The 144,179-nt window shown below is 37.9% G+C and overlaps 1 protein-coding gene and 1 long non-coding RNA gene across 6 annotated transcripts; both read right to left on the bottom strand.

Annotated features, from left to right (window-relative positions):
* Positions 1 to 29,593: 29,593 nt before the first annotated feature.
* Positions 29,594 to 123,140, bottom strand: LOC140507197 (uncharacterized). 5 transcript variants are annotated; one of them, XM_072615209.1, is made up of 10 exons: positions 122,403 to 123,133; positions 120,704 to 120,838; positions 103,587 to 103,655; positions 101,943 to 102,048; positions 94,321 to 94,394; positions 93,399 to 93,504; positions 80,467 to 80,525; positions 78,532 to 78,607; positions 78,089 to 78,162; positions 76,948 to 77,057 (listed from the first exon to the last, which is right to left on the bottom strand). In XM_072615209.1, the coding sequence occupies exons 3-9, from the start codon at positions 103,624 to 103,626 to the stop codon at positions 78,105 to 78,107; spliced, it is 519 nt and encodes a 172-aa protein (XP_072471310.1). In that variant the 5' UTR covers positions 103,627 to 103,655; positions 120,704 to 120,838; positions 122,403 to 123,133; the 3' UTR covers positions 76,948 to 77,057; positions 78,089 to 78,104. The 5 variants fall into 5 exon arrangements, with proteins under 5 accessions (XP_072471312.1, XP_072471310.1, XP_072471308.1 ...); XM_072615207.1 differs by lacking the exon at positions 103,587 to 103,655; XM_072615210.1 differs by lacking the exon at positions 122,403 to 123,133 and having other exon boundaries at positions 103,587 to 103,652; positions 120,704 to 120,787.
* LOC140507198 (uncharacterized) lies at positions 86,890 to 93,390 on the bottom strand. The gene is made up of 2 exons (XR_011968239.1): positions 90,274 to 93,390; positions 86,890 to 87,921 (listed from the first exon to the last, which is right to left on the bottom strand). It is a non-coding gene; the product is annotated as an uncharacterized lncRNA (long non-coding RNA).
* Positions 123,141 to 144,179: the final 21,039 nt, after the last annotated feature.

Below are 144,179 nucleotides of genomic sequence, written 5' to 3'. Positions count from 1 at the left end.
GGGTGTGGACCAGAGTGCAGCCTGCTAAACTCAACTGAGATAGGACTGGAGCAGGTCTCAGAGTGCAATCCCAGGCAGCAGCTGAGGTTCCCAGATTACTCAACCCACAAACACCAAAGGTAACTTCAAAGGTCAATGAGAAAGCTTTTTCACCTGGGTGAGAAGTAAATGTGGTCTGGCCCTGGCTGCCACAGGGTAGCAGTGGTTGCTGTGGCACAGCATCCATTTTAGGAACCTGCAGGCTAAAGGCCCTGGGCTTTAGGGGCTTTTAGACACAGCTGATCTGGATCTCAGCTCTGAGTGGTGGCCCTGGGGTAAGGAGGAGCACTGGCTGCTGGAGGCTCTGGAGAGGGAATTCTACTCACAGATCCTGTGAAGAAAAGAGTACTTGTGGTTGCTCCCAGACCAGAATGCAGGTCAGGAGAGGAGTAAACTCCTCTTTATTGATTGTGCCACCTTGGAACTGAGAACTTACAGGTCCTTAGAGTATGCCATCCACCTGACAAAGGACTCAAAAGTCAAGTAACAAACTAGGGAAATGCCCAAAAAAAGGAAAAACATAAGACTATAGAAGGTTACTTTCTTGGTGAACAGGTATTGTCTTCCATCCTTTCAGATGAGGAAGAACAAAGCATAACATCAGAGGAAGACACAAAAGTCAAGGCTTCTACATCCAAAACATCCAAAATAAATATGCAATGGCCTAAGGTCATGGAAGAGCTCAAAAAGGATTTTGAAAATCAAGTAAGAGAGGTGGAGGAAAAATTAGGAACAGAAATGAGAATGATGCAAGAAAATCAGGAAAAGATAGTCAACAGCTTGCTAAAGGAGACACAAAAAAAAAAGCTGAAGAAAATAACACCTCTAAAAATAGACTAACACGATTGGCAAAAGAGGTCCAAAATGGCAATAAGGAGAAGAATACTTTAAAAAGCATCATTAACCAAAAGGAAAAGGAAGTTCAAAAGCTCACTGAAGAAAGTAGCTCTTTAAAAATTAGAATGGAGCAGATGGCAGCTAATGACTTTATGAGAAACCAAGAAATTACAAAACGAAACCAAAAGAATGAAAAAATTGAAGATGATGTGAAATATCTCATTGGAAAAACTGACCTGGAAAACAGATCCAGGAAAGAAAATTTAAAAATTATGGGACTACCTGAAAGCCATGAATAAAAAGAGCCTAGACATCATCTTTCATGAAATTATCAAGGAAAACTGCCCTGATATTCTAGAACCAGAGGACACAATAAATATTGAAAGAATCTACTGATCACCTCCTGAAAGAGATCTGAAAAGAGAATCTCCTAGGAATATTGTGGTCAAATTCCAGAGTTCCCAGGTCAAGGAGAAAATATTGCAAGCAGAAAGAAAGAAACAATCTGTGTATTGTGGAAATACAATCAGGATAACACAAGACCTAGCAGCTTCTACATTAAGGGATTGAAGGGTTTGGAATATAATCCAGAAGTCAAAAGAACTAGGATTAAAATCAAGAATCACACACCCAGCAAAACTGTGCATAACATTTCACAGGAAAAAATGATCATTCAATGCAATAGAGGACATTCAAGCATTCTTGATGAAAAGATCAGAACTGAATAGAAAATTTGACTTTCAAACATAAGAATCAAGAGAAGCATGAAAAGGTAAACAGGAAAGAGATATCATAAAAGACTTTCCAAAGCTGAACTGTTTCCACTCCTACATGGAAAGATAATATTTGTAATTCTTGAGACTTTTCTCAGTATTTGGGTAGTTGGAGGGATTGCGCACACACACACACACACACACACACACACATTTATATATATATATATATATATATATATATATATATATATATATATATATATATATATATATATATATATAGAGAGAGAGAGAGAGAGAGAGAGAGAGAGAGAGAGAGAGAGAGACAGAGAGAGAGAGACAGAGAGAGAGACAGAGAGAGAGACAGAGAGAGACAGAGAGACAGAGAGACAGAAAACACACTGTGAGTTGAATGAGAAGGGATGATATCTAAAAAAAAAAATGTAAAAGTGAGAGAGGAATATGTTGGGAGGAGAAAGGGAGAAATGGAATGGGGCAAATTATCATTCATAAAAGAGGCAAGAAAAAGCTTTTTCAATGCAAGAGAAAAGGGAGGATGTGACAGGGAAAAAGTGAAGCCTACTCTCTTCATATTTGGCTTAAGGAGGGAATAATATGCACATTCAATTTGGTATGAAAATCTCTTATGCTACAGGAAAGTAAGGGAGAAGGGGACAAGTCGGGAGAGGGGGATGATAGAAGGGAAGGAAAATGGGAGGAGTGAGTAATTAGAAGTAAACACTTTTGGGGAGGGACAAGGTCAAAAGAGAGAATAAAATAAATGAGGGGTGGGATAGAATGGAGGGAAATATAGTTAGTCTTACACAACATGACTATTATGGAAGTCTTTTGCAAAACTACACATATATAGACTACATTGAATTGTTTGCCTTCTCAGTGGGGATGGGTGGGAAGGGAGGAAGGGAGAGAAGTTGGAACTCAAAGTTTTAGGAAAGAATATTGAGAATTGTTTTTGCCTGCAATTGGGAAATAAAGAATACAGGTAATGGGGTATAGAAATCTTCCTTGCCCTACAAGAAAAGAGAGAAGATGGGGATAAGGGAAGGGAGAGGTATGATAGAAGGGAGGACATATTGAGGGAAGGAGTAATCAGAACACAATGTGCTATCAGGTGGGGGGAGAGGAGAGATGGGGAGAAAATTTGTCACTCAAAAATTTGGGGAAATGAATGTTGAAAACTAAAAGTAAATGAACATTTAAAAAAAGAAAAAAGAGAATAATTGATACTATGTGACACCCCCTGTTGAATTGTCAACTTGCTTTTGTATTTAGCTAGTTCTGTATGTCCTACATGTCCTTAGATACAAAGGACCCACCAAGGTCACCCTACTGACTCTCTACTCTTAGCCCATCACTCCTCTCTTCAAAAGCTTTGAGTATGTTCCTGTAACCACCTCCTTCAGGTCTCTTTATGTAACTCAGTTACACAAAATTTGTGTAATTTTCAGTCCTCTTTGTGTAACTGTCCCAGGTGCCAGCCCACCTCACTGACTCACAGAAGGGTCAGACATCTTGATTGAAGAAAATCATATATCAGTCAAAAGTAAATCTTCATATTGATGCACTGTGGATGGACTTGTGAATGATTATGACCATTCCAGAAAATATTTTGGAATTCTACACAAAACAACTATTAAAAAGTGCATGGTCTTTGACTCAGTTATATAACCATGATGCCTACACCAAAAAGGTATCAGAGAAAGAATAAAAGGTACAATAGGAACAAAAATATTGGAAAGCAGCTATTTTTGAAGTAGCAAAAAACTGAAAACTAAATGAATATCCATCAATTGAAGAATTCCTAAATAAATTGTGGTATGTGATTATAATGGAATGCTATAGTGCTGTAAGAAATAAGGAAAAATATGATTTCAAAGAGTTATGGAAAGAATTATATGAATTGATGCAGAATGTTAAGTAGGCAGAACCAGGAGGAGCATTTATACAATAACAATAAAGTTGTAAAGACAAAAAAACTGTAACGACAACAATCTGCACAATGACCATCCATCATTTTGGGGGATTGATGATGAAACACACAGTTCACCTCCTGACAGAGAAATGAAAGCTTTAGGGTGTCAAATAATACATTTATTTCTATATACAACCAATGAGAGAATTTTTTTCTTGACTTTAATTTTTGTTATAGGAAATTTGGTTTTCTTTTCTCTTTTTTTTTTTCCAAAGGAGAGAAGGAGAGGAAGATAAAATAGGCTTCTGGTCATTAAAAACATGCTTTAAAATAGATTGCAGATGGATACTACAAATGTGGGATATGTGTTCACTTTCTGATGTCACTGTATCAATAATTTTCTTTAACTGTTTTACTTTGTTATAAGGAAACTCCCAAGGAGTGGAATGGGGGCAGCCTGGAAATGTTTGTAATGCTCAAAAATAAAACATCAATTTTTTTTAAGTTAAAAAAATAGACAAACCTAAATGGCAAGAAAAGATCCAAAAAGGCAATGAGGAGAAGCTTTTAGAAAGCAGAATTGACCAAATGGAAAAGGATGTCCAAAACATCCCTGAATAAAATAATTTTTAAAAAATTAAAATGGAGCAGATGGAAGCTAATGACTTTGTGAGAAACAAAGAAATTATAAAATAAAACTTAAAAAATAGAAGACAAAGTGAAATATTTCACTGGAAAAACAATCTGTAAAATAGATCCAGGAGAGATAATTTTAAAATTATTGTTATATCTGAAAGCCATGATCAAAAAAAACAGAGCCTAGATATCATCTTTCATGAAATTATCAAGGAAAACTGCCCTAATATTCTAGAAACAGAGGGCAAAATAAATACTCAAAGAATTCACCAGAATTCTGAAAGACATATGAAAAGAAAAACTCCTAAGAATATTGTAATCAAACTCCAGAGTTAGGAGATCAAGGAGAAATATTTCAAACAGCCAGAAATAAACAATTCAATTATTGTGGAAATACAATCAGGATAACACAAGATCTAGCAGCTTCTACATTAAAAGATCGAAGGGCTTGGAATATGATATTCCAGAAGTCAAGGGAACTAGGATTAAAACCAAGAATCACCTACCCAACAAAACTGAGTATAATACTTCTGGGGGAAAGAATGGAATTTCAATGAAATAGAGGACCTCTAAGCATCCTTGTTGAAAAGATCAGAGCTCAATAGAAAGTTTCAGTTTCAAATTCAAGAGAAACATGAAAAGGTAAACAGAAAAGAGAAAACTTAAGGAACTCATTAAACTGTTTACATTCCTGCATGGAAAGATATTATTTGTAACTCATGAGACTTTTTTCAGTATTAGGGCAGTTACAGGGATTATATATATGTAAGTGTGTATGAGTACGTATGTATGTGTATATTATATATGTGTAGGTATGTATATGTATATGAGTACATGTATGTATATACATACACACACATTGACAGAGGGCACAGGGTAAGTTGAACATGGAGAAGTCCTAAAAAATAATATTTACTGTTGAGTGGAATATACTAGGAGTAAGAGAAAGGGAGAGGTCTAGTGTAGCAAATCATCTAACATATAAGAGGGAAGAAAGAGCTTTCACAATGGAGGGGAAGAAGGGAGAGATGAAAGGAAATAACTGAACCATCTTCTCATGGTATTTGGCTTAAGGAGGGAATAATACACAACTGGATGTGGAAATCTATTTTGCCCTGCAGGAACTCAAGGGGGAAAGGGGTAGTAGAGGGAAGATAATAGAAGGGACAGCAAATTGGGGAAAGGGATAATCAAAAGCAAACATTATTGTGAGAGGACAGGGCAAGGGAGAGAATGAAATAAATGGAGGGCAGGATAGGACAGAGGGAAATGTGTTCAGCCTTTTGTAACATAACTATTATGGAAGTGTTTTACGTTGTTACACATGTATGACCTATATTGAATTGCTTGTTTTCTCAGTGAGGATTGGTGGGGAGGCTGGAAGGAAGAGAATATGGAGCTCAAAACTTTTATTTTGAAAGTTAAAAATTATTTTAGCTTGCAATTGGAAAATAAGATATACAGGCAATGGGCTATAGAGCTCTATTTTGCCCTACAGGAAAGTAGAAGGGAAGGGGATGGAAGAAGGAGTGGGCAATATAAGGGAGGGCAGACTGGATGAAAGAGTGGATGGCGTGCATGCTGTCCTGGGATGGGGGTAGGGAGAGAAAATTTTGAATTCAAATTCTTGTGGAAGTGAATGTTGAGAACTGAAAAATAAAATTTATATATATGTATTTATAGAAAGAACAATTCAAACACTACCCTCTCCAAGTAATCTTTTTTCCCATACCATTGTTCTTTGCAACTTTCTAATAAACTGATCGTGTAATGTATAGCAAAAAAAAAAAAGATTTTTACTATTATTTTACTTAGTATTTTCATTAGGTTCTGGGAGTTTGATGTTTAAAATATATCTGTCCGTCCTATTTTCCAAATGACTTGTTCCTGCTAACTTTACATTTTGCTCTTATATTAACTGAACAGATTGTTTTGAGTTCTTTTTCCTCAGTCACTGAAATGCTAAGATCTCCCAGCTTTTGTTTTAAGCTATCTATTTTACTCTGTAGATCTTCTTTATTAGGTCTTCCAACACCTGCTAGAGTCAAAAGAATCATGGAACCTCAGAACTAGAAGGGACCTCAGCTGTCCTTGCTAGGGCATATGAACAAGTGGTGATCAAGCCTCTGCTTCAAGACCTCCCAAGGAAAAGAAGAAACCCAGAGCATTTCAAGGGCAATGTATTCCCCTTTTAGGCAGATCAAGTCATTAGTTTTTCTTTATACCAAGACAAATTTATCTCTCTTTAACCTCCCTCTCTCCTATTTCTGCCCCTAGGGCCAAACAAGCCCAGTCCCTCCCTGACATGAGAGCCCTTCAAATAATTGAAAACAACTGTCACCACCACCACCACCACCAAAGCCTTTTCTTCTCCAGGTGAAATAAAATCAGCTACTTCAACTGCTCTTCATATGATATGAACTTAAGGGCTTTACTCATACTGGTTGCCATTCTTTATCCTACAATATCTTCTTAAATCGTGTTGCCCAGGGATAAATACTTTAATCTAAATGAGGACTTATGAGGGTAAAGGGCAATTAGAATATCATTTCCTGATTCTTGGAAGTTTTTATGCAGGCCAAAATCACGTTAACTTTTTATTAACTATGTCACTGCTGATTCAAGTTGAGTTAGAAGCTCAATAAAATCCCCAGATCTTTTTCAAAACTTATCTATCAATGTCAACACTGTATGATATTTGTGTTGATTTTTTTGTATTCAAGGAAATGGCCTTACATTTAACCCTTTTGGATTTTATCTTGTTACATTTAGCCCATAACTCTGGTCTGATAAGATCCTTATGGATCATCCATGTATTAGGTATTCCTCCTAGCTTTGTGTTATCTGCAGGTATGTTGAGAATACCATCTTAAAGTTTTTATCCAAATCATATATTTATCCAAATCCTGTTGAACAGCACAGGACCAAATTCATGTTCCTCAGGTACATTACTGGAAACCTCCTGCACGTTGACATTGAATCATTAGTAAATGTTCTTTGAGTCTGGCCCTCCAAAACCATTTCCGTATCTGATTATATTATCATCTAATCCATGTCTGTAGATCTTCACAAAAATATAATATTTTAGACAAATTATGTCCATAGCATTCCCATCTATAAATTTCAATAATCCTGTCAAAAAAGGAAGTAGGGTTAGTCTGGTATGTCCTGTTATTTTTTTTTTTATAAATTATTGTTACTTATTTCATTAAATATATCCTAATTACATGTAAAGTTTTAACAATATTTTTTTAATTGTGTTTCAAATTCTCTGCTTGTCTCATCCTTTCCCCACTCCTTGAGAAGGCAAAAAAATTTTGATATTGATTATACATGTGAAATCATGCAAAACAAATTTCCACATTAACCACATTGTAAAAGAAAACACAAACAAAATAAAATAATAAAAAACTACAAGAAAATATTCTTTAACCTGAATTCAGAGTTAATCAGTTCTGTCATGGAAGTAGATAACCTATTTCATCACCCATACTTTGGAAGTGTCTTGGATCATTGTCTTCATTACAGTAGCTAAATCTTTCACAGTTGATCAACTTTACAATATTGCTGTTATAGTGTACAATGTTCTTCAAGTTCTTCTCACATCAGTTCATATGAGTATTCCAACATTTTTCTGAAAGTATTCTGTTCATTATTTCTTATAGCACAATAATAATCTGTCACAATCATATGTCACAAATTGTTTAGCCATTCCCCAGTTGATGGGCATTCCTTCAATTTCTAATTCTTTATCACTACAAAAAGAGCTGGTATAGTTTTTTGTGGTTTTTTTTTTTTTTTTTTACAAATATGTCCTTTTCCCCTTTATCTTTTATCTCTTTGGGATACAAACCTAGTAATGGTATTGATGGGTCAAGGGATAAGCAAAGTTTTATAGCCTTTGAGTATAGCTCCAAACTAAGGATCAGTTCAGAGCTACACAGCAGTGCATTAGAGTTCTAATTTTTCCACTTCCTTTTCTGTAACGTTAATCAATCTGATAGGTGTGAAGTGGTACCTAGAGTTGTTTTAATTTGCATTTCTCCAATCAGTAGTAATTTAGAGCATTTTTATATCTATAGATTGTTTTACTTTTTTCTTCTGAAAACTGCTTTTTGATATCCTTTGACCATTTTTCAATAGGGGAAGGTTTTAATTTTTAAGGAATGATTTTCTTCACTGAGATTTTGTACCTGTTTTTCCATTTGGCCAATTCTGCTTTCTAAGGAGGTATTTTCCTAGGTTTATTTTTCTACTTCCTTTTCCATTTTGGACAATTCTGGTTTTTAAGGTGTTACTTTCTTCAGTATTTTTTGTGCTTCTATTACCAAGCTTCTAATTGTCTTTTCATAATTTTCTTCCTTTGCTTTCATTTCTTTACCTATTTTTCCCTCTACCATTCTTATTTGAGTTTAAAAATCTTTGTTTAGCTCTTCCAGGAATTCTTGTTGGATTTATATACAATTCATTTTTTCCCTTTGTGGCTTTGCTTGCAGATGATTTGATTTCATTATCTTCTGAGTTTATGTCTTGATCTTTCACCTTCATAGGTTTTTATGAGCTGGTTCTTTTTTGTTCCTTAATCATTTTCCTACCCAATTTCTTGGTTTAGAACTTTTTGTTAAAGTTGGTCTCTGTTCCTGGTATGGGGTGGAGAGGGGCTCTATCTCAAGCTCCAGGCTTTTTCAGGCTATTGTTTTCAGAGCTAGTTCTGGGGTGGGAAGTTTTCAATGTTTCCAAGGTAGTACAATCTGGGGAGAGCTGTGGTCCATTGCTCTCTTGGTCTGCATTCTGGTCCTTACCCAGGAATACTCCTTGATCACTTGGGATTCCTCTTAATTCTGCTCCTCAAGGACCCTTCTTGGGAAGGGAAATGGTGCTATTTCTGGAAATGGTACAATTTCTCAAGTTCTCTGATTCCCTGGGACTGGAAGCAATACTGTCCCTCAAGACTTCCACACCCTTTTGAAGCAAAGTGGTCCTCTCCACCCTTAAACTCAGAAGTGAGGACTGGCAATGAAGCTGCCAAACAGTTGCTCCTCAAGGCTTCCATTCCTTCTTGAAAGATAGTGCTCCTCTCTGCCTTTGCACTCTGAACCAGAAGTATGTATAGGCAATAGAAGTGACAAAGGGTGTGTGGTCCTATAGTCAGTGTTACCACAGGGGTACTCTATAATGCCTTTCTGACCATTTGCCAAGTCCTCTAGACTTCTAAAACTACTACTTCTGTTGTCACCACCTAGGCCTACCACTGATGTTTCATCCACATGAGTTCCAGGACAGCTTTCTCCCCAATGTCACAGATCTTGCTTTCTGACCTCTTATGTTGTCTTTGGCTGGAAGAATGTTTCACTCTGACTTTGCTGTCCCTGCCACTCCTGAATTCTATTTGAGGCATTATTATAAATTTGATTGGAGGGGAACGCTGGGAGAGCTCAGCTCCAGTCCTGTCCCTGCCATGCAGTGTGGTCAAGGCTGGGCTGCGCTCTACTCTGTCGGCCTTCCAGACTGTCTTGGGCTGGAAATCTCTTTCACTCCATCATTTTATGGCTTCTGGTGCTCTAGAATTTTTTAGAGCCTTTGTTTCATATGATTATAAATAGATTTAATTTTTTCATTTGAAAACTCCCTTCATATCCTTTGGCCATTCATGAATTGGATAATGACTTGCAATCTTATAAATTTGACTGATGTCTCTATATATTTGAGAATGAGGCCTTTGTCACAAACACTGAGAGTAAAATTGTTTACTAGTTTTCTGCTTTCCCTTCTAATCTTGGTTGCATTGGCTTTGTTTGTGCAAAACCTTTTCAATTTAATGTAATCAAAATTATCCATTTTGCATTTCATAATGTTTTCTATCTCTTGTTTGGTCATAAGTTCTTCTATTCCCCATAAATCTGGCAGGTAAACTATCACTTATTCTCCTGATTTACTTATAGTATCAGCATTTATATCTAGATCATGTATCCATTTTGACTTTATTTTGGTATATGGTGTAACGTATTGGTCCATGCCTAGTTTCTGCCATACTATTTTCTAGTTTTCCCAGCAGTTTTTGTCAAATAGTGAGTTCTTGTCCTAGAAGCTGGGGTCTTTGGATTTATCAAACAGTAGACTGCTATAATCATTAACTGCTGTGTCTTGTGTACCTAACCTATCCCACTGATCCACCCCTCTATTTCTTGTCCAGTACCAAGTAGTTTTGAAGATTTTTATTATAATACTTTATAATATAATTTAAGATCTTGTATGATTAGGTCACCTTCCCTAGAATTTCTTTTCATTAATTCCCTTGATATTCTGGAACTTTTGTTCTTCCAGATGAATTGTTATTTTTTCTAGCTCTATGAAATAATTTTTTGATAGTGTGGTTCGTATGGCACTGAATAAGTGAATTAATTTAGGTTCAATTGTCATTTTTATTATATTGGCTTGGCCCATCCTTGAGCAATTGATACTTTTCCAGTTATTTAGATCTGACTTTATTTGTGTGAAAAGTGTTTTGTAATTGTGTTAATATAGTTCCTGGGTTTTCTTGGCAGATAGACTTCCAAATATTTTATAATGTTGTAACAGCAAGCAAAGTAAGATCTTTGCTCTTTTTCTGCACTGAGTTTTAACCAATCAGATATGTACATGTGGGTTCTATCCAATCAAATACTGAGTAGAACTGTATATAAAGAGAAAGCTGGTATTGAGAAAACAGACCTGAAGAGAGCCAGTCTTGAAGGGGTGGGCCAATGTTGAAAAGAAGAGATTTAGGAGGAGGCCTGAGCTGGGGTGAGACCTCTGAGCCCAGGAGGAGACTTCTGAACCTGGGAGGAAACCTCCAAGCTGAGAGAAGAGACCTCTGATGTCTGAGATTTGCTGAAGGAGCTTCCAAATTTGGAAAGCAAATAGAGCTGTAGGGAAAAAAACATGCCCATGAGGCTTAGCTCCTTTTGAGAGTTGTTAAAATGAACTGAGCTGTTAACACAGAGCCTCTGGACTTTGGCAGTGAATTAAGATGACTGTTCTGGTGGTATGTCAGTGTTATTATTGTTCTGATGAGTTTTGTTTTGCCAGAGGCAGGAGCTGTAGAATGGAGCAGTCCCCCTGAGCTGAGAGGTTGAACAGGAGAGAGAGCTGCCTACATGTGAATCCAGGAATGGTCAGCCCACAGAGGAAGAGCCATCATACTTGAAAGTCAATCTCAAGTTAAGATGAAAGAGGACTTTACTTGGACACTTGGTATTGATTAAGAAGATTGTTCTTACTGTGACCTAGGGGTAGATGGTGTAGACTTTACTTGGACACCTAGTATTGATTAAGGATGTTGCTAAAAATGTTATGCTTTGCTTTATTGAACAATGTTTAGTTTATTGATGAATAGAGTGTGTGATTAGACCCTTGAAATTATTCACAGTAGTAGTCCTCAGGTGTGCTGCCATGACTGGTGTTACAAATGTCTACAGTAATTTTAAACAATTCTCCTTCTATCTCATGCATTTGGATTTTGTTAGTAATATATGGGAATGTTGATGACTTATGTGAGTTTATATCCTTGAACTTTGCTAAAGTTGTTTATTATTTCAAATAATTTTTACTTGGTTCTCTAGAATTCTCTAAGTATATCATCACAGCATCTGCAAAGAGTAATAGCTTACTTTCTTCTTTGCCTATTCTAATTTCTTCAGTTTCTTTTTCTTCTCTTAGCTAAAGCTAACATTTCTAGTATCATATTGAATAATAGTGGTGATAATGGACATCCTTATTTCAAACCCGATCTTATTGGAAATGCTTCTAGCTTATCCCCATTACATATAATATTTGATGATGATTTTAAGTAGATACTACTTATCATTTTAAAGAATACTCTATTTATTCCTATGTTCTCTAGTGATTTAATTAGGAATAGGTGTTACATTTTGTCAAAAACCTTTTCTGCATCTATTGAGATAATCATATCGTTTCCCTTAGTTTTGTTGTTATGATCAATTATGCTGTTAGATTTCCTCACATTAAACCAGTCCAGCATTCCTGGTATAAATCTTCCCCAGTCATAGTGTATTACTCTCTTAATAACTAGCTATAATTTTTCCTAATATTTTATTTAAAATTTTTTCATCTGTATTCATTAGGGAAATTGTTCTCTGTTTTGATTCTTTCTAGTTAAGGTATGTGTACCATATTTGTATCATAAAAAACATTTGGTAGACTCTTCAACTATTTCCCCAAATAGTTTATATAGTATTGGAAGTAATTGTTCTTTAAATGTTTGATAGAATTCACTTGTAAATCCATCTGACCCCAGAGATTTTTTGTTAGGGAGTTCATTGATGACTTGCACAATTTCTTTTTCTGAGATGAGGTTATTTAACTATTTCAATTCTTCATCTGTTAATCTGGGCAATTTATATTTTTGTAAATATTCATCCATTTCACTAAGATGGTCAAATTTCTGGGCATACAATTGGGGAAAATAATTTCTAATAATTGTTTTAATTTCCTCTTCATTGGTGGTGAATTCACTTTTTTCATTTTTGATACTGGTAATTTGGGTTTTCTTCTTTCTTAATGATTATAGGGTTTTTTTTCCATAAAACCAGCTCTTAGTTTTTACTCCAATAGTTTTCTTAATTTCAATTTTATTTATCTCTTCTTTGGTTTTCAGTATTTCTAATTTGGTATTTAATCGGATATTTTTAATTTGTCCTTTTTCTAGCCTTTTTAGTTGCATGCCCAATCCATTGATCTCTTCTTTCTCTATTTTATTCATGCAAGCATTTAGAGATGCAAAACTTCCCCTAAGAATTGCTTTCCCTGCATCTCATAAGTTTTGGTATATTATCCCATTATTATTATTTTATTGGATGGAGTTATTGTTTGTTTCGGTGATTTGTTGTTTGACCCACTCATTTGTCGGGATTAGATTATTTAGTTTCTAGTTAATTTTTAGTCAGGTTTTAGATGGTTCTTTATTACACATAACTTTTATTGCACCATGATCTGAAAGGGATGCATTTAATATTTATGTCTTTCTGCACTGGATTGTGAGGTTTTTATACCCTAGTACATGATCAGTTTTTGTGTACATGCCATGTATTGCTGAGAAAAAGGTATATTTCTATCCCCATTAAATTTTCTCCAGAGATCTACCATATCTAACTTTTCTAAAACTCTATTCACCTCTTTAACTTCTTTCTTACTTATTTTGTGGTTATATTTATCTAGTTCTGAGAGGGGAGGTTGAGGTCCCCCAATAGTATAGTTTTGCTGTCTATTTCTTCCTATAACTCCCTTAACCTCTCCTCTAAGAATCTGGATGCTATAACACTTGGTTCCTATATATTTGTAATGACATTACTTCATTGTCTGTGGTGTAATGGCAATCAAATTAGGATCTTTTGCTGTTTTTGTTTTACTAAAAGTGCCTGATTGAATAATGTGATTGCAGAGGATCTTTCCCACCCATTGATGGGACTGCCCATTGTGGGAAGCTTGGGGAGTTGTTCTATAGTAGAATCACAAGCACCTTTTTATTTTTTCTGTTCAGGCACTGGGTCAGAGGGTTTTATGGCCTCTGGCTCTAAAACGTGTATAAATACTCTGAGGGTGAGGTTTTTCTTGGGGTTTACTGATTAGAAGTGTTTCTTTGGCCAGAGAGACTCTGGGAAGCTGCTTTAAGGAGATCCCTGGCTAAAACCCAAAAGCTGATGCTTCCCTCTCTAGTAACTGTATATGTATGTAATGGTCAGACATTTTGGAAGCATGTCTGTTGACTTTTGACTTCTCTGTATTTTCTCTGAAATTTTGATTTTGATTTTCTCTGATATCTGTGCTTCATTAAAGTGATTATTAACCCCTCAAAAGTTGCCTTTCCTTTTATGAATGCACATCTAAGTACCTGTGATATCAGGTTCCCCTCTGTATGCTGGGGTGCTTACTGCTACATATGGTACCTTTTAGCAGGATATAGTTTCCTATCTCTTTTAATTAAATCTATTTTTGCTTTTGCTTTGTCTGAGATAAGGATTATCTCCTGGTTTTTTTTTTTTACTTCATCTGAAACATATATATATACATATATATATATATATATATATATATATATATATATACACATATATATACCCATATATGTATGTGTCTATGTATATATGTATGTATGTATGTATACATATATATACCTATATATGTATGTGTCTATGTATATATGTATGTATGTATGTATGTATATGTATATATATGCATTATCCCAGTTTTTTACCTTTACCCTGTGTGTATCCCTCTGTTTTAAATTTTTTTCGTAAACAATATATTGTAGGATTATGATTTTTAATCTATTCTGCTATCTGCTTCCATTTTATGGGAGAGTTCATCCCATTCACATTCGCAGTTATGATTGAGTGTTTCTCTCCATCCTATCACCCCACTTGTTTATGCTTTTCTTTCTCCTTTCTCCCTTTCCCTCCTCATTAGAGTTTTGCTTTTGACCACTGCCTCCCTCAATCTGCCCTCCCTTCTATCAGCCTCCCTCTCATTTCTTTTCCTCTTCCCTTACTACTTCTTCCCTCCCTTCTTTTTTCTTTTTTCACTTTTTTTAAAATTTATTTTCAATGTTCCACAATCACTACCATACAACCTAGATTTTTTCTTTCCTTCCCCCTTTCCCCACAGCTCCCCCCTCCCTCTTGAGATGGCATACAATTTTATATAGGTTCTATACATACATTCCTATTAAATACATTTTTACCATAGTCATGTTGTATAGAAGATTTAAAATGAATGGGAGAAATCATATAACAAAGCAAAATGTAATACAAAAGAAAATGATCTGCTACAATCTGTGATTGAATTCCATAATTCTTACTCTGGATGTGGAAGACATTTTGCCTTAAAAGACCATTGGGACTTTTTTAAGCCCTTGAATTGCAATGAAGTTCTAAGTTTACCAGAAAAAAATCTTCTTACACTGTGGTTGTTGCTGTGCACAAAGTTCTCCTGGTTCTGCTCCTTTCACTCAGCATCCAATCATATAAGTCTTTCTAGGCCTCTCTGAAGTCTTCCATTTCATCATTCCTTATAGCACAATAGTATTCCATTATATTTATGTACCATAATTTATTCAGCCATTTCCCAATTGATGGACATCCCCTTGATTTCCAGGTTTTGGGTACCACAAAGAATGCTGCTATAAATATTTTTGTATATGTGGGACGCTCTCCCATTTTTGTGATCTCTTGGGGATACAGTCCTAGAAGCGGTATTACTGGATCAAAGGGTAGGCACACTTTTGTAGCTCTTTGGGCATAGTTCCAAATTGCTCTTCAGAATGGTTGGATCAGCTCAGAGACCCACCAACAATGAATTAGTGTTCCAACTCTCCCACATCTTTTCCCACATTTATCATCATCCTGTTCTGTCATGTTAGCCAATCTAATAGGTGTGATATGGTATCTCAGAGTTGTTTTGATTTGCACCCCTCTAGTCAGTAGTGAGTTAGAGCATTTTTTCATATGACTATAAATATCTTTAATTTCTTCCTCTGAGAACTGCCTAGTCATATTCTTTGACCATTTATCAATTGGGGAATGATTTGTATTCTTGTACGTTTGACTCAGTTCTCTATGTATTTTAGAAATGAGGCCTTTATCACAAACACTAATTGCAAAAATTCTTTCCCAGTTTTCTGCTTCCCTCCTAATCTTGGTTGCATCGAATTCGGTTGTGCAACAACTTTTCAGTTTAATGTAATCAAAATTATCCATTTTGCACTTCATAATGCTTTCTATCTCTTCTTTAGTCAAAAATTCCTCACTTCTCCATAAATCTAATATGCCATTCCTAGCTCCACTAATTTGTTTATAGTATCACTTGTTATACCTAGATCATGTACCCATTTGGACTTTATTCTTGTGTACGATATCAAGAATTGGTGTATGCCCAGTTTCCATCACACTTTTATTCAGTTTTCCCAACAATTTTTGCCAAATTGTGAATTCTTATCCTAGAAGCTGAGGTCCTTGGGTTTAAGAAACAGATTGCTATATTCATTGCTGACTGTGTCTTGAGTAGCTAGCATATTCCACTTGTCTACCCTTCTGTTTCTTAGCAAGTACCAAGTGATTTTGATAATTGTTACTTTATAATACAATTTGAGATCTGGTAGAGCTAGGCCACATTCGCTAGCATTTCTTTCCATTAGTTCCCTTGCTATTCTGGACCTTCTGTTCTTCCAGATGAATTTTGATTTTTTTTCCAGCTCTAGAAAATAATTATCTGATAGTTTGATTCGGTATGGAACTAAATAAGTAAATTAATTTAGGTAGAATTGTCATTTTTATTATATTGGCTTGGCCTACCCATGAACAACTGATGTTTTTCCAGTTACTTAGATCTGACTTTATTTGTGCTAAAAATATCTTGCAATTTTGTTTATACAATCTCTGGATTTGTTTTGGCAGGTAGACTCCCAAATATTTTATAATGTCTACCCTAGCTTTAAATGGGATTTCTCTTTTTATCTCTTGCTGTTGGGTTTTGTTAGTAATATATAGAAATGCAGAAGATTTGTGGGGGCTTATTTTGTAACCTGAAACTTTGCTAAAGTCATTTATTATTTCAGGTAGTTTTTTACTTGAATCTCTGGGATTCTCTAAGTATATCATCTTATCATCTGCAAAGAGTGATAACTTAGTTTATTCTTTGTCTATTCTAATTTGTTCAATTTCTTTATATTCTCAAATTGCTATTGCTAACATTTCTTAGTACCATATTGAATAATAGTGGTGATAATGTACATCCTTGTTTCATCCCTGATCTTATTGGAAATGCATCTAACATCTCCATTGCATATAATGCTTGCTAAAAGTTTTAGGTAGATACTGCTTATTATTTTTTTCTCGTAATTTATTTTTTATTTTATTTTTTATTTAACTTTTAACATTCATTTTCACAAAATTTTGGGTTCCAAATTTTCTCCCCTTTTGTCCTCTCCCCCCACCCCAAAACACCAAGAGTTCTAATTGCCCCTATCTGCCAATCTGCCCTCTCTTCTATCATCCCTCTCTGCCCTTGTCTCCATCCTATACCCCTTTACCTGTATTTCTTATTTCCTAGTGGCAAGAACAGTACTCGACAGTTGTTCCTAAAACTTTAAGTTCCAACTTTTCTTCCTCCCTCCCTCCCCACCCCTTCCCTTTGGAAGGCAAGCAATTCAATATAGGCCAAATCTGTGTAGTTTTGCAAATGACTCCCATAATAGTAGTGTTGTGTAAGAACTAATTATATTTCCCTCCATCCTATCCTGTCCCCCATTACTTCTGTTCTCTCTTTTGATCCTGTCCCTCCCCATGAGTGTTGACCTCAAATTGCTCCCTCCTCCCCATGCCCTCCCTTCCATCATCCCCCCCACCCTGCTTATCCCCTTATCCCCCACTTTCCTGTATTGTAAGATAGGTTTTCATACCAAAATGAGTGTGCATTTTATTCCTTCCTTTAGTGGAATGTGATGAGAGTAAACTTCATGTTTTTCTCTCACCTCCCCTCTTTATCTCTCCACTAAGAAGTCTTTTGCTTGCCTCTTTTATGAGAGATAATTTGCCCCATTCCATTTCTCCCTTTCTCCTCCCAATATATTTCTCTCTCACTGCTTGATTTCATTTTTTTAAGATATGATCTCATCCTCTTCAATTCACTCTGTGCACTCTGTCTCTATGTGTGTGTGCATGTGCGTGTGCATGTGTGTGTGTGTAATCCCACCCAGTACCCAGATACTGAATAGTTTCAAGAGTTACAAATATTGTCTTTCCATGTAGGAATGTAAACAGTTCAACTTTTGTAAAGTCCCTTATGACTTCTCTTTGCTATTTACCTTTTCATGCTTCTCTTCATTCTTGTGTTTGAAAGTCAAATTTTCTTTTCAGCTCTGGTCTTCTCATCAAGAATGTTTGAAAGTCCTCTATTTCATTGAAAGACCAATTTTTCCCCTGAAGTATTATATTCAGTTTTGCTGGGTAGGTGTGCTGGGGATGGAAGCTCAATTCCATGTGGACAGTCTCGGGCGGGTAAAGGTGGGAACTTCTAAATCTTAGAGTTCTCACGAGACCCCCCAGGAAACGACTGGGAATCGAGGTGAACCGAGCTATCTCGTGTATTTCTGCCTCTTCCCGTGAGAAACGTGATGGGAGAGAGCTCTCCCCGCCCTCGAGATTGTCCTGGATCTGGGCACACCTAACAGCACGGTATTCAGATGCAAACTATGTGGCTGGAGAGCTTAAGTAGGATCAGGAAAGCCTAAAAACTCTCTTGGGCGGAGGGGCCACATGTGAGGACACTAGGCTCCACTTTTCCTCTCTCCTCTCTCCCCTCCCCCTTTCTCCCCACTTATACTTCTACTTCCAATCTCTTATTGTAAGATCTTTGCTTCCTTGGGAGATTCTTCGCTCCCTCCTAAGGAAGAATTCCCCTGCACTTGTAACTAGACCCTGAAATAAAGCTCAACCCTTGTTCGACTCTGGAACGTCCTTTCTCTCATATGAGCATCCGGTTTGGCCAACCGAAGACCTCCGATAGAGGTAAGGGAAGACTCGGGTAGCCCTCAGGCCTCTAGGCCTGGCATAGGTGATTCTTGGTTTTAGTTCTAGTTCCTTTGACTTCTGGAATATCCTATTCCACGCCCTTCGATCCCTTAATGTAGAAGCTGCTAGATCTTGTGTTATCCTGATTGTATTTCCACAATACTAGAATTGTTTCTTTCTAGCTGCTTGCAATATTTTCTCCTTGACCTGGGAACTCTGGAATTTGGCCACAATGTTCCTAGGAGTTTCTCTTTTTGGATCTCTTTCAGGCGGTGATCTGTGGATTCCTTGAATACTTATTTTGCCCTCTGGTTCTAGAATCTCAGGGCAGTTTTCCTTGATAATTTCATGAAAGATGATGTCTAGGCTCTTTTTTTGATCATGGCTTTCAGGTAGTCCCATAATTTTTAAATTGTCTCTCCTGGATCTATTCTCCATGTCAGTTGTTTTTCCAATGAGATATTTCAGATTCTCTTCCATTTTTTCATTCTTTTGGTTTTGTTTTGTGATTTCTTGGTTTCTCATAAAGTCATTAGCCTCCATCTGTTCCATTCTAATTTTGAAAGAACTATTTTCTTCAGTGAGCTTTTGAATCTCCTTTTCCATTTGGCTAATTCTGCTTTTGAAAGCATTCTTCTCCTTATTGCCTTTTGAACCTCTTTTGCCAATTGAGTTAGCCTATTTTTCAAGGTGTTATTTTCTTCAGCATTTTTTTGGGTCTCCTTTAGCAGGATGTTTACTTGTTTTTCATGCTTTGCTTACATGTCACTCATTTCTCTTCCCAGTTTTTCCTTCACCTCTCTAACTTGATTTTAAAAATCCTTTTTGAGCTCTTCCATGGCCTGAGCCCACTGAGTGGGCTGGGATACAGAAGCCTTGACTTCTGTGTCTTTCCCTGATGGTGAGCATTGTTCTTCCTCATCAGAAGGGAAGGGAGGAAATGCCTTTTCACCAAGAAAGTAACCTTCTATAGTCTTATTTTTTTTCCCTTTTCTAGGCATTTTCCCAGCCAGTGACTTGACTTCTGAGTGTCCTCTCCACCCCCACCTCACCTCCAGATCCTCCCAGCCAGCACTTGGGGTCTGAGATTCAAATGCTGCTCCCCAGCCTCAGGCCTTTGGGCGGGGGCAGGGCTACTATTCAGTGTGAGATTAAGTTCAGGTGCTCAGGTCAGGGCAGGGATGCCTCTCAGGCTCAGTTCCCTCAGGGCGTTTATGCAGAGACCTTCAACAATGGATCCAGGCTCCTGCCTGCTTGGGGAGCCCCAGTCTGCTCCCGCCTCCGCTGCTGCCTCCCGAGGGGGCCTGAGTTATGGGGGCACCCCACACCCCTCTCGACCCACTGAAGAGACCCTCTCACTGACCCTTGTCACCTGTAGGTGGGGGGACCCGCTCAGCCGCTGGAGATTCCGTCCCTGAAGCCTGCTCGGATCCGCTCCTTTCGGCGCTGCGCCGCCGAGGCAGGGCTGGGCTCTGCTCTGGGTCCAGGGCATGAGGAACCTTTTACCAGAGGTTTTCAGGCTCCCTGGAGCAGAAATCTCCTCCACTCCATTGTTCTGTGGCTTCTGCTGCTCCAGAATTTGCTGGTGGTTCTTTTTTTACAGATATTTTATGGGCAGTGTGTTCAGAGCTAGCGTATGTGCATCTGTCTACTCCGCCATCTTGGCTCCACCCCCCGATACTGCTTATTATTTTACGGAAAGTTCCATTTATTCCTATGCTCTCCAGTGTTTTTAATAGGAATGGGTGTTATATTTTGTCAAAAGCTTTTTCTGCATCTATTGAGATAATCATGTGGCTTCTGTTAGGTTTTTTGTTGATATGATCAATAATGCTAATAGTTTTGCTAATATTGAACCATCCCTGCATTCCTGGTATGAATCCTATCTGATTATAATGTATTATTCTCATGAGAAGTTGCTGCATTCTTTTTGCTAAAATATTATTTAAAATTTTTGCATCGATATTCATTAGAGAAATTTTCTCTGTTTTGTCTCTTCCTGGTTTAGGCATCAAAACCATATTTGTATCATAGAAAGAATTTGGGAGGACTCCTTCTTCCCCAATTTTCCCAAATAATCTATATAGTGTTAGAATTAACTGTTCTTTAAATTTTTGATAGAATTCACTTGTAAATCCATCCAACCCTGGAGATTTTTTCCTAGGGAGTTCATTGATGGCTTGTTCAATTTCTTTTTCTGAGATGGGGTTGTTTAGTATTCAACTTTCTCTTCTGTTAATCTGGGCAATTTATATTTTTTAAAATAATCATCCATCTCATTTGGATTGCTGAATTTGTGGGCATAAAGTTGGGCAAAATAGTTTCTAATTACTGTTTTAATTTCCTCTTCATTGGAGGTGAGTTCACTCCTCTCATTTTTAATGTTGGTAATTTGGTTTTCTTATTTCCTTTCTTTTTAATGAAATTGACCAAAGTTTTATAACTTTATTGGTTTTTTCATAAAACCAACTCTTTCTTTATTTATTAGTTCAGTAGTTTTTGTTTTCTTAATTTCAATTTTATTAATCTCTCCATTCGTTTTCAGTATTTCTAATTTGGTATTTACTTGGAGATTTTTCAATTTATTGTTTTTCTAGCTTTTTCAGCTGCATGCCCAATTTATTGATCTCCTCTTTCTTTATTTTATTCATGTAGGCATTCAAAGATATAAAGCTTCCCCTAAGGACTGTTTTTGTAGTATCCCATAAGATTTGGTAGGTTGTCTCATTATTGTCATTCTCTCGAATGAAGTTGTTGATTGTTTCTATGACTTTTTGTTTAACTCACTCCTTCTGTAGGATTAGATTATTTAGTTTGCAATTAATTTTTGGTCTACCTTTCCATGGCCTTTTATTACATATAATTTTTATTCCATCATGATCTGAGGATGCATTGACTATCTCTCCCTTTCTGCACTAGATTGTGATGTTTTTATGCCTTAGTACATGGTCAGTTATTAATATTTTTGTATATGTACTATGTACTGCTGATAAAAAGGTGTATTCCTTTCTATCCCCTTTCAGTTTTCTCCAGAGATCTATCATATCTCCCTTATCTGGAGTTTTATTCACCTTCTTAACTTCTTTCTTGTTCATTTTAAGGTTAGATTTATCAAGTTCAGAGAGGGGGAGGTTGAGGTCCCCCACTAGTATAGTTTTGCTGTCCATTTCTTCCTGTAACTCCCTTACCTTCTCCTCTAAGGATTTGGATGCTATAACACTTGGAGCATATATGTTTAGTAATGATATTACTTCATTGTCTATGGTGCCTTTTAGCAGGATATAGTTTCCTTCTTTATCTCTTTTGATTAGATCTATTTCTGCTTTTGCTTTGTCTGAGATTAGGATTTCTACCCCTGCTTTTCTTACATCAGCTGAAGCACAATATATACTATTCCAACCTTTTACCTTTACCCTGTGTGTATCTCTCCATTTCAGATGTGTTTCTTGTAAACAACATGTTGTTGGATTATGGCTTTTAATTCATTCTGCTACCTATTTCTATTTTATGGGAGAATTCATCCCATTCACAATCACAGTTATGATTACTATTCATGTCTTTCTTTCCATTTCCTTTCCCCTTGTTTATGCTTTTAGTTCTCCCTTCTCTCTTCCCCTCCACAACAGAGTTTTAATTTTTGACCACCACCTCCCTCAGTCTTATCTTCCTTCTTTCAGCCCCCCTCCCTTTTAATCCCCCTTTCCCTTACTACTTCTTCCCTCCCTTTTAGCCTCCCCTCCTTTTTCTTTAACCCTTCCCCTCCTACTGCCTATAGAGCTAGCTGTATTTCTATACTTAACTAAATTTGTTGTTCTCTCCTTGAATCAAATCAAATGTGAGTACCTCTCAAACAATGCTCATCTCCCTCCCCTCTTTCCCTCTACTGTAATATAATTTTGTACTTCTTCCTGTGATGTAATTTACCATTTTCTACTTCCTCCTTTTCATATCTGCTGTTACAATGCCTTTGCATGCTTAAATCACATTTTTATCCTCACATCATTTACTTTATACCCATTCTCTCTCTCTATGTACATCTCTTTTATATTTCATAATAGATATACAATTCTCAAGATTAACAAGTATCATTTTCCCTTACAGGGATGTAAACAGTTTGCCCAAATTGAGTAACATGTTTTCTTTTCCCCTGTTTACCTTGAGACCTACATTTGAAGATCGAATTTTCTACTGAGTTCTGGCCTTTTTATTAGGAAGGTCTGGAAATCCCTTATTTCATTGAATGTCCACCTCCTTGCCTGAAATGATATGCTGAACTTTGCTGGGTAATTGATTCTTTGATGTAGTGCCAGCTCCTTTGCCTTGTAGAATATCATATTCCAATTCTTTTGATCTTTTAATGTAGAAGATACAAGGTCCTGTGTGATCCTGACTGTAGTTCCTCAATATTTGAATGGTTTCTCTCTAGCTGCCTGCAGTATTTTCTCTTTCACTTGATAGTTCTGGAATGTGGCAACAATATTTCTTGGTGTTTTTAGTTTGGTATCACTTTTGGGAGGTGAAAGGTGGATTCTTTCAATGACTATTTTGCCTGCTGGATCTAGCATTTCTGGGTGGTTTTCCTTGATGATTTCTTGGGAGATATTTTCCAGACTCTTTTTTTCATCATGGCTTTCTGGCAGGCCAATAATTCTTAAATTTTCTCTCCTGGATCTATTTGCCAGGTCAGTTGTTTTTTTCAATTAGATATTTTACATTTTCTTCTATTCTTTTTATTCTTTAGATTTTGTTTGATTCTTGATTTCTCATAGAGTCATTAGCTTCTACTTGTCCAATTCTAATTTTTACCAAACTGTTTTCTTCAGTTAACTTTTACATCTCCTTTTCCATTTGTCCAATTATTCCTTTTAAGGAATTATTTTCTCCAGTTAGTTTTTGTACTTCCTTTTCCATTTGTTCAATTTTCCTTTTTAAAGAGCTGTTCTCTTCAGTGAATTCTTTTTTCATACTTTTAAAATCATTGGTCATTTTTTCTTCTATTTCCTTCTTCACCTCTTCCAAGAGTGTTGCATGCGAGCAGTTCACAGTCCCTTCTGAAGTTTCAGATGGGAGTACAGTGTCAAAACTGACCTATTTGGTATTTGTGTTTTGGCCCTTGTCTCCATAGAAAGATTCTGTGTTCTTTTCCTTCCTCCTTTGCTTCTTACTCATGATGGTGAGGCTTCATATGTTGTACCTCTGGTTCTTTCAGCTAGAAGCTAAAGAAACTGGTGCTGAGCTGACTGGCATAAGAAAGCAAAGGCTGGTGAATTCTGTTTCTGTTTCCCTGGATTAGCCCTGAAGCTAGTTTGTTAAGTGTGGGGGAGGGGTGGTCTGGTCATAGGAGATCTCCTCAGCTGAGCTAGAGCAAAGGCAAGCTCAGTGCTTGGTGATCCAGGCTGCCATAGTGTCTTTCCGTTTCCCTTGGAATGCTGAGGCACCTGGGTACTGGTGTTGGTAGTTGCAGGCTCTACCCCCTTGGGCTCCAGATCTCCTCTCAGTTGTTCGCTGAGGTAGAGAAGTTTGGAACAGCTCTGGACCTTCACCACAGTAAGAGGAATATTCAGTAGCAATTTTCCTAGCCTCAGGTGCTATGAGACTGTTGGCCCCTTCTGCTGAACCCACTGATCCAGGATTTTTCTGGGGAAATATTTTATGGTTCTTTCAAGGTCAGCAAGGGGAGAGGGAGAGAGCATTTACTGATCACTCTGCCATTTTGGCTCCCAGAAGTTCAAATAGGTGACTTACAGACATTTAATCTGTGAGCTGAAAGTCTCAAGCCCAGCTGCTGCAGATACCTGGGCCTCCTTCCACGGGCTCTCACTTGCTCAGCTCCACTGGACTCCTGCCCTGAGCTTCTCCTTCCTCAGACTGCCCTGGGGCTTTCATTCTCGGCCCTGACATGGCCAGGACATGCTGCACTATGTGCTGTGTGTTCCTCCACCCCTCTGGAACAGATTCTTCCCATCAATCTTCCAGTCTGTCATGGGCTGTGAAACTGCCACAGTATGTTTGGATTCTACATCTCCAAAATTTGGTCAGATTCTCTTTTAAAGGTATCTGAAGGACTTTGTCTAAGAGCTTAGATAAATAGTTGATCTCACTTCACCATCTTGGCTCCCCTTCCCTTCCTTCTATCTCTCCCTGACTTTTCTTTCCCCTCCAACTGCCTATAGAGCAAGTTAGATTTCTACACCTGAGTATATTATTCTCTCATTTTTTATTTCATCACTTTTCCCTCAGATATTTTCTGTTAGTTTTTGTACCTCCTTTTCCATTTGGCCAATCCTACTTTTTAAGAAGTTATTTTCTTCAGTGTACTTTCCCCCTGCATTTTGTCAATTGTATTTTTAAAGGAATTGTTCAATTTTTCTTCTTTTTTTTCTTATTTGCCGCTTAATATCCTTCCTGAGCTTCAAGAAGGCATTTTGGGTTTGAGATTAGTTTATATTCCCCCTTGAGGGAATGAGAGTGTATTGACAATGTTGTTCTCCTCTGAATTTCTATTTTCATTTTCCTGTCACCAAGATAGTTCTCTGTGGTCATTGTTTTTCTTTGTTCCTTTGTGCTAATGTTGTTTGCCTTTTTTCTGGCTTTTAAATTTGATCTCTGCTTCTGGGACACAGGGGACATTGTCTCAGACTTCTTATACAGGGGGCTAGAGGCCTGGTTACTGGTTTTGTGTAGTGGGGCCTCAGGCACTAGCAGCTGGAAGTTATAGTGGTTTTGTACTTTTTCCTGGTGCTGAGCTGGAGCTGGTGGTGATGGCTGGTGTGTACCTGTTGTTGGCATTAGCCTGCTCCTTCACTCTGTGGCTCAGGATCTCTGAGGTGAGGCTGGCTTGATGGGATGCCTCCAGTCCAGTAATGGTCCCTTTCAACCACAGAAAGAGGCACCTTTCGCATTAATCCCCCTAGGCTCTTGAGCTAAAAGACTAAAATACTACCTCTTTCTCCTATCTGTGCCATTCTAGGATTATTCCTGGGGCAATGCTCTCTAGGTTTCTCAAAGTCAATAAGGGAGAGTAAGAGTGACTTACTACTTTCTCTGTTATGTTAGTTCCCAGCCCAGCTCATTTTACAGATGAAGAAACTGAAACAAACAGAGTTAAGTGACATGTCCAGGGTCTCACAGCTACTAAGAGTCTGAGGGTCAGATTTGATCTCGGGTCCTCCTGTCTCTAGTACCACTACTATCCATTGCACCATCTAGGTGCCTCACACCTTGTGGCACACTATTCACTTAATCATGCTATCCATTTCTGTGAATAGGTACTGATCCTCCTGTACAGTACTGAAGCATGTTGTGGGTCAGGTGGCTTTCCCTTTTAAGTCAAAGTTTCACTCATAATATGTAGCAAAGTACTATGCTAGTGGCAAACAATCTACTGGAATAGAAAAGTGGATGAGATATTGCTATTTCTTAGAAAGAGAAGCCAAAAGCAGCAAGTATGGGGCAGCACTTTCTCTTCTCTGCTTTCCTAATTGCTCTGTCTTTCTTGAACCATGTGATAGCATCTCTCATGCTTTGAAATGTGTTCCCAAACAGCAGCTTAGTAGAGGTGGGGAAGATTTGCATCACTGACCCAAGGAAATTCCTCTTTCATGGTTCTTTTTGGCCCAGTTCAGGCAGTTGATCTATAGTTTTGATTCATCACACTAAAATTCATTCTGTGTTAAATGGTATGTAAGACATGATGTTTTGTTCCTTTCATAGTGAGTGAATCTTTACTATATGTAAAAGAGTTATAAAAAAGAGAGTCTTCACTACATTTTATGTAAGATAAGAGAATTATAAATTTATAACTAAAATATAAAATTATTTGTTTTTAAAACTTATTTTAAATCTCATAGGAAGGGTATAAAGTATTTCTCATTCTAAAAGCAATAAGCAAAGAAGAACACAGAAGTTTTCCAACAGGATGGGAGTTAGATTATTTCCCAAAGTGATAAGCAATTTTGTATTTAATTTGTAGAAATAATATTAGTGTCCCACAACAATATAATTTAAAATGCCACTGTGAAATATACATTCTGTATATGATCATTATTTAGACAAAGAGGAGATAAATTAATATAAAGTCTCATTTCAAAAACAATAAAGACTATTTACAGAAAACATGAATTCAAGTGAGATCATAGTCAAAGCTAGTTATGTTATTTCAGAACTGGTAGCTAAACATTCAAAGTGTTATAGTGAAGATGAAATTGCAAGGAGAATATGGTGAAAGATGCTGAAATTTTTTTGTCCTTTCCAAACTAAAACTTTTCTGAATATTTCATTATCATGAAACACAGTTACAGAAATTGTTTTTAAAAATTGTCACTTAAAACGGGGAAAAACTAATCAAAATTGGAAAAACATCTTTTTCAATTGAGGTTGATAAAAATATAGATATTAATGGACTGGCTCAAGTAGCCATATTTGTTCATGCATGTGATAAAAATCTTAGTGTGAATGAAGAATTGCTTGACATTCTTTCTCTTGAAGACATTATAACAGGCAAAGATATTTTCAAGGAAGTATGTGAACTTTTAAAAAAGTATATAATCTTTATTATCAGAAATGTCATAGGTATGGCTACAGATGGTACAATAGCAATGACAAGGAAGACAAATGGATTTTTTTAGCTAAATTATTAGCTAAGAAGAACGAAATTGCTTCATCATTTTCAATGAGCAATACATGAGAAAGGGTTGTGCTCAAAAACAGTGAAAGTGTAACATGTCTTGAAATGTGTTAAGAAAACAGTGAATTATATATATGTTCAAAGATTGAATCAATGGTAGTTTGCTTCATTACTCTCACAAATTTTAAGTGAGCAAGAAGATTCACTTTATTGTACAAAATTCACTGAATTATTATTTTAAGTTCATAAAAGGTGGATGAACAAATGAGCATTTCTCATTTATACTGAAAACACAAAAGTTTATATCTGACATTAATAAAATCGTTTCTGGCAAAAGATGCCATATCTAGCTAGGGATATTAAATTAATTTTGAATCTTCTTCTAGTGGTACATTTTGCAATGATTTTGAATCTATTTGATATTAAAACATAAAACTGCATGATTTTTGCATAATTCCCAGCTGCTTTTATGCATATATCTAACACATATATAGATATTAAAAGAAAATTGTCAAATTCATAATCATGTTTTTACTTATTAGTTTTATTTAGTTCCTATTGCTTTTAAAATGTAGATTACTAATAAAAACAGTATTAAACATGTAGTTTTCTAAGTTCATGTGTCCTGCAGGGATTCTGTTATATAAGATTTAGTTTTCCTTATTTTCATTTGAATTTGATACCATTGCACTAGACAATATGATGCTTCAATATTCTAAGCTCCTATGCATAGGTTTTGATTTTTCTTTTCATGTCTATGGCTCTTCTTTTGTTTGGAGCTTTTAAAGTATGCAAGCTTTATTCTTGCTTCTAACCTGCCCATGTATTAGTATCACCATTTCTCTCTCTCTCTCTCTCTCTCTCTCTCTCTCTCTCTCTCTCTCTCTCTCTCTCTCTCTCTCTCTCTCTCTCTCTCCCTATTTCTTTTTCTCTGTCTTTCACTCTCTCTCTCTCTCCCTCCCTCCATTTCCTCCCAAAATCCAAGGGTCTCAGCCTAGTCCTGTTGCACTTGTGATATCATAATACATACCCCTCGGACCTCTGTGCTCCCAGCCACTATCCCCATTCATCCCTCTCTGTGCTATTTACAGCTAAAGTCTCAATCATTCTCTTTTCCTAAAGAAAGGACCAAAGGTGCTTGAAGTTTTTTTTTTTTTTCTGAACAAAGTGCATTAGAAGATCCCTACAGAATTCTCTCACTTCTGTAGAAATTTTTTTTGAGATGCTGCCAGAGCTTTCTTTCCCCTCTCTGCTAGCGGGACACAGATCTTGACCTCCAGCTGCACTCAATGACCCCAACTCCCTTGTCTACTGAGGCAAGAGAAGACAATAACTTCCTCTGGCTAGTCTTCTCCCAGAACTCTTTGTTTTACCCCCTCCCCTTTCTTCACATGAGAGAAATTTCTCTGTATTATCCACTACCAACAATATTGATTCATTTTAATGGAACATATTTTATCCCTATTCTTCACTTGCTTTTTTAATCTATTTTGTTTCTTTTGAAAGAGCAAAATAAAGAAAAAAACCTCTAATATTCCAAACTCATAAATTTACCTAACTCTAGGTATGTGAAAATATTTATTTCTCCATCTTTCATTGCTCTTTAAGTCTCCTTAATTATCTTCCTTTGGTGTTTGTGTATTGAATTTGCTGCTCTTCTCTCATTTCTTTGGTAAGAATAGCAAATTATTACCTTTTGTTGAATATTTGATTTGTTTGCTCAGTTTACTTAGCTTCATAGAAAATGTTACAGAGTGAGCCAAAACCATCTTGTTTGCTTTCGTATCATATTCCATTTTTCTTTTGATTTCTGACAAATGAGAAACAATTTCACTCTGATCTTATTGATTTTCCCTGAAAAATTTTCTTTTCCCCAGCTGCTTATACTATTTTTGTTTGTTATAATAATTCTGAAATTTGACTATGATGTTTCTTGGTAAATTAAACTTGGAGCATCTCTTAGTGTCCTAAGGATCAATACAATAGTCCACCTACATTCAATATTTCTGGGCAAGTTTCCTGTATGATTTCCTGGGGTTTGGTATTCAGGATTTTTTGCCCATATTTTTTTCTGGAAGGCACATAATATCTATTTTCTTTAAAATCCTATCATGTCCAGAATTCTACTTTTTTAGCATAAGCACATCTTCTAATCTTGCTGCGTATTATGATGTTAAATTAGTTTCCTTCTTTGCATTTTTGCATTGCAATTCTGTCATTCCCTTTTTCAGAGAAGCTACTATTTTTTCCAATTTTTAACATTTTTATTTAAGGTTTTGAGTTCCAAATTCCATCCCTCCATCCCTCCATCCCTTCTCTCCTCCCTGAGATGGTAAGCAATCAGATGTAGATTGTTACAGCAGTTATGTAATACATTTCCACATAAGTCATTTTTACAAAAAGACTCAAATAAAAGGGAAAAGGGAAATAAAGTGAGAAATAACATGGTTCAGTCTATATTCAATCAATAACAGTTCTTTCTCTGGAGGTGGATAATATGGTTCATCATTAGTCCTTTGGGATTGTCTTGGATCATTGTATTTCTGAGTCCCAGTTCTTTATCAAACAGTATTGCTATTACTATGTAAAATACTCTCCTGGTTCTGCTCACTTTGTTCAGCATCAGTTCTTGGAAGTCTTTCCAGGTTTTTTTCTGAAATTATGCTGCTTGTCATTTAATATAGCACAACAATATTCCATTACAACAATATACCATAGCTTGTTTAGCTATTCTCCAACTGATGGGCATCCCTTTGATTTCCAAATCTTAGCCAACACAAAAAGAGCTGCTACAAATATTTTTGTACAAATAGGTTCTTCCCCCCTTTTTTGGATGTCTTTGGGATATAGAACTAGGATCAAAAGGAACACACAGCTTCATAGTCCTTTGGACATAGTTCCAAATTTCTCTCCCAGATGGTTGGATCAGTTCACAATTCCACTAATAGTGCATTAGTGTCCCAGTTTTCTCATATCCCTCCAACATCTAATATTTTCTTTTTTTTCTTATTAACCACTCTGATAGGTATGAGGTTTTTCAGATTTAAAGTTACTATTTTGGAGACTTTGTCCTTTGTTCTAAATTCCTTACTGTCTATATTAGATTCATTTCTTCCTGGAGACGTCTCATTTCCATCTTTATTTCTTGGATTTTTTTCACTTAATTCTATTGTGTATATTATTGTTATTACTTATATTTTATTAAATATACTATTATATTATATTATTCCTCTCCTAAATTATTCTGAATCTTTTTGGAGGTGCTTTTTCTGGGGGACCTCTGACACTTTGTAGATTTTGACTCAGTTTCGCTTGCATTTAAATACTAATTTCTTGTAACGACTCTTTTGGTTGAGTGATTTTTCATTGTCAGATTTAATTAGTCTTTATTGGTCTCTGCTGTTTTTTCTATGGTGCTCCTGTTGAAATGATGTTTCTCACCATTGATCCCTTTCCTTCTACGCTAGCTAGATTTGAAGTGCGTGCTGCTACGATTCTCTCCCCAAACTTGTTTCTCTATTCTTTGCTTCTAAGCCTCTGGGTTTAGGCAAGATCTGTGACCATCAAGGAGTAACGATGTCAGGTAAGCACTGCAGAGAGAGACAAAGAGCATTTCAGCTGAAAGGACTAAAAATGCAGCCCTCCCCTTTGGGTGGAAAAATTGAGAAAATTTTACCCTGCTCTTTCAGAGCCATGCAGAAATGAAAGAATGACCAATAATGGTGCTTGAGAAGGATATTTCATTCCCTAAGCACAGGGCAGTCATTTGGGATCCAGGAGACACAAAATAAATAGACCATGTAAGTAGCTGATATGCATTGACAAGGTTGATAAATGGTGTATCCCTTTTTTTGTGAGATCTGCTTACACATATGCCTTTTTCTCACTGATGACAGAATTGTTTGTGCCATTGACAGTAGGTACCCCCTTCCCAAAGGTGTATGATTTGGTTTTATAAACATCACAGAACTTCTCTATTCCACATAGCAAGGGGCTGGTATTGGAAGCAAGATGGAGCCTCATTTTGGTGGTCAGACATCAGTGCAGACTCAGCCTGGTGGCTAGAGCTCACTGGAGCCTCACCATAGTGGCTTGGACCCAGTAGAAGCATGGTTCTGTTGTATGACTTTGTTGGAACTGTTGCCTGATTATCCAGACTAACCGGAGGTATGTTCTGAAGTTCTGTGCACACCTAGATTTTCTTCCAGTGATCTAGGTCAGGGGAGGGTTTAATGCAAGACTGAGTAGTGCTCAGAGCTGGGTATAAACATAGTAAGCCAATAATCAGGAGTTATGGCCAGTGGAAGTTTGGTCCAGGAATGGTGGGCCTCGTGCAACCAAGGCTTGTTAGCAAAGGAAGACCATAGGTGGACTTGGATTCCAAAACCTCAGATAGCCTTGCTGGTGGTCCAGGCCCAATGCAAGTGTGGTCATGGGATCTGGATTCCTTACTTTAATATTTAAGACACAATGATAATGAGATCCAGAAAACCAGGCCTCTGTCTAGGGCAGTCAGTGCTTAATGGTAGTATTAAGTAGAGGGGCTGACTGGTGGTCACAACCCAGAATGAACTTCATTCAGGCCTAACTAATTCAATGGGCTGGGCTTCTGATGACATCGCAGGCTCAATCTTGTGTCCTATGTCTAAAGGAGGTACAAGCTAGTGCTCAGAGCTAGCATAGCATCAGGGCAGTGTTGTCAACCTATTTTGGACAGTGACTTTTGTCCTACTATTCAAGCCTAGGTGTCATCCCTTTAGGTATCAGTACAGCCAGGCAAGACCTGGAGGGTCAGTGCCAATCCCAGCCACATTTGTGACCTGGTTACTTAGAACTAGTAAAGCCTCAGTTTAATGACTGGTGCCTGGTGCAATTAAAACAATGGCTCATAAGTGTCCATGACTCTGTAGCCAGTACCTTGCCTCATAGAGCTTACATTATCTGGTTTGTGCCTCTGAAAGGTCGTAAGATGGCTTTGGCCCAACATTCTATTTGTGGATCACTTCCATTTGCCTATAGTTAGTTCCTATAGTTCATGGTATGGCCATGGTCTTGATCTGGTTTGGGGGACTCCTCTGGGGTCCAGCTATGGCTGTCCATCCCTATTTGTAGCGTGGAGGATATTTGGTTTTGTCTTCTGTGCTATGCCAGAGGCTTAATGGCTTCGAGGCCCTTGCTCTATAGCGGTGGTCAGTGTATGTAATTGAAGCAGCTGCCAGAACATAGAGGGCAGGTGTGATCCCTCACAAGCTTTGACCTTGATACATTCATTCTGATCTCATGTTTTCAAATTCATGGCATTGGATGGACAAAGTACCTTGGTGAAATTGCTGTATGGATACAGCTCAGTAACAGAGTAATACATAACACGGACAGTGTCAGTGCAACACTATAATAAGGCAGCTGCAGGCATGGCCCTGCAGCTGCCCTTTGATGAGATCATTTTTCGTCTGGTGATTCAGACATTATTATTAGCCCAGCTGTGACCCTGACCCGTAAGTCAGGACATATGAAGGATTCATCTCCTATTTTAGACCTACAGTCTACACGTAAAGTAACTTCAGGCCTACAGGTGAAGGTAAGGCTGAGGTAAGCCTGAGGCATCCGTCTGGTGTTGGTGCTACAGAGTTATTTAGCCATATTCTCCTTATTCACAGAGGCCATAATTCATTTGTTACATTTGGCCTCAATCCTGCCCAGAGTTAGAAATAAAGATGTTCAAGTCCTCCTTTTGATACACACTTGCAATACAATCAGGGTGGGGGAGGGGGGAGGGAGGTGTGAGAGGGGGGACATCAGTTAATCTCACAGTACCCCAAGTAATTTTCTGAGAGTGTAAACTGCAGAAAAGGCACCAAGCTGCATTGGTAGCAAGAGCTGTCCTTCTGGGACCTCATGACACAAATGAAATCCCAAGGTGCAAACAAAAAGGTCGCAGCTATTACCTGGGGGCATACACTACACAATGGAAGCCAAATGCTGGAGGAACACTTAGGGGACAAAGTGAGGTAGTAAGGAAGAGAAGCCGTACCGTTCAGTGGACATGCATCAACACTGAGTTGGCCTGGTGACAAAAGCCTTTTAGAAGGATCTGGACCAAGGCTGCTGCTGAAGAAGAGACCACAAGAGCAAAAGAGAATACTGCATATCCTGAAAGTAGGAGAAAGACAACTCTGTAGCTGCCTTCAGGAAGAGAGAGCAGGGTTTGAACAAAATAAAGACTTGTGGAGGAGAAGAAGGACATGAGATCTGTTTGTTTGGGGAAGACATCTCTGAGGACAGAGAAGTAGAGCTACTGGGCTGTGGATAAGAACTTTCGGCTTGCATTTGAATTCCCTTCCTTACTGGCAAACCGTAGGATGACCCAGACTGATTCCATCTTCAGGGAAACTTCCAGTATTTTAGAGATTACTGATCACAGAGAAATACATTTTCCCACAGGAACAAATGTGATCTTTATCAGCTCCCAAGATGTTGAAAACATCACATGCCTCCTGCTCCCCATTTCTTTTTTACTGTAGAATGCCACTGATTGGTTGAGTAATTTAAGTCAGCCTAAAAATCTACAAAAACCTAATCTGTAACTAAGCAATCATCTTTAGTGCATGAATAAATTTCTTTTCCTTTCAATGTAGCTACTCATTCTGTTTGACCTATCTCTCCCTGTAAAGTGATGGAGGGGAAATTTATCCCTGGCCTCTCAAGGAACCCAGGTTTGGAAACTCTATGCTGGTCTGCAAGTTTCTCTAAACTAGAAATGCCTGGATTTAGTATAATGTTAGATTAAGCAAAATTGTTTCTAGCAGATAGGCTTTTGTTGTAGAATACAGTATTCATGTATTTTTCTTCAAAAGAAACAGATTAGATCATCATAAAAGCAGAGTTAAGAAGCACTATGGATCAGACAGGCCCTCTTCTAAATTCACTCCTTTTATGTCACTCAGACAATCCTGCTGGTAATTCTGAATTCTTCTCAGTCCCAAAATGTCTTTCACCAGTAGTGGCTACAAGAAGCCCAGGCACCAGAGTATTTCAAATATCCCCAAATTGAAGAAGCCCATTCCCCAATGGCCTTGGTAGCTAGTTTTCCTACTTAGTGGAGACTAAAATGATTTAAGAACCCAAATGAAACAAAAAGAACAAGAAAATAATCAGGCTCTTCAGAAAAAATGACTTCTTTTGAGAGGATTGTGTCCAGATGTGCTTCCTCATACACCTACAGTGAGACTGAACCTTGTGGTATCAGATCACATATAGGATGTGAGGTCACTGAAACATCATGGAGAATCTGTTCTACATTATCATCTCAGACCAGCTGGTATAAACAGAGATGTAAGAGATGATCCTATAGATTCTCCTAGTAAATGGAATAAATGAATTTGGACTTTTAGACGTGCTAAAAATGGAATTTTCTGTTTCTCAGTTTATATCCTTTCAGTATCAGACTCAGTATTTCTTTTGACAAAGGACAAAGAATGAGATCCCATTTTACTAGAGGTCGCATCTTTTTACGAGAACTTCATTTGGTCTGTCACATCTCTGAGCCCACTTTCTTGAATATAATGAAACGTTCCTTATCTCAATATAAAGTAATATTTAAAGTCAGGTTTCTTTTCCTGTTTTGATATAGAATCCAGATCCCCATTTTGGGGTACGGGGAGATAATGAAATTGGGTTCTATGAGAACAACTCCAAAGAAAACTTTCTCTCTGAGCATTTCTAGGTAATACCAAGGTAATCAACAGAGGAACTCTTAGCAAGAACACAGAAGGTAGAGATAAAAGTGCCCAGGATCAAAAGGAAAAGCAGTAATTTTGTGGATAGGTCCTATACTACATTTGGAAACCTCTGGAATCAAGAATTTTATGTGAGAATGCTAATATTAGAGTAAGGTGTCCTCATAACAACCATGGTCAACACAGGCAGGTAAGGACACCTCCCTGATGTTGGGAAATCCAGTACGGCCAAAATCTCTGAAAAAAAAGTGATCCTGAAAACACACATTGTCTTATGAGGCTCTGAGTCTTAGAAGCTACCAAGGGAGCAGTCTGAGAAATCCAGCAGTGTTCATGCCATGGAAATCAGACACAGGGCCCACCAGAATGTGGTCTCAAGTTTCTTCCTGGTAGTCTGTTAAGAAATACTGAACAAGAATGAAAGCCCCACAACCTCCTTATGAAATGCAAATAAACAACTGCCAAGTTATCTTGAGGAGTTGGGATTCACTATTTTTTGCTTCATTTGGTAGCCCAACATACTGTTCCTGTCCCTATCCTCGTCCCTAGCATGCCAACCAGTTATATTCTCAAGGTATAAAACACTGTTGTTTCTCTTTAAGAGACAACCAACCAGGGTTGGTTTTTCATCTTGGCAGTTTTGGACTAAGCTGAAGCTCCTTTAGCATAAATCACTACCAAGGCAGGGAACCACTGGGCTAGATTACTAATCCCTTTTCACTAAGTCATTCCAATACAAAATCTTCTTCCCTCCCATTCTCTTTCTCTGCAGGGGTCAATTCAGAATCTCCCCTGCACTGGATTTACAGGGAACCAAAAGGCTGCTGTAGTTCTGTGGAACGGGAACCTGAAGTTGGTTCTAGATGACTTAAGGAATTTGCTCCTCTTACTGATGAGCACAGATCCCTCAAGGCCTAACCTTCTCCAATTCTTGGCCCCATAGAGAATATCGATGCCATTTATGATTCCTTGGCACCTCTCATCCTGACCCCAGTCTGCTTTGGCCTGTATCAAGCTATATGACAGGGCACAGAACTGCTCACTGATTAAAGATGAAACACAAAAGAAAAAAGACAATAAGATCATGAACTAGTAGAAGTCTGGCTGTTGTCTTGTTGATTATAAACTTCTCCAAAAGGGGGAGGATAATGGCCTGAATTTTCAATAAAAATAAGAACAATTAAAAGAAAACTGGTCAGTTCAGAAATATAACACTTTTGTTTGAGAGGACTCCTTCCTGGGATGTAGTGAAAAAAGATGGCTTCTTTTGAGAGCAGGATCAAGTCTATGATTACCAACACCAGATACGGGATCTGGGGTTACGCTGCCTGAATAAAGTATCACTTGTCTTTTATCCACCCATAGTCAGATTGGGTGATCATCTCTAGGGCTCTGGTCGGTATTGGGCTAAGGGGTGGTGAGGACAGTACTTAAGAGATGGTGTTCTAGGGGCTACATTGTTACACTGAACATAAGCAATTCCGCCTTGAAGATGCATCAAACATTAAATTTTCAGTGGGTATTCACAAAATAGATGTCCCCTTCATGAGTTCTTTGGATAGAGGTCTCAGAAGATTTTAGCAAAAGCAAAACTACTAAGTCTTTAGTTTTAGGCTTAGTTCCTAGCCTTCCTCAGACAATGTTTATACCCAGGTTATGAGCAGATAGGAGAAACTACATGTGCTGTTCCTTACTGTAACTTCATTAGGAAGGAGGTGGTAGATACAAAGATGGATTCTTCTTCCACCAGTAGGTCACTGAATTTATATTGGCATTTTTGAATAATTTTAGTTCAAATGGCATAAATTAATCAATTTTCTAAACTGTGGTTCCCTTTCTCTACTTCACCATCGCTGTCTCCTTCCCTGAAAAATCTACCCTTTATGACCACCTACATATTTCCCCTACCTCTACTTTTGCCTCACTAGAAAAATCATCAATTTGAAACTACCTGAAAATCAGAGCAGTAACTAGCAGTTTTGGTGTCTGGGGCAAGCAGTAAACCCTTATACCAGATTTGACATTCACCTGTGTGAATACAAGAAGCCATTAAGACAAATGGATGTGAATGGAAGGGATGAAAATAACTACTATAGCTGCTTAAAGATTAGAATCTCAGAACCCTGAATGTCAGAAGTCATTAAGTCCACGTAAGTCTTTCTCCTTTCTCTTCCTCCTTGAGGATCCTTTCCAGACAATATGCTGGAGAAAAGAAAGCACTGGGACAATTCTCTCTTATCTTTCAAGGAGTCTAATAATTCTTAAATTATCTCTCCTCCATATATTTTCCAAGTCAATTGTTTTTCCAATGAGCTATTTCACATTTTCTTCTGCTTTTAATTTTCAACAACTCATCTTGAGGATAAGTCATTAGCTTCCACTTGTCCAATTCTAATTTTTAAGGAATTATTTTTTTCAATGAATTTTTGTGCTTCCTCTTCCACTTGACTAATTCATCACAAGAGTAGAAAAAGTATAAAACTTTCAGTTAACTACAATATTAATAAGTTATAGTTAACTACAGGGTCAAGATTTCAAAGGGAAGGAAGTGAATGGAAAGTAGGCATGATGAACTAGGAAAGAAGGGGAATCATGATGGGTATAAATAATGAGTTTGAGGTAGAGAGATAGAATATCAGAATTCTGGATCATGGACATCAAATACTGGGGATTGCATTTTATATTGTCCGTTAGCTCCCTGAGACCATAGAATATTTTATTTTATGTCTGTGAGTTTCTTCCTTACCTGCAGGCTAAAGGGGACCTTGAAACGTTCATTGGTCTGGGAAGTAGCTGCAGGGACCCAGCCAACCTTAAGTGCTTAATAAATTTGAGTTTATCCCATTTCAAGGTCACAATTAATGAAACACACACATACACACACACGTACATCTACATATATGTATATATGTATACATACATACATACAGCGTTTGTATGATAAGCTATTGAAATTCAGTGGGTCTCACTGGATCAAGAAGAGTGTGAAGGCAGGGAGAGAATTTGAAATGGAAAAAACTTGGTGGGACAGGAAAAGGTACAGAGGTTTTCTAGTCTGTGGGGGCAGAACTATAAGTAATTCAAGAGGATATATCTGCAAATATTAAACCACTGGACTAATTAGAGGAGTGCTGCTAGGCACAAAATAATTCAAGACAGGAAAGAGAGATAATTGAGCTCTCTAAGAGCCATGGAGAGCTTGGCTTTACTTCTGTACTCCCTTTCATCCTGGTTGGAACACAATTTGGGGGCATGAGCATTTGACCTGAGTCAAATGAGCACCTGACCTGGGATCAAGGAGATTCCCTTTATATTTAAACAGGTATTATTATACAGAGTAAGCTAGTATTTGCTTGACATGAGCAAACATAATGCCAGTCAATAGTTAGTCCTGATTTGACTTACTGTTCTTTGGGAATACAAAATATGTAGAATTAACCACTTTTTCCTATTTACAACAGCAATCAAACCTGCCAAGAGTATTTGAAATGAATAGTTCAATATGGTACAACAAGATATAATTCACCAGTTTAGTGTTTCATACCTTGATTTCCCTAAAAAGCCCACAGGGGGAAAGTGCAGTTCTTATAAAAATCAGCTTCTAGTTAGGCCCACAGTCTGAAGTTTCTGAACTGCAGTCGTTCACATCTGATCAATATTTCATGTGATTCGTACTGAAGACCTCCTTGCACCTGGCTACAAAATCTTCTCACTTTCTATAGGGTCTGTGGCTGTGTAAAGACTAACTCTCATCTTTCTAGCTGACTACACTGGTCTTACTCTATTTCTCTCATTCTTTCTTTTTTAAACCTCGAAAACAAAATACCATTCTAATCCTCTTCTCCTCCACACCATCTTCATATCCTTAGAGCTACTTTTGAAACATAACTTAAAATTAGTCACTCTTCTTTAGCATGATAGTCACTTCCAGGCATATTGCAAAATAACTATTTCATTCTCTATAGATGGTTTTTGACAGCTACCACTGCCAGAGATAGGCTTATGTATTTGCTGTTGCCTAAGTGCTAAAATTTAAGGATTTCTTAGCCAAAACTATCTTCCTCAGTTATCTATTATGGAACTTAAAATTCTAGCATTAAGAATTCATTCCCTTGGGTCCCTTTCTGCCCCAAATCTGATGTTTCATGGATTTTAGAAAAGAGTTGTAAGATGTAGGCTACTTTTGTTATTAGTGGAGTGAGAACTATTAATGGAATGAAAGTTCATATGTAGTCTTTTGGTGTGGGGTTCAACTAGCCAAATAGGTTAGAAAAGTTTGAGACAGGGGGCATTTTGGATCTTTTTCCATTGTGAGTCCTGGTAAGATATTTAAGCTCTGCCTCTTTGGGGAATGTACTATGGGTCCAACACAGTTACCTCAAGGTTGGTTTCACAGCACAGGGGATGCAACTAGGAGAGGATGGAGACAAAATGAGCTTATCCCAACAGAACATGAGTGAAAGAATAATGAGAGTGAGGGCGTAAGGTATAAACTTCAAGGCCACATTGTGGCTAGAAAGGAAAAGATACAAAGATACATGGAAATCATGGATTTTTGCTGAGAGGTCCAAAAATGTACTTTCCATACTCTCTTCATAGCTAAGATTTCAGTAGGAAAAAGTCATCTTAGCCCACAGGTCCAGACATTGGAAAGGACCAGCTGTGACTCTGGCCTGATGATTAGGACCAGATGATGGCCTAGCTATGGCAGTAACCTAGAGGCTCTCTAAAGATGAAGTCCCGACCCAAAGACTTGAATATGATGGGATTTGGGCTACATTTAATCCATCATCCTCTCTCACGGGTCAGGGCATCATAACAGTGAAAATGTTACCCTGGGCATGAGTAAAAGTGTGAAGTCTTCAAAAATTTAACTTTGACCCAGTGGTGGTCCACATTTGCTTTGTCCCTTTATAACCATGGACCAGTGGTCTGGATAAAATAATGAGGCAAATATATTTCTTTGCCATTGACATCCTGACAGGAAAACTGTCCTGGACCTCAGGTTTTGGTCTAATGCCTCATATATATTAATTGAACAGCTGTGGGCTAGTTAGGCTTTGAGGCCTAGTTTTCCTGACCCCTAGCCCACTCCTCTTTTATTGGGCTACTATGTCTTCCCAGGATCTCACACTGCCTGAAGGAATATTCTTGAATTATGTATTTGGGATTGAACAGATGCCTAGACTTCTCAAAAGCAATAGGTTGAGGGAAATGAAGCCCAACTGAAATCACCTGACAGGTATATAACAATCAAAGAATGTGACAGTTGGTGGTTGGGTTCTGTGACTGTTGGAGTCTGGAGAAATACACAGGTTCCCTTTGGAAGCAAACAAGCAAAAGAAAATTGAGCTCTCGTTTGCTATTATTACGTTCCTATGTCCATTGAAATAAAAAGAGAAAATCAGATGCCTAGCGTTTGCATTACGATTTCACATTTACTTCAGGAAAGGTTACAATTCCAAATTTTAAAGGTGGTTAGAGGGAAAGATGAGGAAGGAAGGAAATACTTATTAACACATTGGACTGGAAACAAAGTACTTCCAATCTAGTAAAGGTTTTTTTTTTTTTTTGTTTTGTTCTGGACTCAGAATCTTCCATACGTCTTCACAGAAATGAGATACATGCTTTTAGAGTGTAAGGTTTAAACATTTCTCGTGGTTCTGACTGGATTCAGGAGTTCACAATTCATTACCTCCCTAATTCCAGGATGTACACATATCATATCAAACCCAAACTCACAACACCCTATCCACACCCCCAACAGCCACTGAATGTAGGTTATATTCCTTTTGTGAGGAATTCCATCCCCAATTGTGGCTTTCTTCACAAGTCTTTCAATTTAGATGGTTGCCATTTTCATTGTGTTTTGATGAAATGTCCTTTGCTTTGAACTAACGTATTCTCTGGTTTCTAAACGTGGGTAGAGAAAATGTTAGTTATAATATGAGGTGTCAGACAATGACAAAATGGTGATTTTTCTAGTGAGATAAAGGTGTTATGGGAAAGGTGGTAAATAGGAGTGTTAGGAAGAGAAGAGAAAGAAAAGGAGAGGAGTGGAGGAGGGAGGAACTCTACCCTATCTACGGCTAGAATACTGATTTTGCACTGTTTCACATTCACATGGTTCAAAACTGCATATATACATATATATTATATATATACTTAATAATATATATTCACATATGTGTACACACGTAAATATCTTTGTAGATATAGATAGGAATATGAATATGGACAGAAATATAACTAGAGATATAGATATTAAGATATATAAATTTTGGCATTCAAGGCCCACCAAAAAGTGAAAGCATCCCTTGATCAATATATGGTGAATCAAAAATCCCCTATAAAACATTCCTGGGAACAAATGGTTCCTTCAAGAGGAAGAGACATAACAGGCCCATTCACACAGGATCATAGAATTATAGGTTTAGAGCTTGAAAGGACCTCAGAGGCTATATTTTATCTTTGCAGTCTGAAGTTTAACTCTTTCTAAAAAACTGGGTCCTCTATCAATAAGGGTGGGAGTATGGTGGTGGGAATCTTACTAATCCTAAGAAAACCAACAAGAACTTAGTATATTACAGTTTCAAGTCACATCTGCATGTGTTCATTGTCACAGTACAACCCTGTGGGGCATGCACGATCTCTAAGTGACTCCCTACAATCCTCTAGCATTAACTGATCTCCCAGGGATTATTGGGCTAATTGTGACTGTAAGGCAAACAAAGGACAACTGGTGATTTATGAAGTTAGGGAAAAGTGAGGTACCCTACCTAGAATGAACAACCCAAGTCTTGGTCTTGCTATCTGTGACTAAGAAAGTACACCGGGTTCCCTATATCCCAGAGCACTGTTAGCTCAGAAGAGAGGGTTGTTTTTTTTTCCTGAACTGACTGGATTTACTTTTCTTTTACTTACTACATTTCTAAAGAAGATTCTGTCCCTTAGCCTTCCTTCTTGGAGAAGTTTACAGTTTCTACAAGCACAAGACTCTGAAATCCCATTTACTGCTTTTCTTGAAGTTCTTCCTAGTAAATAATACCCTAGTAGCATCAGCTCTGTGCCTAGAGGAATACGTCTCAAGTCAAAGATAACAGAGGTCTCCAGTGATAAAAGTAATCAATATTCATACTTGAAATCCAGAACAGAAGGAAAACTCCTATGGGTCTGTGCTCTGCAATGCAAAGGATGTGTCCTTCAAGTTAACCCTGAGACAACTCACGGGTTCCTATTTCTTGGAGCTACAAAGAAGTTCCCTTTCCTTTCCCCTGCAAACTCAGATGGGAAAGGCTCTGAACTGATCCCTAGAAGGGGAGCAAAATGGGTGGCAGGAAAGTTGTGCGTGAGAATGGGTTAAAGATTATCTAGTCCAAATAAAAACTCCACCAATGTTTATAATAATATTCTAAAATAGCTACAATTTAGCTGAAAAAATTCCAATTTCAAAACCAAAAATAAAGCTCTCTTTGAATAAGGGACTGCTTTTTTATGTACCTGTAATGCCACTGGTATGACATTAGAGAATGGGAAATATTTGATTATGTTACCACATGAAGCAAGTATTAGGGAATCCCAGTTTCAAAAGATGACTTAGCAATTATATTCTTAGTCACAATTCACAATAGGCTGTGGGAATTCATATGTTCACAAGTAATTCTTAAGAGATTACAATCAAGTATAATATAATATGAAATGTGTGAAGGCCTATGTCTGATTTCCATCATCTGGAACTACCAGATTCCCCAGAATCTGCTCTTTTAATTATTTCTAACCAATACTTGTTTTCATGACTGCTTTTGCCTCAAAATCACCTATTTTCAAATAAATTCCCTTGACTTTCTACTTATTAACTCCAGAAATCCTTCACTTGACCCTCATCTATATTCCTAGACTCATCAGATATTTCACTCTCTTTTCCTACACCTTTTTCATCCACTCTAATTGGCCTTCATGGCCTCCCCTTCCTGAAGTTATGGTCTTCTTTGACAAAGAAGAACAGACAACAGCTCCCTGTTTCAATACCCAATCTCCCAACTCCATGCCTTTGCACGGGTGGTTACAAGTGCACAGAATACACTGTCCTCCCTATCAATTCCTTTCTTCACTGAAGATACAAAGTAGCTCAAATATCATCTTCTGTATGAAACCTTTCCTGAATCTTCCTCCCAAACTACCTTGTTTTTAATTACTTTGTATTTAACTGTATATATTTTAGTGATATATATGTACTCACATGTGTGGATAATATATACATGACACATATACACATATATCTATATATACATATATCTACATATATAGGATGTATGTAAGGAGACCCTTCTGGGTTCAAATTGTTTCATCTTTTTATGCTTTTGTCCCCAGAACCTAGCACAGTGGCCAGCACATAAAGAGGCACTTAAAAATGTTTACTGATTGATTGATTTCCTAGGTTACTTGAGAAAAGCTCCCAGGCTTGGGAGGCATTTCTTTATGTTTGAAGTGGTGATTTGGGATAAACCTCGTCACAGCAGCAGCAGTCCCTCATGATTTTGTTCCAGAGTTTCACAAATGTAGAAAGATGCTGTCAGGGGTCCACCAATGATTCCTAGGTACCTATTGCTTTAAGACACCTTATTACTACTTAGAAATCCTGTGATGGCTAACTGCTTGAATACCGATGGGAATTATTAAAGTAAGGTCAGAGAAATTTCCTTTTAGGCTATTCTTATAGGACCCCATTTAAAGTTCCTCAGATCCCAAAATGGAAACACCCAAATCTATTTTCAAAGGGAAAGAAAAACCTGGTTATAAATGAGATGGCATATGTGAACTGCTTGGGAAGTCTTTAAGCACTATATAAACTTATTATTATTATAAATTCTTTCACTAATATAAAATAATTTCTAAATGTCCACCAACTTGCAATATACTAGGCTAGATGATATGGAAGATAAAGTAATAAGAATAATAATGATTTTTGCTTTAAAAAAAGACACAGTGCTAAGAATTAGGATTAGCTGAATAGTAGATGGACCTCAAGTGGGGCAGGAACATTCATACTTTGTGCTGGTCCTAAGAAATGTCAAGTCTCATTAAAGAACATAAGGGTGAACTAGGTGGTAGAAGAAAGAACAAGAAATTCTGTTTCAAATATTGCTAATAACAATTTAAGCTATTTTTGTTCCATTTATTAAAAGAGATCATGGTTTATCTCTTAAGTCCCCATTATACCAAGTAGCCCCAGTTGATGATGGACAACTGATGCTCTGTGATGTCAACAGGATCCCATGTCCCCTATCTGACCAGGGAGCATAGGACTCAGTCCTGCTTGGTGTTTAAGGAAGCATATCTCTTCTTCTCAGCATCCCAGCATCCTAGGGCATAACTCTTTCAGGAAGAAATATTTTTCTAAAGAGACCGACTTTTTGTTTTCTCATTTGCTTTGTATTCTGCCCTTTTCTTAACTTTCCACCTATCAGGGAAGTTCCTAGCCTTTAAGGCCATGGGCCCTAAGGACTATCCCAGTGTTCTAAATGTTGAGGCATTCAAAAAACCTGATTCTTACTCTTATGGAAATTCCTACTGGTGAGACACAAATCAGAATGGGAAGACTTGAGTAGAAATGGAAAAGAGAGAACAGGCTTAGAAGGGAACCAAGCTAATGATCCAGTGCTTATAAATTCTGGTTTTATGATAATACTCTCTATTTTTAGTTTCTTTTTTTAATTATTTGCTTTTAGTTTTCAACATTCACTTCCATATGTTTTAAATTCTCTCACCTTTCTTCCCCAAGATGGCATGCAGTTTTATGTGGGTTCTACACATGACCATTTTCACATTGGTCATGTTGCATAGAAGAATTAAAATCCATGGGAGAAACTATGAGAAAAACAAAAACAAAAAAAAACATAACAAAAGAGAAAATATTTTGCTTCATTTTGATTCTGTAATTCTTTCTCTGGATGTGGATGCATTTTGCATCAAGAGACCTTTGGAAAGGTGTTAGGTCCTTGAATTGTGGTGAAGGGCTAAGTCTATCAGAAACAGTCCTCTTACTCTCTGGCTGTTACTATGTATAATGTTCTCCTGGTTCTGCTCATTTCACTCATTATTAGTTCATATAAGTCTTTCCACGCCTCTCTGAAGTCTTCCTGTTCATCATTTCTTATAGCACAATAGTATTCCATTACATTCACATACCACAACTTGTTTAGCCATTCCCTAATTGATGAGCAGTTTCCATCAATTTCCAGTTCTTGGCCACCACAAAAAGAGCTCCTATAAATACTTTTGTCCATGTGGGACCCTTTCCCATTTTGATGATCTCTTTGGGATACAGTCCTAGAACTGAAAGCGTATGCACATTTTTGTAGCCCTTTGAGCATAGTTCCAAATTGCTCTCCAGAATGGTTGGATCAGCTCACAGCTCCACCAACAATGAATGTATTCCAATTCTCCCACATCTTCTCCAACATTTATCATCTTCCTGTTTTGTCATGTTAGCCAATCTGATAGGTGTGACATTTTGATTTGTATCTCTTTAATCAATAGTGATTTAGACAACTTTTTCATATGACTATAGATATCTTTAATGTCTTCCTCTGAAATCTGCCTGTTCATATCATTTGACCATTTGTCAATTGGGGAATGACTTGAATTCTTTTAAATTTGACTCAGTTCTCTATATATTTTAGAAAGGAGCCCTTTATCACAGATGCTAGTTGGAAAAATTCTTTCCCAGTTTTCTGTTTTCCTCCTAATCTTGACTGCATTGTATTTTTATTTTCTTAGTGAAGTGTCACAAAATTATACATGATCTAAAAATAAAAATCATGTCTTTGCCCTTACATAGAAAGCACACACACACACATATCTTACATGTATGAAAACCCTTTTGAGGCAGTAATATTTGGGATTTGAGACAGGGAGAGGAATCTGAGATAATTTTGTAAAATCAATATTAACATTGTTTTTCGAGATTGGGAGGAGACTCTTGTCAATAAGATGCACTGAAATCATTGGCATATACAATTCTACCCTTAGAGAGCTTCATTCTTTTACTTATATCTTCTAGTCATGAAAAAAAATGCTTCTGGAAACATATTGTATTCTTCACTCTGCTGTATATAACACCATGAAGATAAACTCACCATTTATCCCCTTTATGATTTAATGAAATTGAGTGGAATGAAATAGGAAATTGGGAATAAATCTAAAGAGAAGAATTGGATGGCAATGACTAGCTCCTCTTGGTGGCACCATGGAGAGAAAGCTGGATTTAGAGTCAGACAGTCCAAATGTGGCCTCAGACAAGTACTTGCTGTGTGAACCCTGAGCAAGTCATTGAACCTCTGTCTCCTAAGTTTCCTCATCTATAATGGGGAAAATAATAGCACCCATCAGACAGAATTGTTATGAGGATAAAATAAGATACTTATAAAGCATTTTATAAATCTTAAAGTGCTATATAAATGGGAGCGATTGCTGTTTTTGTTGGTATTATCTAATTGTTTTAAGGCTGATCCTAAAGTAAGGATAAAATATTTTCATATATATTAGTAATAGGCTAGGATGGGGGAATAATAGGATACTGGAATAAAAGAAAGCTCCTTCCAGTGGGATAGTACACCGTAACTATAAAGCTCTTATCTGTGGAACCAGTGGTCTTTATGAATACATCATTTTCTCAAGTAAACCTTTCACTGGACGAATAGGTAAAAAGAGTCAGGATATTTCCAAATAGACTTTTCATTTTCATTGTTTCTAACAAATCCCCATTAAGTGTGTGTGTATATGTGTGTGTGTGTGTGTGTGCGTGTGTGCGTGTGTGCATGATCATCTATCTTTTCCTAACCCTGGGATCCTCAGAAACAATCCAGTATAACAGAAAGACCATTGGTGTAGAAATCAAAAGATGGCTTTGGAATATCAGCTTCCTAGATTGGAATCCTGGTTGAACCATTTACTGGCCATTTCACTAACCCTAAATAAGGCATCCATTTCCTCCATACTTGTTTTCTCATCTAAAAAATGATAACCTACACTATAAAGTGTTGATGAGGATATAGAGAAAGCACTTAAACACTATATCAATGCTAGCTTATTAATATTATGGAACATGGGACCTTCCCAGATGACTTGCTAAAACTTCCTAAATGTGTTGTCTCCCCACATTAGAATGGGAACTCCTTGAAAGCAGCTCCTGTCTCACTTTTTCTGTCTGTATCCCCATTGCTTAGTGAGATGTTTCGCAGATAGTAAGTGCTTAATATGTGCTTTTTCGTTCTTTCCTTCATTGAGGATTGCTAAGAAAGCACTGAACAGAGCATAAAAGGAAAGTGATTATGCAAATATGATGGCTATCCACTGTACTCAAGTCGGTGTAATATCTGTCCTGGGGATTAAGGACCTTTTGTGTGAATCCAAGTGAGGCGATATTAAAAAAAAAAAAAAGTCCCATGAAGTACTATAGGAATGTAAGAGATTTTTCTTACATTCCTGCCCCTAATCTCAGTGCTCTCATCTCTGTTACACAGTTGCTTCCCTTATGGAAATATTCTAGCTTATAGGTTCTTAACCTTGTAATGGCAAGTAAAATAGGATCTTTTGCTGTTTTTGTTTTAGTATAATCAAGAAATGTAATGCCTCTATTTGAATGTGACTGAGGAGGATCTTTCCCACCTATTGTCAGGCCTGGAAAGATTTGGAAGAAGGCCCATGCCTTTTGTTAATGAAGCTCCTGTTCTCAAGAGATGTGATGCTCTGTAGCTCTAAAAAGTGTATAAAGACTGAAGTGCATGTTTTACTTTGGGGCTTACTGACTGGAAGTGTTTGTTTGGACAGACAAGGCCTCTGGGAACCTGCTAAAGGAGCCCCACCTCCCAACCCCCAGCTTTGAAAACATAGATGTTGTGCTTCCCTTTCTGACGATGGTCAGACAGCTGTACCTGTCTGTTAATTATGGTCAGGCAGAGGGAGCCATGCCTATTGACTTTTAATTTCTGTATTTTCTTTGAAGTTCGGGGTACTGACTCCCCTGAATTAGATGAAAGATATATGTGCTTGGTTAAAGCACTGATACATGTGCCTTTTTGACACAATTGACTTTCCTTTTATGAATGCAGATCCAAGAACCTGTGATAGCAGGCCCCTAGGGTTCACAGATCTTGGGGTTCACAGATCCCATGGATAGCCTTCAAGGGTCTCTATGCTGAAGTGGAAAAAGATATATTTATTTTTCATTAATCTCTGACAAACTTAGCAATTTCAATTATTTAAAAGCATTACTGTGAGGAATCCAAAGGCTAGGCGTCAACAAACTGACAAAGAAATGCATCTATGATGCCCACGCTTTAGGTGTCTCTCTAGGTATTTCCATTGTCCACTCTCTCTTAGCATCTCTTCCTCAGTTTCATCATTGGCTCAGGTCCCCTCCAAAATTCATTTCTCCCTGGACCAAGCCAAGGTTGATAATATGTCCACCACATCAGATCATACCATTGTCAGAATAAGACTCACCAGTTCAAGGCTGAGCAGACACTCTGCCTGAAACAACAGATGATACCCATCAAAACAAGTCTCTCTTTCTGATTCACAGTTAGTCCATCCTGAACACAAGAAGAAAATCGTGTCCTTTGTGAATGACAAGGATATGGGGCGGGGGGGGGGGCAATTCCCACATGAAAAACAACATGCAGCTCATTCAGACTTGCCCCTTAGCTCTGATATTCCATAACATGATGATCACCAAAGGAACACTTGCAAAAGATTAATGGGCCCTGATTTGGACTATGTTAAGATCACAACTGGGTCAATAAGCTCCAGCAGAGCAAAGCTTTGGCAAGGTCCAGGCCCTGGACGAGGACTTCCCCTTCCTGGTTATGATGCACAAACCTCGGAAAGAAGGCTACAATTGCACAACCACAGGGCTATGACCATAGGTCCAAGGCCATAGCTATAAAAAGATGAGAACTGGACAGGCACCAGACCAATACCCAAGCATAGAAGAGATCATATTCTGATCTGTGCTCTAGGGCAAAATCTTCCCAGTTAGGAAATCTTGACCACGGTCCAGAATAGCATAACCAGGTCCCAGTAAGGTTATCAGAGCCTTCCTTATATGCCTTTCATGTTCCCTCAAGAGGGTAACATCAATAGTTATGTCATAAGAAGTTCTCAAACATCAGCCCAAGGCAAGAACCATACTGTGGACTAATGTTGGACCATGGGCAAAGAAAAAAATGACCTGGCACCATTCATGGATCAATTTTGGTCATGGTCAATTTAGAATCCTTTCCATATAAGGGTCATATAAATAGAAAAACTTCTCCCAGATCCAAATGACAAGAACAATGATACATCTAACCCATTGTTACATCCTAAACACCAACCACAAGTATACCAGCTACCAACCGTAATAGAGATGGATCACCTCAGGCCTAAATCATCAAGCCACCATTTCAACTGGCCTTTTACAGTGGACAAAGAGTTTGATGCAGAAAACTTCATCAGGTTTAGGCTTCCATGGCCAGGCCAAATCTATGCCTAGTCTTCACCAGGAGGTCAAATATCCACTGGGCTCCACCCAGTGGATCCATCCTCAGTCTCGTGCTATCTAGTCTGAGGTCATACTGGAACTCACTATAACTCAACTGCACAGAGACCAGCTGAGACCCAGGTCAAACAATACTAGGTCAAACTAATCTGGCAAAGTTTGCCTTCAGCTATGACTACCCTATCATGACTCCACTTAGTCACTTAAAAGCACAGGCACTTCCTGCTGGGCTCCACTTTTACTAAATCACTTACATTTTCAAGTCAAGGACCTCAAAGCCAGGAGCAAATCTGTATAGGGCTCTGAAATTCAAGCCATACTTCTGTACTTTATTTATCAATAGGCTTTTCAGGTTCCACCAAGCTGTTACCTCTTGACCACACACACACTAGACACAACTCTACCTGGTTCCATTAGTGAACCAAAGTGCCTTCACCAAGACATGAGTACCATTTAGAGGCTCCACCAGACCCCAATGTCTAACACAGAACTACCTAGTCTATCCTACTCAGCAAAAATGGTACTCAGCAAAGAATATCAACACACACTCTTGAGAGTGTGAGGACTGGAATGATAAAGCAACAGACCCAACAAGCCATTACCAGAGGTCCCTACTTTCCCAGATCCCAGATAAAAGACTGAACTTTCAATAGCTCCTATCATGGTGAAGGCTGCACGAGCTCTGACTGAGATGATGCTCACCAGATCCGGACTGTTCAGAACAGAGAAACTCCCTGGTGTTTAAATGACATCAAACCACTCACTTTCCAGGGTAAACTCTCCCTGCTTAAATTGTTGATGACATTATCAATTCCATTCCCCAGGAAAAATTAAAAAGTGATCTTTATAACCAGGTGGAGAGTTCTTGTGGAGAATGAAGGGATGTCCCAGTTCCATTCATTAGCCTGATCAATATATCAGTTATGCAGTCAGTTTAGTCCATGTTTCATGGATTCTAAATGACTGTCACCATGTTCAGAGAATAAAAAGCTTTTCCATGCACAATTGGTGGCCATATCAACATCTTTGTCTGGTTTGGAGAATATGGAGATGAGCTTTTCATCTAAAGTGCCTTATTCCAATTCCCACTTCAAATACCTCAATTCTGCTAAGACTAAAACCTCAAACCCTGCATCAGACTTTCAATCATGTTCCCCTCAGACCCAGTGCCTCCAAAGCTCATCTGACTTGCACACTTGCCAAAGATCAAGAGTCAAGGGAGATAAAAACATCTACAAGTCAAGAACCATTCCTGGGGAAAACACCCATGTTGAGCAAAAGCACCAATGAAAAGGAATCAAGGCGATATGGGTCATATTTCAGATCTCTCCTGGAGAAATTTCAATGCAAGTAAAGAAAAAAACAGCATCTTTTCTCTCAGAATTAATTGGCCTCTTTTGTGTCTTTCAAATTTGTTTCTGATTTTATGGATTCTACCACCCCAGGCATAAGAGAGTAGAAAAGCTTTCACGTTTTTCCCTTCCATCATTTATTCTAGCCTCTGGTCAAATAGATTGTACTCATCTATTACCCAGGGTTACCCATATGGAAGAAGAAAAGTATTTTTCTGCCTCTGCCACACACTTTTTATAGTAACTCAGTGAACCCTCCCTTCCCAGAAAGGACACCCATGATATTCATAAACTTCTTTATTTGGAAGAGATTACCCCAAACCATCATCTCAAGGAAAAATTATGCCCATAGTTCCATATTCTGGTATTTCAAAATTTCAAAAGATCCAAGAATTCCACCAAAGAATACTTCTCCAAACATCACAGATGACAAATCTATGTAACTTTAATAGGTGCCATTACCCTCTTTAAAGAATTTTTTTAAATCAATCATCTGGTTACTGTGATCAGGGAATGAGACCATTCAAACATACATGATATCTCCTGTATTGTGTACTAATCCCTGGGGAAACCTACAGAATACTGTCCTAATGCCTTGTAAGTGATATACTTTTGGTGGAGAGGAAAACAAACACTTTCATCTTAAAACATCTAATAAAAACTCTCCCCAATGAAGAATTTTCAGTCCCTACAAATTACTTGGGGTACACCAGAACAGAATGGTGAAGTGGAAAGGGCAATGAATTTGGAGGCACAGGAAGCCCAGTTCCATTTTATAGTCTGTGTGACCTATGGCAAATTACTTAAGCCTTCTGGGTTTCAGTTTCCTCAACTATAAAAAGAAGGGGTTGAGAAAATGGCTTCTAAGTCCCCCTCTAGTTCTACCTCAATGATCTTATGATCCTATCTGTAAATAGAAATAATAGCTAAAGTAATATAGAATATATCCATTTAGTACAAATGGCATTCACATTCAAATTTCACACAGCAAGTAATACCATATACAACTCAATATTATATGTGGCACATACAGAACAACAAATAATACAATATTGCATATATAGCCCAAAGCGCATGCCTACGTAACATATAGTATCACATAACAGATTTGTATGCTATGACCAAATGTGTAAGTCCTTCCAACCAGGTCTCTCTCACCAGGCTAACACATTTGCTGTTAATTGTAATTCAGGATCAATCTCTCTCACAGCCCAATCACACAGTCAGCTACAACTTTGGGTCTACTATGCTCAGACTACTGGGTTACACCACATCACAGCTATCTTCAGGCCTGAATCAACAGCCAAGAACCCTAGAGCTACACCATTATCTGGTTCCAGTCAGGAGACCATGATAACAACTGTCCATCATCTATCTGTACTACAATAGAGGGCTAGAGCCAGAGCTGAACTTTCACCAAACTGGACCCCAGGATTGAGGCCACTCTTATGTCTTTTCAATGCCATAGCCATAGTCAAGAACAAAGGCAGGAATATATCTGTTCCAGTGATGGAATCCTAATAAAGCTGCTGCCACCATCCCCAATATTCTAACCTCCTTATGGGTCTCTCTGAACAGTACGCATGTGCTAATTTAACCACACAATTTGGCTTTAACCACACCATTACCCCCAGATTCAATCATAGGCCTTACTGAACTGCAGGCCCACTGCCCCTACCTAGCCACTGCCTCTTCCCAACTCAATATCCTAACTTCCTCACTGCCTCACTAGAACAGCCGATTATCCATGAAGTCATGCCCCACTAGAATAGCAGGTGTGTCCATGTGATGGAATCTTAGCCACTGCCTCTGGCTAGCCACTGTCCCAGACCCAATTCTCATATTTCTCACAGAAACAGCAGGTGTGTCCATGTACTCAACCATAACTACATCCACCTAATCTCAGATAGTTCCACAACAGCCAGTCCATCAGAAAGCAGCACCACCAGAATGCCTAAGCAAGATGTGGACCCCAAAACAAAAGAAGGGACTTTCCTTATGTAGGCACCTGCACAGTAATAGCAAAAGCTGCCCTTTAGGTGTACTTATGATGTAGAGAGGCTTATTGTAATATTGTTATTATATATAAATGCCCCTGTTTGGGCTTCACTGTATGCTTTGTGGGTAATCGCATGTGCAGTTCCACTGAGGCTGGGATCCCTCCCCACCGCCTAATCCCTTGAGAAACCTCTCCTGCCTTTTTAATATTTATAATTGCTGTTGCGTAATCAGCATCATTACACTATAAAATTGCCTGTCTTATCTTACTGAAGTTGCTGGTTCCTCTTGGAATTCAGACTGCTGGAGAGCATCACTCTGAATAAATGCTTTTGCTTGGGTTAGAGATGGTCTAAATCTGAATTCTTTGATACAACCCCCACAACATACCATGAAACTACAAGACCAAAACAATTCACCCACAAATCTATACTCCTAGTCCGCTCCAACCAATAGATGGAAGTTAAAAGAGATCTAAATCATCAGGCCACGTCATTAAATGCTGACCAGAGGGTAGAAGGCTTGCTAGGTCACATAAAGACAGCATGGCATAATGCACAGAGTGCTGAACTTAGACTCAGGAAGACTTTGCTTCAAATCTTGCCTTAGATGTTTACTGGCTTCTAAATAATATCCATGTTGTGATATCTATTAGCCAGTCAAAAAACATTTTAGGAGCTTATTACGTGCCAGCCATCGTACTAAGTGTTAGAAATACAAATATGAGCAAAAAGAATGACACTGCATGCCCTCATGGAACCTCCAGTCCGATGGGGAAGACCACTCATAAAAGGAAGCTGAAACAGTTAAGGAAGAAGAAAGGTATCTGCTATATGACAGAGCAGTCCAAACTGCAGTCTGATGCAAAATGAAGAGCAAGCTTGTCTGGGCACCTTCCTTAAATGGAAGTTCCAGGAGGCGCCATATAATCAGAGGGAGGAGGTAAAGAAGCTGAGTGGACTTCCAAAGTAAAAGGTCAGATCTGATGTTGCAGGAGGAAGACTTTTCTGGGGCATGATGGGAAGAGCCCAGACATGGAAGTCTGGTGAGATACGGAAAGCACATCGGTAGAAAACACACTCAGGGGAGACTTTTTGGCATTGATGAAATCACAGTGCCTTCATGTATTTGTTGAGTAATACCTTAACCCTCCGGTTGAGGACGTACCAATCACAAAACAGCAGGAAGACGCTGTACTGGACTCCAACCACCAGATTAAACACCTACTTCTTCATGATGACTGGAGAGAAGTTACAAAAGAGTCTGTTGAGGCATCTTTAAGACTTGACTGTTTTTGGTATTTTTATCCCTTTAGAGCTCAAAAATGTATCCTTTAAAAAATACAGTTTTAGTAGTAATTTTTGTCATTACATCTCAATAACTTCTCACTGTTCCTTCCAAATCAAACCTTTCCTTATGACAAAAAAAAAACAAAAACAAAAACAAAAAACTGAGCACAAAGCCTCTGATAGAAAATATGCATGACAATGCGTACAATATTCTCCTCTTAGTAGTTGCCACTTTTCTGACATTTGGGAAGAGCCACATTTTATTTCTTGTCTGAGACCTTTACTGATTTTTCTATTATTCAAAGTTTAATTTCTTTTTTGTGATCTTTTTAATTGCATTATTGTAATTGTTATATGAGGCAACTAAGTGGCCCAGTGGATAGAGCACACAGGGTTGTGTGGTTGTGGCTGTAGTTGTGTTTATCCTTCATTCTCAAAGAGGACCATGACATCAGGGAGATGATCACATGACTTTCAATTTTTTACCTGAATGAGGAAGGGCTGTGTCTTACTTTCTCCCCCAGAGCCATTTGGGTCCAGTAGCCAGATATCCATCAGGACAACTAGAGATGGCCTAGGATGTAGTGGGAGATCTTGGCCTTTTTAAGCTCAGGGCTTTTTCAAGTTCTCACTTTGAGTGAGGCAACACCCATTCAGTGAATAGGACTTTTTAAGTGAGTCAAGGGATAGCTTCTTTAATCAAAAAACAAATCAAAAAAAAAAATGAGAAGAGAAGAACCTCAGGGTTGCCAACCAAAAGAGAAACAGTTACTATTTATATCCACTCTGAGCCAGGAGGGCCCAAAAAATAACCATTAAGTGGTGCTTCCCAGGGCAGGGACCTATTGTTGTCCAATCAATGAGATCCAGAGTGAATTGGCTTTAAGGCTTGGTCTTTGAAAAACAAATCTAGCCAGTAAACCCCAAGTTAACCAGGTAGGTTTCAGCCATCAAAATTTACCTTCCTTTTGGCAGAACACCCTCAGATAAGGGCATGATACCCCAGAAGAGGACAGGAGAGGAGAGGGCTGGAGGAACTAAGGGGCTCAACTGGAACTGGCTAGCTGGGTCCCCATTCAGGCAGCTGAGACTACTTGCAGGTTGTGGTTTGTCTTTCCTTCTTGAAGAGGACCATGACGTTGGGGAGATGATGCCATGACTTGCAATGGAATTTAATTTGAGTGACAGAGGGCTGTGCAAAGTCATCAGCCTTACTTTCTCCTCCAGAGCCATCTGGATTCAGTGGCCAGAAAGGGTATGGAGTCAGGAATACCTGAGTTCAAATCCAGCCTCAGACACTTATTAGCTGTGTGACCCTGAGAAACACTTAACTCTCTTTGACTCATATGCAAAATGAGCTGAAGAAGGAAGCAGTGAAACACTCTAGTATCTTTGCCAAAAAACCCCAAATGGGGTCACAAAGATCTGATTCAACTGAAATATGACTAAACAACAATCATTATATGAACTGTTCTCTTGCATCAACTATTCTCTAGAATCAAGCTCTGAATCAGTATACAGAAATCTTCCCATATTTCCTTGAAATTCCCTATTTGTTCCATACCACCATAATAAAATTAATATTGAAGTAAGCTGTCCTACAATTTTTTTTGTTTCTCAATTCATATAAATGTATAATAGTACCATGTATTTAAAAATGTACATACATTAATTTAAAAATTCTTTATTGCTAAAAAAGCTACCCCATCATCTGGGTAGAGGGTCTTGTCTCAATGGGATAGCTGCTGACTGATCAGGGTGGTGGCTGCTGAAAGTTGGGGTGGCTATTTGACATGGTTTGACTTATCTTTTCAATTGAACAGTTAGAGGACAATCTAGTGTTACTAACTGGTCTAATTTCCAATCTTCATTTTAGCTCTGATCATTCAGGTTTACAAGTTTGGAGTTATTCTTGACTCTCCGTTCTCCCTCTCACTTTAATACCCTGTGTATTGCCCAGGCAACAATATTCACAGCACCAAGGGCCACTATGAATATGCCGGCTTAGTTCAGAATCACAAAGTATATCAGACTCTCCATACAGAAGACAGAAGAAAAACATTTATTCAAACACCAGAAAGCCAAATCCCCAAACCAGAAAGCCAAATCCATCATAGTAACCAAGAAGTCAATACACATTATCACTGCTGGGGACAAAGTCATTCCCAAGCCTCCCTTCCTCCCTCCCAGGGCCTTCCCACAAACAAACACTCACAACTATAGCTGTCTGCTTGCCTGTGTCCTTTCTCCTCTGCCCTAACGGCTCTCAATAACTTCTTCTCAGTTCTCCTCTACCTTTCCTCTTCCACCCATTCAGCAAGCTCCTCCCACAGCATGTGAATTAGGTTTCCATGTAATTTAAGCAAGTCACATGGGTCTATTAATGAATGAGAAATTTAAATAACCATTACAGCCTGATATTAAGTTTTTGTATAGCACATAGACTGGGATGATTGAGGTAATTTCATGAGTTTCCATTTGGTCCCACCCACAATAATTGGAAGAACAGTTATAGTAAACTCCTAGACAAGGAATGACTCCAAAGAACTCAAACTTTCATTCCCAAAATACATTCACCCTGATTAACCAACATGACTGTGACCCAGACAGAGGATCTTTCTCTCACCTCCACTTAAGTAGAGATACACTTTCCTCCTTTGTTTTTCCTGCCCAAATTCCCAGTAGAAACTCAGAGACTTCTATGGATCCATTAAGGATTTTCCAGTACAATTGTGACTTGGGTACTAACATCTATCAGCCTTTTATATATTTGATGTTATTCCCCACTTTTTCTGAGCCACTTTGTCTCAGACACATTTCCTTCCAGACCCCTTATGGTGCTGTAATTAGAATAATCTAAGCCTCAGGATGGAGTCTGGGTAGACTATGGAAATTCATCTCAAGAGTCCCTCAAATCTGGATAGAGACCTAAATGGCTCTAAGTGATTAAATGAGCAAGAGCTTTCATCACTTTAGGTTGATCTAAGTTGGAATAGGGGCAGAAGGACTCAACTTTGCCAACCCTGGACACAATGAGAATTTCACCAATACCCTATGTTTCAAAACCCATACCTACACTCCTTTCAAAAGAGGGTATCATCATCTTTCACCCAACAAAGAAGCTTGCCATGTATCTCCTTCCATCATACAAAGAATGCTTATTTCTGTGGTCAGCAATATTTTTCCCAGATGGCCAAATATCATGAGTTGGTAGGTTCAGGTTTCTATGTTGGTACAGCAGGATAAGTCCATGGCTAAAGTCTGACTTCATTTCTGTGGGACTTCTCCCCAAATTCAGGATCTAATTGTTCCTGACACTTATTGGGCAGTGGAGGTAGGAGATACAGGATAATTCTAATTCACTAAATCCATCTATTTTTAAAATAAGCCCCACCCATCACCATCTGGCTGATCTCAGCTGGGAAACCAACTATAGAGGGAATTCATCTTTATGGGCCTAGTATGCTGAATTCCCTATTATGGTCACCTAAAAAGGCACAAAGGCAAAGCCCCATTCAGGGAATTTAACTGATGTAATTGATTTTGCAAAAGTAAGTCTTTGAACATCTTAAGTCAAGTCAGAAATGCCAGTTGCTGCCATTGGACCATACCTTCATTAACAATTGTTCTACTGACTAAGCTGCTTTTTAAACTTCTGAAACTTCCCAGATTTCTTCCTTGTGAAAGTCTGCCCACTCCTCAATGAAGGAAATCAAACTGGGGGGTGGAGTGGTAGAGGTAATGACAGGGTAAGTCTGGGACTTTCTTATCGTTGGTGACAGTTTAATATACTCATCCCTTATATCCTTAATCTCAGTGAAATTTAACACATTTTCAAACCTTCACTCTTTAGACTAGGGCCATGCTTTCTATTTGCACCTTATGGATTCCCACCCACATCAGCACTGCTCTTTTTCATTTGTCTAGTTAGTAAATTCATAAAAAGGCTTTCAGAATTCAAGACACAATTTTTAAAAACTCAATGCACATTCATACCTTTTTTCAATCGTTAAATGCACAATTTTCATTTTTTTCATGTTGGCAATCCAGATTTTCTAAAAATCACTAACAAGGGTCAGAGGATACTGATATTGTAATATTTTTACTTTTCTTGTCAAGCTCTTTAACCTAACTGGCAAGGACTAGGGAGGTCTTCTAATCTCAATGAGAAAGCACTTTAGCCACAGGGCACTAAGGTTGCCTACCTGGCAACTTAATTATATGAAACTCCTTTATAAAAATTGTTCATTACCCTTTCAACTGCCAAATCCATCTGAAATGAAATAGTGCTAATTAACAGTAAATAGTCTGGGCCAGGCCAAACTGAAGCTAGTCTATAGATTCAGGCTCAGGATCAGAAAGAAAGGACTAAAATGCTATGAAAAACAGATACTGCTTCTCTTTACCTCTGAATTTGCACCAGTCAGGGCAGCAGGGCCAGATCATTCCTCAGGTAGCAAGTTGAAGTTCTGTCAAGCCTCAGAAACACGAACACCCTACACACTTGATTAGTCCTCCGGACAAACTAAATACAACTTGGGCATTGAGACATGAGATTTCAGTAAAGGTAATGCCAAACAATACCAAAAAGAAGAAAAAAGAAAGAGGAGGGAAAGAAGGAAGGAAGGAAGGAAGGAAGGAAGGAAGGAAGGAAGGAAGGAAGGAAGGAAGGAAGGAAGGAAGGAAGGGAGGGAGGGAGGGAGGGAGGAGGGAGGGAGGGAGGGAGGGAGGAAGAAAGGAAGGGGTAAAAGAGGAAAAGGGACGGAGGGAGGGACAGGGAGGAATAAAGAAAGAGAAAGAGGGAGGAGGAAGGAAAAGAAAGGAAAGAAAAATGAAAGATTTAAGATATACCAAGAAATAATCATTACACAGAATTACTGAAACCTCTAACGTCTATTCACCTCCCTCATTTGGTATTCTGTCTTGCTGCTGATTGCTTCACATGATCTCAGGTCAACCTTCCCTGTAGCAGAGCAGTATTTTTGCATCTCCATAACTGAGCTGGCATCCTACTCACCACAGTTGCTTTTCTCAACCTTTTCATCTCTCTTCACACCTCCCATATGCCCCCTTTCCCCACCTTCTCCACTGAGAATCTTGCCTCATATTTCACTGAAAAAGTTAAGGTCATTCCCTCTTCTGTCCTTCCCCTCATCTCACATTGCCCAGAGGTCTTCTGTACTTGTTGCCTCCACCACCGTCTCAGAGGAACAAGTCCTTACCAAGACAAACCTCTCTGTACGAACAAGGGATCCGATTCCATTCTCCTTCCATCTTCTCTAGCAGATTGCCTCCCTTTATCTGGCGTACTTAGCCAGTGTTTGCATTTCCTTGCTCCTTATCCTTTCCTTAACTTTCTCCAGCCTGGCTTCTTACCTCATAATTCAAAGAAGCTACTCTCTCCAAAGTTATCAATGTTGTCTTAATTACCAGATCTCCTGGTCTTTTCTCAGACCTTCTCTTCAATGACTCTATGGCCTTTGACATTGTTGACCACACTGTTTTCTTTGATACTCTCTCCTCTCTAGGTTTCTATGACACCAGTTTATTCTGGTTTTTCTCATACCTATCTTAGTCCTTCTCATTTTCCTATGTTGGGTTTTCATCCAGGTCAATCAATCAATAACATTAATAACACCTCTTATTCACCAAGCACGACACTAAGTGCTAAGGTCATGCCCACTAATGGTGGGTATCCTCCAGGGTTGTCCTGGGCCATCTTTGCTTCTCCCTCTAGATTATTTTGGTTGGTGATCTCCTCAGCTCTCATGGATTCAATCCTTCTGATGATCAATTTATCCAGCTCTAATCTCTCTCCTAACCTCCAGACTTAGAACTTCAGTTGCTTATCTTAAACATCACACATCAAAAATGCAACTCATGATCTTTTCCCATAAACCCTTCCTTATTCCTAAGTTTGCTATTACTGCTGTTTGAGGCAGCTAGGCGGTACAGTGCATAGAGCACCAGTGCAGGAGTCAGGAGGACCTGAGTTTAAATCTCACCTCAGACACTTGACACTCACTAGCTGTGTGATCTTGGGCAAATCACTTAACCCCAATTGCCTCATCCTGGGTCATCTCCAGTCATCCTGAGGAATATCTGGTCCCTGGATTAAGATGGCTCTGGAGAAGTGAGGCTAGTGACCTACACAGCCCTCCCTCCCTCAAAACAAAGTCAAGTGCAAGTCATGTCATCATATCTCTGATGGCATGGTTTTCTTCACGAACACATATTACTGCTAAAGGTACCACCATCCTACCAGTCACCTAGGCTCACAACCTAGGTGTCATCCTTGACTCCTCACTCTCTCAGTCCCCCCAAATCCAATTTGTTGCCAAGTACTGCCAACTTTACTTTATAATATCTCTTATATATGACTCTTCTGACCTCTAACACCACTACCACCCTAATGCAAGTCCTTATCAACTCACTCCTGATTATTTTACCAGCCTGCTGGTTGGTCGGCCTCTGGCCATTCTCCACTCAACTGTTTGAACTTTCTAAATGATAGGTCTGACTATGTCATTCCCCAATCACCATACCACCCCCCTTCAATATACTTACCCTGTTATCTTCAGAATCAAATCTAAAATCCTCTGGAGTACAAAGTCCTTCATAACCTGCCCCCCCCTCTCATCTTTTCAATCTTCTTACACTCTACTTTCATGTACTTGGCATTCCAACAACACTGGCCTCCTTATTGTTTCTCATGTTCCTGAAAAAAAGCTACTTTATCTCCTGACTGGACATTTTCATTGACTGGCCCCCTTACTCCACCCCACCCCATGCCTGGAATTCTCTCCTTCCTCATCTCCACCTCCTGGCTTCCATGGCTTCTATAAGTTCCAGTCAAAAGCCTGTCTTCTGCAAAAAGCCTTTCCCAATCCTCCTTAGTGCACATGCCTTCATTTTGCTGATTATCTCTAATTGACCCTGTACATGTAACAGGAGTTGTTTGCATGCTGTTTCCTCCATCACCTGAGCTCCTTCAGAGTAGAGACTGTCATTGGCCTTCCTTTGTATCTTCAGGGCTGAGAACAGTGCCAGGCATAGCCTATGTCTTGATAAATGCATGGTGACTGACTGTGGAGTGGACTGACAAGGGAAAGAAATAGCTGACTAGGTTCTGGTTCCATTTGCTGCCAACACTGCCAGGGGAGTGAAGAGTCAAGGCAATTGTGGGACATATTCTTTGTTTTGATATAGACAATCAGGGTGGTGTTTGAGTTACTTTATTAAATGTAAAACAACAACAACAAATACAATTATACATAACAGAGATTAGTAGTTTCATGTAGAATCCTCTTTTTTCTGTTCTTTTCACATGAAAACGTTATGCTTATCAATGTTTATCAAATATAGAATTTTTTTAAAAGAAAAATATTAAAGATACATAGTACAAGTCCCTGGTTTTATAAATGAGGAATCTGAGGCCCACAGAGCTCAAGTGATTTGCCCAGGATCCAATCCAATTTAATTTAATAAAAATTTATTGAATTCCCACTATGTGCCAGGCACTGTGCTAAGCAGTCGGGATACAAGTAATTTTTAAAACATAGTCCCTACCCTCAAAGAGCTTATAATTTATTAGGGGAAGGTATTGTTCAGTCTTATCTAATTCTTAGTGACCCCAGTAAGTGCCTGAGGCTGGATTTGAACTCCGGTCTTCCTGGCTCCAGACTCTATCCACTGCACCACCGAGCTGACCTGTAATGGGGAGTGGGAGATATAACACACAAAAAGAGCAGGAAAATGCTGTGTGTGGGAGAGAGCAGGTATTGCCTGTTGGGGCTGGAGCAGAGGAAAAAAGGGGGACATCTTATTCTGTAGAACTTGAATGCAGAGTGCAGGGAGCCAGAAAGTCTAGTTTCTACCCTGTATAAAGGAAGGTATTGGGAGGAGTTTAGTACCCTACTCTTCCTGTCCCCCAATCAGAGGGGAGGGGAGGCTGAGAGGGTGATGTCAGTCAGAGTTTGAGTTAAAAGCTTCAGGGTGAAATTAGAGGTGATAATCTTGTTATGAGAATTTGAAACCAGGTAGGAAGAAATAAAAGAGCTGAGATTTGAACATAGATCCCCTTTGTCTGAAACCACACTACAGCTCATCTGTAAGAAGCTGAGTGCTTTGCCCATGGTCACACAAGCCCTCCTGTCAGAGGTAGAGCTGGAACCCAGGTCTTCCTGACTTCTCTATCCACTATGCCATGGTGCTTTGGTCGTAATAGTAATTGCTGTTGCTGTTCAGTTGTGTCCAGTTCTTTGTGACCACATTTGGGGTTTGCTTGACAAAGATACTAGCTCATTTTACAAATGGAGAAACTGAAGCAAACAGGGTTAAGTGACTTGCCCAGGGTCACACAGCTAGTAAGTGTCTGAGGCCAGATTTGAACTCAGAAAGACGAGTCTTCCTGATTCTAGCCCTGGCCTTCTAACTACCGTGCCACCGAGCTACAATGTTAATAGTCAGTCTTTACGCTTTACATTTATTATCTCCTTTGACCTTCACAATAACCCTGTCAAATAACTGCTATTGGCTCCATTTCAAAGATGAGAAAACTGAAGTGAAGAGAAGTTAAAAGACTTGCTCGTGGCTGTGAAGCCACTGTGAAGTTTAAAACTGTCTAATCTGCAAGAAAAGCCTTTGAGGCAGAGCTCTGAGTCAATGGTACTTTATTTAAAGGATCCATGCTCCACTTTAATGAAGTGGACCTCAGATCTTCCTCACAATCTGAGGTGCTCCTTTCTTCCAGGGTCTTATTTTTATAAGGTTTGATAACAGATATGATACTTTCACTCTATAGGAATTACACAAAATGCAGAATCCTACTAGACTTTGCTTTGAGGGTTAAAATATGATTCATCAGCTAGAAATGGTATGTTGGCAGCAGGGTCTTGGGTTGGGCTAAGCATGGGGTGGCTCCACTGACTAAGTAGTCATAGATGGTCAACTGCTTATGCTGGACAAGAAATAATGGTCCATAGGTACAAAAATAAGTTTGGGGGTTTTCCATTTTACTAAGTCACCTCTACCTTGCTGGGCTTGGTCACCATAACCAAGAAAAACAATGGCAGAGGCCTCTGCTTAGCTTCCTGTGATTAAGCCAGCTAACTTACAACCTGCAGTTCATAGCTCTGGGGCCTAACATACAGAACTTATAATCACCACCCCTGTGAAATCATATCTAACTGATTAATACTAATTGGAATAGAGTAGGTTTCCAAATGAATCACTTCTCAGCCCACTAAGCATTAGACAAAGTATTTGGGCTTCAAATCTATAGCCTTTCTGATTGTGGGTCCTAATTCATGTTTTGTACTATACGACAGTTGCACCAGAAAGTAGTCACAATTCAGCTCCCTGACATATCACTATATCCAAATCCATGTTTGCAGGATTAAAGATTCTTAGATTCTCTTGATCTTGAGCTTAATCTTCTGCTCCCACCCCCAGGAATACTTTAGAATAGCAGTTAACAAGTTCTCACAAATGACTTAATGACTAATAAGTCCTTGCCTTTCTTTTTTCCCCTCTTCTCTATTACTTATTGCCTCTCCTTCATATAACTGCAAATGAGTAAACTAATGTACTTTGAAAACCTTAAATACTGTTATATTAATTAGATGATAGTGACTCCATTAGCAAGGCCCAGGTAGAACACTGATGGTGATCTCTCTGGGTTGAAGTTGTCTTCTCTGGCAGTAACTGAGCACATGCTCCATCACATAATAGCATGCACTATTTTGACAGTGGTTGACCTTTTCTGAATATCCATGTGGTTTTTGTGTCAATATGTCAATTATGTCAATATTAAAACATATTCAGTAGGGGGACTTCTTTCACCTCCCATAGAGAAATCCATTTATAATTTGGTCTTACTCTGTTGCCTGAGACTCAGAAAGGTTTACTATCTTGTCCATGGCCACACAGTTAGTAATGTTTGCAGAGGGTCCAAAATCCAAGGATTATTAGCTCCAAGATTGAGGGAGGGGAGAAAGAATGTGAGGTAACAAATATTCACTTAGTACCTACTATGTTCTAGTCATTTTACAAATATCTCATTTTGTCTGCACAACAATTCTGTGAGGTAGTTGTTATATTATCCTCTTTACAGTTGAGCAAACTGAATCAGATAGGAGTAAAGTAATTTCCTAGGGTTACAGAGCTAACAGGAGTTGAGGCTAGGTTTGAACTCAGATTTCCCTTATTTCAGGCCTAGAACTCCATCCACAGAACATCCACCCAGCTGGCATTCTATTCCTTATGCCCTGTTGCCTTCTCTAATGGTAGGTGGGAAGAAAAGTCTCCTGATAACCCTTGGGATGCAAGGGTCCTTTCATTCTTGAAAATATGGATAGAAATGCATTCAATATTCAAGAAGTTTTTTTTTTTTTAAAGCACTATCTATTTACCTAGACTTGCTAGACTTTAGCACCTAGAGGAACACTAAGATGGTTTCAGGCCTCATTTTGCTCTCAATTCAGAGTAAGATTATAGAAATTTCAGATCTTACCAGCCAAGTTATAGAAGAGTAATTGTTTGCCTCTAGATTCTAACTTGGGAGTTATTAGATTACTCTAGTTGGGATCAAAACTTTGTATTTAGTAACTCATTGTGAACTTTTAATGTTTAGATTTAGATTTCTTTCATCAGGCTTGTGAAGGGGGTAGTGGGAACATGGATCCTTCTGTAATATGTCACAGCCCCTCAGATTTTGGAACTATTAAATGATGCTTAATAAGTGTAATTTTTACAATAATTTTAAAAATAACTGCACATAACTAAAAGCAAGAATCAAATTAATTCTTTTCTTAGAGGCTTTGATAGTGAAGAACCAAGGAGCCATCATTTTTCTTTTAGGATACAGTTTCCTTCCTTATCTCTTTTAATTAGATTTATCTTTTCTTTTGCTTTGTCTGAGATCAGCATTGCTACTCCTGCTTTTTTTACTCAGCTAAAGCATAATATATTCTACTCCAGTCTCTTACCTTTACCCTATGTGTATCCTTCTGTTTCAAATGCATTTCTTGTAAACAACATATTTTAGGATTATGATTTTTAATCTATACTATCTGCTTCCATTTTATGGGAGATTTCATCCCATTCATATAGGTTCATGTGCCTGATGAGACTCTGGGAAGCCATTAAAGAGCCCCCTGGCTTTGAAAACCCAGATGTTGGTGTTTCTCTCTGTGGTAACTATGTATGTATGTAATGGTCAGAAAGTTGGGTCTGTCTGTTAATCTGTGATCTATGTATTACTGATGGTCACAGAGTTACAAGCCCTGCGTGTTGGTCTTTATTTCTCTGCTTGTAGATTGTTGAAGATTGTTGACCCGACCCCTCAAAAGTTGCTTTCCTTTTAGAAAAGCAGATCTAAGAACCTTTGCTAGCAGGCCATCCTGGATGTGTCAGGGTGCTTGCTGCTATGCTACAAAAGCAAACACTCAACATTACTTTAAACTGTTTAAAGACTCTACCTGTAATAGATGAGGATATTTGAAAGAGGTCCTTGCTATGATAACTTCGCAGAAAACCAATATCACCATCTTCTGTGTTTCTAAAGAGCTTCTTTTTTTTATAAAAACATATTTAAAACAGTTTTTAACAATTAAATCCATAACCCAAAAAAATGAAAGGAGTTCATTTTCCTAGTAATATTTCTAATACAATGAACTATAAAATCAAGGCTAGGCATTATCTCAGTACACATTCAAAATTACATATCAAGGGTTACTTGGTTCAAAACCACATACCTAACAAATTTTCTGATACAGAAAACATAATAATAGTAATAATGAATAATGAATTTCACTTATGATGAGACCAGAATAAACTCAGTTTACACCTTTATTTATTTTCCAAATGGTATCCTATCAAACCTCAATTTATAATTTCAGTGATTTAGTATTATATTTTACACAAAGGCTATTTATTCTAAGTATTATGGGATTTACTATCTCCACCTAATCCACTGCAAAAAGACTTTAAAAGTGACAGTAATCTATCCCAATCATCACTCTTTGGAAACTGTCATTAGTAAATTCCTTCTAACCCTCTATAACTTTGTCTAGTGACTTTCAAATCAAGCTACAAAATGTTCATTCTCCTTTCTGCTAGAAGTCAAAACTTTTTCACACCCTCTCAACATGCTTATACCATGTGAAACTGGCACTTAGGCACCCAGAGCAACCCAGGACAGAAGGGACTTAGAGCTACTTCTTGCCTGCTGCATAGTGTATCTCTGATTTATTCCTAAACCTTGTTATCTACCTTCCATATTTTCTCTCTGATGGGGTGCTTGGGAACCTGTGCTTAGACCCAATTCCAAAATCACATTTCTCCCTAGCCTCAAAACACTATCCCTAGCAGCCCAAGAACAGTATGCACTAGCAAAACATTTATCTCTCTCACTGATACAGTAGCCGGCTGTACCTATAGAATTTATTAGTTTGAACTGGCTGTGTGCTGGCTCATAAAGATACTTACTACTCATTGAACTATCATATGCCTCCTAGACTCCTCATTACGTGCATCCTAGACTTAGAACATATGTATACTCTCTACGTTTATCTTGTCAAACTAGACATTGACGGGTGGCAGACTGGGCATTTCTCAGCCAGCCCTGACTATTAGTTAACTTAGTGATGTTTCATCCCGAAAACCATATCTCCATGTAGCACATACCCCCTCTACCCCCACCCCATGGGGTGCAGTAGGCACTGAAAGTGCATGTTCCTTTAAGAACTGACCATTCTTTAACCACTCCCTAATCCCACCTTGAATCACCCAGTTAGCATATTTGGCCCATGTTTTACTGTAGCATATCCTATATAAACTTTAACCTGTATCCCTCTAAGGTTGCAGGTTCCCTAAGAACTCTTGCCTGCTGAAAAGCATAACAATGAATTTTTGCCACTTTGACTTCAAGAATGTTTGAGTCTGTGAATTCATTCCAGATGATCCTCTCCTGGGCTCTGATCCTTGAGGGGGTCCCTTATCCCCCTACCTTTCAAACCCCATCATTTCCAGCTTTTATTTCTCTTTCCATATCTTCCAAACCTGTTACTCTAATTACACAACTTTACATCTTAAACATAATAAAATGCTGAAATTCTAAAGTGATTGCATTTAAGGCTATAACAGGAAAAAAAAAACGATCAAAGTAAGCCTTTAAAGGATAAAAACTTATTTTTACAATTTTAAAGGCATTGATTTGATTGGGATGGGCAATTTGTAGGGAACAGAATACCATCAAAGAGCCAGGAACTCTAACATCTGGCTAGGAGATCTTGACCCTAATAGCTCAGAGGTGGATTTTAGGGATAAGGAGGAAAGAGGAAGTAAAGTTACTCACTAGCTGGTGGTTCTCTGACTTACCACAAAATTTATTCCTACACTCAGTGTATTGTTAATGTATTTTTAATGGAATTAAAGTATTTTAATGGAACAGGAATATCTTTCCCATTCATTAATAGGCTTATGTGACCTGCTTAAGTCACATGGAAGCCTAAGTCATATGAGTCTGAGTCACATGAAGCCTGTGGAGAAGCTTTCTGAACCAGTCAAACAGGAAGAGGTAAAGCAGGAAGGGAGGAGTAGAGCTGAGAGGAAGCGAGAGAGACCAGTCAGATCTTGGAGAGAGAGAGAAAGCAGGCAGCTAGCAGTGAGTGAGAGAAGAGCATTTTGCTTGAGGGTGTTTGTTTGTGGGAAGGCTCGATAACATGTATAGACCTCTTGGTTATTGTGTATAGATGTTTTTTGTTGCTGTGATGGATTTGGTTTTCTGGTGTTGGGGTTCAGCTTTCTGGTGTCTGAATAAATCTTCTGTCTTCCATGTGGAGAGGCTGTTATATTTTGTGATTCAGAACTATGCTGGTATAGTCATAGCTGCCATAGGTGCTGTGAACATCACATTGGCTCTACACTCAGCTTCAGTTAGTCAGTTAGCACTTGTTAAATTTCTACTTGGATAATTTATCAATAGAAATGTTATTCAACCGAAATTCAACGAGTGGCTTGCTCTAAGGTCTTATCTTCTAGCAAATTAGAGAGGAAGAAAACCACCCAAAACAAAACAAAACCAAAAAAAAAAAATATCAAAGGGAGAAGGGTTACTTCATGGAAGCCCAGAAAATTTTCCGATTCTTTTTTTGAAATCTGAAAAATTTTCTAGATTGGAGGAAAGTCCTTCACCCCCTGTCCCTGTGTATCACTTGATTTTGGCTACAATTGGAAGAAAGAAAGAGATTTTTCTAAAAATAATTTTTTTAGTCCCTTAAGCTTTGAATATAAATAACAAAAGGAATGCCTTCAGGCAAACTCTTTCTACAAACACACAGAGGTAAAAATGACACAAATTCCAAACACAAAACCCACAAAGCCCTAGTGAAATTAAAGTTTAGACATGCTCCCTTACCTTGTTTACCACTTACCTCTACCAGTTACCTTGCTTCTTACCCTATTCAAGACAATTTCTTTTTCACTCAGAATAAAAATGTCTAATTACTTCCTCTACTTAAGGAGATCCTTACACACACAGCTTAATCCAACAGAGCTCTACTATATGATATGTAGCTCTAAAGACTTGAAAGCAAGGATATAACTTTGGATATCTTATCACAGCTCAATAGTGCAGATTTTCTTTGGGGAACCCCACATCGCCAGCGATTTGTGGTTCACTTTAAGCAAATTAGAATTTGTAGACCAAAGTCCAGAATATTCTGAATTTCCCAGGTGGCCCTCAGACACAGGATTTCCTTTTATTTCCATTTAGTCTATTTCAGGAGATCTCTTTCAAAAAGGACATATTGTATTGATGTAACTCCCATTATGAGAGTGAAAATCAGAAGGCTCCAGCACACTGAAAACATACATAGAATATATAAACCATATGGTATGATTGAATTTTGTTTCAATAGAAATTATACAAAAACAGAAATTATAATTCATACTAATGGCTAATGTCAGAGACAAAAACTGCTCGTAGAGAGAGCAGTGGGGGAGGCTGACTGCTTGAAAATCAGCCTATCTGCTATTTTGCTTTGTTCTGAAAAGATCTCTTCCTGCAATAGGAAAAACAGCTGCCTGGCCAGGTCTTATTCATAAAGGATAAGGATGAGAGCCATAAGGCCACCTTTATTATTGATGTCCTGGGTTGGAATCTTCACACTCACACTTTTGCTAGTTCTCTTAGCAATTGAAAACTCCTTTATCCTGCTCTCTGAAGTAGACAAAAGGCTAGGGGGCTCAGTATTCCTTTATTAAATAAAGAACAAAGTAAATGAAAATGTAATCAAGGGGTGGGGTTTGGGGAACCCTAGAATGCTGACTAGTGGCGTTTAAGGTGTAAAATTCGAATCTGGATGAATTATCGAGACTTATCTAACTGGTTTAACATGTGCTTTTGCTGGCTTGGAGGCCAAGTTGTCCTTCCGTAAAAGATGTGAAATAAAAATCTTTTTTTTTTCTAAATTCCCTCATAGCCAGATAGAATTCTTGGTTATTTCTAACAGTTTGGGGGCTTATTCTGAGATCTTAAAAAACATCTGAAGCAAAAAGTGCTGGAAGATAAGGAAGACACATCCCATTGTTTTGAAATGGTTCTTGTGCTTCTGCCCTCTTGCTTACAGACTGTTCAGAATCTCAGAATCATAAAAATGTAAAGAGGCCGCTGTGAAGAAAAGGAAAATGAGTAAGGGAAAGGAAGGAAAAGGAAAAGGTACGTAAGAGGGCACCTGGGGCAGGAACAGAGGCAAAGGTGCCAGGATCGGTGCCTGGGGAATCCTGCTGAGACACAAGACCAGGAAGAGTCTTAGACAAATTAGCAGGATGGGGAATAAGGGAAGTAAGGCTCCAGAGGGAGCAGGGGTGGGGAGGAAAAAAGAAAAGCTGAGGGTTTAAAATTAAGGTTTAATTAGATCCTAAAGTTTAAGAATATGTATTTTATGCAAAAATGAGGGAGGGGGATCTTCTGTATGATAATGGCATCACTTTAGGAGTTCAGTGGTTTATTTAAAATACGGTTAAATTGTTAGGCATTTAATTACATTTAATTTCTAAAAGGTAAAGCAAAGCAGGGCAGAACTGAATTGGGGTAACTATGATTCTTTTATCTTATTTGAAATATAAAGCAAAAATATGGAAGGTGTGTTAAGTATCAGGGGCTGAAGATGAAAATGTGCAGCTTGATTGGAAAGTCAATAAACAAAGCTATAGAAGGTTTTATTGAATTTAAAAATGGGTACTGACTATGGTAAAAATATTGATTACTGTGATTTGTCATTATTACTATCCAATTAACTTTTTAAAGAAATAGAAGAAAGATCATTCAGATTGGACTTAAAATACATACACACATATGTACATATATATACATATATGTAATTAAAGTGTTGACATATTGTTATTTGGCATTATGATTGTAAAGTGCTTGACACAAGGACAGGAATACGTGAGACATAACATTATTATCTCTTCAATTTAAGGTAATTGTGCTATACCTGATAACTTTGAAATGGGTTTTAAATGCCCAAAGTATTATGATTAATAATTTCTCAAAATGCAATTGATGTGTGTTATTATTATATTTCTAAATTATGTTGTATTACCATGGAAATTTAATCATTTGAAACTGTTATATTTGGTTATAAACAAGCAATAATAAAATTACTAGTGTTTGCTATGATGGCAGATTTTTCATTTGAAATCTTGGCTGTCATGAAAATTTACACAGTGGTTTAAAGTTGTAGTTTCTTCTCTGTGAAAGGTGATTTGGAAATGCGCTCACCTAAATTGATAATGGATTGTTTAAAAAGCAATTTCTCTTAATTGTATAGTCAAAGAAAAATGACAAATGGGTTAAGAAGCTATTAAGTAAGAGGAAATTAAGGGAGAGGAAGTGTAAAAGTTGCTGTGTTGTAAAATTCCTATTGAGAAAATGAAAATCCTTTAAGATATATAAATATTTAAAACTATAAAACCTGTTTCATCTAAGGATATATTTATGTATGTTAATCTGGAGGTTTATATACTACCACATTAATTCTGTAATAACTAGGAATTTACTTTGTTATAACATTCTGGGAATTTATGACACTTAAGGATATTTTACAGCAAATTAATTTTAATGAATTCCAATGTTTAAAAGTTTATGTTCACTTTTGAGAAGGAAGTTCCAGTTAAAATTGTTTTTGCCATAAATCAAGTATCTACAGAAGCATATTTGTGAAAGGAGAGTTGGTAATTGTGCAAAGGCTTTGTAATGTCTCTTGTACTTTTTGTCAATCATGTATGAGAGGTTTTGTAAGCAGAAAATTTGGGAATTTTGTGGTATTTATAAATTAATAATACCAGGATAAATTGTATACTGTTTTTAAAGAAAAGGAAATGCTTTCAGAAGAAATGCTTTGTAAAATCTTTTGTATGATTTTTAGAAGGCCTGTTAAATTTCTTTCTGTAAGTTAATTTGTTGTAATAACTTGATACTGAAGTTCATATTCAAACCTACTGTGAAATTTTCTGAGTTTTTGGGGATGAAACTCTGATAACTGAGGAGTTCAGGTGGATTGCAAACAGTCCCAGGGTTTTTCCATTTATCACAGATCAGTTTCAGAAGAGAGAGAGCTTTCTTTATCCTTCTTCACCTGGCAAAAGGGAAGGAAGGGGATGGGGCAACAGCTATCATGAAGGCAGCACAGGTAATGAATCTGGGCCCTTGAAGTTAGAAGTATGACTGAGGAGGCAGCAGGGTAAGAAATCAGCCGGCCTCCAAACCTGCCTCCTAAAGTCAACAAAATTGATTTCTAGCGATCTAGAACAAATCTAAAATTTAATATGTGAGTCATGGTAAAGTTTTGATTAATGAAACTTGCCATCTGACATAAAAGCTTCTGGGATTACAATGAATTGTGTTCTGACCTCAATAAACAACCATCTGGGAAAGATACCGTTAGCTACTCAGAGACAACGTGACCTTACAGGTGGAGATTCCTCAGGGGGACAAAAGGCTGAAAGGACAATCTAGGACTCAGTCTAGGATGGGATCTTTCTGGCTCAGTTTTCCCATTGTATGCCATTGAAAAGAAATGTTTTCCCACCTGACTCTTTCTGAGTCTGGCTATAAAGAGGATATGATACTTTAATCAGGTCCTTGCTTTTCTTTTTTATGGCAAGTTTCTGTAATTGAAGCAGTCAGTGAAAAATGTGAGCATAATGCAAATATGTGAAATCCTGCTATTTTCAATAAAATAATTGGATAAATGACTCTTGTGCAGTCTTGTGAAAAATAAAATCCCTAGAGCAGAACATTCTTTCTGAATGATATGGGAATAATTAGACGAAGGGAAAAGAAGTTGGTGAAGCAAAGATATAAATACAATGTGGAATCATTATCACATAGACTAAGGCAAGGATTTAAAGTTAACTGTAATAAAGGTGTATCTGTATGGAATAAGGTCCTTATGGTTTCCATAATGATGTAAGGGCAATTGGGTATTAATAAAATCGACTGAATCAATTACTGAAACTAAATTCAGAGATATCTTCAGTTTAGGGGAAAGAATTTCAGTGTAAGTTTCTTGGAGGGAGGTAAGTTGTGGAATACTTTTGCACTGATGGAAAAGTGAAATACTTCTGTTTTGATCTGAATTCATTCCATGACTTAAACCTAAGTTAAAGTTAGTGTTTAAACTATCATATGGAACATGGTTAGAGTAGGATAGAGAAGCTTGACAAACAGATGCGAATCTAATGAGCAATAACTTGTGATCTTAAGGGGAAAATTTGATTTTCAGGAACTAGAACATCTGTAGAAATGCATGTAGGCTATTTCCTTCCCAATGTCCGATTATAGTTGGAACTTGCTATTTAGGATTTTATGGGATTGTTCACTGACTGTTTTTCTGAGTCTAACTCCAGGTGTGGATATCAAGAAAGGCTGTCTGAATCACTGATCCATGATGCCAGTGACCCTGTGAGGTGCAGGTATGAACTGCAGAGGGTGACCTTATGGGAAGGTTAAGAGAATAACTATTTCACCTGAGCTGAGGTAGGATTCTCCTGACTCAATTTCTCCATTATTACACCTGGCCGACTTTAAGCCTGGCTCAATGCCATCTGGCAGTCTACACAGCTTCTGCCTGGAATTGGCATGAAGTTAGGGAAATTTTCCATTGCGTTAGTTATGTCCCTACTCTCTCAATGACAAATTTCTATAATCAAAAGTTTTGTAAGCATGCTACCAGATCTATTAAATAATAGCCTTGTATGGGAACTTTGGAGGTTAAAATGTAAGTCTAAGATTAAGATATTAGGCTTAGGATTTTAGTCCAAACAACTTATAAATTAGGGCCCTTTAATTTTTAGTAATGGTATGGAGATAGTTAGGTCAAGGGCTTGTGAAATCAGCATATTATTCTGTTATTTAGTTAATATCATACTTGTCTCAGTTTTGTTACAATTAGTTAATGTTAAAAGAAGAATGGTGTGTGGTCTATCTTGTAAATGCTTTAAAAGAAGCATACTGTGACCAGAAGTTGGGATTGTTTCATGACTTGGTATGTATTGTGTCAAATATTGATTACTTATTGTATTTATGTATGTACTGGAGCCTATTATTAATTCCTTACTGAAATCTCATCCACCTGATGGGGTAATGAATAATGGACAATTGTCTAAGGTTGCAGATTTTGTAAGAATGGTAAGGGTATAAGGGATAGGAAAGGTAATTTAAAATTATACCAAGGTCAGTTTTGTAGGAGAATGGGCTTAAGAAGATGGATTTTTACAAGAAGATATTGAGATGCTGAAGATGGATGGAACAAGCACCAAGAACCAGAAAACTTCCATAGGATGATCCCAGCTAGACAGCTGCATGAGAGGAGACTTCTGAATCTTAATGGGACAATCGATTATTCACTATCATTTTCTTTTGGGTCTCTGCATCTGTTTATAAAGGGGACTGCCCTCTTGTAATTTGTCAAGGCATCAATCAACTTCTCCCTCCCTTCTCATATTTACTTAAAGAGGAAATAGGTGAGAGGAAGAATTCATATGAGAAAGAAAGTGAGAAAGTATTGATTAGATTTCAGAAAGATATAGAAACAAAAAACAGTGTTACAAAAAGGGGAAGGAATTGTAAGGTAAGACTGAATTTTGTTTCCACAGAAATCATATAAAAACAGAAATAATAATTAATATTGATGGCTAACGTCAGAGACAAAAATTGCTTGTAGAGAGAGCAGTGGGGAAGGCTGACTGCTTGAAAATCAGCATATCTAATCAGCATATCTACTACTTCTCTTTGCTCTGAAAATGTCTCTTCCTGCATATGAAAAACTACTGCCAGGCCCAGGTGTCATTCACAAAGGATAAAGATGAGAGCCACAAACCCACTTTTATTACTGATATTCTGTACTGGAATCTTCAAACTCACACTTTTATCAGTTCTCTTAACAATTGAAAAACTCCTTTATCATGCTATCTGATGTAGACAAAAGGATAGGGGACTAAGTATTCCTTTATTAAATAAAGAATAAGGTAAATGAAAATGTAATCAAGGGAGGCGGGGGATTTAGTGAACCCTGGAATGCTGACCAATAGGGTTCAAGGTGTGAAATTCAAATCCGGATGAATTACAAAGACTTATGTAACTATCTTAACATGTGCTTGTGCTGGCTTAGAGGTCAAGTTATCCTTCTGCAAAAGATGTGAAATAAAAATCTTTTTTTTTCTTAATTTACTCATGGCCAGATAGAATTCTTGGTTATTTCTAGCATAAACTTACTCAGACAAGATCTAATTGCTGGTAATACAGTCAAGTCCTAACAGAAAGTTTCCCCCTTGTGGACAAATTTCTCACTTGGACCCAAAAAGACATAGAGGAGTTTTCTGATAATCTGGGGTGCAGAGCTCTGATCACTTCAAATTCAGACAAATGGAAAGTCTAAGCTAAAGAATTTCTTGGTGATTAATCAACAGTTTATTAATTAGGCTAGCTGATAATGAATTGATGGTCATTAGTTTCCCTTAGTAACAAGACACCTAATGGAGATACTGAATGCCTTAATTTTTTTAGAAAAGGGAAAGCCCCTGGCAGGAGCAATCAACCCTGACTGGTGAACAATTAGTGAGGGAGTGGACATGCTAATGAGGAAGTGTGCTACAGTCTTTGGTTCTGCTGCTGAGGGTGTGACTTGATCATGAGGGTCAGCCACTTCCAGCAATCCTGGACAAAGAAATCCATCTCTACCCAGACCATTCTGGTTGATTTTATCCTTGAAGATCTGGATTCCCCTAGACTCCAATGGAGGGGTGCAAAGTCTTGGGCTTAATATTTTGGAGCTGGAATTCACCTAGATCAGATGATGTTTAAGCTATAAATAAAATTTAAATCTCCTAATTGGGTGGGGTCTGGCCCAAGATCAAGGAGCCAGTACCCTGAGGATTAGGCTAATCTCTTCTGTCAGCTTTGTCCTTCCCTTCAGAGACTAACTGAATGTCCTACTAGTACTGGTCCCTGGATGAGAAAATAGAAAAGCTTCAATCCTAATTTAATAATGGGTTATTAACATAACAGAAAAATAATCACTTTTCTCAGCTACCCTCCAAACTTCCCTACAACAGTCCATGATGCCCTGATCCTTCTGGTCTCCATGGCTCACAACCTAGAAGTCATCCTCAATTTCTCATTATCTCTCACCTCCATATCCAATCTGTTGCTAACATTTGGTGATTTTATCTTTGAAACATTTCTGGAATATGCTTCTCTCCTCAGATACTATCTACCACCCCAGGGTCATACAGCTAGTAAGTATCTTGAGACCAGAAGTGAACTTAGGTCTTCCGGATTCGAGGCCTGGCACTCTATCCACTGTCCCACCTAGCTTTAGCATACAGAATAGGATCACTTAGCTAAGCACCAGTGCATGAATCAGGAGGACCTGAGTTCAAATCTTACCTCAGACACTTGACACTCACTAGCTGTGTGACCTTGGGCAAGTCACTTAACCCCAATGGCCTCATCCTGGGTCATCTCCAGTCATCTTGATGAATATCTGCTCACTAGACTGAGATGACTCTGGAGGAGAAATGAGGCTGGTGACCTGCACAGCACTACCTCACTCAAAACAAAGTCAAGTGCAAGCCATGTCATCATTTCTCTGATGGCATGGTCTTCTTCGGCAACAAAGGACGAACACACACACACACCTACCACCCACCATGGTGGCCTTCATCTCCTCTTACCTGAATCATTGCAATAAGATTGAACAAGACATTTCCCTCCCTCTGCTTGAAGCATTTTTATTGGCTGTACCCATACCTGAAATGCCCTCCCTCCTACCTCTACCTACTGACTTCTCAGGCTTCCTTCACATCCTAGCTAAAATTATACCTTCTATAATAAGCCTTCTTGATTCCTCTTAATTCTGGTGCCTCCCTTCTGTTGATAATTTCATTTTTTTCTTGTAGAAAGTCCTATTCATAGTTGCCTACGTGTTTGTGTTCAGGTTAATATTGTGAGCTTCTTAAGGGCAGGTGCCATCTTTTGTATTTTTTTGCAGCCCAACACTTAGCACAGTGCATGGCATACATTTGGTGTTTTTCAAATGGTTATTGACTTATTACACAAAGAAAACAAACATGCTTAAATTTTCATGCTAAATTCATAACAATGAATATTTTACTTTCCTCTTATTTTATTTATTTTACTTTTTCCAGCACTGCATAAAACACCATACCTAAACAGCCTGTTGATGTTTTGTCTGCTACATTTTCTCTGGATTCATTCCTGGGTGAGAAAAGAAAATAAGGAATGAAAATACCAAGAGATTTCCTACTCTAATGCAGAATGATACTTAAAAATTATCATTACACAAAAATTTTGCAAAAATTTATCATAGGATGAAATTGTGGTGAGAACATAATATACTTCTTAGTGCATGTTTTTTAGAGAGGAGAGTTAGAAACAAGCTAGCTTTCCCAATATTATGTATTTCCATATGTGCATCTGGGTATGTCTTGATATACGTATGTTCTGAGGTCAGAGTTGGGAGAGCAGTTTCAGATGTGAAAAAATTCACTTAGACCTTCTCTTTTAGTCAATGGGAGCCTTTTATTTCACATGAAAAAGTATCACATGCCTCCTTAGCAAGAACGCTAAATAAAACCCCAATATTTGGGGGAGGTAAGCTTATATAGAGATATTCAGGATGATGATCTAATTTTTAGGATTTCTTATACAGGCTGGCAATTTAGGGACAGGATAAATACAAGCAAGGTAAAGAAGGTGTTGCTTGCAAGATGAGGAGAAACTGTCATGACACATATGAGAAAGATGAATGACAGGATGAGGAGCACAGAGTAATGGGGACAAAAGCAATTCTTTTGGTACAAGCTGTGTGGTATTTCAAGATAAGGGGAAAAGGGCATTAAGACACCCTTAAGTTACAGAATGGGCTACAGAATGAGCTACAAACCCACACAGGGGCCTGAGAAATAATTCTTAGTATTCCTTTTTACGTTTAGGAAACCATTTGTATCCACATCATATGTATTGTGCCTTTCAATATATGGAACTTACAGCATTCCATTACTACTGTTTTTCTCTGAAGGTTGACATCAACTCCAAGAACCCAAAGCACCTCTGGGAACATAATCTCCTCACAGATCTGAGGCAGATGAATGTCTGGATTCTGTAACTAGGAATGGCTTATTTTCCAGTCAAACAAATCCTTGTGGGAGTTCAGTGGCCATGAAGTCAATGGATGCCAACAAACGCTAAAACTTATATTAATATGCCATAAGTTAAGATGAAAATACCTTTTTGCAGCTTATATTAGGAACTCCTCTTTCTGTTCTTTTTTTCTGTTTTGTAGATGTTCCCCTGGAAACATCTGAAATTCAGGGGGAGTTAACAGGATTTAATTTAGTGTACCTCTCAGATCTATGTAAAATATAATCCAACTATGACTAGACTGAAGAAAAATAAGCTAAGATAAGGAAGCTCACAGGTTAAAAATATTTTTGTGTTATGGGGGCAGGGGATGGGGATGGGGTAGGGGGTTGTAGGGGAGAAAAAGGGAGGGATGGGAAGGGAGAGAAACAGACACAGAGAAAGGGAGGGAGGGAGACATTCCATGATTAAGAAGGCTCTAAGACAAAGAGGACAAAATGGCTAAGACTGTCCAAAACAGTCAAAACCAAGTAGGGAGAAAATGGTTTTACTCAGTAAGAATTTTATTATTAATATACAAAGAACTTACTGAAAGAATGAAAACATTCTCCTTTGAGTCTTTCCTTCTTGTAAAGGTTTATCTGTATTTGTTTTTTTTATCAGCTCTAGGAGTAAGAATAATTTCATGAGTGAAATACTAAAACTGAATTAATGGTATTTGCAAGCTGCACCAGCCCCTTGGAAGTGGCTTCTATCATGAGCAAACACTGAGGCAGAGAAGTCATATCCTTCCAGTGGGAGCTAGGAGAGCTAAAGTCTCAGGAGGGTGACCAGCTAGCTGAATGTCCTTCTCTGGGATGTCTTTTTCCACTCCTACACCACAGGGGAGAGAGGAGCTTAACCATGTGACCTACAACAATCCTATTAATACTGCCCATCTGGGATCAGTCCTTAAGGCAATATTTGCCCTCTCCTGGGAGAGTTTGACATCAATAATGCAGGATTTGAAGAATTAAAATATTAATCAGTCAGCAGAAATTCAAGAAGACTAATCTCAGTCTAATAAAAGCGCTATAATGATACAGATCAAAAGTAACATCAAAAATGCTAGCCAAGGAAGTGCTTCATTTGTTTATTGACTATTCCTTAACCACCGATATTTATTCTTTTGGGCTCTAGCCTTGTAAACCCATGTTCAGTTGCCTAACTAATTAATCTCTTAGATAAAACTTGAGTGGTTCTCCAAGAATGTTCTGGAATTGACAATACCAAGCTAGTGAGCAGGTTATTTAATGGCATTCAGGATAGAATCATTCTCACAGAACACCTCCTATACAGGTTGTCTATCAATTAATGGGGATAGAAGCTATGTCCCATTTACATACCAATAAATACATATCCCAAAGGACATTCCTCTAAAATTATCCCAATAAAAGTTATTTATTTTTTCAGAGGTCCTGGCTTCAAACACAGCCAGACAGCCTAATGAATAAAACACTGATGTTGGAGTCAGGAATATTTAAGTTCAAATCCAGCCTTAGACACTTAACTAGCTGTGTGTGAGTCACTTCACTTCTCTCAGGCTGTTCTGCATCTATAAAATTGGGATAAAAATAGTACCAATCATACTGGGATAATTTTGAGAATCTAGGGAAGATAACTCATATAAAACTCTTAGCAAATTTTCAAGCTCTACATAAAATATTAGATGTTATTATCATTTGAGATTTTTATACCACTTTACCTCTCCAAAAGTATTGTCAACTCTGATGAGTCATAAGTGAATTACAGTTAATTCCAAAGTAAAAAAGGGGCTAAAGCTAAAACTTTCTCTCATTAGTTTCTAACTCAGGTTATGTTCTCTGCTCTTTTCCCCCACCCCACTGAATTAAAATCAATGCATTGTACGTGTAAAACAACTACTCTGCTAGGAGTACTAAGGAAGGAAAGATGAATGAAGACATAGCCATTGCCCTCAAGCAGCTTACAATGACTTGAACAGTGCTATGAATAACAGTTTCTGTGAGTATACAAAAATCTACTTAATCCATCCTGCAGTTGAACGTGAATGCTCAGAGTATCAGAATACCCTTGGTGCCAAGAGAAAAGGGAAGGTTAAAGGTGGGAGCCCCTCTAGAAGTAGTTTTTCTGAAGGTGTGGGAGGTTGCAGGGAAAGAAAAAATAGCATAGTAATCACTTTAGTATCAGCTGGAGTGAAGGTTCCCCCAGGGATGAGACCTGAGTGGCTTTTGAAAGTTCTACTACATGGGTTGTACTTCCTGAATATTCCTGCTGAATATTCCTGAGTCACAGACTAACTATGATTATTTACTTACAGGTGGAGTGCTATAAAATATGTCATTTTAAAAACATTTTTTAGATTAGGATAAAGTTTGTAAAAAAAAAAAGAAAAGAAAAGAAAAGAAAAAGAAAGAAAACCTAAAACAGAGTTGAAGGTCATGATTCCTCCAATAACTATACATATAATAAAACCAGCAAGAAAAAAAAAACAGCAAAAACTCACCATTCTCACCAGAGAAGAGGTCTTCAATAATTTCTGGTATGTAACTTAAAGAGTCTTGACTAGAATGGCAAATAAAAACATTTTAAATGAAATTCAGGTTTTAAAAAGAATGAATATGCAAATATGACATTTTAAAAAATTACTTTTTCCATAATGAATGGGAACAGATTTAGTGAAGACTTCTCAGGGGTATGAGACTCCTCCCTAGAGCAGAAGAGATCTTAGGCCCAGGTTTTGATTCCTCCAGCATCAGGTGATTTTCATATAAGGCTATACAGTGCATTAGGATCAATGATTAACTAAGGTTCACTAACTCCTCAATAATTAATTTGCATAGGTGCACGCAGTCTGCAGCCCTCACTCTGGTCCACCTGATTTGCATAAGTTCTCAATGCCCAATTTGCATGAATCGTCAATGCTTCATTTGCATATGTTTTCAATGCCTAATTTGCATATGATGATGTATATTTTTGTGGGCTTTGTAATGGTCAGGGAAGTGTGAACTGGGAAATTTGTACCAGGTTTCAAAAGGGATTGGTTAGATTTCACGCGGAGAACGTAAGACCCTGCTTCTCAGCCAACGAGAATAATGGTCAGCAGACGGAGGGAGATTTCCACATCAGGATTGCCATTATAGATTGCCATTCTGCTTCTGTAAGGCGCCTCCCGACTCCAGCCTTACTGGTGAAGGGCGGGAGAACCGAATAAAGGAGATTTTCTATTTTTACTTTGAGATACCTCTGAGCAGTTAATTTGAGTAAGAGCAGGGTCATGCTATCCCACACAATAATCATTCTTTACATCTGGAAAGTCCTTGGTAGAGGATTCTAATTGATTATGGAAGGGCCACACCATACATCTGTAAGAACAACCTTCACTCTCTGAACATATCTCATACATCTAACCTACCATACGTGTTATTTCCATTTTAAACGTTAAATAATTTTGAGAGTGTTGATATCAAACTAGGGATTCTAAAAAATCCAAGAAGTTGACAATGTAAAAGATAGAGATATGATGTAGTCAACGTGGAGATAGGCCAAGTGCTACTAACCACAAACAAGGACGGGAAGGATGAAAAGGATTGTTTGTGATGTCGGGTGTATCACTGTCAGAGAGTGTAAAGAGATTTGTTTTTTCAGACATGTTAGACAGGGACCATCAAATCTGATGACCCTCTTCATAATGACAGGAAAACTGAAGCCCAAATAAGTTAACCAACTCCCCCAAAGTCACACAGGGAAAAGGGGCCCACCTCTGCTTCATGCTTTGCTGTCTCTTAACTGGTTGAACACTGAGGAGGCCACTTACCCTCTCCGTGCTCTAGGCATCTGACATGGTTTTGGAAAGAAGGTTCTGTACTACTTTGAAAAATGTTTTTCCTCATCTGGGATTTCCTTGAATCCATGCAATTGCATCTTGGTTTCTATCTATTATCTCCCCCATCCTTTTTTTTTTTCTGACAGGCTATTTCAGGCCAATCATTTTGCCTCTTTTTTCTGCCCAAGATTCTTTTTCAGGATTCTGCTTCATCAGAACCTACAACCTATTCTGATAAATCATTTCTACTTTCTATCCTGACTAGGAGAGGGTAGGAAATCAATCAGACATGCCTGAACAAAGGTTTGCCGTTCACCCTTTTGAAACACCTCATCCTCCTGTGATTTTGAAATAGCTTTCCAGAGCTGCCCTGATGAATGGAGTGGATGGAGCTTGGTGGAACACTGATCAATAGCCTTGGCCAATTTGATAAGACTCCTTCTTTGTCAGTTTTTCCAAATACTTTATGTAGTATATGAATTAATTGTTCTTTAAATGTTTCATAGAAATCACTTATAAATCCATCTGTTTCTGGACATTTTTTCTTACAGATTTCATTGAAGGTTTATTCAATTTTTTTTCTAAAATGGTGTCATTTAAGTATTTTATTTCCTCTTCGGTTAATCTGGCAATTTATATTTTTGTAAATTTTGATCCATTTCACTTAGATTGTCAGATTGATTGGCATACAACCCAGTAAGTTTTAAACAAGAGTTGCTTAGAATAATGTTTTTTAAGTTACTTAGATTCTTCACAAGAGATATTTTCCTTTGTAAAATGAATGTATTCAAACCATATCTAGGTCCTCACTAGAGAGCTAATTCTAATACAAGTTTTGGGCAAGAGTGGAAACGTATCCTTGATGTTGGTCAGCTATGTCTCCTTTGTCAATATTTCTTGTGAGAGTTGGCTTATTGAAATTGTCATCCGCATATGTAACATGAAGTGTAAACCACAGCCCCCCTTCATCCATAAATACAAAAGCATTTAAACAGATAATCAAAAAGAAAGTCAGACAATTTTTTAAGGCAATGGGTTTCTGACGAGTTGATGATTCAGTGGAAAAGGTTGCAATGGGAAGTTCCTTACACTGATGCAGACACAGATTTTTAGAATGCCTTCATTCCCAAAACATGTATTATCAACTCAAATGAATAATGGGTCAATTGCTTCAATATTCCCAAAGTAAAAATGGACTGAAATCTTAAACTTTCTGTGTCAGGTGTTTGAACCACTGGTGTTATTTCTTTGAATTAAAAATCATTTTGGGAAACATGTATAAACTTGTATAAAACATCTACTCTACCAGAGATACTGTATAAGCAACCTTTCATATCAGACAACTAACATTCTGCTTGTTCAATGACATAAAAAACAATTTATCTGAATAATCCTCAAAAGTTAACCCAATCTATAATGTAGGTTAACAGAAGTTGGTCAGTGTAACCCTGAGTATCAAGTCCCTGTGAAAAGTTAAGCCCCTCTGTCCAGCGAGGTGTTGGTCATTTTATTCAATGGAGATTTGGTGACGGATGATGAGTGATGTGTAGGAAAGGACTGAATAGCAACAACTTTTGTCAATTAGAGGGAAAGGCTCTAGTGTTATGTGAAATAAACTTTAAGGGTTTATTCTCAACAAGGGGTTGAGAATAAGGGTTCAATCTCAACAATCCTCTAATGATCTCCTATAAAGAGGAAGTAAAGAAACTCATGACCACTGTCAGTAGATGAGCCTTGTTCTACTCTGGGGGTTTCTGGCCAACCAGGGCCTCCATTGAACAGGAAATAAAAACATGAAATCTAAATCCTCATTTTCAAATGACAGATAGGCAATTTGAGTAAAGGACTTTTCTAAAAACCACTTTTTAGATGCATAAATATCCTGAAAGAAGAATCCCTTCACTGTGGGGGAATTGGTTTATAACTCTCCAGAATAATTTTCACATTCAAAGTATTTTTCACATGTCTACAATGCCCTTGGAGGTGTTCTTTACATTTAAGAAATTAAAGTGTGAGTTTATGGGTATGGATAAACAAAATGGATTTTTAGAAATGCAAAGGAGTTGAGAATGCTGTGATCAACCCAAGAATTACCAGGAAAAAGCATGAGAACCAATGAAAAGGCTTCTTTTTCTGTGTCACAGAGTGGGAAGAGCTTTGGATTTTGAGAGATACAGAATGGGAATAATATGCTAGAGGTTTTGGAAAGGAGGACAGAAAGGAAGAGGCCATCTAACTTTATACTCTCATTGTCCTCCTTAGAAAAATGAATCCAGAGAAGTTAAAGTGACTCAACCAGATTTCACAAGGGGAATCAGAGTAGGTTTCTTAGTAAGGAAGAACGGAGTACGTTTCCGAATCTATCATGCATATTGGATGATGGAATGCTAAGTCAGTGAAGCTCTCCGTGAGCTAGATATCTATCAAAATAATTTGGTGAGAAGGTGCTCAAATCACATTGGTGGGGGATGGGGGACTTCCTAACCTGGGGTAGTTCCTTCTACCAATGCAATCACACTTCCCATCACTATCATATCTACCCCCTGACCTCTTTTTTCTTTTGGACAGGTGAATATCTTAGGTCTCTCCTTACAATGCTTTTCCTTTTCTGTTAAGCTTTTCCTTTTGCAGGAATTGTCTGACCTATCTACTTATACTTGATTCAAACAGGCCACACTTCCAATCCTATAATGCTAGCATGTCTCAATGGCATTGATGTCTTCTATAAAACAATGGTGAGAAACATCCTGAAACTGCAAAATAGATGAAGATAAGTACACTTTGAAGACTGGGACTCTGAAAGACACTTCTCTACCCTTTCAAAAATGTATTGTGTTAAGTCTTTAGTATCTTATAAGGATGAAGTCCATGTGTAGTCTATGGAATCATAAGCCTGCATCGAGTAGGGAAAGAACTAAGGGGACTAAGTAGAGGGATAATCCAGAATTGATCCTTGAGGCCAGTCTTTTATTGTCTACAATAAATTCTACCTCAGATGTAGAAAGAGGAAGCAGAAGCTGTCATTCAGGTATAGAATTCAATGATTAAATTTTCATTTCTTTTTATTTCTAAGTTGTGACTGAAAGAACAAACTTAGAGAGTGGTTTAATTCCTTTAAAGGAACTCAAAATTGTTTCTTTAACCTGGACATCTAGCAAATAAAATTGGATGCATTTCTATTGCATGCGGCATCTTGTGAATCTTTATGGACTTGATTTTAGGAACATGTGTCAAACTATTGCAATTTCATGAAGAATTCTTTCTTAAAGCACATGCTTAGTGATGATTCATTTTAATATCCCCAGGGTAGAGATGTACCCTCTTTGGTCAATATAATTATAAATTGGCTTCAGAATGAAAGAGAGTTGATTTGGAGAGAGTCAGATCACACCTGTCCATGAAAAATTTTCACTTTCTCAACATATATCCACTATAGAAAACTTTCACTGACAGATGTCTTATTACTAGAGGAATGTAGATGTTACAGTTTGTGGTTATTGCAAAAATGAATTGGATCTTTTAGCAATCCACAGAACCTAACGATGTGGAGAGAACCCAAGAAGTCCTATTTATTATAAACAAAAAGCATGAGAAAGACTGAAAAGAGTGGTTTCTACTTTCAGGCAGCACTGTGTTAGAGAGTGGGGAGTGTTTTTGATTTTTAGACATATGCATGTGAGAAAGAATCCATTGAATCTGACACCTTCATGGTACTCATGAAAAGGTGATTCCTCTACAGTCAAACAGAGTAGTAAAGGTCCACCTCTGAGTCCCAAAGAAAAGGGGGCATTCCTGATTCTAACATGTATAGTTGTTGCTGGAAAACAGAACAAGTCACAAAACCTATATGTGCTTTAAGGCATTTGTCAGTATAAAGTCGTGAGAAGATAGCCAAGAATCAGCTTCATTGCTAAAGGAAGTTTTTCAATCAGGAAATTGCTGATGTCAATGCAATCCCACTCTCCATGACTATCATCTTTAGCTTCTTCTTCCCACTTGAAAGGTGACTGTCTTTAAGTGTATCATTTACAGAGATAATTACCAACAAGGTTTTTTGGTTTTGTTTTGATGTCTCTACATACACTGTTTGAAAGGCTCTTTTACTTTGCCCCTGGGTGCTCAGGCGTTTATGGGATAAATTAGCTGCTCATCACGTGTGATAATCCCCAGCCACTTCCTGGGAAAGGTTTTGTTCATTCTCTCCCTGTATAATATATAAGGTTTGCTGAGTGATACTCACCACAACTCCAGCAAAACCTACGAGAGTTCGAATGTGAATCCCAAAATCATTTAGAGCAGTAAGAAATGTCAAGGAATTCCCTACAGTAATGATTCTCTGAAGTATTGTCGGTTGGATGAATCTGTGGAGGAATGTTCCACACTAGCAGTTCTCCACACAGATGCACTGCTGTCCTTTTAGAAATCATCTCCACATATTCATTTATTCTTCACTTAGCTATGGATAAAGCAGTGAAACTTTGAAACTTTCTATGGCATTAATTATAAAGCTGTAGAGAATATGGAAAAGTCACCTTAGTGTTCAGAAATTCTACGCAATGCACGATGATGATGGACATAGCCTGTGTTCTCAGTAACTTAAGAGTCTACTTATGCAGTAGCATAAACACTACCAGTCACTGTGACTAATATACAAAAGTCTAGAATCTACAAAAGTCAATGCATATATACTGTTAATAACTGCAAGTATTCACAATTCCCTTGGATAACATGACCTATGGAAAGTGGAGTTGAAAAAGGGACCTCTGGTGCTGAAAGTTTGGGCTACTGGTATGGATAAGGCATTGCATAACAGCAACTCTCCTTTTAGCAACTGGGATGGGCTCTCCTGGTATGGACGAGGATGGCCTTTGATAGTTCCCATGCATGGATTGATTTTGCTGAATATATGTACACAATTGAATCTAATTAGAATTTCATTTCGTTTGTATAGAGGAGGAGGTCTCGAATATATCATTTTGGAACTTTGTTGAACGTTGGGCCCAAGTGGGCAAGAATTTGTTATTTGTTATGTTAGACCTCACTAGTGGTCTCAATGTAACATGTCATGAAATGTGTACAAAGGAAAATAATTTTAATACACTATTACATCATAATTTCTTTATTGTCCTTAGTCAATTTTTCTTATACATTTTCATTATACAATGCATCCCTAGAATAGAAAGCTAACACATCTTAATGTAAGTCCTTATTTTAAATAATGACAAATACAAAATAATGTCATTTGTGGTAGGAACCCATTTCATAATAATTCTTTATCACTTCTGCTACGCACCAAAAAATATAATTATTTTGGGGGAAAAGAGATCATATAACACTACCAATAATTTTCACTTGCTCAAAATACATCCTAAGTAAAACTTCCATCAGTAAATGTTCTCTGCATTAGAGACATTAAACTAATTTGTGGATATGGTGAAAATGAATGGATAATTTTAAAAATCCACAAAACCTGATAAAATAGAGATAGCCCAAGAAAACCTATCTCCCATAAACAAAAAAAGCATGGGACTCAAACAAAGAGTCGTTTCTGTTACCAGGTAGGATTGCATCATAGAATGGGGAACACTTTGGATCTTCAGAGAAAGAATAATAGAAAGAATACACTAGAACTGGAAGGGACGTCAGAATGTGTCCATCCAGTCTAACCCTCATTGAAACCTGAAACAATCACATGCTAGTAAAATTTAGCCACTCCCCCAGAGTCACGCACGGTATCAAAGTAAGGGTCCTTCTCTCTGTCCTTCAGAACAGGGAACGTTCCTACCTCTTAACATGTATATTTGTTTGTTTTGTTTTATTTTGCTTTAAATATTATTTTATTTTTCCACAATGACATATGAAGAAAATTTTTAGCATTCATTTCTACAAGATTTTCATTTCCAAATTTTTCTCCTTCCTTTCTTCCTTCCCCTCTTCTGAAAATAGTAGGCAGTTTAATTTACCAAATACTGGTGCTATCATGTAAACATTTCCACATTCATCACAGTTGTGGAAGAAGAAACAGATCAAAAGGAAAAAAAGATGATTTCTTCATCTGAAAACTGCTTGCTCATATCCTCTGATCACTCATCAATTGGTGAATGGCTTGTATTCTCATAAATCTGACTCCGTTCTCTGTATATTTGAGAAATGAGGCCTTTATCAGTCACTTGCTGTAAAGATTTTTTCCCAGCTTTCTCCTTTCTTTCTAATCTTGGTTGCACTGATTTTATTTATACAAAGGCTTTTCAATTTAGTATGATCAAAATTACCTATTCTATATTTCACAATGCTCTCTATCTCACTTGGCCGTGAATTGTTCCCCTCCCCATAATTCTGACTGGTTGACTATTAATTGCTCTTCCGATTGTTTCATTATCTATTTAGCAAGATGTAGTTTCTTTTCATATCTCTTTTATTAGGTCTATTTTTTCTTTTACTTTGTCTAAGATCAGGATTGCTACCCCCCCCCTTTTTTTTTACTTCAACTGAAGCATAAGGAGTTGTTCCATCTCCTAACCTTTACTCTGTACGTGTGTCTTTCTGCTTCAAATGTGTTTCTTGCAAGTAATATTGTAGTATTCTGATTTTTGATCCACTATCTGCTTCTGTTTTATGGGAGAATTCATCCCATTCATATTTACAATTATGGTTATTACCTGTGTATTTGCCTCCATCCTATTCTTCCTCCTGTTGTTCTTCTCTCTCCTTTCACCTTTTCCTATTTAATTAGTGTTTTGCTTCTGTCTACCACTTCCCCGATCTTCCCTCCCTTTTATCAGTTCCCATTTCCCCCCACACCCTCTTTACTAAATCGTCCTCCCATCCTACTCCCCTGTTGGGTAAGACAAATTTAGTTCAACAGTTTTCTTAATTTCAATTTTATTGCTCTCTCCTTTGGTTTTCAGTATTTCTAATTTGGTATTTACTTGTAGATTTTCAATTTGTTCTTTTTGAGCTTTTTCAGCTGCATGCCCAAGTCATTGATCTCCTCTTCCTCTATTTTATTCATGTAGGCATTCAATGATATAAAACTTCCCCTTCGAACTGCCTTTGCAGTATCCCATAAGATTTGGTAGGTTGTCTCATTATTGTCATTCTCTTGAATGAAGGTGTTGATTGTTTTTATGATTTGTTGTTTAACCCACTCCTTCTTTAGGATTAGATTGTTTAGTTTCCAATTAGTTTTTGGTTTATCTTTCCATGGTCTTTGATTACATATAATCTTTATTGCATTATGCTCTGAGATGGATGTATTGACTATCTCTGCATTTCTGCACTGGATGGTGAGGTTTTTATGGCCTAGAACATGGTCAATTTTTGTATATGTGCCATGTACCACTGAGAAAAAGGTATATTCCTTTCTATTCCCCATTCAATTTTCTCCAGAGATCTATCATATCTACCTTATCCAGAGTTCTACTCACCTCCTTGACTTCTTTCTTATTTTGAGATTAGATTAGTCAAGTTCGGAGAGGGGGAGGCTGAGGTCCCCCACTAGTATAGTTCTGCTGTCTATTTCTTCCCTAACTTCTCCTCTAAGAATTTTGATGCTATACCACTTGGAGCACATATGTTTAGTAATGAAATTGCTTCATTTTCTATGGTTCCTTTTAGCAGGATATAGTTTCCTTCCTTATGTCTTTTGATTAGATCTATTTCTGCTTTTGCTTTGTCTGAGATTAGAACTGCTACCCCTGCTTTTTTTCATCAGCTGAAACACAATATATTCTGATCCAACCTTTGACCTTTACCCTGTGTGTATGCCCCTGTTTCAAATGTGTTTCTTGTAAACAACATATTGTTGGATTATGCCTGTGAATCCATTCTGCTACCTCTGTTTTATGGGAGAGTTCATCCCATTCACATTCACAGTTACGATTATTATCTGTATCTTTCCCTCCATCACCTTTCCCCTTGTTTATGCTTTTAGCTCTCCCTTCTCCCTTCCCTACCACAATAGAAATTTAATTTTTGACCACCACCTCCCTCAGTCTTCCTTCCTTTCTTTCAGCCCCCCTCCCTTTTAATTGCCTTTTCTCTTACTACTTCTTCCCTCCCTTTTAGCCTCCCCTCTCTTTTCTTTCCCCCTTCCCCTACTATTGCCCATAGAGCTAACTGTATTCTTATACTTAACTGAGTTTGTTGTACCCTCCTTGAATCCAATCAGATGAGAGTCCCTCTCAAACAATACTCAACTCTCTCCCCTCTTTCCCTCTACTATAATATGTTTTTGTATTTCTTCCTGTGATGGAATTTATTTTTTCTGCCTCTTCCTTTTCACATCTCCCATTACAATTCCTTCGCACTCTTAAGTCACATTTGTTATCATCACATCATTAATTTATACCCACTCCCTCTATGTTTATCCCTTTTACATTTCATAATAAATATACAATTCTCAAAATTGACAGCTATCATTTTCCCTTATAGGGATATAAACAGTTTTCCCACATTGTGTAACAAGTTTTTATTTCCCTTGTTTACCTTTTTATGCCTCTCTTGAGACCTTCATTTGAAGATCAAATTTTCAATTGAGTTCTGGTCTTTTCATCAGGAAGGTCTGGAAATCCCTTATTTCATTGAATGCCCATCTCCTTGCCTGAAATATTATGCTCCACTTTGCAGGTTAATTAATCCTTGGTTGTAGTCCCAGTTCCTTTGCCTTACAGAATATCGTATTCCAATTCCTTCAGTCTTTTAATGTAGAACCTGCAAGGTCCTGTGTGATCCTGACTGTAGCTCCTTGATATTTGAATGGTTTCTTTCTGACTGCCTGCAGTATTTTCTCCTTCACTTGATAGATCTGGAATTTGGCAATGATATTCCTTGGTGTTTTTAGTTTAGGATCCCTTTCAGGAGGTGAACGGTGGGTTATTTTGATGACTATTTTGCCCTGTGGGTCTAGGACATCTGGGCAATTTTCCTTGATGATTTCTTGGAAAATATTATCCAGGTTCTTTTTTCATCATACCTTTCTGGTAGACTAATAATCCTTAGATTTTCTCTCCTGGATCTATTTTCCCGGTGAGTTATTTTTCCAATTAGATATTTTAGATTTTCTTCTATCTTTTCATTCATTAGATTCTGTTTGACTGATTCTTGATATCTCATAGATTCGTTAGCTTCTGCTTGCTTGATTCTTTTTCTTATCAAATTCTTTTCTTCAGTTAACTTTTGCATCTCCTTTTCTATCTGTCCAACTGTTTCTTTTAAGAAATTATTTTCACCAATTAGGTCTTGTACTTCCTTTTCAGTTTGTCTAATTTTCCTTTGTGAGGAGCTGTTCTCTTCAGTGAATTCTTTTTTCATATTTTTTTTAAAAACATTGGCCAGTTTTTCCTCTATTTCTCTAATTTGCATTTCAAAATCCTTCCTGAGCTCTTCTAAGAAAGTTATTTGTGCTTCACACCAGTTCATATTCCTTTCTGAAGTTTCAGATGGGAGTATAGTCTTGATGCTGACATATTTGGTATTTGTATTTTGGTCCTTGTCCTCATAGAAAAATTCCATGGTCTTTACTTTTCTGCTTTGCTTCTTATTCATGATAATAATCCTTTTCCTGGCTTTTAAAGTAGATCTCTGCGTCTGTGGCACAGGGAGCTCTGTCCCACAGTTCTTGTGCCTAAAACTTGAGGCTTTGTGTGTTGTGGCCTCTGGTTCTTTCAGCTAGAAACTAACATGCTGCAGCTTACCTGGTGCTGAGCTGGCTGGTGTTTGAAAGCAGAAGGCAAGTGAGGTCTTTTTGGGTTTTCCCCACAGTTACCCTAGAGTTAGCTCATTAAGTGTGGGGGATGGGTGTTCTGGATACCAGAGGCTCCTCTGCTGAGCTAGAGTATAGGCAAGCTCAGTTGTCTGCACTAGTGTCTTCCAGGTTCCACTGGGATGCTGAGCCACACCTGGGGACCTGGTGTTGGCAGTTGCTGGCTTTACCCCTCTGGGGTTCAAGATCTTCTCCTGGTTTGCTGAGTTGGGGCTGTCCGGGACAACTCTGATCCTGCACTGGGTGCCTGTGGCCACAGCAAGAGGAACCCTCCTTAGCGTTCTTTCTAGCTTCATGGGCTGAGAGTCTGTTTACCCCTTCTGCTGCCCCCACTGTTCCACGGTTTTTCCCAGGGAGATATTCTCTGAGCTCATCAAGGTCAATAAGGGGAGGGATATAGCAATTACCCATCACTCCACAATCTTGGTTCTCCTTGGATTTCTCTTCAGATCTTCTCCAATTGTCCTAGCTGTTTTAAGAACACCACTCTTCCACCCCTACTCATTTATTTTTTTATAATTCTATGTTTGCCTTGAAGCCATATTTTATCTCTTGTAAGGGGGAAAATCTTGAGAGCTTAAAATTTCCTGACCTACTCTGCTGTCTTCCCAGAATCCTCTCAGCACTTCTCTAATCAGGGAACAAATGGGTCCTCCTTTTGAAAAGTACCTCCTATTACAAATCCTCCTGTTGAAAAGTGCCCCCAACCCCAGAAATCTAAGGTCTGTGTAGCTCAGTGATAACTGATTTCTTCTCTAATACTTATGATGCGGAATATCCTGGAACTGCCAATAGATTATAAAAACTAGTGCATGGGATAAGACACTACAAGACAATTCTCTATTATCTAAAGTGTGTCTTAGGCCTAAGAATCTTCAGTACCTTCTCAGCACAGAGTCTGTGGAAAGGACATAGAGTCATGAGCCAGACTGAAGGAGGATAAAGACCAAAAAGAGTGGAAGAGGGATGATCCAGAAACAGTTCTGTGATGCCAAGGTAACTGGGCCAAAAGAAGTTCAGTCTCAGATATGGAAAAAGAAAATAGATCTCTCCTTTAAAGTATAAAGTTTCATTATGGATTTTTTCCTTTTTATTTCAACATTGTGAGCTAAAGAGTCAACTGGAAAAATCATTTATTTTCTTTGAATGAACTCAGAAATCTTTCTTGAAATGGATGTATAGTTAAGTATAATGAGATCTATTTTTGTTCTGTGTTGCAACCTCTCAGAGTCTCATAGCATGGACTATATAAATGTTGGTCAATTTATTGGAATTTTATAAGGAACCCTTTCCTATAGCAGATGCTTTGTGAGGTTTAATAATACAACCACAAAGATGGAAGTTGTGTCCCCTTGGTCAACAGGTTCTTGAATTGAATACTGGTTCAGGAGCATGACTTTAACCTAGCCATTTCCTAAGTCTTCCATCTCAAGTCCCGTTGGGCTTACACACTCCAGGGAGTGATATAATTATTTTACCCTTTCTTCCTGCGAACATTCAGAGGACTTTGGAAATAAGTGGACTCAGACCTTTGATTTCAATGAAGAGAATAACAGTAGAAGTGGTCAGAAAACTGCTCAACATAGAAGTTGGGGACTCTTTGGAAAAGCTTTGTAGAAAAGAAATGGGGCAGGTGATATGTGCAATCATTATCGTAGTAGCAATGACCTCTCTTTTTCATTACAAATATATTTTTAAAGTATTCTGTTTGGGATTTTATGTCTGTGATTGTTATTTCCTTTTATCTCCATGATGCAGCTATAATCTGTTTAAAATGGTCTGATTCAGTATCTTGGGCCTCAGAATGAAATTAATTCTTATCAATTTAGAGGGTCAAATAGGAGCTCACCATTCACATTCTTCCTCTGTGCTTTCCTGAGTAATGACTTGATTCATACCTTTGTCTTTGTCATGTTGATATTTTCCAGTGATACCCAGATCGACTTCAATCTTATCTGCAATGACAGGGTTTACATGTGGAGAAAAACGAAGAGACAGGCAGATGACTAAAGTAATAGTTCTCTTAAGTGTTCTACAGTGGATGAATCAAGGGAGACATTTTCCATACTGGGAATTCCTGACACTGATGTCTCAAAACCAATGACAAGAAAGGATTGTTCATTAATTATCATGAGTATGAATCAATTACAGGCAATTTACAATGTAACAAAGTTGAAATTTAAAACTTTCTATGTCAGCACTTTGTAATCAATAGCAAATATTAATAAAACAAAACTATGGTCTAGATGCTGGAGAGGCAAAGATAAATAAGGGTACAGACATTTTCCTCAAGCAACTTTTATTGTATTTATAGAATGCTAATGACTCTGGATGATCTACATACTTTTTTCTAATCTATACTATACCATAATTTTTTAGGGCTTCCATTGTCTATGGAAAAAGAAAAGTTGCAAAAGGGACCTCTGATTTGAGTAGGTTTGAATGCTTGTGTGGATCAGGGGTAGCATAATAGCATCTCTCCTTGAGAAATTAGAATGAATTTTCCTGATATGGCAAACAGTAGCCATTTTGCATGCTCCAGTACATGAATCTTTCTTGGTAAATATTCACATGTTAGATTCTAATTAGGATTATATATTTACTCAATTACAAAGAGACATCCTAAGTATATCATTTTGAAACCTTTTTCTAAACTGGACTGAATCTAGCAAGAATCACTTCCCTTAAAATATGGACAAGTCTCAACACTGTTTGAGTGACTATAGTGTTTTAAAAAGTATTACATAGGAAAATAAGTTTAAGAAACTCACCCAAAGTAAGAGGAGGTTGGGACCATAAGCTTTTTTCCAGAATTTTCTCTTGAGATTCATCACAGATTTCTTTACTGGAATAGAAAGCCAATATATCTAAATAGAAATCCAGGCATTAAATGGAAAATCTATACTAATCTTATTCAATATAAGGACCATTTCTAATTAACCTTTGTCAATTCTGGAAGGTCCCTTGAAAAGGAATGCATTCCCCAATTGATAAATGGTCAAAGGATATGAATAGGCAACTTTCAGAGGAAGAAATTAAAGATATCTATAATCATATGAAAAAATGCTCTAAATCACTTTTGATTAGAGAGATGCAAATCAAAACAACTCTGAGGTACCACATCACAAACATGGCAAACATTACAGAACAGGAAAATGATAAATATTGGAGAGGATGTGGGAGAGTTGGAACACTAATTCATTGTTGGTGGAGCTGTGAGCTCATCCAACCAAAGGGCTACAAAACTGTGCATACCCTTTGACTCAGCAATATTGCTACTAGGACTGTATCCCCAAGAGATCATAAAAATGGGAAAGGGTCCCACGTGTACAAAAATATTTATAGCAGCACTCTCTGTAGCTGCCAAAAACTGGAAATCAAGGGGATGCCCATCAATTAGGGAATGGTTGAATAAATTATGGTATATGAATGTCATGGAATACTATTGTACCATAAGAAATGATGAACAAGAAGACATCAGGGAGGCCTGGAAGGACTTAGATGATCTGATGCTGAGCAAAAGGTGCAGAACCAGCAGAACTTTGTGCACAGCAACAACCACAGTGTGCGAGAGTTTTTTCTGGTAGACTTGGAACTTCGTAATAATGCAAGAACTTAAAAAAAAAAAATTCCCAATGGTTTTCTAAGATACAATGCCTTCCACACTCAGAGAAAGAACTATGGAATTCATTCACAGAATGTAGCAGATCATGTTTGTGTGTGTGTGTGTGTGTGTGTGTGTGTGTGTGTATTATGTTTTGATTTGTTATATGATTTCTTCGATTTATTTTAGTTCATCTACATAGCATGACTATAGTGAAAACGTATTCAATAGGAAAGTATATGTAGATCCTATATAGAATTGTATGCCATCTTGGGGCTGGAGGGGGGTGCAGGGGTAGGTAGGGGGGGTAAAAATCTAAGTTTTATGGTAGCAATTGCAGAACATTAAAAAAAATAAATAAAATAATAAAAAAAAGAAAAGGAATGCAGCTCATCTAGGTAATGTCAGTACTTATGTATGCATATCCTATGAATAACCTCCATTTATAGATGTTATATACATTTGAGAGAGTCCCTCAGTTTGTGAATATTGCCAATAAAACTGGCATTTTTTGCAATCCACAGAACTGACAATGTAGAAATTAATAGTCCCAGAAGCCCTGTCAATTGTAAAGAACAAGCATGGGAACCAACTATAGAGGTTGTCTCTGCTACTAGGTAGCACTTTGTCAAAGGGTGAGGAAAGTATTGTATTTGAAGAGACAGAAGTATGGAAACAATAGGAGAGAGCTGAAAAGGATGTCAGAAAGCTTCCATTATGTTTGACCCCCTCCTCCCTAGACTCAGAAGCCCAGAAACATTGACAGCCCCCAGAGTCACACAGGGAAAAAGTAAGTGCCCACCTCTGAGGTCCAAAGAACATGAGCATTCCTGATTCAAACATGCTTATTTGTTTCTGAATCACTGAATCACTCATAAAAACTGTTATGCGCTCTAGGCATCTGCCATGATGCAGCAAGAAGATGCCCAAACTTCAGCTTCATTGATAAAGGGAGTTTTTCAATCTGGGAAAATGTCTCATTCTTGTGTAATCACGTATCCCATCACTATCACAAACATCTTTCTCTCCAAAAGGTGAGTACCTTAAGTGTTTCTTTTCTTTTTTCTGTCTTTTCCATTTTCAGAACACGACTAAGTCAGTACTTACTTTAGCCATCCTTACAACCCCTTAAGGTTTGGAGAACACAATGATATCATTGACTTCTTCTCTAAAACCATGGTCCTTATGAAAAATATACAGAAACTGCTCATAGATTGTGAACATACATCGTGGGATGGGAAACAGTAGGATAATTCTCTTGTGCATATGAAGTCTTTAGTATCTGCTAAGCATGGAGTAGTGAAAGGGACTATTCTGAGTGAGACAAAGGCTGTAATGACACTCTAAGAATGGAAACAATCCTGAATGGGTTATTGGACTAAATTCTCTTACACACTGAGAGAGTAAAAATAGAACATCTCTTTTAAGCATAAATTTTAATGCTTATTTTTTCTCGTTTGATTTTAGTTTTGCAATCTAAGGCGTAAATTTAAAGAGTGTTTTAGTTTTTTGAAGAAACTCAAAGCTGTTTCTTGAACATGAACATATTGGAAGTATAATTATATGAATATATTTCTGTTGGCAGTAGCTAAATATGTGATCTTTTATGCCATGATATTTGTCAGTATATTTAAAATTCTTTTTTAAAAACCCTTTTCTAAGAAAACACATGATAATTTTTATAACTGTTAACACACTATGGGTAGAGATGGCATCTTTCTGTTCTATCCCTGTTGTTCCAAAAACATAATTAAAGCCCAATCAGATTCTCATTAGACTTCTGTCATGAGATGTAATTGACTGTCTCCACTGTCAGGGACAGGGCCCTTCTATATTCTCATTGAAATCCAGGACCATGGAAGCAACACTAGTCAAAACAATGAGATTCTATGGAACCTTGTAATTAATTGATTAGCCCATAAGGAGACACTCATTTTGACAGACCACTAAGAAATATAATTGTTGGGATGACACATCTCTCTGTAATCCTTGTAGCAGGGTTCATTCCATTTTAAAAGCTAATACCATTAATGTTTCTTCACATAAAATTTTCCAGAAGAACATTTACAGAGATAATATCATCCTGATCTATATCATGCCACTGGACCCAGATGGTTCCAGAGGAGAGAGTGAGGCTGGTAAATTTTTACCTTCTTCATTTAAATCCAATTCACTGGCATGTCATGCCATCTCCTCCCTGAAATCATCATCCTCTGCAAAAGAGAATGACAACAATCTCTGTGAGCAGTTATAGGAGCTGCCCCAATGGGGACCCAACTGGAACTGGGTAGTTGGGCAACACAGCTCCTGCTTTCTTTCCTCCCTCCTTTCCTTCCTTCGTTCCTTTCCTTCCTTCCTTCCATCCATCCTTCCTTCCTTCCTTCCTTCCTTCCTTCCTTCCTTCCTTCCTTCCTTCCTTCCTTCCTTCCTTCCTTCCTTCCTTCCTTTCCTTCCTTCCTTCCTTCCTTCCTTCCTTCCTTCCTTCCTTCCTTCCTTCCTTCCTTCCTTCCTTCCTTCCTTCCTTCCTTCCTTCCTTCTTTCTTTCTTTCCTTCTTCTTTCTATTCCCTTCCTTCTGGCAACATAGAATACCATACCCTTACCTGCAGGTGCTCTGTCCAAAGGAATTTCAATTTTGATCACTGAAACCTTGCAAGATATCTTGGAATTTACAGGCTAGATTTCTTTCTTAAGGACTATGCCTTAAACAAAAATGACTCTGGTTTTCATTGATTGATCAATAGGGCACAGACCAAGCCCCACTTAGTCTTTGTTTGGGCCCTTATTGGCTGAGAGTGAATATAAAAAGCATTTTTTTTTCTGTTTTGACCCTGAGGGTCTTCGTCTTCTAGACTGAATTTTTTTTGACTAGGTAAAAGGGGCCACTCTCTGCCTCATTTCTTACCTATCCCTAATCATTGAATGAGCATTGCCCCAGTGAAACAGACCCTTTAAAGACCCTAGCTTAAAAAGGCCAAGGTCTCCCATTGCATCCAAGAACATCTCCTGTTGTCCTGATCTATATTTTGCCACTGGTCCCAGATGGCTCTAGAGGAGAAAAGTGAGGTTGGTCAGTTTGTACACCTCTATCACTTAAATCCAATTCACTTGCATGCCATGCCATCACCTCTCTGATGTCATGGTCCTTTCTGAGAATGAAGGACCAATAACAACAATAGGAACTATAATTAGAAACATATATTCCTGTCATGAGAGGCTAAATCTGTTTTCTTTTTATGTCATGACATTTATTAGTATATTTAAATTTTATCTAAAAAAATCTGTTCTAAAAAGTCCAGAATATCAAGGGAATTAATTAAAAGAAATACAAAGAAAGGTGACCTAGCTCTACCAGATCTTAAATTGCACTATAAAGCAGCAATCATCAAAATTACTTGGTACTGGCTAAGAAATAGAGTGATGGATCAATGCAATAGGTTGGATATATAAGACATAATAGTCAGTGACTACAGTAATCTACAATTGATAAATCCAAAGATGCCAGTTTGTGAGAAAAGAACTCACTATTTAAGAAAAACTACCTGGAAAACTAAAAAATAATATGGCAGAAACTAGACATAGACCATCTTATACCATATACCAAGATATTGGTCACATGATTTAGATATAAACATTGATACTGTAGCAAACTAGGCAAGCAAAGAATAGCTTACCTGTCAGATCTATGGAGAAAAGAAGACCGTATGACCAAATGAGATAGAGAACAATACGAAATGCACAATGGATGATTCTGATTAAATTTAATTGAAAAGTTTTTGCACAAACAAAGTCAATGCAACCAAGATTAGAAAGGAAGCAGAAAGCTGGGAAATAATTTTTATAACCTCATTTCTAAAATATATAGAGAACTGAATTGGATTTACAAAAAAGTACAGGTCATTCCCCAATTGATAAATGGTCAAAGGATATGAACAGACAGTTTTCAGAGGAAGAAATTAAAGTTTTCTATAGTGATATGAAAAAATGCTCTAAATCAGTATTGATTAGAGAAATGCAAATCAAAACAACTCTGAAATACCACATCACACCTAATAGATTGGCTAACATGACCGAACAGGAAAATGAAAAGTGTTGCAGAAGATGTGGGAAAATCAGAATACTAATGCACTGTTGGTGGAGTTATGAACTGATCCAACCATTCTAGAAAGCAATCTGGAATTATGCCCAAAGGGTTATAAAACTGTGCATATCCTTTGACCCAGCAATACGACTTCTAGAGTTGTGTCTTAAAGAGATCATAAAAAGGGGAAAAGGACCCACATATACAAAAATATTTACAGCAGCTCTTTTTGTAGTGGCAAATAATTAGAAATTGAAGGAATGTCTATCAATTGGGGAATGGCTCCACAAGCTGTGGCATATAAACGCAATGGCAATTATGAGCAGGCAGGCTTTAGAAAAACCTGGAAAGACTTATATGAACTGACACTGAATGAAATGAGCAGAACCAGGAATGTGTGATGACTGACTTTGACACTTAGCTCCTCTCAGTAATGCAAGGACCTAAGATAACTCCCAAAGATTCAGGATGGAAAATGCTGTACACATCCAGAAGTCTGAGTACAGATGGAAGCAGACTATGTGCTCTCCTTTTCTTTTGTTGTTCTATTTTGTTTCCTCTTTCTCATGGTTCCTCTCATTAGTTTTAATTCTTCTTTACATCATGACTAATGTGAAAATATGTTTAATATGAATGTTTGAGTAGAGCCTATATCAGATTGCATGCTGTTCTGGGGATGGGATAGGAGGGGGAGGAAAAATGTAAAACTCAAAATCTTATGGAAGTGAATGTTAAAAAATAAAAATAAATTAATTTTAAAAACACTTTTCTAAAAAAAAGTGATCTTTTTTTTAAAATCACTGTGAGTAGAGATGGTATCTCTTTGCTCTATGTGGTTTCAAGGACATAATTAAAGCCCAATCAAATTCTCATTAATTTTCCATCATGAGAGGTAATTGGCCCAATCTCTACAATCAGTGACAGGGTTATTCTATACTCTCATTGAATTCCAGGACTATGGAAGCAACTCTAGCCAAAACAATGAGGTTCTATGGAGCCTTGTAATTAATTGATTAGCATATAAAGAGAGGTCTATTTTGACAGACCACTAAGAAATGTAATTGTTGGGATGATACCTCTCTCTACAATCCTTGTAGCAGGATTCATTCTACTTTAAAAGTTAACATTTGTCACCTCCTGTTGTAAATTTTTTCAGAAGATCATTTACAGAGATATTCATCCTCAGATTTTGGGGAGGGGAGGTCATACATCTGTACACACACTGTTCAAATGGTCTTTTACACATTGCACTTAGAGCACATTTTCTGTCACTTAACATGTGTATGTTACTGGAAAACTGAATAACTCATTGAAGCTACACATGCTTTAGACAACTATCAGTATAACTTGGTGTGAAGATAACCAAATTCAATGAAAAAGGGAATTTGGCAATATAGTATTTCCTGATATCAATGCAAGAAAACTTAGCTCATCACCATCACTAACTTTTTTCTCCTTTTAATTTTTTTTCTGATGCCTGTCTCAGGTGCATCTTTAGGTTTTTCCCTGCCTACCAAGCACTTCTTTTTAATCCTCCTATTAAGGAGTATGCCCCCCAGACCCTTAGGTGCTCAATGATATTGATTTCTTACCTAATGCAGTGTACTTAGGATGAGCTATATCCTGAATAGCCTGTCAATTATAAATATGTTGTGTCTGATGAAACACTGCAGGAGAATTCTCTTCTACTTAAAATGTATCTTAGGTTTATGAAGTCTTCTGAGCGCAGATTTCATGGAAGACACACGGAGTATCATCCTGAGTGAGATGGATAAAGAACTTAAGAGATTTGAGGAGGGACAATCTAGGAACAATCCTGTGATGCAAAGGGAATTGGGCTAAACTAAGTTCAGGCTCAGATGTAAAAAAATAAAATGTCTCTCTTAAAATATTAATTAAATAATGATTTTTAAAATTTCAATATTTTGAGCTCAATAGCCAACTTCCAGAGTGGTTTATTTTTGCTTTATTTTCTTTGAATGAACTCAGAAAATTTTCTTGAACATGTATGTTCTAGTAAGCATAATAATGAGATCTATTTCTGCTATGTATGGCAAACTCTCAGAGTCCTCATAGACCAGAGTACATAGATGTTGTTAATTTATTGGAAATTAATAAGGAATCATCCCCTAAACCAGATGCTTCACAGGGCTTCATTTGTACCACTATGTAGGCAGAAGTTGTTTCCTTTCTGGTCAACTGTTCTTGAATTGGCTCGTGGTTCAGGATCATGAACCTAATCATTTCCTAAGCCTTCCATCTTGATGTAGCTGTAACATATTCTTATTGAACACTCAGGGTACTTTGGGAATAAGGTGATCCAAAAGCTTTATGTTTCATGGAGTAACTGACAGTAAAAATGGCCTGAAAACTGATCATCATAAAAGTAGAGGCTTTTTTTGAAAGAGTTTTTAAAAAATGAAATGTGATAGGTTGTTATTTCCAATTATTATCATTGTACCAATGACCACTCAGTTTTGAATACTGATTACATTTTACCTTAGTTTTTTTAGTTTCTTTTTCAAATATACTTATAGAGATATTTTACTTTGGCTTTTGTGTTTTTGTAATTGTTGACTGATTTTAGCTTATTTTGAGTTTTTTACATGATGCATTTATAAATGGTTTAAAATGGTCTTATGTAATATGTATCTTGGGCTTCGGAACAAAGTTAGTTCTAATCAATCTAGAAGGTCAAACAGAAGCTCACCATTCATATTTTTCTTCTGTGCTTTCCTGAGCAATCAGTTCATTGATATTTTCCTCTCTTTTCTGTTCGTACTTGTTAATGACAGTGACACCAGCTTTACAATCATCTGCAATGATACCGAGTTTAAATTTTGATGTAAATAATCATTTAGAGAAAAATTGAAATATCATAAGGTTTTCTAAAGTAATTGGTTTCTGAAATATTATGTAGTGGATAAATGAAGGGAAAAATTTTCTACACTGGGAATCCCCTGTGCTGATACCTCTAACTAAAAGATTAAAACTAATAACAGGAAAGAATAGTTCATTAATTATCATAACTGTAAGTCTATGGTAGGTAATTCTCAATGGAAAAATGTGTGAAACCTAATACTTTTTATGTCAGCACTTTGTGAGTTATAGCAGTTATTAATAAGTCATAATTGTCCTCCAATTCCTATTCCTAGAATCCTATAAATAAGTTACTCTGGATGATCTACAAACATTTTCCTAATCTATCATCATTGTTCAGTCCTTTCAGTCATTTCCAACTCTGCATCACCCATTTTGGGGTTTTCTTGGCAAAGATAGTAGAGTGAGTTTCAATTTTCTTCTCCAGCCCATTTAACAGATGAGGAACCGAGGCAGACCAAGTAAAAATGCCTTTGTCTAGGGTCATACATCTAGTAAGAGTCTGAGGCTGGACTGGAACGTAAGAGAATGAGTCTTCCTGTTTCAAAGGCCAGTGTTCTATCCACTGGGCCACCTACCTGCCTTTCATCTTCAATAAAATCTATCATAGAAAGTTCAAATGTGAATCCCCGAATTGTTTAGAGCAATAAGAAATGTCAGGCAATTCCATAAGATAACTGGTCTTTGAGGAGTTATTGATTGTATGAATTAGTGGAGGAATATGTCACTGAATCTTCCTACACTGATACCGTGCTGTTGTGTTACCAAAAGAAAACCACCACCAGCACAAAAGCACTGCTCATCACTTAGCATAAGTATAAAGAAAAAAACGTTGACTCAATGAAAAGGGGAGCTGAAATCTAAAACTTTGTATGTAATTACTTTGTAACTCATAATCCATATAGATCAAGTATCTATAGATGCTTCAGGATGTTAAGGAATCATTGAAGAATAATGAAAAATCTTAGTCCTCAAGCAGCTTACGGTCTAGTTTCACAATGCTGTAAGTAATACTTTACTTGGCTAATCTACAAAAGTCTACTTAATCTGGACTGCCTCCCAACATAATCATTCACAGTGCCCTGGGGCTCCATTGCCTACTGAAAGTGAATTTTGCAAAAGGGAGCTCCGATGCTGAATGTTTTGGACACTGGTAGGAAAAGTAATTGAACAGCAGCAACTTATCTTTCAGCAATTCAGACAGGTTGTCCTGGCATAGCCAAGGGTGGCCTGTGGATATTCCAGTCCAAGATTCATCTCTTAGAAGCTAACGACGATGACGATTATTATTTTTGTGAGTTTTGAAGGATTTAATGTTGAAAACATTTTCTGGATTAGGATGCTACTGGCTGAGTTTTAGTAATGTTCCCATGACCATAGGTATGTGTGTATGTATAAATACACACATATAGACACATATCTATGTAGGTATATATGAAATCTGTACATATGAATATCATTTTAATAAACTCACCATTCTCCTTATTCAGGGAAATGTTTATATCTTTTTCCATCCTGTGTACACGGTTTTTTCACAGACCTTCTTTGAAATGGAAATAAGAATATTTAAACAGAAATTCTCATTATAAAATTTAATGAGAAAAGGACTCATTTTATAGTGATTCTGTATTACATCTTGAATGGCCCTTGAAAAGTAAGCAAGTTCATTTTGATTCAGCCAGGCTTTTACACTCCAAAATAAGTGTCACTTTTTCTATGTATATCATACGTTTCTCTATTTCTGTTCTCTATTTCTAGATTTCCTTGACGTTCGAGAAATTGAATGGATATGTATATAGGTGTATATATGTATATAGGTGTGCATGTATATATATAGAGAGAGACATATATATGTGTGTGTATATATATATACATACCTGTGTGTACATATATATGTATGTATACATATATATATGTGTGTGTATATATATATATATATACTGAAAATCAGCCCAGATTTTTAGAAATCTAGTCAAGTGGACAGTATAGAGATAGCCCAAGAACTATTCTTTACTATTTAAAAAAGTACAGCAACCAATGACAAGGTGTTTGTTTGTTTGTTTGTCTGCTGTCAGGTATCACTCCATCATAGAGGGGGGATAGCTTTAGATTTTTAGAGATATGCAGAATGGATATGATTTGCTAGAGCTATAAGACATGTCAGAAAATGTCCATCAAGTCTGATACCTTCATTGGATTCCTAAGACAACTGAAGCAGAGAAGTTAAGTGACTCCCCAAGAATAACACAGGGAGTAAATAAGGGTCTAACTGAGCCCCCAAAATAGTGGGCATCATTCCTAACTCTAACATATGTATTTGCTGCTTAAAATAATTGCTGTTGAATAAGTTCTTGAAGCTCTGTGTACTAGGCATCTATCAGTATAATTTGGTGAGAAGATTCCAATCATGCCTCTGTAAAAGGAGCTTTCTGATCTGGGCATTCTTCATATGGATGCAGTCTTACAACCCATCCAAATCCATTATCTTTTTTTTCTGACACGTTCTCTCAGACCTAGCCCTGTCTCCTCCCTTCCTGCCTGACAAGCCCTTCCCTTTGCTCAGGAGCACTTGGGCAGAAACCACTTCTTACCACTTTCCACCATGCCTACTTGGTGTCTCCCTGGTTATATCAGAGGTAGGAAATTAGACAGAGCTACCTGAACAAAGGTTTGTCCCTTCCTGTGTCCCTCCCCAGCTGCTATGAAGCTAACACAACTTTTCTGAGCTGTAGATCATGAGTCAAGAGAGCCTGGTGGTATACTGATCAAGGTGGTTCCAGGACTACTATTCATCCACTCACTTCTGCCTTACCCTGAAGAAGAAGGAGCCTATTTACTGCACTGCTGGTTCCCTTCCTTGGTTTTGATCCTAGGCTTTTCAGCTTGTCTACTACACTTCCTATATTGTAGCTACTTTAGAGAACAATTAGCAAGATGTATCTTCCCAGTGAGCTCACTACACAATTCTGAAAAGTCCTGGGGCTTCTGCTTCGTGATGCCTACCATCAGTTAATTAAGGAGGGCAGTTGCTCCAACCTGCATAAATAGAGAGAAGAGAAGGAAATAACCAAAATATATTCCCCAAATGATAGTAGAAACACAATTAATAGAATTGGAATCATAAAAAAAGAAACCTGAAACCTTGGAAAGCTTTATTCTGCCCTTCTGAAGAATGGTCAGAATTGTGAGCCACATCTTGAAGCTATAGCCGTACTCCAAGCCTTCCTTAAAGAAGGTGGCTCCTAGGGTCATTCTTTAACTTATGAAAGTATGACAGATACTTGAGTGGTCCTCCAAGCATTTTAAGTAGAGGAGATCTTGGCTACTTCACTAAACCCATCTGAGGGTCAGTAAAGTCATCTGTAAAATGAAGAGGGCTAAACTAGGTCATAGGTACGTTTAGTTGTTTCTGAATCTAATCATCTTATCAATAATGTCTCCATCCCTCTGTCAACATCTGTTTTCTTCTTCCTTCTTTCTTTGCTTCTCACAAAGACTTCTCACAAGGCCTCACAGGAACAGGACAAACTTAGAACAACGATGGATCTGATAGCATGTACATGTCGAGGCTCAGATCTTGTATCCTATGCTTACTTATATCATCTGTGTTACACTATGCATCATTTAACCACTTATCCTCGGGCTTCAGTGTGAAATGAGGGCGTTGTTCTTGGTGGCCAGGATTCTATAATTTCTAACGTAATTTCCATTAAAAGACCATAACACAATCAGAGTAATAATTCAGCGAGTACAAGCAAATCACATATTAAAATGCAGCCAAATCATGAAATAGTGAAGAAGTGATTCAAACAACAACTCGTAGAAACAATTAATAATGTTGTGAAAGATGATGATAATAATGAAATACCATATCAAAAATTTGAAAATGAAATCATTGGAATTCTCAGTGGAAAAACTGTCCTGAAATTGACGAAAGAGAAATACAGGGGGGTTAAGTGGATAGTGCATCAAAAAATGGAATATCAATAAGCAGGCTAACAAAACAAAACACACACTAAAGTTTATAAATAAGAGAAAGAATAATTTGAAAATAAAATATTTCAAAAATTGATTTAAAAAATGGAAAGCTGATCCTTCAAACTGTCAGAAAATTGCTAAATATTTGCTTAGCTAATCCGGTCAAAAGGTGGAAAATCAAATTAACATCATCTAAATTACAAAGTGAAACTGAATAAGAAGCAGGAACAGGAATACTGGAAACCACAAAATATTTCTACATAGTTTACTGCCAATAAAAATAAACTCAAAAGAGACAGATTACATACAACCTAAATTACTCTGATGAACATAATATCAAATAAAGAACGGAAATAATCTAAACTTAGGGAAAAAAACTGATCTATCTATAGAGAAAGTGTCAAAAATAAAATTTTCTATTCCACAGTCTCCTCTTCTCCAGATGATTTTTTTATGTGACAAATATAGTTCTTCCAGGTAACTTTAGGAATGATAAAGAAAACGAGCTGCAAAGTAATGCCATTCATATTGCTTCAAGTATATTAGATTAAATTCTAGAAAAGAAAAAGAACTATTGCATTTAAACCCAAAAATCACTGAACATGATTAATCTGGATACGTACCTGGTACACAATTGTATTCAACATTTGGAAAACAAGTTAAATAACAAAACATTCCAAAGTACAAGCATCCAAATGACACAATTATCTCAAAAAACCACTGAAATTTTTTCACAAAATGCAACTCTCAGGTACGATTTCTTTAAAAAAAAAAAACAATCCTGCAGAGTAAGAGGCATACAGTACTTCTTAACATGATAAAATAGTATTTAAAGAGTAGTTGGCAAACATAAAGAAAGCCTAGAAACTTTGCCAATAAATATGAGAGAAATGCCAAGGTAAAGTCGATGAGGTGCTAGAGTGCCTGTGCTTGGACCCCAATTTTAAAATCACATTTCTCTCTGTAATGCTAATGAGATTAAAGATCTTCCTCACCCATTAGTGGGCCTACACATTAAGGGGAGTCTGATTAGGGGAGATGTGAAGGAAAGCCCACACCTTTTGTTAATGAGGCACTGGTTCTCAAGGGTTATGATGCCCTCTGACTCTGGAAAATGTATAAATACTCTAAGGTGAAGTTTTACTTTGGGGCTTACTCATTGCAAGTGTTTGTTTGGCCAGATGAGACTCTGGGCAGCTGCTGAGGAGCCCCCCGCCTTTGAAATCCAGTTGTTGGTACTTCTCTCTCTGGTAACTATGTACTGTGGTCAGACAGTTATCTGTCTGTTGGAAGCCCTGTCTGTTGACTTATCTTTGTTTGTCTCTATTTTCTCTGATGTTTTCCCCTGAACTAAGTGAATGATATATGTGCTTGAGTAAAGTGATTGCTGACCCCTCGAAAGTTATCTTTCCTTTTAGAAAAGCATATCAAAGAATCTGTGATAGCAGGCCCTCCTGTGTATGTCAGGTCCTTGCTTATATACTCTCTAAAGGGGAAGCGAGGTGGTGCAGTGGATAGAGCACTCGTGAAGGAGTCAGGAGGACCTGAGTTCAAATCTCACTTCAGGCACTTGACACTCACTAGCTGTGTGACCTTGGGCAAGTCACTGAACCCCAATGGCCTCATCCTGGGTCATCTCCAGTTATCCTGATGAATATCTGGTCATTGGATTCAGATGGCTCTGGAGGAGAAGTGAGGCTGGTGACCTGCACAGCCCTCCCTCCCTCAAAACAAAGTCAAGTGCAAGTCATGTCATCACTTCTCTGATGATATGGTCTTCTTTGGCAACAAAGGATGAATACACACTTTGTCTAAAAATCACATTTCTCCCTAGCCTGTCCCTGGAAGTTTCTCTCTAGCCCAAGGACGCCTGCTCTAGCAAAATTTTTATCTCTTTTCCTGATTCAGTAGCCAGTTGCACCTTTTTTAGTTTGAACCAGCTATGTACTGGCTGAACTGGCTGTTTACTGGGTCATAAAGACATTTACTACTTACTTGCTTATCATATGTATCCTGGACTTAGACATGTGTATACTCCCTCATGTTTATCTTGTCTAGCAAGACATTGATGGGGAAACCTGGGTATTTCTCAGTAAGCCCTGACCATTAGTTGAGTTAGTGATGTTTCAGGCCTAAAACCACATATCCCTGTAACCCTATCTTGGGCTATATCCCAATGAACTCTGGGTAAAATACCTGCATAGTAGATGCTAAAAGTGCATGTTCCTTTAAGAACTAACTACTCCTTAACACTCCCTAATCCCAACCTGAATCACCTACTTAATATATTTGGCACATGTTTCAGAATACCCTGTATAAACTTTACCTGTTCCCCTTTCAAATCAAAAGTTCCCTAAGAACTCTTAACAATAAATCTTTAGTACCTTGACTTCAAGAATGCTTGAGTCTGCAAATTCAGTCCTGATGACCTTCCCCTGTACTCTGGTTTTTTGGGGGTCTCAGAATTCCTTCCTTTCTTCCAACCCTCCTCAAAACCTATCTAGTCATTCATCCATCCATCTATCCATCTACCTATCTATCTACCTATTACATAATTAGATACAAGCTAGTAATATAAAGGGAAGAGGAAGATGTTTTAAAAGTATTAGATGGGCAAAGGATAGAGGAAAAAACCTAAACCACTTTGTTAATGACTTTGTCTACTTGGAAAATTGTAGGCAAATCAGCAAAGAACCTAACTGAGGCAATGAGTAGTTTCATTAAGGTTATGTGGTACAAAAGAAATCTAGGAAGTCTGCCAATCAATCAACAAATATCTGTTAAATGCCTACTGATTTGTCAAGTACTCTGCTACTGTGTCAAGTTGCCAGGGCCAAGAAGGAAGATCCAAGACAATCCCTGCAGTCAAGGTGCTCAAAGATTAACAGGGGACACAATAGGCAAACAGTAGTGTATGAACCTGCTATAGGCAGAATGAAATTGAAGTTAATCAATAGGATGGCACTAGAAATAAAGAGGATAGTAAAGGGATCCTGTAGGACATGCCTTTAGCTGGACTTTGGAATCAGGGAGATCTGTAGGCAAAGATGAGTACCTTGTTTGAGGAACAGGGCATAGGTCTGTATCACTGGATGACAGAACATATGAGTGACAAGGGCTTGTGGATAGAATGGAGAATCAGGATGGAAGGAATCAGGAAAAGTATATGGGTGGTGGTAGATGAGCTACTGAAAGTCTTTCAATGACCAACAATATTCTATAATTAATCTTGGAGGTGAAAGGGAATCATTAGGGTTTGTGGAATAGAAATGAGGAAACATACACTCTGGAGGATTACTCTGAGAGCTAAATAAAGCATGAACTAAGGTAGGGAGAGACTTGTGACAGGTAGAACCACCAGCAGGCTATTACAGTAACAATGCTTCAGGTGATGAAGACCTGCTCTAGAGTTTGTGCAGTGTCAGAAAAGCAGAGGATATATAGAAATGATGTTACAAAGGGTAAATCAACAGGAAGACTTTGGCAGCTGATTGGATATGAGGGGCTGAAAGGGAATTAAGAGTGGAGGAAGGCAGCTAGGTTGAGATCCTGTGAAACTACAAGCAAGGTGGTGCCCTCAACAGTAAAAGAGTGAAGTAAGGAAGAGGTGATGATTGAGGAGAGGGCAAGGTTTGAAGGGAAAGAGAGGAGACAAAAATGAATTCTGTTTTGAAACTTTGAATTACTGACATCTATGGGACAAATGATAAATTAGAAAAAAGTAGCACATACCAAAAATTCCAAAATGACAACTGGAAGCAAAAAGGTCAACACAACTTCTTGGAAACCTAACACCTAAAAGACCACAGATCTCATTTTCTCTGTCCTTTCATCAGGATTGGTACTTTTTAACAATTCTGCCCACTCCTGCTCCCATGGAGAGGAAAAAACAGAAGCTTTATGATGTGAGTGACATGAAGCATTAGCTGTAGGGAGTGGGGCATGGGGCTCAATGAAAACCTGAATGTAATAAAGGCCCCTGAGCAATATTTAAATTTAAAATTTAAATTTTTTTTTAACTAATTGCTTCTGTAAGGTTTTAAAATACACAAGTGTTATTTTTTTCCCAGATGGTGTGGACTGGAGGTACTGGAACATTTTGGAAAGATAGTTGAAAAGGTTACTTGCTCTTTAGAGGGTAATATGCATAATCTAAGTCTTCCAAGTGCACATGGAAATAAAAATTCTCTAATATGTATAGATTATTTATACATAAATCACTTATCTATCAATGTTCTACTGTTATATGCTCAAAGCACTGAGAATTGAAAAGAGGGCATCCTCTCCATTCTGTCATCTGTAATTTTCCCCTCAACATCTATAAATGGATTCATATTGAGCATGAGTAAATATAAAAAGAGTGGGTCAATGAGTCAGTAAACATTAATGAAGTGCCTCTCCTGTCCAAGGTACCATAATAAACGCTGGGGCCAGAAAGGATGGCCCAATACCACCTCTGCTCTCAAGGAGTTCACAGACTATTAGGGAAGATAACATGTTAACAATTATGCATAAACAATCTATAACTAGGACAAAAGTTTAAGTAATTAAGAAATGGAAACTATTAGTAATAAAGGAGATTTTAGAAGGGTTTCTTCTAGAAAAGGTGTTTTCACGTTGTACTTGAAGGAAGTCAGGAAAAATTGAAGACAGAAATGAGAAGGGAGATTATACCAGGGATAAGGAGAGAACCAGGGAAAATGCCTCAGGTTGAAAGATGGAATATTTTGTGCAGCAGCAAAGAATGCGATGTCATTGGACCCCAGAAGAACAGCACAGGTTTGGGGTTAAGGGGCACCAGGTCCTGTTAGAAGCCTAGAAAGGGATGTGTGTGTGTGTGTGTGTGTGTGTGTGTGTGTGTGTGTGTGTGTGTGTGTAAGGTATGAGGGGAGTTTTAAAAGTTTTCAATACCAAAAATATTTAGTGAATCTTGGAGTTGAATAGGGAATCACTAGGGTGTGTTTGTTGTTGTTATTGTTGGTTTTTTTTTAATAGAAAGGGAGACAAAGAGAATCCACGTCTGAAGGATCACTTTAACAGCTGAGTGAAGAAAGTACTGGAGTGGGAAGAGATTGAGGCAGATAGAACAACCAGCAGTCCACTGCAGCAAAAACCCAGGCTTCAGAAGATGAAGGTCTCCTCTAAGGTACTGGCAGTGTGAGAAAAGGGGAGAAATTTTACAAATATAATGACAACAGATAGGCTCTGGCACTGATAGTATGGAGAGGGGAAAGAAGTACTGAGTATTTAAGGAAGACAACTATTTTGTTAGGTGGGATGACTAAACTGAAAGAAAACTTAGTAGGAAGGAATATTTTTTTGGGGGGGGGAGGAGAGCAGAGATAAGGATTTTAGTTTTGGATGTAGTCAACGTAAGATGTTTGTGGAACAATTAATGGTAAATTAGAAAAGCAGTACCTAAATGAAAAATTCAGAATGATATCTGGAAGAAAAGTTCACTACAATATCATCTCCAAAAGTTATCACTCAAAATTCTTAGAGAATACTACACCTTCTTAGCTATCCTCAGATCAGGACTGACACTCCTTAACTGGTCTGTCTACTCTCAAAACTGATGCTTTATGATGTCAGCAACACTTTACATTAGCTATTGAGAGTGGATTCAATGCATGTGGTATGGGACCCATCAGAGTTGTCCAGATTCAAAAATGTATAGTCTGTGTGTATAAAGATTCTTTTTCTTATAAATAAATTCATAAAAAGGAAAATAAAAACATAGTATTTCTTTAAATACATGAAAAATCAAAAGATAATACTTTTTTAAAAAACAAGGCTAACATATATTTTGCATGACTTCATATGTATATTGGACATTGTAATTCCTGCCTTCTCAATGAGAGCATGAGAGAATTTGAAACTGGAAAAGAAATACAAATTTTAATTTTAAAAAAGGTGTCCTTGCTTATCTCTATTGATGCAGTAAACTTTTCCTTTAGCTGTATCTGAGAGCATGAGCACAACTGTTACTTTATCGAATTCATCTGGTGCATAATAGAAAAAAAATTAAAACCCCAGCCTCATTCTCAACTGGGTACTCAGGAGGAAGCTATTAAACTGAAATAAATAATGCCTGTGTTATACATTTTCTTTTTCAAAAATGGAGAAAGAAAACAACACTCTACCACAATATTTTTATGAGTCCAATACAATCCTAATGCTTAAAGCTAGAGCACTTAAGTTTTTTAACTATATGATCTGGGGTAAACAAGTAACAACTTATCTGGGATTCAGTTTGCTAATACATAAACTGGGGGTCTTGAGCTAAATGTCCTCTGAGGACCTTTCTAGCTCTCACTGAATGTATAATCCAATTGTAACAATGACTAATGTGTGTAGGTCAGGGAAGTTGCATATTGTTCCTCCTCCTATGGTTCTCCTGAACCTCTTAAAGTGGAGGGGTTTGAAGATGTTAAGTATCAGGGAGCAGAGCCAAGATGGTGGAGTAGAAAGATACACATACACTAGCTCTTACCCCACAGCCCATAAAATACCTGTAAAGAAGAACTCAACAAATTCTAGAGCAGCAGAAGCCACAGAACAACAGAGTGGAGGAGATTTCTAGCCCAGACCTGAAAGAACGATGGGAAAGGTCTGTCACATGGGACGCAGAGCCCAGCCCAGCCTTGGCCATGCTGCACTGAGAGGAGCAGATCTGAGTAGGCTTCAGGGACAGAATCTCCAACAGCAGCACAGATCCCTCAACCCACAGGTGCCAAAGGTCAGTGAGAAGGGAACTGGGTGTCCCCATAACTCAGGCCTCCTCAGGTGGCAGCAGTAGAGGCAGCAATGGATGTGGGCTCCCAAAGCAGGCAGTAGCCCTCATCCATTGTTGAAGGTCTCATCATAAACCCCCTGAGGGAACTGAACCCTGTGTGGTGGCCCTGCCCCCACCTGAGCAGCTGATCCTAATCTCACACTGAAGAGTGGTCCTGTCCCCACCTAAAGCCCCTGAGGGGTTGGAGCAGCTCATCTGAATCTCAGCCCCAGTGCTTGCTTGGCGGAATTGGAGGTGAGGTGGTTGTGGAGAGGAAACTCGGAAGTCAAGTAACTGGCTGGGAAAACACCCAAAAAAAGGGGAAAAGAAATAAAACCATAGAAGGTTACTGTCTTGGGGAAGAGGTGTCTTCCCCCATCCTTTCAGGTGAGGAAGAACAAAGCATACTGTCAGAGGAAGTCAAGGCCTCTGCCTCCAGGTCCTCCAAAGGGAACTTAAATTGGGCTCAGGCAATAGAAGATCTTAAAAAGCAAGTTAGCAGCTTACTAAAGGAAAACAAAAAAAAATGCTGAGGAAAATAACAGCTTTAAAGAGAGGCTAACTCATTTCGAAAAAGAGGTCCAAAAAGCCAATGAGGAGAAGGAGGCTTTAAAAAGCAGAATTAGCCAAATGGAGGAGAAGGTTCAAAAGCTCGCTGAACAAAATAATTCATTGAAAGAGAGAATTGAGACCAGGGAAATGAATAACTATGAGATAAACCAAGCAGTTAGTAAACAAAACCAAAAGTTTGAAAAAATAGAAGATTATGTGAAACATCTCATTGGAAAAACAACTGACCTGGAAAATAGATCCCAGAGAAACAATTTAAAAATTATGGGACTACCTGAAAACCATGATCAAAAAAAGAGCCTAGACATTACCTTCCATGAAATTATCAAGGAAAACTGTCCTGATATTCTAGAACCAGAGGACAAAATAAATATTGAAAGAATCCACCAATCACTTCCTGAAAGCGACCTGAACAGAGAAACTCCTAAGAATATTGTGGCCAAATTTCAGAGTTGCCAGGTCAAGGAGAAAATATTGCAAGCAGCTAGAAAGAAAAAATTTGAGTGTTGTGGAAATACAATCAGTATAAGACAGGATCTGGCATCTTCAACATTTAGGGATCAAAGGGCCTGGAATGGGATATTCCAGAGGTTAAAGGAACTGGAATTGAAACCAATAATCACCTACCCAGCAAGTCTGAGTATAATACTTCAAGGGAATAAATGGTCATTCAATGATATAGAGGACTTTCAATCATTCATATTGAGGAAAAGAGCAGATCTGTATAGAAAATTTGACTTTACAATACAAGAATCAAGAGAAGCGTGAACAGGTAAACAGGAAAGAAAAATCATAAAAGACTCTCTAAAGCTGAACTGTTTACATTATTACATAGAAAGAAAATATTTATAACTCTTGAACCTTTTCTTAGTATTTGGGTAGATGGAGAGATTATACATACACACACACACACACATACACATATATAGACAGAGAGTACGGGGTGTGTTGAATCAGAAGAGATGATATCCAGACACACACAAAAATAAAATAAAATAAAAATTAAGGGGTGAAGGAGAAAAATACCAGGAAGAGGAAGGGAGAAATGGAACAGGGCAAGCTATAACTCATAAAAGAGTTAAGAAAAATCTTGTTCAATGGAGGAGAAAAGGGAAAAGGGAAGAGGGGAAAAATGAAGCTACTCTCTTCACATGTGGCTGAAAGAGGGCATAACATGCTCACTAAGTTTGATATGAAAATTTGTATCACACCACAGGAAAGTAGGGGAGGAGGCAACAAGTAGGGTGAAGGGAATGATAGAAGGGAGGGCAAATAGGAGAAAGGAGTTACTAGAAATAAACACTTTTGAGAAGGGACAAGGTCAATTGTGTGGGGGGAAAGTAAGAGGGGATAGAGCAGGACAGAGGGCAATTTAATTAGTATTACACAACATGATTATTATAGAAGTCTTTTGCAAAATGACACACATTTAGTCTGTATTGAATTGCTTGCCTTCTCAGTGGGATGGGGGGGGAAGGAGAGAAGTTGGAATTCAAAGTATTAGCAACAAATGTTGAGAATTTTTATTGCATATAATTGGGAAATAAGAAATACAGGGAATGGTGTATAGAAATTTATCCTGCCCTACAAGAAAAGAGAAAAGATGGGGATAAGGGAAGGGTGGGGTGTGATAGAAGGGAGAGTATATTGAGGGAAGGAGTAATCAGAATGCAAGGTATTAGGAAGCGGGGAGAGGGGAGTGAGGGGGAGAAAAATTGGATGTTACAAAGTGAGGTAAAAGCAAATAGTATTAAAACAATTGCCTGAATTAATTACTGAGAATAAATCAATGACATCTTTAATTTGGGGAAAAGAATTTTAGTCTAAATTTCCTACAGGAAGGTAACCTCAGGTAAAATTTGGCATTGATGGAAAAGTTAAGGTTTTAATGGTAAATTTGATTTTATGATTGCTATTTAATCAGGAACTAGAACATGTATAGAAAGGCATGTAAGCCACTTAAGACTTGCCTCAAAAGATGTTCCTTAGCCAAAGTGAAATTATAATCATATTTGAAACCTGGTTATTGGAACTTGCCATCTTTAGATGCTACGGGACTATTAAGTGACTGTCCTTCTGAGTCTAACTCCAGTTATGGGAAGCAAGAAAGGCGGTCTGAGCCTCCAATCCATGATGCCAGTAAGCCTGTGAGATGCTGCTATGAACTGCAAAAGGTGATCTCATGGGAAGGGAAGGAGAGTGGCTGTTCAGCCTGGGCTGAGGTAGGATTCTCCTGACTCAATTTCCCCACTAACACCTGGCAGACTTTAAGCCTGACTGAATGCAAGTGGACAATCTAATCCTGCCTGGAAGTGACATGAAGTTTGGGAGATATTGTATCCCTGCAATGTCCCTACTCTTGGTGACAATTTCCTATAGTCAAAAGATTTGTAAGCTTGATATCAGTTCTATTAAATTATAGATTATTGGTAGGGGAACATCAGAGGTTAAGTCTAAAATTAATCTATTAAGCATCGGACTTTAGACCAACAACAATAAGTTAGGGTGCTTTAATTCTTAGTAATACTGTGGAGATAATTAGGTCAAGAGCTTGTGAAGTTAGCAACATAAATATTATTTGTGTCTCAGCTGGTTAATGTTTAAGAAAAAATTCTTTTGTGGTCCATATTGTAAGTGCTTTAAAAAGAAGTATCACATGACCAAAAGTTTGAATTGTTTTATCTGTTATAAACTGTGTTAAAAATGAAAAATAAAATTAAAAAAAAAAAAGAAGTTAAGTATCTGCCTTTGACTCAAGCCCCTGCCAATAATGTTTCCTACATCAATCTTAGGTTTCCCCCTAGACCCCGTGTTCTATTAGTCACTTAGATGAGTTTGTACAGAGTGATATTTATTTCAAATGTCAAACATGCCAGCATTCTCCCCAGTTTCTTTCGGGTATCATCTTATCAGTTCAGGCTCTGGGAAGGAGAGAGAGATTTTGCTTAACACTGTTTCTGTATAGCCTAGTTCCACAAAGTTCCAAGTACAAAGCCTCCCTTGGGTTTTATTCCTGTCACCCTAGCTTCCCAGGGTTTTCTGCTTAAAGTGGCTACTACAGCCTGGAATCCTGAGTCAAAGTTCTCCATGATTAGAACTACCTAGTAAGTTGCAATTCCTTTACTTCTGCCTAGAAATGAAAAGAGACCATCTAAATAAAGTAACACCCCAAGTCCAGCATTACATAGCATACATAACCACATGAAAGAATGCTGCAAATTGCTAAGAATGAAAGAAATGCAACACAAACCATACGTATTCACATCTTCGTGTTCCCATGACTCCAGATAGTTATACTGTGGCAGTTATATAAGGACTCCACTGGGGGAGAGAGAAAGCAAGGAGGTAGAAATCATTTGTGGAAATCATTATTGCTATCAATAAATCTTTGCCCCTTGAGCTTGGAATCACAACTCTATGAACATTTTGCCCTTAAACAAGTCCATGAACCTCTGTCTGGCTTCAGTGGCCTCATTAGCAAAGAAAGGGGTTCAGGAACAGAGGAACTCTAAACTTTATGGACATTCCTGACCAGTCTAAATTTTTTGATCTATGAGTTTAACCTCAGCATCTGTAAATCAATTTATGGTAAATTTTAACAAGTAGGTAAACACCAGATCAATCAATCAGCTTTTTCTAGTTTCTGTTACATTTTTTCTACAAAAATCATCACCTCATATGTATACATCCTCCATCTTATTCCATCCCCCACTTATTCTATTTTCTCCTTTAACTCTTTCCCTTTTCACAAGTGTTTGCTTCTGACTAACCCCTTACCCCAATCTGTCCTCCCTTCTATCACCCCCCCCCAATCCTTTTCCCCTTTACTTTCCTGTAGGGAAAGATACCCAGTTGAGTGTATGTTATTCTCTCCTTAAGCCAAATCTGATGGGAGTGAGGTTCACTCATTCCCTCTCACCTCCCCACCCCACTTCTCCTCTATTGTGAAACCTTTTTCATGCCTCTTTTATGTGAGATAATTTACCTTTCTCTTTCTCCCAATATATTCCTTTCTCACCCCTTAATTTTATTTTTTTACATATCATCCCTACCTATTCAACTCACCCTGTGCCCTCTGTCTACATGTATATAACCCCTCCAACTACCCTAATACTGAGAAAAGTCTCAAGAGTTGCAAATATTATCTTTCCATGTAGGAATGTAAACAGTTCAATTTTAGTAAGTCCCTTATGATTTCTCTTTCCTGTTTACCTTTTCATGCTTTTTTTGATTCTTGTATTTGAAAGTAAAATTTTCTATTCAGCTCTGGTCTTTTCATCAAGAATGCTTGAAAATCCTCTATTTCATTGAATGACCATTTGTTCCCCTGAAGTAATTTCAGTTTTACTGGGTAAGTGATTCTTGGTTTTAATCCTAGATCCTCTCACCTCCAAAATATCATATTCCAAACATTTCAATTCTTTAATGTAGAAGCTGCTAGATCTTGTGCTATCCTGATTGTGTTTCCACAATACCTGAATTATTTCTTTCCAGCTGCTTGCAATATTTTCTCCTTGACCAAGGAACTCTGGAATTTGGCTACAATATTCCTAAGAGTTTTCCTTTGGGTATCTCTTTGGAGAGGCAACTGGTGGATTCTTTCAATTTCTATTTTACCCTCTGGTTCTAGAAAATCAGGCAAGTTTTTAAAATAATTTCTTGAAAGATGATGTCTATGCTCTTTTGTTGATCATGGCATTCAGGTAGTCCAATAAGTTTTAAATATCTCTCCTGGATCTATTTTCCGGGTCAGTGGTTTTTCCAATGATATATTTCAGTCTATTTTTTCATTCTTTTATGTCTGTTTTATAATTGCTTGATTTCTCATGAAGTCATTAGCTTTCATTTGCTCCATTCCAATTTTGAAGGTATTATTTTCTTCAATGAGCTTTTGAACCTCCTTTTCCATTTGGTTAATTCTGCTTTTTAAAGCATTCTTCTCCTCACTGGATTTTTGGCCCTCTTTTGCCAGTTGAGTTAGCCTATTTTTAAAGGTATTATTTTCTTCAGCATTTGTTGGGGTCTCCTTTACCAAGCTGTTGACTTGCTTTTCATGATTTTCTTGCATCTCTCTTATTTCTCATTGCTCAGAGTTTTCATTTTAGGATCTCTTTCAGGAGGTGGAGTCTTTCAATGACTATTTTATCTTCCATTTCTAGGATATCAGGGCAGTTTTCCTTGATAATTTACGGAAAGATGCTGTTCAGGCTCTCTCTCTGACCTTGGCCTTCAGGCAGTCCAATAATTCTTAAATTACCTTTCTTGGATGCTTTTCCTAGGTCTGTTGTTTTTCTATTGAGTAATTTTACATTTTCTGCCATATTTTCATAATTTTGATTTTGATTCTTGATGTCTCATAGTCATCAGCTTCCACATGCTCAATTCTAATTTTTAAGGAATTGTTTTTCTCAGTTAACTTTTTTATCTCCTTTTCCATTTGGTCAATTCTACTCTTCAAGGAGTTGCTTTCTTCAGTCAGTTTTTGTGCTTCATTTTCCAAACTGCTGGCTCTTTTCATAATCTACTTCATAACTCATTTTATTTCCCAATTTTTCTTTTACCTCTCTTTCTCATTTTTAGATCACATTTTAACTTTTCCGAGATGATTTTGGGGACTTGAGACCATTTCACATTCCTTTTTGAGACTTAATATGTAGGCATTTTGACATCATTGTCCACTTCTGAGATTGTGTTTTGATCTTCGCTATCATGATAGTAGCTTTCTATGGTCAGGGCTCTCTTCTGTTTCTTACTCATTTTTCCAGTCTATTTTGTGACTTTCAAAGTAGAACTCTGCTTCTGGACACTAACCCAAGCTTCTTATGTTAGGAGCCAGAGGCTTGGTCATTGGCTTTCTATGCCAGGGTCTCATGTACTCATGCACTGGGGGTGGCTAGTCCCATCTGTTGTGCTGGGGTGCTCAGACTTTGCCTTCTACAATGAGGCTGGAGGCTTCACTGCTAGCCTTCAGAGGAAGAACTGAGCAGACTCAGCTGCCAATCTGTTCTGTGACTAAGAGCCTGCTGTGGCCTGTCCAGACACCTTCTGTGCTGGGCTGTGCTCCCCTTTTACTCAAGTGAGACAGACATTTCCTGAAGTCCTTCTATGTTACCTTGAACTGGAAAATTGTTTCACTCTGTCTTCTTGTGGGTTCTGTCACCACAGAATCTATTTAAGAGGCCTGATTTAACACTGTTTCCAAGGAAGAAAGCTCAAGCAACTTCCAGGTTTCTCTCCACCATCCTGGTTTCACCAAAACTCTATTGTAGCTTTTATTGGAACTGGTGACAATATCAGTCATGGAAGGACTGAAGAAAAACTTGCCCATGAAGTCACAGGGGAATAAACCAGAGGGTGAACAGCAAATTTACCACACAGATGTATAAAAATTAGCTTTCTGTTGAGCACAAAGTATAAAAGATCATTTGAACAACTTGTGTACAGAAGTATGAAATGCAAACCCTCCCCTCCACAGCCCTCAAAATTTGAGAGTATATATCTCTGTAAATGATCTTCTGGAAAAACTTTACAACATGAGGTAACATTAAAAATATTATTAGCTCTTAAAATAGAATTAACCCTGCTATAAGGACTATAGAGAGATGTATCATCCCAACAATTAAATTTTTTAGTAGTAAGTCAAAACAAGCTTCTGTCTGTAAGGTCATCCATTAATTAATTAAATTCCATGGAACTTCATTGTTTTGACTAGAGTTGTTCCCATTGTCCTAGAGTTCAGTAATACAGAATAACCATGGCCCTACTTTGAAAATTGGATCAATTACATGTAATGAAGGAAGGCTAACAAGAATCTGATTGGGCTTTAATTATGCTCTTGGAACAACAGGGAGTAAAGAGATGCCATCTCTACCCACAGTGTGTTAACAGTCATAAAAGAAGATGTGTTCTCTTAGAAAAGGGTTTTTTATAAAATTTAAATATACTGATAAATATCATGGCATAAAAGGTCACAGATTTAGCCGCTGTCAATAGAAATATCTGTTATCTAATTATACTTCCTACATGTCTGTGTTCAAGAAACATTTCTAAGTTCCTTCAAAGACTCAAAAAAAAAAAAAAACTCCAAAATTACTCTCTAAGTTTACTCCTTAGGTGGCAAGACTATGCTTGAAAGAAATGTTCTGTTATCACTACCTGAACATGAGAGAAAGTTTAGGCCAATAACCCATTCAGGATTGTCCCCAGCCTTGTAATAAAGGACAGGCTTGAAAGGTAGAAAAAGGCAAGGATATACTTGAAACACTCACCCTGCAGTGAGAAAAACAGATTTGTGATGGTGATGGGACATGCTGATTGCATGGGAATGAGAATTCTTCCCAGACTGAAAAACTTCTTTACCAATGAAGTTGAAGTTTGGGTATCTTGTTGCACCATGATAATGCCTAAAACACAGAGAATTTCAATGATTTATCCAGCGTTCCACAAGCAAATAAGCATGCTAGGGTCAGGAATGCTTATTGTTTTTTGAACCTCAGAGGTGGGCACTTACCCTGGGTAACTCTAGGGGCTGTCATTAAAGTTTTTGGACTTCAGAATCCAATGGTGGGGCGGAGTACAAACATGATGGACACTTTCTGACATCCTTTCCAACTCTGTCCTACAATTTCCATATTTCTTTCTATTCAAATCCAATGTTCTCCCCACTCTTTGACAAGGTTTTACTTAGCAACAGAAAACAACCTCTTTTATTGCTTTTTGTTTATGGTAGATGGGCCTTCTTGGCCTATCACTATATTGTAAAGTTCTGTGGATTGCTAAAAATACCAACTTTTTTTGACAATGCTCACAATCTAAGGCAATATCTCAAAAGTATAGAACATCTACAATTGGAGATCATACATACGACATATTTTGAGAAAGTAGAAATTATTGGGGAGACACAGGGACTGACTCTACCCAAACTAATTGTACTCCTTCTCTAGGGGCCTTCCAGAGTTGACATTAATGCCAAAATAATGCCATTTGGATATGCTGACTTTCTATTTCAGTAAAATCTCTGATGAGAATACAGGAGACTAGTGAACAAGGACCCGAGGATCCCTCTGATTGGGTCCTGGTGAATTTTTTAAAACTCATTTCCATATTTCCCACCTTTCATAACACCAGAGTCACTTGAGCAATGTTGAGACTCATACTGAAAGGAAACATTCTTGCCAACATCAGAGAAATCTAACATTTTCAAAATGACATATTTAGGATGCCTCCTTGTAAATGAGTCAATATGTAACTCTAGTTTGAAACTAAGTTGTGTATCTTCAGCAAGAATGGACTGGAACATGAAAAGGTCATGCTTTGCTACAGCAAGGAAACCCTCTGCAGTTCCTCAAGTACTGTTACATTATCCCTGTTTAGCAACAGTATCCAAAAGTATGCAACATTGTGTCCTTAAAAAAAATTTTTTTAAATATGTCAACTGCTGGCTAATACAATGCAATTAATTTCGCTTTAAACTCCTAAGGCAGCAACCAATTCAAGAATCTCAATAGTAATTGATAATCCTTTAATACAACTGGAACCTCCATAAGAGCCAGAGCCTGAACTAATCAACCAGAGACCCAGATATACTTTCTTTGCTCTCTGAGTAAATAAACTCAGAGAATGCCTCTTCCTGGGTCATCATGGCAGCATTCTTCTGTTAATGAATACCAAGGACAAAGGGTCTTAACTGGAGGCACTACCTCCAGTAGTGGAACTTTCCTCATCTTCATATTTTAAGGACACATACTATGCTACGTCATGTTGGTGGATACTTGGTCAGCTCTCTTATACTGTATTTACCACCTACTTAATTAACCACGGTGTGGTTAAACACCTGCGGAGACCATCAGTCTGACAGATGGGCATTCTGAGATTGGGATGGTCGGTCAGACTTCCGAAAACGTAACCTGCCCATGGAGACCTAGACTGGGCCTATTGCCTACGTTCTCCCGGGTCATCATGTCTTACAAAGCTCCTCCCGCACTCTCCAGCAAACGCCGTCCTTCCGCTGCTGCCGCAGAGCCAGCCCCCAACGCTTCCTTCTCTTAAATTACTACAAAAACTGAGTCTGGCGGCCTTTGGTGAGGAGAGATTCATTCATGAAGGGGGACAGCTGAAGAACTGTCCCTCTGACGGAGGATGAGCCCCACAAAGGGAGCGGAGGGGCGCTCGGGCCTCGCCACCCCCCAGCCCTGGCGAGGGCTGGGGTTTGAAAGGGAGACTGGTCTAACGCCTTGAGGAGGACGGGAACCTCACCGGGCCCAGCGCCCCCTCCCCGCCCTATAGGACAACTGGCACCTCGCTCATGCGCAGCTGAGGAAGGCAGAGGGAGAGCGGCCAGAAAAGTGCTGCGACGTCAGGCGACGTCTGGTGACGTCAAGCAACGTAAGGAAACACAGACAATGTAAGGAAACATCAGGCAACGTCCAGAGCGTCTGCACAGCCCAGCCCCAGCCCCGCCTTCTCCCTCTGACTGATGGGGAGAAGGAACCTTGGCGGAGCTGGGCCAGGCACCTTCCGCAGTTATTAAAATAGTCCAGGGCAAAGTGGTTTTTTGACCTCATGCATACCAAGTTTTAGATAGATAGATAGGTAGATAGAGGTACAGATGTGGATATTGATATATATTGATATATGTATATAGACAGATAATTGGGGACACTTAGTTGTGTGTCTAGAAAGTAACATCATGGTTATGCACAATTATAATATTTATTTTTAAAACATGTTAGTCAGATTTTCACTTCACATTATTTTCTGCCCTTTATATCTTTTTTTTTTTTAATCCTATAGAAACTTTTTTAATGTTAACATGTTTGAAAGAATTTTAAAGAAACAAGGGAAACTGTTGGTGCGTGCCTTTTAAAAAATATTTCAATAGAAAAAACACAAAATATTAAAACCATATTTTTAATATGATAGAGTAACATTGTAACCTTTGGTTATGGTTTATTCACTTTCATTTCTAAATTGCCTTGGCTATTTTTGTATTTTCTGATTTGAAGTGCTTTGGCCAAGTATTTACTTGCTGAATAAAATATATTAAAAATTATCAAGTTTCCCTCCCCCAAAGTGTTATGTTTTTATGTACTTTAATATAATGTTTTCACCTTGAGTCCTGCTGAAGTTGTAGAAAACCATCTAGCTTTTCTTTCTCTGTTGTTTTATAATCTTAAATTTTCATTTAATAGTTCTTTCTATCAGACAGGAGTACACGTCAGATTAATAAGTCATATTTTACATAGTGCCTTTTCAATCTCACATTGAAGGCAATGCTACAATTTTTGTCAGTGACTAGTTTAGGGGTAGGCAAGGTAAGCAACCTAGGGAGTAACATCAGGGATAAAGGAGAATTCAGGCTTCAAGGGGTATTTTTAAAATTCATATAAATTCATATAAAATTAATATAAATACATAGTTAATGTCATAAAAATTTTCAGATTAAGCTGTGTTCTCCAGTTTATTTTCAGGGGTAATGGACAACATTTTCTTTCTAGAATGGACATTTTTCTTTTTCACTGAAGATTATTATATAAGTTAGATGTGAAAACTTTTAAACGGGGAACTAGTTTAATATACTAGAAGGAGCCAGGCCATAAAGATCACTTTAGGGGAATAAAGACAACAGTTTAGTAGTCATCCAACAAATGAAATTATGTTCTTAGGCACTTTATGATCTTTTAAGTGTTGTCTGATTAAATCATGTTTTGTTTAATTGTAGTTCTTAAGTATATTTTGATTCTTTCAAAACTGGTAATCCATGCATGAATTATTAGAGTATTCAGTTCACAAAAAAATGCATTCCTCATTTATTTGGAATCAAAATGAGCTTACTTGTAAATTGACATTTCAATCTATAAGTCATTTGATGCCAGCCTATAGAGCATAAACAATGTTTTCCTTTCTGACATGAACCGTGATTCCATGTTTTGTGTATAAAGGTAAAAATAGAGGAACTCTAGGTATATTCTAGGTATATTTCATCTCCTCTATCCAGTACTTGTTTTCTTCCCTGTAAAATCAGATTATGCTTTAGAACTTGTAGGGTTCTTTCTTGCTCTAAATCTGTGATTCTGTGATGATTCTTGTCCCATTTGTAAGGGTTCATTACTACTTTTTACTTTGGATGGGAAAGTAGAAGATAGAAATGAACAGCCAGTGACCCTCCTCCCCAGTATTTTTCTTTTGTATATCCATTTTTAATGCATAACACCTGGATATGGTCAGATAGAAATTGCAGTTTATATTAATTTATATTTAATCCTTGAGGTAATTAATAAGAAGGCCCAAGTAGAGGACAAGATGCACTGGGTTGGGGAATTTCTTCTGTGGGCAAAGAGAGAGAAGGAAGGAGAGAACTGTTTATAATTCTCTGATTCCATGACTTTCCAGAACAAAATCTTCCTATGGCAGCTTGGCCAATGTCTGATCTTGAGCACTCCATCTCTTTCTACGCTGCTGAAAAAATGTTTTATATGTTAAATTATTGTGTCTTCCAATTTTCCTAATCTGGAGCAAAGTCCTGGTTGTCTAAAGTTGGGTACAGTTATTTTATAACACTTGCAGAAGAAGCAGGTAATGATCTCTTGTTGGAGTCCCATGGGGCATTCTTATCCCAGCACCCCATGAATATATGGGAACTTCATGAACAAAGAGTGAGAGTTGGAAGGGATCTCAGTAGCCAAGTACTCTATCCCATTCACTGAAGGAACACCTAATATATCATATCTGATATGTAGTCATCAAGTCTTTGTCCAGACCTCTGAGGAGGGAGAGCCTACCACCCCCTTGAAGGACCCCATTCTACTTATGGATAGCTCTAATTTTTTTCCCAGATATACAGTCAAAGATTGCTCTTCTGCAATTTCTACACATTTCACCTGGTTCTGTACTGTCCTCCAAATAACAACCTTTCAGATAGATGAAGACAGTTATAGTATGCCCCTTGATAGGGTATGCCTAGTTCCTACAACCAGTCCTTATATATCATGACTCTTCACCATTCTGGGTACTCTCCTTTGAACAATCTGTGGTCTGTCAATGTACTTCATAAACTATGTTATCTGTAGACACAAATCATATACATAGTGATGGTTACCACACTGGTAGTAAGGATAATGGCTTGCCTGCATTAATGGCTTTAGGTTTTCTCAAGGACATTTTACATGAATTGTGGTGGTCTTTATTTACTAGAGAGCCTTTCTGGGAAGACAGAAAGACCCTAACTCACATCCTGCCTTTGAAGCATCCCATCCATGTGACTCTGAGTGAATTGGCTTAAAATTAGTTGCCCACTCATGTCTCTAAGCTTTTAAAATTCTAGAGCAGGCAGTAATCTCCATTGGTAGATGTGGTTTTCTCATCAAACAAAATGATGTGTGACACCAAAATAATCTCATAATATCTTTACAGCAACCAGGTTTGTAGGCTCTCATCCAGTCTGTCTCACAGAAGTCATGTCCAATGTGAAGGGTTTCAATAGCCTATCTGCTCAAGAGCAAGGCAAAGATTGTGATCAAACTCTGACATCCTGCTGTACTGAGAATGTGAAAATTAAGCCTGATCCAAAGAAACACTTGCCATGTTCTTTTGTGCTAGTGCTCTTACACTATATATAGAAAATTTTAAATTGAATTAACAATTGAGTATATAGACCTTTTTTGCTTCATTCTCACTCTTTTCTCATTGGCTCCCTGTTGAGTAAAGAATGAAGCTCTATATAGGCTCCTGTAACTTTTATTATCACCCTGTGCACAGTAACACTGACTCCTTATCACTCTCAAATTGAAAAATGCTCTGCTGGGTTCAGATCATCCTTCCTCTGCCCTCTGCTAGCTGCTCTGTTAGCTGTGAAACATATTTTGGGCCAAATGCTTAGGAAGCAGATATAATTGTTACTAATATGATATCAGAGCAATCAAACTTTCCAAAAGGAAAGCTTGGCCAAAGAATTTGTGAGCACTCATCTTGGAAAAAGCTCCAAAAATGGTCCCTGCAACAATGAAGTTATCCAACCTCTTCTGCTGGTTGAAACCTGACAAGAGAGTAATACTAACTTTCACTCCAGAGATTTTCTTTTATCTTTACCCGTAAACAGTCCTATGAGCAAAAAATAGTTCATATCCTACAATTTTGCCTCCTGGTGTCACTGATCTACATACAATCATAGATTTTAATGGTGGGATGGGGGAACTTAATATCCATATTAAAAGCATTGGGTCTCCATAGGGTATATATACTGAAAATGGGGCTATTTTAGGAGTGTTTTTAAAAGAGCACTGCACCCTAATGCTTGTCACTAGCTTTTGCCAAATACTCATCTAAATTTTCAGATTGTATGTCAAATACATACGTGTTGTTCATTGGCTATTACCTCAGAGATTCAATTGACTTTTTCCTATTGTCCTTTACTAGAGTCAAGGATTTATATGTCTTCTCTATACCTTACCCTTTCTTATGATAGAGTGGATGCGAAGTCACGTTACCTCCTTTTAATTGGCAAAATCCGATGATAAACATGAGTGCCGTTAACTAACAACTAAAGGTAGAAGACAATGCTCTTAAGTCAGAGATGTCAAACATATGGTCCATGGACTGTATATGGCCCACAACACTCCTGAATACAACCCTAACCAGATTACATTTTAATGTTGTTAATCTGGAAAATATTTTTAAAATATTTAATTTTTTACTATTTAAAAATACAATAAAACTATACGATAAAATAATATATTAATATGTGGTCTTCTAAGTCAATACATAGACCACAGGAATCCTTATATGTAGTATAGTGGCCTCCTTCTGTAAGCTATATAGTTATAACCAATGACTACATAAGGCAGGACAATTTAGTGGAAAGAACACTGAATTAGAGTCAGAAGAAATGGTTTCCAATTAACTCTGCTAATCGTATAACCTAGGGAAAGTCTCAGCCTCTCTCAGTCACTCAGCCACAATTTCCTCATTAGCAAAATGAGTTGGGGGAGTAAGGTGGTAGGATTAAATAAATACTCTGCAAAATTTCTTAGTCTAGAAATCCTGTGAGCTGACAGAAGAGAATGCTACTGTTCCCAGACTAGAGAGTCCTAGATTATAGACTCACACATTACTTAGCAGGGAGTCAAAGATCAAGGAGTGTGGCTGAAACAATAAATATGTGCTACACCTTATGAATACCAGGGTCGTTTCTATGTGGCAAAATATAGAAGGAACTGCTTGGAAGATGACAATGGTATAGATTATGGGTTCCTCTGATGGTAATAGAGACCAGTAATTTATAGCCTATAACATACTACAGTAATTGGTGCCTCCTCCCACTAGAATGAATTTTTCTGAAATATCTCAATTACTTGTTTATCACAAATTACAAAGTGATTTAAGGGGGCTTTCAAACTAATTTGTCACCCCCTTCCCCTACTCGACCTAGGCAAAGAGAATTCACAGTTCTAGCTCTTGCACTGGGGTTCGGGCAGCAACAAGATGGTTGTTTTCTAATAATGATGGAAAGACAGAATTAGGATACTTGGGGAAGGAGGCAAAGAGCAGAGTTTTATTGAAGAGTGATAAGCAAAGGGAGATGGTGGCTCTCTCAGAGGGAAACTATATATACATTCATGGATCATCTTTCTCTCTTTCTTAATTAACAGAGATTCAAAATCTCCTGAGAACAGTCCTGACATGGGTACAAATGTTCTTTTAGGATGGATGGGTAGGTCAGAATGTAACCCCATCTTTAAGCTGCACCCAACCTGCAATCAAGACTGAGTCTCTGAGACATGGTTAGGACAACTCTGACTGCAGGTTGCATTGTGATATGGGGGAAAACCCTAGGTCACTGTCTGTACCAAAGGTCTCCACTCCTGCTTTTACCGTCTAAGGAAAGCATATATGTTTTTTGGTTTTGGTTTTGGTGTCCCAGGACAAAGCCCTCTCAGAATAGAGAACTATTTTTCTCAGACTTACTGATTTTAATTTAAACTTCTTCATTTTTATTGGGTATTCAACACCCTAGACTTCCCCCAATGGGGAAGTTGGTAGATACAGAAATCTCAAGCTGGAATTGGATTGGCTCATGGTTCCTGAACTTCGAAGGATTTGAAAAACTCTGTTGATTTTCTTGAAGTTCTTACCGATAAGTAATTCTAAGGTGCCATCTTTGTACAGAAGGAAAGAGGTCAAGATTAGAATTTTCACAGGATCCCAGAGACAAATAGATAGATATTATCATGATTATCAAGGGGTAGATAGATGGCATAGTGGATAGACAATAGAATAATAGGACTGAAGTCAGGAAGATTCATCTTCCTGAGTTCAAGTCTGACCTCAGACACTTAACTAGCTGTGTGACCTTGGGTAAGTTGTTTAACTCTGTTTTCCTCAGCTCTTCATCCATAAAATGAGCTGAAGGAAACGGCAAACCATTGCAAGTATCTTTGCCAAGAAAACCCCAAATGAGGTCAAGAAGAGTCAGACATGACTGAAGCAACTGAACAACAAAAATTATCTGAAATCTAGCAACAGAAGAAGGAAAATTGCTGAAGTGTTTGGAGACGTAACAATGAAAAAGATGTGGTTAGTCCAGGGGCATCCTTCATCACCAGGATATGAATTCAAAGGAATCCAAAATCCCTGAAGGTTTAACTTATGTTTAAAAAAGTCTAAAACTTTGTTTTTAAAAAATGGCTAACTATCATTCACTTTAATTTGTTTCCTTTGCCATCCTATATGTGTATTTTGTGCATTTATAAAAATAGTATTCTGAGAAAACCTATAGGCTTCAAGAGGTTGCCAAAGGGATCTATGACAAAAAGAAGGAGAAGAATGCCTGCATCTGAATTCTGGAGCAGCTCTCCAGAACAACAGAGAAGTTATTGAACTCATACTTACATTGGGTTGAAAGCATGAAGACTGTGTTTTGGGTCTATCAGATGGAATTTCCCATGGGAATCTCAAATTAAATTAAATTCTACAAAACAGAATTCATTATTTTTCCTCTAATCCAACCCTTCTTAATTTTCCCATTTCCATCTAAATAATTACCATACTGCTAGGTCAGGAGCTCTTTGGAGACCTATGAAGTTGTTTTTAAAAATATTTTGTTAACTATTTCAACACAAGTGATTCCCTTTGTAATCCTCAAAATTTTATTTTATACCTTTAGTTTTATTTTGTGTATTTTATTTTATGAACCTTGGGTCAGTCAGGTCTTCATTACCTCTCACTTAGACTATTGCAATAATTTCCTAATTGATCTCTCTGCCTCAATTCTCTCCATTCTACTCCATCCTTCACATAGATGTCAATGTACTTTTCCAGAAGCACATGTTAATTAACTCCCCTACTTAGGACTCTTCAGTTGTTTCCCTAATAGTTCTTAGATAAATATTAAAACTTCATGACATGGCTTCAACTTAACTTACACATTTACATACACTGAAATCTAGCCAAACTAGGCTTTTTATAATATAGTCCCTCATTCATTGTACTCCATCTCTCATCTCCATGACTCTGCACTGGCTCCATGTTATAAATACATTGTCTCCTGAATTCTTATTAGAATTCAATGTGAGATAATGGTTTAGATGCTAGACTTGGAACAAGGAGGCCTGGGTTCAGATCTGACCTCTGATACTTGTTAGTTGTATAACTATGAGAATCACTGTTTCACTTTTATGAGCCCCATTTTCTTCCATATGTAAAATGGGAGTTGGGGTGGGACTAGATGGCCTCTATGGGTCTTTCCAAGTCTAGAACTATGATCCTTAAGACCTCATGCTCAAATACTCCCTTAAAATGAACTTCAAAATGATCTTCCTATCTGCTTGTATCTCCTTTCCAAAAACACTAATTTGTTATCAACGTGTATAAGTACTTATACAGAGATGTTGCCTTTCTCAATTAGACAATATAGTTCTTGAGGACTGGGATGATTTCATTTCGTTTCTGTGTTTCCAGGGCATACAAAGTGCCAGACACATCAGAGAAACTTAATGAAGACTTGATCGATTGGTTGATATGTCAACTATCACTTCTGGACCAATTATTTTGAATGCTCTTTGTGATATTCTAAAACAGCATCTATTTAGATTAATAAGTGACTAAGAGTTCCTCAAAATGAAAAAAAATCCTCTTAGAACAATTTTTTTACGTGCTGTCAGTAGGTAGGGGGTTGGCAAGCTGGGCAGTTTAAGTCACAAAATAAAACACTGGGGAAGCCCGACTCCAAAACGTAAGCTTATTAGTGGTTCACAATAAGGTTTGTAGGGCATTGGTTTGCTGAGTTGACAGCTTAAATAATGAAAGAGTTCAGCATCTGTCCCCACAGAGCTTACAAGGATGGCAAATATGATTTTGGGTAGGTGCATATTAAGAGAAATAGTCATATTGAAAGGAAGTAAAGGGACAATCAAATTATTATAAATGAACAAGACATTCCATTTTAAATACAACTTAAACTTCAATCAGATTTTAGAGCCTTTATCATGAAAGCCCATAGAATAAACATTCTCTGTTAAGTCCCTACTGAGTGACCACAAGGACAATGGTATAGCACCAATGCAATATTCACAGTGCCTACCACAGCCATGAATATCCCAGTGCAATTCTGAATCGGGAAATACCACAGACTCTCCACATGAAGGCAGAACCAAAACATTTTTTCAGACACCAGAAAGCGAAATCCATTACAGCAACAAAAATCTATATACAATGACAATGCAGAGAATAACACCATCCCCAAGCCTTCCCCCTGCTAGGCTTCCCACAAACCATCACAAGCAGGTTCTCTTAAACAAACCACAAACAATCACACAATCACTCACACTAGCCAGCTGCCTGTATCCTTCCTAGCTCTGACTACTCGCAAGGCTAACTTCTGATCAGCTCTACTCTACCTCCATCTCTTCCTGTTCCACACATTCAGTTATCTCCTCCCACCTCAGGCTCCATGTGACTCAGGCTTCCATGTGACCCAGGCAGGCCACATGGGCTTATTAATGAATATGAAAGATCTCCCCATTTAAATTACCATTACAAATGGACATGGATTCTCACATCCATTCATTAACTGAACATGTCAGGGTAATTTCAGAGTCATTATCTGGACTGGCACTGCAAGATTCAGTCCTAATAAGTGTTGGAAAAAGTATTTTATTCTTATATATGGACCATAGTATCCAGGCCATGTCTCTGAAAAAACTGATTTATTGTTATTCTTTCTATTTAGATTAGTCTCCACTTTTGAGACCACTAGGAATTTGATCCAGTGCCCCTGACAGTGGGACATTTGAAGTGCTCTGATTTCTGCTTTTCTTCCTGATCCTACTGGTGAGAGATGTCTGGGGGTGTGGGTTAACTAAGAAGTGCCAAACATTAGAAAAGGATATTGTCCATCACATCAGTCCTTTTTTATTCCATTCTGTAAGGGATTGAGGACTCCTGCCTTTGGTTCATAGTGGAGTGAAAAATATTGAAAAATGAACAGAGGAGGGAAAAACCCAAGATATTAAAAATATGTATAAAAATAACTGATTAAAGAACCAAAAAAGAAAAGAAAGTAACAATAAACTCATTGAGTAATATTTAAGACTCTAGTCTAGGTTTAGAATTCAATAGTTTTGTCGTCTGTTGCTACTAAAATGCCCTATGAGAGCTATTTCTCTTTTTTCTAATCTCTATTTAAAAATACTTACCATTTCCTTCTTTTAGAATGTATTTTGATAGAGTTAAGGGAGGATGGGCAAGAAGCCAGGAAGAGAAGTCTAGAAAAAAGTCCTGAACAGTAAATGACCTAGCTGCACATGCCCATTATGCTGAAGTATAATGTATAGTATAGAGGGAGACACAATAAGAAGTTGGTTTAAACAAAGGCCCTTAACCTACAGTTTAAGCACCCCTAAGTGTCCTGTGGATTTGATTTCAAGAGGTCCATGAGATTGAATGGAAAAAAAAATCTACATTTCCACTAAATTCTAACTTAAATTTTTCATTTCCTTCAATTGTTTAGAATTGTTTTGAGAAAATTCCACAGATTTCACCAGACTACCAAAAGGATCTATAACACAAAAAAATTAAGGCAACTTGGTTTAAAAAGAAGTTTTATGGGGAGTAATCATGTGCAGGGTTGTCTTTTGGTAGCCTACTTAGTGGGCCCCTGGAAATAAAACTCTTTGTCAGGATTTAGTATTATCTTCTCATGGAAATCTTTCAGTGGACAAAGGGGACAAAGATGCTGGACATTCCCAGAAGGGAAGAGAACTTTTTATCATTTCAAATGGACCTTCTACATATTTTCCATGTAAACTTATGTTTGTGTGCTGGGGGCAGGCTTTTGTTCTTCTGTACTTGACCCCACGTGTATATATATGTGTGTGTGTGTGTGCACATGTACACCCATGTGCTGGGGGAGGAGGAGTGCACTTGTTCTAAACTTGACCCCATGTATATATATGTATGTATGTTCACACATGCACGCCTGTGTGCTGGGGGAGGAGTACTCTTGTTCTGTATTTGACCCCATGTGTATACGTGTGTACTTGACCTTGTGCTCCTCAAGAGTACTTGGGTAAAGAAATAAGACCTGCATTCTAGTCCTGCCTCTGCCATTTACTGATTCTGGGCCCTTGGGCAGATCTCTTCATCCTTCCATCTCAGTTTTCTGTATTTGAACTCTGGTTCTATCATTTAAATGCTCACCATATTGGACTCCTGGCTCAAGGCTCTCTGTGTTACAATTTTCCCTTCTACTAAAGGTATTTGCGCTTATGGCCTCACAATCAACTTGTTTCAGGAAAGCTCTTTGTAATATGTAAAAGTTGTTATACATATATGTATATATATGTGTGTGTGTGTATACATATATATGACATATTTACTTATCTGTCAAATGGAGATAATAATATGGATCTATTTTAGTCGCCAAGAGATTTATGTGTAGATCCATTAAAACAGTAAAAGCGAAACTACATTGAAAATGACTAAGTACTATAGGGATGGAAGGTCTTACTGCTGGTAGATCTTTGCCTATATCCCTTTCCCTAATCTCTCCCCTTTCTACAAAAGTCTTCCATACTAACATACTAGATATGGTAAATTTCATGCTTCAGTCTTTCTGTCTTTTCTTCATCTTCTGCCTTGGTCCATGTTCCTCCAGAAATCTATTTTTTTCCCTGATCATTTAGTGTTGATTCCATATCTACTATATCAGATTACACCATTTGTAATGGTAATTTCAAGGTGGGGATCTTTCATATTCATTAATAGACCCATGTGGCCTGCCTGGGTCACACGGAAGCCTGAGTCACATGAGTGAGTCATGTGGAGCCTGTGGTGGAAGGAGTTTGCTGAATGGGTGGAACAGGAAGAGGAAGAGCTAGAGCAGAGCTGAGAGGAAGTTAGTCATGACAGCAGTCAGAGGTGAAGGCTGCAGCTGGCTGTGAGTGTGAGAAGGGTGTTTTGTTTAAGGGATTTAAGGGCTTGTGACATGTAATGGGACTGATTTGTGGGAAGCCTAGCAGGGGGAAGGCTTGGGGATGGTATTGTCCTCTGCATTGTTATTGCATATAGATTTTTTTTGTTACTATGATGGATTTGGCTTTCTGGTGTCTGAATAAATGTTTTGGTTCTGTCTTCCACCTGGAGAGTCTGTTATACTTCATGATTCAGAATTGTGCTAGGATATTCATGGCTGCCATTGGAGCTATAAATATCACATGGGTGCTACACCATTGTCAAGAGGAGACCACCATTCCAAAACTAAGCAGTTGTTTTACCTCAGACAACAGACTAACACCCACAAGTCCTCCTTTTCTTACCATTGGAATGAACCTCTACCTTCACAATTATCCTACCAGGACCATGAGAAAAAAGCTGTGTCCCATGTAAATAATTGCAAGGGCATGTATACATTATCCTTTCAACAAAAAAACCTTTGCAGATGGTTTAGATTTGCCCTTCAGGGCAGAGGTTCCACATTATTCAGATCACCAGAACAATGATTCAGTAACTTTAAAATCTGGTGACTGTCAGGATCATAGATTGGCCCAGTCACCAAGTTGCAGCTGGACCAAAGCCTGGGCACACAAGGGCAAGGAATGTGACTTCCCATTTTTGATGCAAAAAGTTCTGCAATGGTCTTAAAGTTACACAGCAGTCATGATCCAGATTCCTTGTAGCTAAAACTACAAGGATGATAGCAAATATACTCACCAACTGAGGCCCAAACTTGCAAGGGACTAATTAATCACTATATCTGTCTTAAGGTCAAAGTGTAATCCTAGGTAGGCAGGAAAAAAGTCTTCCTATATGTCTTTAATTCTGTATTCTAGCCTCTATTCAGACAGATGCTACTCAGACCGAATGGCTCCCAGTGGACATAAAAGAATTTCGAGGCCTCCCCAAATACCTATTTCTATATCAGTTCAGTGAGTACCTCCTTCTCAAAAGATTCTGATGTAAAAACTCAGATAAAATGTAATAATTTTATTGAAGAGACAATTATTCACCCCAAACCACATGGTTAAAGAAACAAGTCACGCATATAAAATGGAGAATAGACAAAAAAAGATGTTAAGTTAAATTGAAGATCTCTCAAGTTCAACTTGCTTTTCTTTTTAAGCATATAATTTCAACCTGTAGCTTCCAAAGCTGTTCTGTATGTCTTTGCTTCATTCTGGCTTTCTGTTCTCTGAATTTAAAAAAAAAATGCTTCAGCCACCCTCTTTATTTTCTTTTCCTTTTTTACCCCCCTATCAGTCAGCCAGGCAATAAGCATTTATTAAGTGTCTTCTACATACCAGAGACTGGGCGAAGCATTAGGGGTAGAAAGAAAAGCAACACAGTCCATGACCTTGAGAAGTTCACAATCTAATTGCAGAAACAGCATATAAATATTTATAGGCAAGTAATATACAGGATAAAAAGGAAATAATGATCAGAGGTAAGGCACTAAAATTAAATGGGATATGGAAAGGTGGGTATTAGCTAGAACTTAAAGAAGGTGGATATTAGCTAGAACTTAAAGTAGGTAGATATTAGCCAGAACTTAAAGAAGGTGGATATTAGCTAGAACTGAAAGAAAACAAGAGAAGCTAGGAAGTGGAGATGAGGAACAGAGCATTCCAAGTATGGGGGACAGTCACAAAAGATGTCTGAAGTAAAGAGATGAAGTATCTAGTGCAAAGGGGACAAAGTGTCACAAGATCAAAGAGTGTGTGGGGAGAAGGGTGGAGTGTAACATATAAGACCAGAAAGGTAAGGGGTGGGAGCACTAGGTTTTGAAAGGCCTTGAATGCCAAACCGAATTGTGTTTTTTATTCTGGACATGAAAAGAAGCCAGGAGAGTTTACTAAGTAAGGGGATGACAAGGTCAGGAGAGTTTACTAAGTAGGGGGATGATAAGGTCAGAATTCACTTTATGAAAATCATTTTTGTGGCTAAATAAATGATGGTCTAGAGTGGGGAGAGGCTTGTGAATAAATCATCATTTTTATCCTTCTTTACCCTTCTACACCATCTTACTCCTGAAAAAATAACAAGTACTTGACAGGATTTGGCAACAGATTGGATACGGCTGGGGTTAAGTGGAGAGAATGAAAAGTTAAGGATGACAAAATTTGGGAGCTTGGTTGATTGGGAGGATGGTAGCACCCTTAACAGTAGTAGTTAGGAAGAAGGGAGGATTTGTAGTACAAGATGATGAGCTCAGTTTCAGACATGACGGCTTTAAGATGTCTACAGGACATCTAGTGTGGAGATCACTTCCCGTTAGGACGATCTTAGGTGAGACCTTATGAAGGAGTTAGCTTTCATGGAACGATAAGATTTGAAAAGAGTGCATTGAAAGCATTTCAGGTAAAATGAATAACATGAATGCAAGTGTCCTAAGAGGCTAGGACAGGGGATGTTTATGTTAAAGCAAATACATCAGAAGGACTTCAGTGAAAGAAATATGTATTGGCATCATTACTGGAAATGTGACTGAAGTAAAATTCTTGAGGTCCTAACTTGGAACTTAATTCACATAAAGCAATATATTGGGCATTCTTGAAGAGGAAACTGAGACTATATAAAGGTACAGAACAATTGCAAATGTAATGGTAAGACCAGTACCAACAATGTGAGAAAATTTGAGGCATTTTCAGTCATTTCTGATTCTTTGTGAATCCATTTGGTATTTTCTTTGCAAAGATACTGGAATAGTTTGCCATTTCCTTCTTCAGCTCATTTTACAGATGAGAAAACTGAGGCCAACAAGGTTAAGTGATTTGCACAGAGTCACACAGTATTTGAGGCCAGATTTAAACTCAAGTCCTTCTGACTACAGAGGGTACTCTATCCATTGCACCACCTAGCTACCCCAGAAAATAGCCTGGATAGGAACAAATGCCTCCATCTTCCTAAAGAGAGAGCTCCCCTCTCCCTCCAAAAGTTCTAGAAACAACAGACCATGTAAGCTTGACCTCAGTTCACAGAAAGAAATCATATATACACATAAACATATATCTACATATGCATATAAAAGACATTTCTCTATTGATTTTGTCACACTGGGAAAGCTGAGGAATATTAAGCACAAAATCATAGAATCTTATGAGAAATTGACTCCTACCATCCCTGAAAGGAAATCCTCTTTACAAAGCCCCTGAGAAATCATCTGACCAGTACTTAGAAGACATCCAGTGGGAAGCAGAGTCAAAATGGCAAAAAAGAAGGGGGTTAGGGAAAATGCAGTCTAGCCCTTCCACAAAGATCTAGAAATTGATCAAATTCTGATCATAAAATGCAAGAAAAAGTCATAACGAGTGATTTTTTCAAGGTCTATTTAGGGAGACAGATAGGTCTGCGCACCCAGGGAACAGGACAAAGGAGAGAGCCTATATATCACATAAGGAGCATTCCAGTACTGAGGGACTAAAACAGAATAGAAACTGAACACCTTGGCAGGTGAGAGAGGATATCTGAATAAGGAAGCCCTGGGTGCAGGAATAGGTACCATCTGGAAGCTCTGTTACCTACTACATAGTTCTAGGTTTGAATACAAGGATACTTGTGCCTAAGGGTGGTGCAAAGGAGTTGCTGCAGGAGTGGAACCTGGCTATGTACTAAGCAAGGAACAAGTTCAGAAGTAAACAGCAGCTGCACGGCTCTAATCCCAAGAGCAGGGTAGGGACAAAGTTTGATCCTCTAAACCACGCTAATGCCTGCAGAAGAATAACCATGGTAAGAGTTTCAGGATGAAGGGGAGCCTATAGGTCAGACACTCTGAACCTGGAGAACCTCCAAAAAACTAATTGTTTCTAACTCCAACATCATCTCCTGAAACTCTCAGCTAGGAACAAGCCAATAGATACAAACCTGTATCGTGACTTTATAGAGCTCAGAAAAGGAGAGCCATGAGTAGAACTCATTCTGGATCATGCCACTTTGGGAGCACTGCAAGTTCTAAGGTCCACCTCCTGAGCTGTGAAAGTAGATGAAGACAGACACTCGGGCCAAACATTGCTTCTAGAAGTGGATAGAGCCCAGGCCTGACTTTAAGTCGAAAGTCAAGAAATAGGCTGTAAAAATGACCAAAAAAGGAAGAATGTTATTACAAAGAGCTATTATGGAAAGAGGGGAATCCATTTCAAAACATCTGTAAAGAAAAATTAAATCTTCCACAAAAGACCAACTAGAATTCAGAACAGAGCTGCTAGAGTTTAAAGAGCTAAACAATGATTTTTAAAATTAAGTGAGATTGGTAGAAGAAAAAATAGGAAAAGAAATGAGAGCTGTGAAAGAAAGATATGAAAAGAAAATTAACAGCTTGGAAAAAGAGGCACAAAACTTTAGTTAATAAAAACTTTCCTAAAAATTGAAATTGACAAAATAGAAGCTAGTGATTCCATAAGACATGAAAAAAAAGTCAAAATATTAAAAAAAAATAGAAGAAAATGAGAGACATCTTGCAGCAAAAATAACTGCCCCGGAAAACCGAAAACAAAGCAAAACTGTGTTATCATTAGATTCCTATAAGCTATGATCAAAAATAAATAAATGAGTCTAGACATAATATTTCAAGAAATTATGAGAGAAAACTACCTCTCACTCTTACAATCAAAGGGTCAAAGTAGGGGAATCAGAATATTCCTTGTTCCCTGTTGCCACTTTCAGGTTTTCTCTCTTCCTCTTTCACTCAGTAACTTTCCTTCCTTTGAGGTTTAAGCTATTAATCTACCACCCAATCAAAATCCTGGTAGAAAGTACCTACAAATCCCAGGTTATTTCCCTTCCTCTTCAATGAGTTTGATACCTGATTTACAATTTTCTTCTCCTTTGAAACTCCTGCCCTATTGCTTCTCCTCATATATCCTAACCACTGGGTTTGTCAACCTACTCTCTCCTGTGAGTTACTCCTCTACCCCTGCTCAACCACAGAGAAATACAGTCATATCTTCAATCTTGCCATCACTTACAAATTTACCACTTCCATGTTCAAGAATTCTGAAATTATCTCATCAGAATAATTTTATTCAGTAATTCCCTAATTTGATGGGTAGTCCCTTATTATTCAGTTATTTGCAAAAAGATTTTTTTGTCAAAAGGGTGTGACATGATAATTGCCCAAAAAAAGAGATGAGTTTGGCATGACTTTATTTGTTTTGGGGGGGTGGTGTTTTGTTTTTTTGGCACTTGATTCAGAATTTAAAAACTGGAATGGTGAAGGTGATAAGCAGTCTAAGTATGTTGGAGGCAAACATTCCCAAAGTTCTACAGTGCATCTTCAGGACACTGATTGTACATTTGTTTCTTTGTTTGTTTTAATAGTCATTTCAAATATTGTGTAATGCAGAGTTATGAGCCTCCATGAAGGCTGTCCTCTGCTAGAGCAAAGGAGCTAAGTAACAAATCCAGATGGGGAGGGGGGAAGGTACTAGTATTACTTTACATGTAAATTAATGTAATCCTTTAAAAAGACTTTTTGAATCTTCTGCCTTAATACTTGTTCCTTTCTTTTAATTGTCAGCCATATCGAATGCCCCCCTAAATTCCCTCCCTGCCCCCAACATAGATGTGAATGAAGACTTTATAGTCTCCCTGGGGTTTTATGAGATTGGTGCCAGTACCTGGGGGAGGGGAGGAGCTTTACTTGTACACTGACTTAAGACCAGTTCAAATAAAAGTGCACACGTTAAAGAAAAAAAGTTGGGGGGGGGCGGCTCATGAAGAAGTTAAATGTTGAACCTGGACTTGAGAAAAGGATACAATTTGAATAGATTGATAAAGCACATATGGCTTCTGGTGAAGTGAATAGCATGAAAGAAATTTTCTCAGTAGGAATATTCATGTAAAGGGAATCCATTTGACAGGAGTGTAAGATTTGGTAGTTACATAAAGGGAAATAAGTCTGGAAAGCTGAGAGAGGACCAGTTGTGGAAAGTTCCAGTTACGGACTTTCTTCAAACTGTTGTTACTTAGTCATTTCAGTTGTGGCTGACTTTGTGGCTCCATTTGGGGTTTTCTTGGAAAACATACTGAGTGATTTGCCATTTCCTTGTCCAACTCATTTTACAGATGAGCAAACTGAGGCAAACAGGATTAAGTGACTTGCCCAGAGTCACACAGCTACTAAATTTCTGAGGCCAGATTTGAACTTGGGAAGATGAGTCCTCCTGACTCCAATCTTAGCATTGTATCCCCAGTGCTACCCAGCTGCCCCTTTATTCGTAGCAGACCAAATGCTTCTAGTTTTTGATCAGGCACTGTAGTCATTGTCCATCGTGTGCAGGTTCAAGAAGAGATAAAGAAGCTCCTAATATGATAGCAGAATTACTATAATCTTCCAGAAATCATGGAGAATTGAAATGTTACCAGAAAGCCTGGTTTCTAAACAAATAACTTCATATTCCCAGAGGTCCTAGAAGTAGCAGACCAAGCAAACAAGACATCAGTCATCAACAAGACTGAACAAATGACATGTGAGCATGAAGAAATAGTAAGTCATGAACACCGTGGGCCAACGTTTTTATTTCAAAGGCTACATGCATACACACATACACCTACCTAGACGTATACATATAGATATACATAAGCAAAGCATAATTCCTTTTGATAGGATTATTTAACCAAGAGAGTTGAAGAATGTTTAAGAGAGAATCATAGAATCTCATCAGGAATTGATTTCAAACCCTCCCTGAATAAGAATCCCCTCTCTGAGAAGCTGTCATCCAGCCTCTGTTTGAAGACCCTCCTAAGGCTGCCAATTCCATTTTATAAGACAGAGAAGGCATGAATATCAAATTTTTAGATAATCCAAAAGAGTTTTCTGAGTGACATCTAATGTCTTAATTTACGTTTGTTTTTCTGTCTGACTCCCCAACTAAACTGCGAGCACTGGCACCTGGGTGGGGTTATTTCTTTTTATCTCTATTATGTAAACCCTTTTGATTGCCTGTTTCCAACAGCTTTCATTACAGGAAGGACAACATGTCCTTAAATCCATAACAAACGAATCAATGAATAAATAAAAGAATCATAGTGTCTTACATTGTCCAAAAATAGTTTTATCTTTTGGGTGCATTTTTTGCTTTTTCCTTTGAATAACATTCTAAATCTTTAGGAATAATGAGAACCTAGATGACAGAATTGTAAGGAGCAATACAGATAACATCCCCACCCTAACCACACCCCCTCACCCCCAAAAACGAAAAGTTCTCTAAGTGGTACCTGAAAATCCTCCAGGTCAAATCCCAATAGGGAAAACCAAGAAAAAAAAGTGAATTATTTGTCAAGTCTAGGTTGGCATAAAGGGGAAAGAATCATACGTATGAGGGAGTGCAGAGGACTGGGTCAGGCACAGAGCACACTGCATGAAGCACTCTGGAGCCCAGGGCAAAAGAAGGTTCCAAACTCTCATGAGAGCATTACCAGACCCGTACTGGAACACTGTGATGGGGACAGAAGCAAACTAGAAGCTTTGTAGCCAAACACTTAGTCAGATCCAAGGTTGATTAAGGAGACCTATAGATAGAGGAAATTCCTGGAAATAGGGGTTTTGAGCAGATACTGACGAAGGAAGACATTCAGAAGCAAGCAGCAGCAGTATGGCCAGACTCCAGGAGAAGTACGAGGTCTCAGTTCCAGCATCAAACTGAGCCTTCAGAGGAATCACCTTGGTAGGAATCGCAGACTAAAGAGACTACAATTCCACCACTCTGAACCAACAGAGCTTTTTTAACAGGCTGATGGGCCTGCTTGGCAGTTTGCTCAGCTGGGTTCCCAGGTTCTCTTCTCTATAGTCTGACTCTCTTTCCTACTGCTGTCATGTTCCTTGAAGCTGTCTCCTCCCTCAAGTGACTTATCTCTATCTGCATCTGTCTTGAGTATATATCTCTATCCCTGATGGATGTAACAACTGCTACTGATCAAGTAGGTCCTTTCTAAAGTTACATGGCTGACATGAATGGTATGAGGAGTGACACTTTCCCTCCTCTCCTCCTCTAAAGTGGGCCTCTTCACTGGCACCTCCAAGCTTGCCATTTTTCCCACGCTTACACTACTAAAACTGAACAAGAACTTACTTGTTTAAAGCCCTCTGAGGTATGGTTAATCAGTTTGCTTAGCCAAGCCAAGTCAAGATGCATTTATTAAGTACTTTCTATTTGCCAGGCATTGTGTCTGGCCATATGAACATGAGCACTAGGAATACAAATGCAGGCAAAAATAAATGCACTGCCCTCAAGAAAGAAGCGTTCCAATAGGTAAAGATCATACATTAAAGGGAGTTGAAAAGCGTAGGACAGAAAAGGTACCCATGTTAGGTTTAGTGGAGGAAGAATTCCAGAGAGTCAGGGAGAGAGCCCAATGAACATGGCCAGTTAGAATACTATCCTTAAAATGGAAGCACTCATTCTTTATAAATGGATTAAATACAATACAATCATTGTATTTCTTCCCCAAGTCTTATCTGCCCTGCTTGTGGCTTTATGGATTCTAATTAGAATGATATATTTGGGTTCTTTTCATAGGGTTGCATCATGGAAGAAAATGCTCTTTAATAAATAAAGAAAAGTTGTTCATTCTTTTGACAGCATGTTGTGACATCAACTGGTGGAACATTCTTGTTGTGTGTTTTGTTAAAAACAGACCACAGGTCTTTGATGGTGGGACTATGTTCTTATGTTTTATACTTCTACCCAAAGGCAGTATCATGCTTTGTAATCTGGGCTTTCAGATAGGAGAACTTCAAAGTTTATGATGTCTCAAAAGGGTTTATTAAGAATATGACCATTTTTATCTAGGGTACAGGAAGTCTACATATCTCCATCTTGAATAAACCTAAACACATTACAAATTTGTGTCAGTATTGCAATGAAGCAGTAAGCCTCTTTTTATTATTTATTACAAACTTTATCCACCCAAATTAAACCTATTTTATAATTACTTGCATTTTGGTAAATTTCAACCTGTAAATTATCTAAAAGAACATATTGGTTTTATTTCTGCATCCCTTTTATTTCTGCCATTCACCTCTATAGTTTGAACATACATTTTCCCACTTAATTTATTGTTCTGATAAAATTGCCAATGGGTACTCTTATTCTGGTTCTACTTTCTTTCCTTTGCTACGAAACCATTTCCTATGATAGTCTCTTGCTATGCAGACTGTACACAATTTTCCTGCACAGCCTGTGGAGCTGTTGTTTGTTCTTCATTCTTGAAGAGGACCAGTGACATCATGAGAAGTGATGTCTTGACTTGCACATAAATTGGATTTAAGTGAGGCAGTGCTGAACAAAATTGTCAGTCTCTTTCCTCTAGAGTCATCGAAGTCCAGTGGCATGATAAAAGTTAAGATGATCAGGGATGGCCCAGGATGCAGTGGTTGACCTTGACCTTTTTTTCTAAATTAAGGTCTTTTCCAAGCCTCAGTTTGTATGAGGCAATGCCCAATCTAGGGCTAAAGGCTGAGAGAGAATTGAAACAAAAGATGGTCATGAGCACTCTTCAGGAGGGGGTACATGATGGCCAATGGAAAAAGATGCTAAGGGCACCTGACTTCAGAAATGCAGTAACTTGCCCACAAATCACTAGACTGTAGGTTTTACCTAGCTTACTGCAAAGAACCAAATGCCATCGCTACAGACATGATAAGGTATGATGCATGTGGGCCTTGCAGTGAGATAAATAAATAGTCTAGTTGTGAGGTGACTCCATATCCACTCCCACACCAACCCTTCGTGATTTTGAGACTGTTCTTGCAGAGTTCTTCCAAAGACCTATAGCTGAAGTGTTCAAGTTGATAATTGTCGCTAGAGTTTGAAGCTGTTTTTTAAAAAAAAGGCATAACAGAAACTGGTATTGAAGGAGAAATTTCATTTGAGCGAGTTACAGTATGATTAAAAGTATGAGAAAATTAAAGTGCTCTGGGAGTGGAGGAAGAGTCACAGCAACTTTTCATCTTTTCATTTTTTTCATTTTCATTTTAAAAATCAGACTCTAAATGTGAATGAGTAATTCTTCTGGGACATGCTGACTGGGAAAAGAGACTAAAATCCCAAGGGAATGGGGGCTAGAATCATTTGATGGATTATTGGATTATTAGAATTACTACATACTTGGACAGAGAGTATAGGAAAGCCAATTGGGGGGAGAGGGGTTGGGAATGTAAATTGAACATGATCTGCAGGGGATACCTTTCTTTGCTCTGTTAGCAGAACCTGGGAAGTTCTCTCCTACATAGTGAAAGTGAACTGAAGAAGTCTGAGC

The sequence above is a fragment of the Notamacropus eugenii genome, chromosome 5 (assembly GCF_028372415.1).
Source record: "Notamacropus eugenii isolate mMacEug1 chromosome 5, mMacEug1.pri_v2, whole genome shotgun sequence".
Taxonomy (NCBI): Eukaryota; Metazoa; Chordata; class Mammalia; order Diprotodontia; family Macropodidae; genus Notamacropus; species Notamacropus eugenii.
Note: the sequence above shows the minus strand (reverse complement) of the source record. Positions and strands in the feature narration are given on the sequence as shown.

What these genes read in the sequence shown, in the direction of transcription:
- LOC140507197 (XM_072615207.1), bottom strand. Translation starts at nt 120,830, where the DNA reads ATGGTGCAACAAGATACCCAAACTTCAACTTCATTGGTAAAGAAGTTT. An exon ending in TCTGTTTTTCTCACTGCAGG is followed by an intron (nt 102,049 to 120,703) that starts GTGAGTGTTTCA and finishes GTATCATTGCAG; the next exon opens with ATGATTGTAAAGCTGGTGTC. An exon ending in ACAGAGGAAGAATGTGAATG is followed by an intron (nt 80,526 to 93,398) that starts GTGAGCTCCTAT and finishes TTGCCATTCTAG; the next exon opens with TCAAGACTCTTTAAGTTACA.